The sequence below is a fragment of the Elaeis guineensis genome, chromosome 2, assembly GCF_000442705.2.
Source record: "Elaeis guineensis isolate ETL-2024a chromosome 2, EG11, whole genome shotgun sequence".
In the NCBI taxonomy this organism is placed as follows: Eukaryota; Viridiplantae; Streptophyta; class Magnoliopsida; order Arecales; family Arecaceae; genus Elaeis; species Elaeis guineensis.
Genome location: NC_025994.2, coordinates 91,685,650 through 91,807,545, shown reverse-complemented (window position 1 = coordinate 91,807,545; position 121,896 = coordinate 91,685,650). Strand labels below are relative to the sequence as shown.

The following is a 121,896-nucleotide window of genomic DNA, read 5'->3' as shown; positions in this document are numbered from 1 at the left end:
ATTGCCGATCTAAATCTTAATCAGCTTCTTCTCAAGATTTTGAATCTTTTATTCAAGATCTTCTTCCAAATTCATCTTTCTACTTGGAGCAGATGATTCTGCCCTCCAAGATCGACCAATGAGATTCAGAGCATGATTGCGAGAAGAATTATAAGGGACTAGTTGCTAGGAGTGGTAAGATTGAACCACTTGAGGGGTTGGTTCTCACTACTACTGTTCAGTAGTACGTTGAAGATATTATACCATAGTAGTGAGGGTTTGAACTTGCTGGACAAGGAGATTAAATTATTATAAATTAGCAACTGATGGTTGAGCAACCTTCTGAGTATCTCCAGGAGAAGATGAGACTAGCAAAGAAGAAATTGATACTTTTTTATTCACTATTTTTCATTAAAAATTATCAAATATCCTTTTTCTAGCGTCAATCTGTTACTGCAAGGCTCTGAAGGTGAGGTTGGTGCTGAATCAGGTTAGAGAGCTAAGAGTTGCTTCGATATGAACTGTTGGTAAAACTTGCAAAAGAAGTCCCAAAATTATCAGATATCTTCTGATTTAGGATCCTCCGATGCTTAAGTTAGTCAAGATTTTGAGAATAGGTAGTGAAAATAGAGAAGTAGAAGGCAAAAAATGAGAGCTTGTGAGTGAAGAGAAATAGAATGAACTTTAAGTGAATAGAATTTTGATTTCTCAGTAAAAATTTTAGTAGAATCTTGTCTCTATGAGTTCAGACTTAGTTTGGACTTACCTTCTGGAGAGTACATTGTCTTCTTTTTATAAAGAGAGCTTGCTTTTTGGCCTTAAGAAAAGACCGTTTAGGTCGTCGGAGATCTATTAGGCCGTTGAAGATCTGTTAGGTCGTTAGAGTTTTGTTAGGCCATTTAGTTATTGTAAAAGAATGGTCAGTTGTGAAGAGATCGTGGGGCGTCTGTCCATATGACAAATGAGCTGGAATACAGCTAGAAGATAGTTACGACTGAATTGGATGATAGCTGTCAGATCACAGTTCGTACTTCTAATGGCACATCGATAAGAGACTGATGTAGAATAACTAGGTGTCATGCCTTAAGTGTTAGTAATCAGGTCAGCCAGAAACTGAAATAAGTTTTGATTCTATTGGAGGAGATTAGCATATAATCGAGGTGAGTATCCTACTTACTAGCAGTTTTATATTAAGCCGATATAGAGGATAATAGTGAAGAGTCAGGTCAGCTATAGATCGATGTAACCTGAGGATATCATTAACTCAGATAATGATCTGCTACCACATGCCCAGATAATAATGAGGTCGGACTTATGATAAGTTCAGCTGTCAACCTGCTAATGATCTCAGCCTTCCAATGAGGTCGGCTTCCTAATGACCTCGACCTTTTGATGAGATTGGTCTTCTTATGAGATCGGCCTTATGATGAGCTCGGCCTCCTGATGAGGTCGGCAGTCAAGACTCACATCGGTATTCTTATCAATTGAAAAGTTCTTGAGTATGAGTCTCGAAGACATTGACTGGGATGGTAATATCCCACAACAGGTGCCTCCTCCCCTTGGTCTGTTGAAATTTAATTTTGATGGGTCTTGGAAGGATTGTCAGGGTGGTGCTGATTTCCTCACTCATGTCCACTCCTCAAGAGTTATGTTTGCTGGAGCAAGAAATTTTAGGGCTAATTTGGTGATTCTTGCTGAACTTCATGCAACTTGGGGAGGAATTTATGTTGCCATTAAGGAGCTTGATTGTACCTAAAAGGTGACTCACAAACTCTCATTGGTTGGATTTAGAAGGCTTCTTCAAACTGACAACAAAACTGCTTGCTGAATCATACTGCTCCATTTATTTCCAACTGTGAATACTTACATTGCTCAGCATGTCTTTCTTTCTTTTCTTTTCTTTTTTTCTTTGAGTAATATGGGTGGCTTGGAGGCCACCTAACCTTTATTCATGGAGACAAATTTATAGAGTATAATAGAGAGGTGAACTTAGAACAGGTCAGGAGCTAACAAACCCAGGTATTTAACACTTGATGGGAAGTAAGATTTGAAACAAGAACTAAAGACTGTCAGCAATTGATGATGTAGCCTGAATCGCAGCAGTTCATTAAAGAATCCAACACCAGCATAGGAATGTAACTGCAGAGTGAGAGGAGCAAGGCGATACACATGGTTTTGCACATAATAGTAACTTGAAAATGCCTGAAGCATTAACTTTGATGGCAGTATCAGGGATGGAGAGGTGGTTCGGGTTTTGTCATTCGAGACTCGAATTCGAGGATGCTGGCTGTAGGGGGTTCACCACTTTATGAGGCATTCGTGCCTGATGCCGAGCTTCATGCTGCATGGGCTAGTGTCATCTGTGCAATCCGGGAGCTGTGGATGCGGAGGATCATAATTGAGAGAGATTCTTTGATGGTTATCAGCTGGATCAAGGAGGGAGCCAAGCACCACGAGGCCCACTCGCTCCTCAGCGACATCTAGAGGGCCACTAGCGAGTGCATTACAGTGTCTAGCCAGCATGTATTTTGGGAGGCCAACAGTGCAGTGGATTGGGTGGCATCTTTTATTGTTGAGCACACTGGAGATTGGAGATGGCATCAGAGCAACGACTACCCGTGGGTCCTGAGGGATGTTTTTTTTTCTGATTTTTTGGGCTGCTCTCGGACTAGACTAGTCTGAATGCCTGCTTGTACCAAAATAAATATCTGAAGCATCTGAAATCCACTGTAACCGTTCAAAGGCTTTGAAGATGAATCAGGATAATTTTGATTTTTGTGCCATAATTTTTCATGCTCCACCAAAGAGCTACCAACATATAGATTGACTAGAGATTAAAGAGATGAAAGCATTCATAGGCCACCGAGCAAAGAGTTGCACAGTTATTTAGGAGTGTTCTAGCAATTCTTTCTGCTAGCAGCACCAAATAATTGCCCCAAAGAGCATGAGGATCACAGGCCTAGCAGATTTGGTGAAGAACCTCCTTGTTTGAGTCCAACAAAGCTATGAGAATCTATGCGAGCATATATTTAGTCCCACATCGGTTATTCACTAAAAATATTTTGGGCACTTATACATGGTCAATACAAATAATACCTTTCTAACTAGCTTTTTTGAATAGGATCTTGAGTTGTTATAAATAATATCAGAGCAATATTTAGTCCCATATTAATTACTGAAAAGATCTTGAATACTTATACAGAATTAAATAATCCAAATAATACCTTCGGTCTTAGATTATTACAAATGGTATTAGAGCGAAGCCCATAACTCATGTGGACTAGGAATATTACAGCATAGATATACTGCTGCATAGGTTTATTGGGCTAAATAGAAAAGTATATGAGGATTCGTGCGGGTATGTATATTTAGTCCGAAGGGAAGGAGCAGATTTGCACTTTAAACCTCCTGAATTGATGAACCTGTGTAGGGAAGGGTTGAAGAAGTTTCCCCTATAGTCAAAGCTCCACTCAATCTTATCTTCATCATTGTCTGACTTAATAGTCAAAGCTCTATGCAATTCTCTAACATATGGGATTCTTAAGCAGATTTTTTTTAAATATTATTTTTTTTAAAAAAATTTCTAAATCTACCCCCCATCTAAACTTATTTTCCAAAATATAATAGTTGGACTGAATGGGCAGCCACATGGTGAAATTGCATTTTGAACCCACGATTTCAAGATGAGTTGGCATGCCAATTAGAAATTTTGAAATCGTCCATTTGAAATTAAACAAAAATATTGTCTGTTTAAAATTTAAATAAAAAACATATGTGGAACATGTGATTTTGTATGGATGCTTGGATGCTTTTTTTTTTTCTCTTCCTTTATACCGAGAGGCAAGTGCGGGGGAGGACACGCGGGGTGGCCTTCGTATGGCATGCACCAGGTGCAATTGGACTGTGCAAATCCCACAATGGATAACATGCCATGCTACCCTTTATATTTCACTGATTCTCGATTGCACGCTCTCCACCATGCACATGCTCCATGATTTGCCCTAGTTCACTTGCATTTGGTGCATGCAATAATTTCTCCATAAGGTGGGGGGTGGGGAGGGATCGTGGGGGGTATGGGGTGTGAGCGCCGTGGTCGAAGAAGGGTGGAGGAGGGGTAGGTGGGGGTCGCACGAAGCCACAGGGTGCAGGCTTCATTGGGGTCAGAAAGTGGGAGGGGGGGATCAGGCCACAAGGGGAGGGGGGTGCGGCACGGGGGGGGGGGGGGGGTCGCACCTCATCGCAAGGTGTGGGCATCGGAGAGGGGGGCCAAGCCGTGGGGGCATGGGGGGCCTCGGAGGAGCGATAGGATGCGGGCTTCATCAGGGCTGGCAAGGGAGAGGGGTCGTGCAGCCATGGAGTGTGGACTTTGCTGGGGCTGGGGGGTGGGGGCGTCGGACTGTAGAGGAATGATGGGTTATTTTTTTGCCGAGGGGACATAGCGGGTTTTTTTTTCATCGAGGGTGGAAGCTTGGGGCTATGAAACTGCCGACCATGCCATTGCCATGGACCTCCCCTCCTCACCGCCTCCCTCCTCGCTTGTGATGTCCTCTCCCCTCGCAACGTATAGGCCACCGCCATCCATACTACTGCCATAGACCTTTCCTTCTTGCCGCCTCCCTCTCCTCTTGCGACGTTCAGGCTGTTGCCATCTGCGCCGCACATGAAATAACCACTGTAGCAAGCCACGTCACCTTGAACATGTGATTTCAAATCCAGTTCATCTTGAAATCGTATGTTCAACATGCACGTTTGCCATGTCGTAGTTCAATCAGCCCAACTATCATATTTTGAAAAATATGTTGGGATGAGAGGTAGATATGGAAAATAAAAATTTAAAAAATAATATTTAAAAAAAATCTTTCTTAAGCATCATTCTCTGACTTAGTATAAATTCTACGAAGTGATTCTCAGGACTTTCCAACCCCCAAGGGTGTTAACTTTTTTTGCTTTTTGGTGTTTTATATTTTGTTGGTATTGTATCTTTTCTGTTATTTTTTTTGATCTTTTTTATTTACAAAAAAAAAAATATTAGTGTAACCTAAGGAAAATAATGCAATACCAAGGGTGTAAATGTGTCGATCCAAGTTGAGCCAAGCAATATGTTGTGGATCAGATTGCTTGATCTATGCACACATGTAAAGTATTATCCACTTTGATCTAGGTCAGGATTAGGTGTCATGTTGGACCTCACGATTTTGTTTTTTAAAAAGACGTCTCATGGGAAGAAAGATGGTCTTAATACGTATAAGTCATACTCCCTTCTGACTATAATCAATACGAGACTAAAAATATTTTCTCTACATCATAACGATACTTTAATTAACTTGATCCTGAGTTACGCATGGCAGCTTGGATTATTTGTAGTCTTTTACAGGACACAGAAGATCAAATATTAAGTTGTCAAGCCGGCAAATATCCAGCAATGGATTTAGCAATTTGAATTTGGATAATTACAGTATATAGTAGATCTCCTCCCTCTTAATTTTTTATCTTATTTTTTAAAAGTATCTATAAATAATTTTTATTAAACAAGTTTTAGAAGTTTCAAGACCATAAACTGTTGTAGAAATAGAAGGTCAAACGCTTGCGAATAATTAAAGATTTGTTTTGCCATCTGAAAATAATCTCATTGGTCCAGATATGATTTGCCCGTCATTAAAATTGGACGCCGAATACATAATACGGGTTATCAAGAAAGCTGAACGCATATTAGTAATTAGAAGGTCCATTTAACGATCTGGAAAATATTTTCCCATTTTCTAACGTTTTTGTACGGTGTTCGAGGCTCCACGCGAGATTTCGTTGACCCGTCCTCTTCGCGATTTGCCCTTCTCTGCGGCACCTCCGCCGTCGATCCGCCCCACCCCGACGTGCTTCTCCGCCGCCGGTTTCCGCCGGCGTGGCCTCCGCTATCCTACTCTTTCTTCCCTATGCCAATCCTATCGAAAGGAGAGAGACCTTAGGAAGAAAGGGAGGACGGCGCTATCGGCTAGCAGAAATCCGTCTCGTTACCATAAAACCTCTCGGTACTTGAATATTTACATAAATTTTGTTATAGATTGTATAGTTCTTAAGATTTTGTAGCGAATCCTCCCTTTTCTTTTTTTTTGATTGCTTGGTTTCTTTTCATAGCAAATTTCCCATGGCAGATCGAGGGTAAATTCAAACTTTTGGATTCCTTTATATGCAATACAAGAAAAAATGTGAACTTTTAGGACCGATTGTTGACAATTCCTTGAATTTGATTCACGAATAAAGCAAGAAACTTTGTATATATGGTCACTGTAATCTCTCTCTTCTTGTATTATATCTGTGGCAGTTACCATAATCTCATCAGAAACTTTGTCATCTTCGATAAGACGTTCTCGACATTTTATTGTTAGAATTTCATCCAAGTTCTCCGCTTGTTAGAAGAGAGGCGGTGACCTGGAAATTGCATATCCTAAATGTCACAGAGCTCGGAGCTAGTATATTGCATATGTGAAAAGTTAGAGAGCTCATGGATTTGCAGTTTAGTTGATTCGACTCACTCCTTTATTCTTAGAGATTTTCACAGCCAAGATGTTTGATGGCACAATTACAAAATTTGTTCCTTTGCTCATCTTTGTCCTGGTGGCATCGGACGGTTTGGTAATTCTTGTAGAAGTGACTTTTTGGAAGTTCAATTACTGCTTGTAATAACTTGAAACTAAGAAAAAGAATCGCTTTGCTCAATGATCTGTCAGAAACCATATTTCAGCACAGCTAGTTGGAGTAGGTATGGAGAAATTTATGACCAAATGGATGTTACCCTTGTTGGCGAAAATATTCTTCACTCATTTTCTATTATCTAATTGCACATCCTAGCACTTCATGAGGCTGCTCAATATTTGTTAATAAGAAAAAAGAAATAAAAATAAAAGGAATCAATCCGAAAAAGAAGATGATAGTTTTTGTAATTGTCATCGATTATCTGGTGGTGGTGTATGGTCAGTCCATGCTTCAAACTTCTGGCTCCCTTATTAATTGGCTGAGAACCTAATACAAGATGTGAATATTATTCTGGCTGAGTTAAATACTTTTTTTGATCAACCATTAGATTTTTCTTCTGTAACTGTAAGCACTAATGTTCCCCCAAAGAACTTTTTACATGGCTATGAAGTGAGCTCTCATTTTTATGTTCCCATTTTTTTTTCCAAACATTTTTTACAAAGGCAATGGCTTGTACAGCATAAAGGATCCTAAACTGGACTTTGTTGTGGACATTAGGCATTAAACCATTTCATGAATCCACAACTTTGAGAGGGTCCTTGATGGAGGTGTATGGGAGATCATTTGTTGCTAAGGATATTGAATCCAGGAGCATTTTCTCTTTACGTAATCATAGGCCCCTTCTTAATTGAGGATCTCATGCTGCATGTGCTACAAGAAGGTCAAGGATCTTTTGTGGGCACAACTACCAAGCTAATATATCAATATGCATCATTCAGACATCTCTGGGCTGTTCTTCTGGATGACCACCTGATTGATGATCGTGATGTATTTGTATCTAAACTTGTTGATACTAGAAACTTTGTATTTCTTGTTTAAAACCTGTGGTTTAGTTCTTTGTTTTTTCATGTAGATTTTAAAATTATGATTCGCTTGAGAATTTTGGGTGTCATGTCTTCAAAGTTTAGGGTGAGCTTCACATAATAGAAGACGAGTAGCATGAAACTAGAAAAAAGAAGTATTATATGTGAGGTATGTTGGGCACATGACACTATCTCGGCATTGAGATTTAATACAGGGAAATCCTGATAGGATAAATGCTCATGAAATTCAAATTTTCTTCTGCATGAATGCTTCATTAATGTCCTTGGAAAAAAATTCACTAATGGAAGTAATATAAGAAACTTTGTGGGCTAGAGAAAGTAAGAAAGTTGTTGGAATTCAAAGATTCTATCATGCAAATGAAAACTGTTCTCTCGACAATAAATTGTGTTTCCAAATACCCCAGTCCTCATCCACCCACACAATATATGTTGGTATTAAAGTTCATATGCTCTGATAGCAGTCCTCCTTGCCCAAGAATTCTCTAGCAACAAGTACCCTTCCAGTCAGGACTTTAGTCCTATAGCCTGTTGCTTCACAAGGATATAAGAGCTTAAGGAACATGTGATAAAATCTAGCCTACCCATCAAAAAGATTTTTTACAGTGTAACAATTATAATAAATTGCAAAGAAACTTTTGTACACCTTGTAACAGTCTTGTAGAATTCAACTGGAATAGGGTCAGACTGATGCTTATCATGTACATGGAGCATAAAAATTGGTGTCGCCAGTGTAGATAGAGGTCTCATGCTTGATTTTACTTCTCACAGTGGTGATAGGGTTCCAATAAGTAAGTGCTGCACATTCTTAATTTTTTGTTTGCTAAATATGCATTAGTCATCCAATGTGCTTGCTTAAGCTGAATCTATCATTTTGCCTAAATGTGATGAAAAACAAGTGATAAAGATGAATAGGTATATGATTGAGTTCCTAGTAAAATCATCATGGAAACTATTGTTTCTTGGCCCAGATAAGTCAGGTTAGATGGAAACTTTTGATCGTGGAGTGAAATAGACGATAGAAATTCGGGGGTTTTCTTGACAAGTAATATAGTTTACAGATAAAATCCGTCAACATACCCAGGCTAAATTGTGTGTTCTGGATGTTGACATATGCATTGGACCTGCAGGGATTTTTCTATTTAACACAGCTACCGATGTAACCTATGGTTACATTTTTCCTCAAGGAATGTATTACCCCAAAGAGATGCACCATAATGGGTGGCAGGCTTGTGCAACCTCATTATGTCTGTTCTTTAGGTTCTGACTTAACATTCTCTCCCCTAAGTGCAATTGATTGCTACCGACAAGAAAGGGGACTCATGAACTGTTGTTGTCAGATCAATGCTCTTACTGACATTATAGGTCTGTTTGCCATTAAAAACCTTCTGTTGAAAACAACAGTTTTGTTTACCCTTTAGTTTGTTGTTTTTCCATATTTATTTGTCTCCTAAAGTACACATACACGCATGCACATTTAGGTTTCATTTCTTTATTAGGAATGATAATGTTTATCCATAAATTCATTGTTAGTGAAATTGCAAATAATTATAATTTTATATTTCAAGTTTTACCATAAGAGTTTCTGGAACATGCCAATGTTTAAAGCTTTCTTGAGTATGTTCTATTTCTTCTTGTCTGCTGGTGACATTTCTTCTCGTTTAGTATGTCCCAACATGATTTTTTTTTTTTCAGGAAAAAAAAAAAGCTTTTCAAGACTTTAGTTGCAGATTTACCCTAACTGAACTCAGGATATCTTCCCTTTAATCTGATGCAATCTTTTACTTTTGTTGGTATCTTCTTTCGTATTAAATTTAGTACATTTGCATGATAGTAAAAACAACTGACATATCTTGCAGTACCCATCCTATAGGGCTATGGAATCAGAAGCAATGTTTGCAGATGAACTGATGCTGAACAGCAATGTTCAGCTTGGGCCAGTAGATCCAAAAAGAGCTCGATTTCCGTATTGCATAGTTTGGACCCCTTTGCCTCTAATCTCTTGGCTGATACCTTTCATCGGCCACATTGGTATCTGCAGAGAGGATGGAGTGATCTTGGACTTTGCTGGGCCCAACTTTGTTTGTGTCGACCACTTTACCTTTGGAGCAGTAGCCTGTTACTTGCAAATAAACAGAGAACAGGTATTTTTGATTTTTCAATTTAGTTTGACTTCTATTATGATTCATCAGAACATTTTTAGATGAAATACTTCCATGTGCTTCCTAATATGTTCGTTCTTAATGTCTGAATGCCTAACTAGGTAAAAAAAATAAAAAATAAAAAGAATTAGGATGACTCACTAAAAGTGGTAACTTGTCTGGGTATTAGATCTGCTATTGATACCATCCTATTATTGTATCGATATATGGTATGGTATGAGACAACAATGCCGACCGGGTATCGGTATAGTAGGAGACTGTATACCAGTTTGGTATTGATATAAGACAGTATGCTCAGTACGGTATGATATTGATCGATATAACAAACTTTTGTGGTAACCATGAGGACATTTTTTCTTTTGTTCTTTGGTGATTAGTGGAGGCGAAGTATCTCATTCTGTTATTTTTAATCATCTGTAACAGTTAATTCACTTGTTTTATCTCCCACCTGGCAGTGTTATAAGCTGATTGAGCCTGATGGAAACATGACATGGGATTATGCACTCAAGGAAAGCACCCAAGAGTTTCAGCACAGGTCTTACAGCTTGTTTACCTGCAACTGCCACTCCTTTGTTGCAAACAGCCTGAACAGATTACTTTATGGTGGTCACGACAAATGGAATGTGGTGAACTTGGCGGCCTTGATTTTTCTGAGGGGTACTTGGGTTAACAAAAGATCAGTATTGAGATCTTATTTGCCATTTGTTGTTGTACTCTGCATTGGACTCATCTTGGGTGGCTCAAATTTTTTGATTGGCTTGTTCATCTTCGCACTTGCCTTAGTTGGTTGGTTCCTGATGGGTACCTATTGTTTCAAGAATCTTATCCACTTGTAGATTTTCATCAGTTAATGTAATCCTCAGGACAACAGTTATATTGGATGTTCAACTTTAGATGATAAATATCTCGGTTGTGTGAACGCCATTTTCAGTTTATATTGTTCTTGATTGTCTTGAATAAGACGGGTACTCTTATTTCATTTTTAGTTTTGCCGTGCCATTCTTGCTGTTTTGCCATCTCATTATCCAGGCCATTGCAAATATTGACCATCTCTATTATATTTATGTAAATAATCCTTGAACTATTGTACGAGGAGATACCAATTGTTAGATTTCTGTTTGGACAAGGTTGTTTGTTAGCTTTTACATGGATTATAACAGGGGCTTGTATCTTTTGCACGAAAAAATGATTGATTTTCGTTCGTGATGGAGCCGTTGGGTTGCATATTGTAGGCCTTTCAAAGTGCGGTTTCTGTCTCTTGATCTATATCAATTGATAGAAAAGAGAGGTCGAAGAATTTTAAATTATGCAAGATGTGATCCAACCGTTAATGTTCTAAAAGAACGTCAAATTATTTTTTCATGCAAAGAGTACAACCTGGATCCTTATAATATTAGGGATGGTTTTTTTTTTTTTTCCTTTTGTTTTGTTTTTTTGTTTTGAGTGTGTGTAGGAACACGCCAACTGCGTCCATTTCCCGATTTCTATAGCAAGAGGAGAAGGGCGTGGCCGCGTGAGAAACGCCGTTTTGATGCCACTGGGGTTTTTCCCCGTGGCATTAGTATCCCGCAACGCTCTCGTTCTGAGATCACCACCAAACCCACCATTGAGTTCACTTCTACACCGCTCCACCTCTCTGCTTTACAAGCGGGAAATGTTTCTAGAAGAAGACGGGCGTACGAGCCCATCTTCTATGTCCCGCATACAAATCACTATACGGGCTTCAAATCCGCCGTCCGCCTTACCTTCTAAACCCAACCGGTCGGCCCGTACATGCCGAAGATCCAAAGGACTGGCGGCACCCAGCGCCACGGCCAGCCGTGAACGGCAGATAAAAGCTTCCGCATAGAAACAGCCTACACTCGTAGGCAAGATAGATCTGTCCAAGATCACACCACCTCCTTAATTTTTTCAAAAAATAAATGAAAATCTCTGTCCTTCTCTCTCTCTGTCCTTCTCTCTCTTTGGTTCCTTCTCACCCTCTGTCATGGCGAAGCCTCGGCCGGCGAAGCGAACCCTAGACTCCTATACGATCAAGGGATCCAACAAAATTATCAAACGTAATCTCTCTCCTTCTCCGCTCCTTGTAGAAAAAACCTAGAGTTTGATGATTTGATCGTGTTTTCTAGTGCAAGTTTGGCTCGGAATTGTGATTTTTCGGCGGGGATTTTGCAGCGGGGGACTGCGTGCTGATGCGGCCGCCGGAGTCATCAAAGCTGCCGTACGTGGCGAGAGTGGAGAGCATCGAGGCGGGGGCGCGGGGGTCCAACGTGAAGGTGAGGGTGCGGTGGTACTACCGGCCGGAGGAGTCGATCGGGGGGCGGCGCCAGTTCCACGGGGCCAAGGAGGTGTTCCTCTCCGACCACTACGACATCCAGAGCGCCGACACAATCGAGGGCAAGTGCTTCGTTCACAGCTTCAAGAACTACACCAAGCTCGATGCTGTCGGCAGCGATGATTACTTCTGCCGGTTCGAGTATAAGTCCGCTACTGGTAGTTTTATTCCTGACAGAATCGCTGTGTATGAATCCTTCCATCCAATTCCCTCTTTCTTTTAATTTTAATTTGTTATCTTTTTGGTGTTTATATGACAGATTATAGTCCTTTCGAGATTGGATGGGTTTAAAGTTGGCGGCTTTAATAGATTCATGTTTGATTTTGGTTTGCATCAGCTAGTAGTCTTGTACGCATTTGGCATTATTATCTATCTGTGCCCTAAAGTCATCTTCTCAGTGTCTAGATTAGTTCTTTAAGTTTTGGAATAGTGAGTTGATGCTCCCTTGTGTCCAGTGATCGCTTGTTGGGTCGAAGGATTTGTTCTTGGTGTTAAATATTTCTTTTTCGTTGATAGAGTCGTGGTTTTGTGGACTTCGCATTTGTTTGAATGTTGCAAACAATTGGATGCTAAAAATTCTTGGTTGATATCTATGAACTCATAGAAATTGTTTCAATCTGATAGCTGATTGGTGGAGGATGATGGTCTGCTAGAAAGGTTGACCTGCTTGAAAAATGAAAATGTTAATTGATTAAAATGGCGGGATGTTTGCGTATTCATTAAGGCTTAGTTTCCCACTTCCATTTTCAACTGAATTGAGTTTCTGAGAAATCATTTGAGTTGTCAGGAGAAATCCTTCTGACTGACATGTAATGTTATTAGATCTTCTTCTGACATCAACATTTGTGTGTTGAAAGAAACTTAGTGAGAGAAACTGGAAAATTTGTTATGAGGGGATGAGTCAAGGTCCAACAAGTAGTTTGGGCTGTGAATTCGAGTCTTGTGCTCCTCCCCCCTCCCCCTCTGCACGTGCGTGTGTGCATGTTTTGTGTTTTTCTCTACCTCTCTCTCTCTCCCCCCCCACCTTCTCCTCCTCCTCTTCAGATAATGCCATAAGTAACTTTTTCCCCTTGTTGTTGTCTAAGTTGTTTAATAAGCTATTGTAGTTTTGTTTCTTTTGTAGTTGTTTTCTTATCAATTATTATGTGTGGCAGTTTTTGCAAGTGTGAGATGCCTTACAACCCTGATGACCTTATGATCCAGTGTGAGGGCTGCTCTGACTGGTAAGCCTCTGTAATGTTAATATTAACCATCTTTGTATTGTTTCTATTGATATTCTTATCACAGACTATGAGTTCTTGGGTTTGATAGAAATTTCACCTGTGTAAAGTATACACAACTTGTACTTTTTGTACTATTTCTAGATGAACCCTGAATGCATGAAATAATAATATTATCATCTATCTTATGTTGAATATTTCCAATATATGGAAGAAATGATAATTAAAGACCTTTTTATTATTTGAAATGCTGTTATAAGTGCACAGCTATCAGGTCTAAATAAATGTCTAAAAGGAGAATAGATTCATTTCACAACAAGATGGATGGGAAGCGAAATGAAGGACTCATCATATAGAGTGGGCGATATCAAACTCTTGTTCTGATATTGATGAATGCTGAGTTACAAAGATGTTAAAAGCTACATAAACATAGCTAATGTGCAGTCTAAAACTTCATTTAGCAATCTGCTTGCTCAAGCTGCCAAGCTGGATTAAAGGATGCTATTGTGTAGTGATGGGCTCTTTTGGCGTTTAGCCAGAGCCGAAACCCAACTCAAGTTTGATAGGTCTTCAAATGATTGAGCTCAATCCCACCCAATAAATCCAGATAATCCTGAGTCATCCTTCCTCCTCTTTTTTTCAAAAGAATTCAACCATAACTGATCCAAAGTTTGTAAATGCAACTCTGGCCAGCTCTGTTGATTGAACCATACTGACAAAGATGGATGCATATCAGGGTTACATTTTATCTAGAAATTTCCCATATGTACATTATTATTTTTAAACTGTCATATGATATGTATGATAAGAATTGGGAGTGTGATATTTTTGAACAGTGTTACCATGGACCACTCTTACCCCAAACTTCTTTGTCAACACCCTCTGTCAACTAAAAAAATTTAAATTTACCCTTCTGACTACATCATGAAGCTTGATAATGATACCACCCTTTAGACCTGTAGTTCCTTCTTGATATCGAGATACCCATTTTTCCTGCAGCGCTTTATTTGGTTTCTGTGCAATTGGAGCTGCTAACATTTCTGGCAAATACTTGTGTTATTCCCAGAAAAAGAGAATTAGAGTGATCAGCTTCAGTAATATGCAAGAAGTTGCATCCAAAATGACAGAATTCCAATATTTGTGCAAATTGTGCACTTGTGTTGCTTTTGGCTTAAATTGGTTAGAGTCTTTGTCCATTTCCCGCAAGGTCTGACGTCGTAACTGTTTGAGAGGCATTGATTGTTCATCCGACTGCTTTAAGGTGTGACTTTTGAAGCTAGAGAATTGATGCCATGTCTAGTCACTGTTTCGTAAAATAAGATAATTAGCAAAGTATATTTTACTATTTTTGATTGCATCATGATCTACTGGTCCTGAAACTAATTCCCATGAACTCTGCTGGATGGGTTGGTTATTACTTTTGCCAAATTCCTCAATGAGTAGGAAATGATCCGTGTGGTTGGCATTGTAATGTGATTTGTGAAAATTTAACTTTCTTAAGATAATCACTGTAGAATCAAATCTTTGCTTCATAAAAGCAGAGTGCCTGAATTAGAGTTATATCATTAAAAGGGGCTGAGTGAATGGTGGTTGTATTTCTTGGATGATACCCTGTATGCACAGTAAGGCACCACACTTATCTCGCAAGGTGAGTGTATGATTGCCTCTGCCTTTCCTGTTGGGGAAATTGATTGGGCCTTGCTAAAGCAACTTTATTAGGTGTGTGGGCAGTTTCATGGAAGTGTTGATAGGACTCTGATATCACTTTACGAACAAGCTTTGTGGTAGCATAATTGTGTAAGAGAACTCTATACTGATGGTCTAATTCCTTCACACGTGCTTCCATATGGGATCATGCATTGCTATTTTCTTTGGGAATTTGGTTTTAGACAGTGCCTACTTTTGGTCTGATCCTGCATCTAAGGTTCTTGGTTTGGTTTGAACCGACCTTTATGATTTCTCTTGGGTACAAGAACCATTCATGGCCTGATGGTGAATCGTAATTGACTGCTCTGTGATTGGATGAGCATGGCAAGGAGATCCAATCATGACAAGGACGCCTGAAATTTATCTTCCAGTTGCGAAGATGTGAGAATGAGCCAATCTTCATAATAGGTTCACGGACATTATGAAGTGCAAGTGCTTAAGAAAAATCTTTATGTTCTTGTACTGTAAAACTCAGTGAGCAAGTGTTAAAAAAGATGCGATAATTTAATGAGTTTATCATTCTTGATGATGTCCTTACACATGCATTCACATGCACATGTATGTTTTTATGTTTGTTTGAATTTCATATGTTCATGTAATATGCATGTCTAGGGTGATGGACATACTTTAATATTTTATGGAATGCATGAACAGTTGCTAATCAACTTGTTCAGTTATGCTGATGCCTTTACATTGCAAAAATTACCCTTATAAAGGTCTGCAGATAAATTTGTCATTCATCAAACGAAACATGTCCCCTGTACAGATGCCTCGATATATGTGGAGACACCCCCATTTATACGTATATACTCATTTTGTTAGACAAATATGTGCATATCTACATCAACTCATTTGAATCACATGCTAACATTCTTTTGTTTCATCCATGTTAAGAGCCTTATATTGAATGTTGGAAATGATCAGGACTTTGACAAAAAATCAGGCCACTGGTTTACTGCTGACAATTTGGGTGCTTGTTTATGTCATGATTAAAATATCCAGCTCGAAGGTTTGCAATCTTAGACAGCATCATGCAGTATGGGGCATACCATATTGTATCCGCAGGGTACCAAGACTCAATATGTCCTCCTTATCGAGTATTGTTGTTGAGCTATGTGCCATAGCATATCCGGCACTTGAGGAGGTCAGTCTTTCATGTTGGAAGCTATTGCTACCAACACTTGGTGCGGGGTGTATTGGAGGGGTACTAGTTGGGGTCTATTATCGAGATTGCAAACCTTGCATTGCTCTGGTAAAAATTTCTTTGCATGGATTTCTTTTGTTATCTAGGGATATCTAATATCTTTTTCTTTAATAGGATGTGCAGAAATTCTTTTGTGTGAGATCTGTGCATTCCTTATGGATAGTGTATTTTATATGCTTCATGTGATTTATCTACACAACAAGACTTTTTAGTACCATATCGAACTGGGCAATACGGAGCATATCATAGCCTATCAGTTTGGTACCGGTAATATGGTATGGAGGGCATGTCGACACTCGGTGTGCCGAATCGGCCCTGTACAGATGCAGTAGCAAGTTGGCATTGGTATGGGGCTGTTGGCATTGGTATGGGGCTCAGTACTGAGACAGCAAACCTTGCTTTTTTTCTTTTTCTTTTTCCTTTTTTCAGTTGTTACCATCACAAATATAACTGCTTTTGTTGATTGATAACATATTAAATGTTAGAACTTCAAAAACTTGCTGTATTTTGCTTCAGGTACCATCCTGCTTGTATAGATATGACTGTTGAGGAAGCTAAGAAGCTTGAACACTTTTTCTGTCAAGGTTGCTCCTCTCAAAATGAAAAGAAGACAGAAAATTCTAGTGCTTCAAGAGAATCAGAATCAAAGGTATTCCAGTACCAAGCTTGCTGATTTCCTAATAATTGTATGTCCTCTAGAAGGCAATATTTAAAAAGAAGTACCAAATGACATAACGGAAGGTAATAATAAAGCAGATGTATCAAATGGCATAACATTTGGTAGTTAATATTGGGGTGCTATTGCAGCCAAATTATGCATTTAACAATGCACATATCAGTGACTTCCAACCAAGATTATAGTATCATGTTATAATAATTTAAAACCCTCATGACTAAGATGTTCTTAGACTTGACTCGCAAAGAACCAATTAGAAAGTTCTGTAATGCAATTCTATATACTTGATAACTTTGTATTCAGTGCTGACATCAGTCCCAAGACTGGATGGATGAGGTGGAAGGCTGATACTAACCGGCTATAGGAAAGAAGTTCAAATAACAAGATGGATTCTTGTTTGGTTTGTATGCTAGGGTCTCCCTAAGGTTTTACATCCCAATGGGATGGAGGGCATCTTGACTATCCCATCCTGTTTCTATGAGAAAGTGGGACTGGGACGGGATCGGGACTCCGAAACCCATCCATGGCGGAACAGAAGAAGAAAGAGAAAAAAAAGAAAGGAAGATGAAGAGAGGGAAAAGTGAAAAGAAAGAAGAAGTAGAAAAATGAAAGAAAAAAAAGAAAGGAGAAGAAAAATAAAGGAAGGAAAGAATGAGGAAAGGAAAGAGAAGGAAGAAGAAAAAGGAAAAAAATAAAGAAAGGAAGGGATAGGAAAAAGAAAGAAAAAGAAAATGAAAGAAAGGAAGGTCCAAGAAAAAGAAACAAAGAAGGAAAGAAAGAAAAGAAAGAACGAAAGAAAAAAAAAGGAAAGAAGAAGGAGAGAGAGATGGAGGATATTTATCGGGATGCATAACTGGGATGGGATGGGACAACAGGACATCCCGTTCTATAGAAATATCGAGACATCTTCGTTCCATGGGATTTAACACCTTGGTTTTCCCTACAAGCAACCTGCTCTGATTTACTCTATTATTGGAGAGAAATGAGAAGGAATTGATATGCCCCTCGTGCTATCTTAAAGGACTCCAAGTGGTAGATGGATAGCCAAGGGGCCACCTAGCGCCTAGGCAACTGGGCAGACATCTAATCTGACACCTGGAGGTTAAGGTGGCCTAAAATGTTCAAAGAAATGAGGAGAAATTTTAAAAAGATATAATCAGGGGGAAACATCTCAAGATGTAATAAGTCGATGGAAAGTATGAACTTGGAAGCATCTCATACTAATTCATAAATGAATATGTCCTTCATGCTTATACTGTCATACATAAGGTATAAAACATTAAATTGGGTATGTAGGCAGCCCTGTCAACTCTCTTTTGGGGATGCTTAAGTTGTAATTTAAGCCATGGGACTTCTGTGCGAAAATTTCGGTGGAGCTTAACCCAACTTTGATGAAGAATGAGCAGCAGTTGCCAGTTGGCTATGGTCTCCGCTATGAATGTTGTCCCCCGATTTGACCTGATTCTGGTGAGAATTGTGCTTTTACAAGGTTTAGGTGCCTTTTAGCTGCATCTTATCCAGTCAGGATGACAATTAAACCCAACGATGGTCAGTATTGTTTCAGGGTCAACTGATGCAATAATTTTGGGGGTTGCTGAGGCTATTTACTTGTTTTGTTTCTTGTAATTTTGCAAAATAGACATCTTATATTTGTGTGAAAATGAGGCCCTTCTCAAATTAACATGATTAATGAACTTGTGACTATTGCACCTTTTTGTTGGACCAAGGGTTGTTCATGATGGTTGCATGTGGTTTACATATGGTATTGAGATATAAAATTGCCTTCATCTATTCAAGGTAAATTATTATTTCTTATCATGTGGTTCTCTCATGAAGCCCGTTTATTTAGATACTTTGTGTCTCTCCGAAGAGAATGGTTACATCATTTTGTGCAAAAAACGATCATCTTTTTTCAGGATGCAACCTTTCTAACTTTAACATAAACCTTTCATATAAGAAATTCTTATTGTTCATGTTTTGCCCCGTCTTGGAACAAGAGCAGCCTTGCTTTGCCATTGTTAATTACTCAAGAATCATGAAATTTTCATTGTGTTATTCTTTTCACTCTTGTCAACCAATGTGATTTTCTCACTTTAAGCAGTGCTGTCTTTCTCCCTTTCTTTGGGTGTTGTATCACTCAAGTTGCTTGAATAATTTAGGAAGTCCCGGAAAGTAAGGCTGCATACAGATCGTATGGAAATTTTTGAGGCAGCATGCTATTTTGACACTTTCAAAAGTAAAAGCTTTGATAATGATCTAGCAGATTGGTTGATTGCTTAGCTTTGTTAATCATACTACCACTAGCTGGCAAGCACTGTGCATCTTTATGTTTTGTAGATTTACCATAGCGAGGATATTTCTTCACTTGTATTTTTACATATACTCGGTTGTGATTTCCCTGATCGGTTACCGTTTTTTATTCAGGCTGAGCAAAGTGAACCTGTTATCGTTTGCAGGTTGAATCCAAAAGGCTCGAATCCAAAAGGCGGAGAAGGTGAATGCCACAGATGCACGTATGTCTTATCCAGGGGATTGTATAGAGCGGTCTTCCAGTTTCAGGTAGGTGTAAATGTTCAGATGACTGTCTGCATTCTAGAGGTCACATGGGGCTCTTGCCAGGCTTTGTACAGGGCATGTAGTATTTCGTATCCTTCAGCTGTGGAAGATCGAAGGGAGCTTCCAATTTGTGTATATATTTATTGGGGTTTGTGTGATGTCCTTGTACGGTTCTCCTTTTGGTATTTGAATCTGTAATTTTAAGTTTGAGGGGTGGTGTCTTGAGATGTAACGAGCCAATAAATATTTTAGTAAAAGCTAGCTTTATTGATAGTGTCATTTGAAATTTTGTAGCTGTAGCACTTTGCCGTGTATCGTTGCTCGGTACAAGTTTGTAGTTTCCAGCGAAATGCCAGCGTCACGCCCACCATCTGGGGCTTGGTTTGCATTTCTGCCCGCTTGGGAGTTGGGAGTGCTTTAGGGTTCAAATTCTGAGAGGCAGCCCCGACTTCACCTCTCAAAAGAAAGCGCCGGCGGTGCTGATGCCCTTGTTTGGTTGTTCTTATTCTTGCCCTTGGCTGGTCCGTATGGTTATGTTTTCGCCTATCAGCGGGAGGCAGCACTTGAATGGCGGTTGAATTCTGGGTGCCTTGGTTTTAACTCAAAAGAATTTCATAATTAATAGGTCATTGCAACGATACTGACCCACATTTGGGGGGCCAAGGTGAGCTATGACACTGTGGCTTGGATTTATGGAATTAGTTTCTCATGGAACCTACTGGAGTAAAATTGAGCGTGAAGGTTGTCTGAGTAATCAGATTTGTTTCTGGGTTAGATACTGTGAAAAAAAAAATTATGGTAGCCAAAAGTCTGCAGTACTTAATAGGAAGGAGACAGGGAGGGGGCGGTAAGGGAGGATGGAATGGTTTAGAGATCTCGATGACCAGGCCGTTCCCTGACATGGGCACGGTATCTCGCTGCGCCAAGGACATCCTGATTCACAATTGCCTTCATCTTGCTCTGGTCAAGGATCCATGGCTTAGTTAGTGCTGCTGCAGATCTTTGTTCTCTTTCTCCTCCCTGTGATCCATGGAGGTTTAATGTGTGAAGTAATCCAAGCTTTACAACCACTAGATCTATTATTATAATGTGATCTAGATATACCATTCTAATGTCAACGTCGAGGATTCAAACAATTGACTCCACTATCAATATAACTAACATGCAACCTGCAGCAGAATTTAATTAAATAATAAAAAAATATTAGAGAGATAGGGATAAGCAAAATTTGAAGCTGTATTGAATATTACATGATGTACGAATGATGATGAATTTATTTGAAATGATTCAAAATGAGAACTAGACTATTAAATAGTGGGAGTGACATTATAAATCTTAGAATAAAAATACAGGCAATAAATTCTCATTCTAAATTATCTCTCAATTTCTTTGTTATAGTGCATTATAGGAAAACCCTTTTATTTTTTGAAGATATAACTAGAAGATTATTGCCACCCCAAACGATTTAAATTTTTGTAAGATAAAAGAGATCGAAAAATAGAAAACACCATGCCAGATTTAATGCATGTTATGGAGTCCAAAAATAAATCTATTTTATTGGCTTAAATTTGATCATATCAATGTTAGAAGGAAAAAAAATTCATTGATTATCTTTTTTTTTCTCTAAATCAAAATTTTATTATTGATCAAGGAGAAAAACAAAAAAATTGTGGACTTATTTCTTATTTTTCTTTTAGTTTCTTATTCCGATACTCTGATCATCGTTTTGCATTTAGCTCTCTCCGATTCTATGCTGGTGCTCGATCAATCCTTCCTTCAATTCCAAAGAGGCCTTTGTCTGTTTCCTATACGGCTCCTTTTGTCTTCTCTTCAAACCTTCGATATAAGAAGAGAAGAGGAAGAGGCCTCAAGGTCATCGATTATATGATTAGGTCTCGATGCATGGTAGACCCCTCTTCTCTTTTTTGCCCCTCTCCCTCTCTCTCTTGCCACTGCCACGGTCGTTCTATCGATATTAGTTGCCGATGGATTGTCTTCTCCTCTATCTTCATTGCTGCTTAGATCAAACATGGTGGGGAGGATGCATAGGAGTACGGTGGAAATGAGAGAAGGGCATATAGCAATATAGGGATGTGTTGACTTCTGTCCACCATCTATCAATAAAGCCTGTGGAGGAAGTCTCTTCTTTGACATTGCCTTACAGAGAGAGAGGGGGAAAGAGAGAGAGAGGTCATGATGGAATTGGACTTCCAAAGTAAAAATAAAAACATTCTTATTGTTTGACATCTAGCATGCTCTAGTGACTCTTGATCATTCTATTGAGAAATTATTGGTTAGAACCATTTTATCATGTGAATCTTAGACCATCTAATAAAAATTCATCACATCAAAATTCATTGTTGGAAAAAGGTTCATTGCTATCCAAACTAGTTGAAAATTTTTATAGAAAAAGATTCCCTATTAACCATGGTTAGCCAGTTGAGAACTTTTGCTGTTTTGAATAAAAAAAATTATTTTTTTAGATGATATGATGATTTTTTATTGGATGGTTCAAGATATACGGGGTAAAATAATTCTAACCAATAATTTCTTCATTCTATTAATAAAGTCTATGGAGAAAATTTTTTTCTTTACCTAATCCTAAGAAAAAAGAAAGGTGGCGATGGACAGATCATGATAGGTCTCTACTTTTGAAGGAACAAAAAAAGATGCTAGCACTCTCATTGTATAGATTGCTTATAGGAGATTTTACCAAAATAAATTGCTTATAGAGGAGTTCTAAAGTTTTTAGTTGAGCTCCTATCCACTTTGAAATGGACCATGCACTAAATCTGCATTAAATCCTCCACGAATAGCAGCATTAGTTGCACATCTCTCAAATTCATGACTTCTACCCGCCTCCATACTTTTTTTAAAACATTTCCTTAATGAGACATCCAAAAATTAATGCACCTAAAAACTTCTGAAAGAAGGCAAAAGAAAAAAAAAACACTGGCACTCCATTGAATAGATTGTTTATGAGGTGATTTTACACCCCCTCACCCCTTGAAACTAAAAAAAAAAAAAAGTGCTTGAAAAAAAGAATTTGAAAAAAAAAAGAGTTTGAAAAAAAAAAAAAAAAGAAGAAGAAGCTTATAAGAGGATTCCAAACTCTCCTATAAAATGACATTGTAATGGGGGAGCTCTAAACTCCCCTTCCATGTATTGTATAGATTATGGCATTATCCTTCATATTTTACCATTTCCACATTCCTATTCTACCCATTGACTTCTACTTTCATGTGGAGAGCATACTTAAATTCTAGTAGTAGATAACAGATATAAAACCTTCACTACTCATTTATTCATAGATAATTTTATGTTTAATACATATACTTTATTCAGTGCTACAGATCTGGACCAAGTAAAAGTAAGATAAAAATCAGATTAAAATTCTTACTACATATGATGCAAATATTTGGATTGTATAGAGTCTAGATTCAAATAAGAGTTGTCAAGGAAGGGTGTCGATTTTAGCAAGAGGCTGAACTGGAAAGGTGAGAACATCTTGATTGAAAGCTTATCTCTTTCTTTTTTCCAAATACACTCTTTCTTCCATAAACATATGTCTAGAATCTCTAAGAATGCTTGGGTTTCAGTTTTAGCCAAGCATTTGACTCCATGGAGTCTCTACAATTTGATGCAAATGCTTGGGCTTCAGTTTTATCCAAGCATTTGACTCCACCTTTTTTTTTTTTTTTTAATTTAGTAACTTAAAACTCATCTTAAAAAAGAAAAGAAGAAATTACTAATAGTGCAGATACATAGCTTGCTCCAAAATACACAATCTCCCTAAACGTCGTGGGTTTGAACTAATTATGGGGTTTCAGTTGATGGTATTGCGTCAAAAAATGATACCAATTTTCCTGCATGCCCATGTGCAAAACTCTGGTGATTAATGAAGAAAAATAGTGTCGTACCAAAAAAGAAAAAGAAAAAGAAAAAGAATGAAACTGCGACGCGGAGATGTATAAGGCATCCGTGAACCATGGTATTCTACATTCATACATACATTCAGTTTATATGGCAAATTGATAACGGGGCCTATGTTAATATTCCACATGATCCATAATGTCCTAATATTCCTTTTTTACAATGGCCTACTTACTTGAATATGGATTTGGATCTTTCTAATACCACTTTGGATCATTTTATCTCACAAGACAAGTCATGAGATCACTTCAGACTTTGGGCTGTTTTCTCTCAAGTTTTGGTTGATAACATGATACATATTTTTATTTCGATATCCTCCTCTACTGATTGGCTTATATCTCGCCTCACTCATGTGCCCAGAATTCTAATATTGCTGATAGATAGGCTCTGCTCCGTCTCCTTCTCTGTAGTCTTTGTTTGGCTATAATATTCGGTTCTTTGGAGGTTGCTGGCTGTTTGTAGGTTTCTCATATATGTGTTCCTAGTCAAGGGTTTACTAAAGACTTCTGTTTCCATGGGTCTGCTTATCATCTCTTTGGAGCTGTTGCATCGCTCTATCATATGTTCAGCCTTTTCGCTTGTTTATAGTCTTTGTATTACTTCTGGTTCTTCGTTATGGTTGAGCTTCTGCTCGTACCTGTGACCGTTCCTTCCACGGCTGCCCCTCGGTGTCACCCAAAAAAAAAAAAAAAAGAAAAAAAAAAAAGAAGGAAAAAGAAAAAGAGAGAAGGCAAATCAACTCCATCTAACTATGATCAGACGGTACCACAACTATCGGTCAAAGGTACCTTATATTCACCGGTGCACCTAGTTCAACTAAGATTCCGTCATCCGTCGGAATATCGCTCTCGTTACATCCCTGCCGTCCATCCACGATATCGGCAAGCGATCATAATGGGTCCAATGAATCGCTACCCTGCGTCTCCCGCTCGTCCCTAACATTGTACATTCCAGGTAGGAGATAGCAGTGGAGTCATGGCGAGACGGAGGGCGTCGCAGTTTCTTGCCGGCTACTGCTGCTCCCAAAGCCACTCCCTCGTCCGGCGCCCGCCCCTCTGCTCCCAAGAACCCGCGTCAATCTCCGCTCCAGGTACCAATCCTTTTCTTTTTTTCACAAATCGTACGGGAATTGGAATAATTGTTATCGTTCAAGAAGATCTACAAAGTTATCGACAGCGTTTACGGCTGAATTGATGTCACGATCTTTAGGATATTGAAGAATTAGAACAGATTTTATCGTTCAAGAAGATCTGAAATGGCATCAACAACGTCTCATGCCGAACTTGGTGTGGTGATTCTTGAATTATTTGAAGAATTAGAGCCAATTTTGTCGTTCAAGAAAATCTAACGGTGTCAAGAACATCTCCTAATGGCTTTGATTTGTGATCTTTAAGATCTTTGAGAGTTAGAACGAGAACCAGTTTTATCATTCTAGAAGATCACGATCTTTTCAAGATCTTTGTTCGTTGGATTGCAATGCACTATGAGAGAGGGTTAGAATTTCTTGGTGGTGCTGTGATTCTTGAAACCAGCAACGTCAGATAATGGCTATGGAATTGGAACAAGATAACGGGGATTTGACTATGTATCGCCTAGATATATGTCTTATTTCTAGTCTATTTGTCATACTACTTGGGTCTCTTGGCGAGTTTTTACTGAGGATTTATTGTTTGCTGACTAGTTATCACCGGTTAATATTGGTGAAACTCTGCTCCAAGTAACTATTGCTTTTAATTCTGAAAATTAGAGACAATTTTATTGTTTATGATTATCTAGGCATCAAGAACATCATGTTTGTACTGAGGATTTCCAGTTTCATGACTCATAAACATTGGCTTATTGGTAGCTATGTGGGATGATCTCGTATTAAATTTGATGATTCCGATGTGATTTTCTTAGAAAATGGGTTCATATATTAGGGTCGTCAAAAGTTGGAATCTAGGGCCAATTTAGCATCTAGAGAAAATCAGAATAAGCTAATTATTGACTTTCTTCTTGGTAAATGGAGGAAAAGATGAGCATCTGTCAATGATTATTGGAACTGTCTAATAAGGAATTAGACAATGTGGTTCTGCAAAGATGTCAAACATAAGGATATTCTTTCATGGAGGGAACATGCTGTGCCTATGATTCCACCCACCAAACATGTTCATCGTAGCTACAATGGCAAATATTAAAGTTTTGGTACCTGGACGGGTCAGAATTGGCCGGGACAACTGCTCACAATAAGAAGGAAGAAGGGAAAAAAAGAAAAAATTGTCCCTGGATGTTAGGCCATCCGCAGTGTTAGGATGCAACCATCCTGATATTGGTACCAATCAAGATGGTTGGGATGTCCTATTCTGTGACCCAGGTGTCCAGGGTCATCCTAAGAACTGTTTTCTCATCATAGTGGTATAGTACTAGGCTTCATGGGTACCATTAGGACATGAATCCTTGCACAGCAATGATGGCTAACATGGGGAGGTCCAAGCTAGTGCCACAATGGCAAGTTTTGGAAGTATTATAAGGTGTGCTGCATGTGAAGTACTCTGGATAATAGAGGGGTGAAAACTCTGGTCGCTTACTCTATTAATGACTTCAATTCAAGTCTGAACATTGGTGGTAAAAGAAAAGATGCATCAAAATATGCTGGTAATCTATGTTGACCATGAAAAATTCAAAATATTTTATCCAACTGTCAAGGATGAGCTGATGCTGCATAGTAGGCCTCCAAAGCTTCCTTGAGGATCTTTGAGGTTGCTATATCATGAAACAAAGCATGCGGATTTAGGGTACACGTCCTATATGCAAGACACCACTCTAAAGATCTTATATCTACATTGCGAAAAAATTGTACAATTTCATGCAAGGCTCGTGCTATGATGAAATAATACATATGAATGTCACACCTATCATGTGTTCATATGGGCATATACATGTTACATCTATGCATATGTACATACAGACACATATATACATATTTACATGTACACATGGTTTTTTGAAAATAATAGCAATTTATTGGGCTTTGGCTTATATCTGTCTCATTGCATTGCATTAACAATAGTCTAGACTTGGTACCTTCTATTTGCATAAATACACTCACTATATAATCAGCAAAAATTGCTGTGGTGATACACATCTCTTTCTTGCTAAATAATGGAATTACCATTAGTGTAAACAGCTAATGGATAATGCAATCATGAATTTTTTGGTTTATTACAGCTTACTTTAGGCCTTATGTACAGGCTTACCTCATACACATGGTAAAGCTACAAGTATGTTCAAACCACCATCAAAACTCTATCGGAAGCTGAATTCCCAGACATCATGTGATATAATGCAAGTTCACTATAGTCGAACTTATGGAATCCATCAGAGATCATTTACATCTGCAGCCATAAATATCCAGAGGAGTCCATCATTTTCAAAATTAAATTCTGATGACATTGGCTACTTCAAGAGTATGTTAGGTGATAAAAATGTTGTTCAGGATGAAGATAGACTGTCAGCTGCAAATGTGGATTGGATGCGGAAATATAAAGGTTCAAGCCAGCTTTTGCTTTTACCTAGAAACACTGAAGAGGTAAGTGTTCTCAAGTATATTGAATTTAAATTTTTATCATTATTGCTTGTTGATTTTCATGTAGCTCCATATCCTGTAGAACAAAATTAATTTTGATGTTAACTGAAAGAGTGGTCAATTATAGATAAACAAAAGAGACAGAACAGGATAAAACACCTTCTCATAATTTTGTATTACCTATCAGAAATATGTCAAATTTAACCGGCCATAATTATATGTTGTTAAGTCCATATGATCCCTTGTTTATAGCTGTCTAAATAACTAGAAGATATATGTGGCAGAATTCTGAATGGTTCTTGTTAAACAGTCATTCATTCTGTCATAGCTCTGTGTGGCTCGTAAGTACAATTCCATGTAGATGGTGCAATTGTCTATCAATATTACAAGGCCTCTTCATATGTTTATCATTTGCTTTAATCCTAAGACCACATTTAATTGGTGCAAAAACTTACTAGTCATTTTAAACAGATTTCTCCCACAATTTTCATGCCAATTGGCTTATTTTTGAATGATGCTGTACCCTTATGTAATTCTCCAGTTTTGCTTCTTTAGATTCCAAACTAAATAGTCAAATACTTCCACCTACAATGCTACAAATCCAACCTGCTTCCTAAGTGTTTCTTACCTTAAAGTTCTTTGAGAGATTCACTTCCTACAGCTGCACCTGAATCTGCTCCTGCTCCTGCATCGTTCCCAATTCAGGTAGCTGAGTTCTAAAGTTAAAGATGATTTAGGCTCTAGATGTGTTGGGATTCTTGCTTGATTCTGCACATCTTAGATTCAGGCCTTGCATTGATCCTATTAAAGTGTTTTAAATATTTTGAATATTTTACTTTGAAATCTCCCTTGATGACCCCAGCAGTGGCATGTGTCTCCTCTGGATATGGGTTTCCCTGATCTAGTAATATATGTTAGTATTAGTATTAGTGCCTAGCAGCAATTCAATTTAATGGCATGCTTGCCTGATGATGGCTGTGTCTTCCAGAACAGGGTCTCAGAACTTTCAAGATGATCTCCATCCAATGGTCTTTGACTCTTGAAAATGTGTGTGCAAGTGCCCAATATAACATACAACATCCAATTATGTCACAAGTCATATTTATACAATTAGAAAGTGTTGCATCCAATGAGCAATATACTGCACCAAGGATGTGAGATTCATCAATTTGATACTTAATTATGTACATACAATGAAAAAAGATAAATGTCAGGATAACATGCTTATCATGTCCACAATGCAATTAAGTACATTTCAATAGGCTACCATCCTACTTTCACAATAATAATCAGAATATCATCTAAAATAATTGTTCTTTGTTTTGCATATACCTTTGATAGAATTTTAAAATCTCTTATAGTACATTCTTTATTCTTAGCTTTTGAAGTCCCAGTAGTAGTATTTTGAGGAAATAATTTATTCATGCATCTATGGTAATTCATATTTCTTTGATTACAAACTCTGAGAACCATATTAAATATCCTGTAAGATTTTTTCATGCAACAAGCTCTTAACTTTGCTTTCTGGCATTTTGGATTATTCATTTTCTTGTTCACATTTGTGACTACTAATGCAGTTCATATTGATTTGCGATTTTTGTTCTTCCACCATAGACAATCGATGATATTTAGGACCAAAGTGTAATAGTTCAGTTTCATCTTCTTATATATCCTTTATTTCACAGGTGTCTAAGATTCTTCACCATTGCAACTCCAGACATTTGGCCATTGTCCCCCAAGGTGGGAACACAGGTCTAGTAGGAGGAAGTGTTCCTGTTTATGATGAGGTAATATTGTTGTAGTTTATTTGTTTTTAGCTGGATATGTAATGCTTCTTAGTATCACCAAGAAGCAGGATAGATTTGGTTTGTTTTGAATGGATGAAAAAGAACTTTCTTCTTCTTTCTGAAATAAAGAAAAGATAGAGTTTTCTATCCTCCACAGTTCTTTTTTCTAGTGTCCATTTCAAGTAAATAAGTCCTGGTTGAGATTTGGGGTGTCATAACAAACTTTATCTTTACTTGTCTATAACAAGATAGAATCCTGATGATTGCTCTATATTCCCATATCACCATCCCCGAAGCAGTAAATAATGATGCATTTTTTGTCATTTTTCTATTCTTGCATATTATAAGGAATAGTGTGCGATCAAATTCCTTATTATCATCCATCGGCTTCAAGATGCCACATGCGGAACCTCTCTCTGGACTTGTCAGCGTCAAAATTTCTGTTTGTTGAGGCATCAGCCAGAACTACGAAAACTGATAGAACATGGAGAGCTTATTTTCTTTGTTATCAACTGAATTCTAATTATTCCCCATTGCAGCCTCTCATGGTGCTCCTTTCTCTGTGACAACTCGATGAATTTCATAAGTTCTTGAAGATTGGAAACTGTTTTATATCATCCTGTCAACGCTGGTGAATATTATAATTAAATGCCATACCATGTTCAAAATTATCCAACTCTTTAAATTTTATGTCATTTAAATTTTTCAACTTTTCTGCCATTCAAACTGCAGGTATATCATTCCATTCAATTAATTTGTTTTCTGAAAGCTTTGCAGCTTCTATTCTTTTGTTTGTATTCCCAGGTGGATTTTAACACTGCCATAACGTATGCCCTTTCAAACATCATCTGGTTGATTTGTTGATCAAAGCCTAAGTAATATTTAATCAATTTCGTGTCAAGTCAATTTGACATCTCTTTTGTAAAAATGAATATTGAAACTGAAATATGTGAGTTTGAATCATCTTGAACCAACCATGCAAAACAAGATAAGGTAGGTAGTTTGATTGAATAGATTGAGTTGAACTAGAATTCTGCTGGTCAGATTTGAGCCAGATCCTACTGGTGTAAATTGCATGATGAATCTATGACTGGGACCATCTTGTTATTCATGATCTATGATGTATCAGTTGTCTCATTCAAAAATCAAATGCTATGGTGGTTTCTTACGATACTGAGTGGTTACAAATGAACATTTCTCAGTGGCAGGACAAGATGATTTTATTTTGCTTGTGGTTTCAAAAGTAACTAGAGCTATTGATCAATAATCCAGGGTTATTTTAAGTCAGTATTCAGTTTTGGGGTACTTTGACTGTTGTAGATCATGATAACAAAATGGATTCTCAAAGCTCAACTTCGATGACTTATTGTGTACATGGTTTGCCATATAGATCAGTACCAGTACATACTGATACCAAAGTGGTACGTGCGGTATAGGAGACGTACCTAGTGTCAATATGCCGAACTGCCCCCAATACCGGGCATATTGACACATCAATAGGATGGTGCTGGTACATGGTCCAGTATCGAGGCGATGAATCTTGATCCCGTATTTTGTGTTGATAAGATTTGTCTAAAAAATGTGAATATTAGTGGTAAGAATAGAGCTCAGCTCTCTTTTGATGTATGTGCAGGGTTATAAACTTAAAATACACATCGGATATATGGGGCATCTTAGCACACAGCAGTGATGATCAACACACCTTTTATCACTGTTCACATGAAATGGAAAAAACCAATGGGTATATTGTTCATTTTATTGGTGCATTAACAAGTGGCATTATGTTTTTTGAGATGCCATCGGTACCAACTTGAATACACTTTTGTCTTTTCTTATTTCACTTCGATGAGTCCAAATGTTATATTGATCATTTATGCACTGTGGAAACACTCACAAATCCCAATAGTCCCTTGGAGTACTATATGCCAACCCTACATATATCTATTTTGTTATTTTTTTATAAGTTAGTTTTTCTGTACTTTATTGGCCTGAACGAGTTATGTAGTACACTTCAGCAATACTGGACATAGTGAACTGAATATATGGAGGTTTTTTGTACCATTAAGAATGCATTACCATATTTATTGGGAGAGTAGGTATAATATGAATCAACTTTGTAAGCACTGGTATATTAGAGTATTCAATTATGATAGTTGCACATACTACTTTTTTATGTGTTATAGAACTAACCATAATCATTATGGCATATTTTTTTTAAAAGAGAGACATTTTAACCTTTATAGATGAGTCTATTTATAACATGTTTATGGGTGTGTATGTTGGTAGAATTAGGCATGTATGTGGACATGTGGTGTGATGGTGCACATGTATATGTTTGCACAAAAATTAAAAGTGACTATTAACATCGGAAAAAGTAAATATTTAGCTACTTGCTACTGAATGTATCTTTTCATGATTTTTATCCTTACCAAAGTCTTGTGCCTGTATTTGGAAAGGAACACACAGAGGCATTAACTAAAGATGAAAGATATCAAACTCGAGTTTTTCTTTCTTTCTTTCTTTTTTTTTTTTTGAAGAACATTTCGAATTTTCTTATGAAAAATTTTTATTTCCTCTTAATCCAAGTAATTTACTTTGCAGGTTATCATAAGTCTTGCTTCAATGGACCAGATAATTTCCCTCGACAAGGTAGGTATATATATGTTTCTGAATAGATCCCTTAAAAACCTGTTTCATTGTGCATTCCCACATATATTCTCCATTGGCTTGCCATTTTGATATGGTTTTAAATTCTGGACTTCCTGTGTCTCTAAGAAGTTTGTAGATTGTCATCTAAATTGATATTAGTAAAAAGAAAATTTTAAGATTCTAAAGACAAATGCTTGTTTGTATCAAAAGATATTGTGCCAGTAATTTTATTTGGTTCTAAGTAGTTTAAATTGGGATCATGCGGTAGGAAGCTAAACTAGTCGAAACATCTAATTATCTGCATATTTTTTAAATTTAAAGCATCTTAACTGCTAAAATAGTGGTTTCTTCACCTTTTTTTTTTTTTGGTGAGTGCATTTGGTAACTGCATTATCAGAAGTGCATGGTCCGTGGATTTCCAGTATGGTAAAAATAAATACATCATCAATCTTTATATGAACTAAAGTTGGCCTTGATAAAAAATGGTGATGATATGTGATGCTTTGCTAAAGGTTTGATGATAAATGCTAGAGTGGGTGTAATGGCCCTAATGGATGATTTTTGTTTAATATATTCTCTCCATTTGGTTCTGGATGATATGTCACTGAAATAATCATGTACATTACATTTAATTCTGTAATAACACAAGAATCGCAATTTGGAAAATCTTTCGGGCAATATCTAAAATAAGACTAGCAACATATTGAAGACATTATTCAGAATATATAGGTGCTGGACGCTACTCGATGGAATTTTCATCAGAATCTTAGATCTGAGAGTCACAGAACAAAGCCCTATGTGCTGTTGAAAAGGCAGCTTGAAGGATGCAATTATAGATGCATCATTGCTTGGAGTGACATATAATTGGTGCGGGGGTAGGATTATATTACCATCAAAGAGGTATATGACATTTCTCATACATATGCTTTGTAGTTTCCTGAAGCCAACATCAGAAATTGCACTCTGAAAATAGGCATTGGATACCACTTTAGGCCATAGGGGAGCATGCAATAAGTGATATGCAAAGTGGAGAGGTTGCTGATGATCAGGAGGCTGCTTGTAGGCCACTTCTGAGGGTTCATGAATGATAACTTTATAGGTCAAGGAAAACAAGAATGATGAGTACTCTTTGGGGATGCATTCATGTATGATGTATCCCTTGGCTTCTTTGAAGGGGTCCTTTTTTATTGTTTCCCTCTGACTTTGTTGGCAAGTCTGTTAGTGCTTCCTTGCAATCAGGGAATCTCTCTCTTCACCGCTCAACATTCTTCCTTCAGTGTATGAACTGTTTGTTATCGTATAGTAGAAAACTACCTGATGGCCTGTCATAAAATTTCTCATGGTGGTAGTTTAGCCAGAGTCAACATCATGCTATCTTTCTGAAGAAACAACCTGGTCATGATATATGACATGTTGTTTTCAGGTGAATGGTATTCTAATATGTGAAGCTGGATGTATACTGGAGAACCTAAATTCATTCTTAGCAAATGAAGGGTAAGAACATATTTATCTGTAATTTGAAATTATGTGGCAGACATGCATAGAGCGCTGGTTGAAGAGTCATAGTTGCAAATGGGGCATAATTATTTGCAAAATTATGCAATAAGAATCACTCTTGTCCTCCATTATTTAGTTTCAAAGAATAAGGCCATGATTTTTATGTGTATTGTTGAAATATTTGTACACAGATTTACTATTGCCTCCTTAAAGAAAAAGAGAGAGTAATTCGCATTGGAATATAGTAGAAGATATAATATTTGGGCTCAAATTCTTCTTCTAGCATTTTATCCCCATTCTCGCCCCATGTGCATGTGACATGTCTAACATAAATTTGAAATTTTGGCATGGAAAATGTCTACAAAAATATATATTATCTATATTTTTTTTTCAGTCTTTTGTCTTTGCCATCTATTACTGCAATTTTGCTATCGACACTTCCATTGTCTCAACTAAATGAGATTGTCAACAGTGCCTGTGTTTAATGCAAGATAGAGTTGCTTTTTAGGTCTTTATTTGGAGCAGGACAAAAGATTTGAGGTAGCAACTATAAACCTATTAGTCTCTTAAAACCATGGAAGTTCTATAGATATTGTATAATGTTTTGACTGAAATACCAAAAATAGCCTTGAAGCATTTGCAGATTCACAATTCTATTTGCATTTGGATATTGATTCCCATTATTTTCTTTTCCTTAGATTTATCATGCCCCTTGACTTGGGGGCAAAAGGAAGTTGTCAAATTGGTGGAAATGTTTCAACCAATGCTGGTGGCTTACACTTTATACGTTATGGATCACTTCATGGAAACATTCTTGGTGAGGATAATATCAAAATTTTATGTCTGTTGGGGGGGGGACAAAAGTTTCATGCTAGTACATCTGCTAGTTCACGTAATGTCTTTAGTTGGTTCCTTCATAAGTGTCATATATCACTATATTAGAGCTGATATTTTTTTATTTTTTAATGCTGGGTTTGTGATTAAAGCACTGTCCTAGTCATTTCTCATGTCATTTTTTTCATCTCCTGTTATTTGATTGCCTTTAAATTTATTTTTTTAATTCTGTTCCCAGTTCCCACGTATTATTGCTTTGAAACTATTTAATTTGTACTTGTTCTCTTTTAATGCTTATAAGGGCTATTAGGTGAATCAAAATAAATAGCCAACATATCTTGGTTACTCAAAAATTAAATTCATTAAAAGCAACAGATCTTCACAGGGAAAAGAAAGAAATAAAGGAAACACAAGAAGAGGAACAAAAAAAAAAAAAATTCAAGTGGAGTGGAGAGAGCATGCATGAAGTGTGAGCAATCTGTGCTCCCTTTTCTATTTTAGCTGGACAGCAGTCACTGGGGATCGTGAAAGACAAAATACTGGTACTTTGTAGGTATTCGCTTATTTCATGCTTACTGATAAGTAGGCCTAAAGTATGAGACCAAACAGCAGTTGATCATACACTATCCTGTTCAATAGCTGCTCATATACTATGGATCCTAATGAGATTATTTATAATCTCCATAGTGGAAATATTGGCATGCCTCTGCAATGGCATGACTCATTTGAGCTGAAACAATCTGAATTGAAAGTGTTATCTTCACACCAATTTATTTCATTTTTAGGTGAATTATGCATGTGCTTGTGCTTACAGCATGGTTTATTCTCTTGTTATTGGCAGTTCTTGTTGCACTGGTTATGATTATTTCAAGTTGCCGAGTTGTACAGTTGTATTTCTTGTTGATCAAGAGATATGTATAGTGACAAAACTATTTTTTGTATTTTATTAGAAGTTGAGTGAGATTTGTAAGGAAAGATGAGATATTATCAGATGATTTCTTTGGCAGCAGCTTCCAATAAATATAAAAAAGAAATATTGCTTATTCATTAAGTTTCAAAGTATACTCTACTGGTTTTCTTGTTCAGTTAATTTCTTCTTTATTTTGTATTTGTTAATAAATGCTTGATTACTTACTGATTCCATTATGGTTTTGCACATTTCTTCATATATTTTGCCACTCATCATCTCTCCTGCTAGATGTTTAAGACCTTGTTTATATGTTTCAGGGCTTGAAGTTGTACTAGCTGATGGAACTGTTCTTGACATGCTTGGGACGTTACGTAAAGATAATACAGGATATGATTTGAAGCACTTATTTATTGGTACACATAAAATCATATCAAGATCAGATCTTGCTTTGTGTATAAATAATTTTGGTAGTAGAGGATAGTAGCATATGAATAATTTAACTGGTTTAGGCAGTGAAGGTTCTTTGGGGATTGTCACGAAGGTCTCAATACTTACGCCTCCTAAGCTATTATCGACAAATCTTGCACTGCTTGCCTGTAAAGATTTTTTAAGCTGTCAGGTATGAAATTCCTCCTTATCTTTATGTTTTGGTGTACTCTATAAAATTCAAATCTTAATGGTATACCTGAAAATTTAAGTGCATAATTATTTGGTTATTATAGTTATGTAACCAGGTGAAGAATTTAATAATAGTTATGTTCTTCATTGATATCAAATTATTTTTAGGTTTTCGCTGGAATGATAGTAAGGAAAAATGTTTTAATGGTAAAATTCCACAGACTCCAGATCCTGGTTTGAAATTAAGTGTATTAATTTAGAAGTATTGAAGAAGTGATAGCGGTGAGGACAGAGTCTTTTAAGGAGGCATTTTAGCCAAGGGGATAATGAGAAAGCAACTAAGATTTTTACCTCTCTGGTCATGTAAGGAAGGGTGATGTGCAAAATTTTGCCCTTCAGTGGTTAAACATTCAGCTACTAGAAGTCTAGAAACATGTCTAGAACTTTTCAAGTTCTGCATAAGCTTTGGACTTCTATTTGGATTGCACCATCTGGAGGATCGTGATGCTGGAGTGGCACTTCCTCATTTGGTCCATTAAGAATATGATATATTAAGCACTTTTCTAATGCTTCAACTTCATGCCTTCTTTATGGCGCCAAATCCAGACATATACTAGTTGCTGAAGGATATGAGTTTAGCTTCTTTTATATCATTATAAAAGTATACTTCTGAGGATCAATGATATATAAATTGTCAGAACCTTTATTAATTATTCTTAATCTTATATTCTTATGTTGAAGATTGAACTATGTGGCCACAGGCACCCTCTCCTTTCTCCTATACACCACAGTAAAGCTGATTCTTAAGGGTTCTTGCACCAATTTTTAATTCCCCAAACCTTTTTTTTGGTGCCACCAAATACTCCTTGCAGCTAACTACCTGCCATATTGATTAGCTCTGCATTCAGCTCTTGCTACCAAGGATGTGCCATTCAATCAAGCAGCCTTTTAGCTTTATCCCACCATTATTGCTACAAATACCTCTACTCTTATGACAGGTATTAGTGACACTTCTTTTAGTTATGGTTGTTCTATAACAGCACACTCTTAACTTTGTTTTGTTAAGTCACTCCCTTTACACTCTCGGATCTTTTTGTATGGTTATATCACCTCTTTTTGTATTTCTAGATTCAGTGTTGCCTTGATATATTAATATCATGTCACATCTGAACTTCTTGACTTGATATCTTAATATCGTGTCATGTTTCAACTATCTTTCTGATCTTTCTGATTGGGACCAACAGCAGGTCCGGTTGCTTAATAACATAACCATCTTGCCATATTTCTTCTTGTTCAGTATTGGCAGTGGTGTCTTTGGATTCTATAATCTATATATTTGCTTTATGATACTGCATATAGATCATTTATACAATTTATACACCATGATATAGATATTTGGTTTGTATTGGCTCCTGTGTTTCTTATACCTCTTCTACACATTGTAGGCCTGAACATGTTTACGGTCATCATCGATCCGTGGTTCTTTTCGATATTGAGCCTGTCATCTCCAATTCGCCTTATGACTTGCTGCATTCTAGTTTCCCCCTGATTTTAAGAGTGGCTAAGAATATATTTGTTAATTGATGGCGATACTTGTTTTACATGATTACTTCTCATGCATAATAATCTGTAGGTTTAATGTTTGATCAAGTCTTTCTACCATCAATTTTTCTCATTCTATAGAGGCCATTAAAAGTTTCGGTTTTTGACTTCTTTAAGTTGTCTAATGACTTGCAGCACTGTGCATCTTCTTTGTTTTTCACTTTTTCTTGTGTGCCTTCAGTGAATTCTTTTTCTATAAAAAACAAAGGCAGATTCTATCACATCTTGGAGTTAGTACCATCATCTCCTTTGTGTGATTCTTCCTACCAAACCTTCAGTCAAGAATTGGAGATTTCTTAGATTATACTTTATTAAATTATCTTCCCCTTGTCATAATGAGCATGTCTCCTTTTCAACATTCATGCTATTGATCTCCTTGCTATTCTTAATTTTGTGACATTGGTTGCTTTTGTTTTGATTTTCTTTATCTTATTGAAATAACCAAAGCTATATGTCACTTGGCTATGTCTGTCTTATTGTAGACTTGAAGGACATGCATACAATGATCATTTATTTTGATGGATGCAGGGGTCTAGTGACATCAACTTCTTTAAGCATCTTCTCTTTTATGCTCTTTACCAATCTTGTCCCCCTCTCATGCTCGGCAGTTTGCATAGTTTTTGACCCTCTTCTTTATCCTTTCCATTGGCTGGGTGGTTGTTTTCTCATTATTCCTTTTCTTGATTTTTAAACATATATTAGACTGTCATCATGCATTTACACCAGGAGATCTATAGTTAAAATACTATGGATGCATTATGCATTACTTGCGGCTTTTAATTTTGTCTTTCTTAATTTAGATGAGATCTTGTTTCTTCTTTTTCACTATCCACTTTACTAGTTTATTATCGAATTTTAACACTGCTAGTTCACTGTCCACTTTACCATTGCCACCCCATTGAGATACTTGTAATTTGATTTGTACTAACTTTGCAACAGACATCCCCATGTACCAATGTTACCTTAATCAGCTTATTCCCTCATAGTTGCATGCAGATTGTGATTCTACTGGTCTTCCACAATCATGACCAACTGAGCACATTCTTTCCCTTTGAGATATTTAGACATGAGATCTTTTCCACCTCTTGCCCATCAAGTTACATAACTATGAATAGAAATTTATATGAATCATCTTGTTAGTTTTGGCACTTTGGGAGTCCACTACTTCAACACATTTGTTTGCATCAATTTTATTATAATTAAGTTTTGTATATCCTTATATCTGCAATTTACATGAATGAAAAATAACTGCTTGCTCATCTAAACAAATCGATGTGTCTTTTGTTACATGTTGAATTTTCAACAGGGGGGGTTGGCTACTACCAGTAGATCTTGATTCGTAATATTTTGGGTTGGTTCACCTACCCTTACAAGAAATGATAAGATCAACTTAAGGCTTCTATGAAACTACATATGTGTATGGGCATAGATCAACTTGTGAAAGTAGATGTTTCCCAATATGTGATTCCATTAGTATCTTCTGGCCTGGACTTCAAAACTGGGATCCAAGGAACCTTCAAAGTGGATTAAATTGTAAGGCAGGTTTCTTAACAAGCTATGGATTTATTTTGAGAATGGTTGAAGCAATTTTTTTTTAGATTTTGAATGCCAGGAAATATATTTGAGATCATGCTAAGGTTTTGTCAACTTTAGCATCTAAGGTTGTTCAAGAGTTGGGGTTCAACGAAAAGCTTTAGTTCTCTAATTTTTAACCTAAGAGAACATTTTGTAAATGATACCATCCAATTGTTGCTTGATGGCCTCTTAACAATGCTTGAACTCTACAAATGGCTAGTTTATTTATGAATAAAACTTATAATTATGATTACATCTTTGTGTTTGTTTTGTATTTCATGGATGCGAAAGTGATTTATCTAATCACAATGGTGATTCTTTTAGATACAAGGTAAAAGAACTTTATTCTATAGCCAATTATACGAGTATGCAAATATTCTATATTGTTTTACCAGAAGATTTTAAGAATATTTAGTGTCTGGCACTGACAATCATGCCATTAGAAAACACCTGTGTAAGACACACACATGAGTGTATGTAGAAAAGTAGTCTATCAAGGTATGCATGTATACAGTGGAGGGACACATCAATAAACCAAGTCTTTGTGTTTGATTTTTCATTTTTATTTTTATTTTTCATTTTTTTATTTTTTATTTTTATTTTTGTCTTTTGCATGAATTCTGGTGATTTCAAAATCCATTGATCCGATACTCATCAGTTGACTTATTTTTTATGCTTTCAGAAGTTATTACTGGAAGCCAAGAGGGAACTAGGTGAGGCTATTTCTGCATTTGAATTTATGGATAGCGATGCTATGGATATGGTAAGTTTATGTGTACCGTGTTCTCTTTTTTCCCCCCTTGTTTTTTTTTTTTTTTTTTTTTTTTTTTGCATTAGACACATCTTCTACTTGTAATTTTCAATCTATCTGATGGTCATCACCTATACTGTATTTTATGCTAATTTCTGATAATTTGGTAAGACATTAATGCCTCCAATTGCGAAATGTATTGTTTTTAGTTAAATGAAATTCAGAGGCAAGTAGAAGTACTTCAGTTGATCATTGTGTTTAAATATTATATTAATATGTCAGTTGCACCTGAAAGTCAGCCTACGTTTCTTCGGGTATAAATGGCTTTAGGAGTGGTATTGGTGGCTTTTTAGCCATTGATGTTGAAATTTTAAAAGAAACTTGTGCATATTAATAAATGCATCATTATAAATCTACAGTAAGTATTGGTGAATAACTTATTAGCTTCACTATGGAAGTTGAGAGAGGGTGAGAGGGAAACATGATGTTAGGTTATGGCTGGATGCTGATGGTAGTTAATTAACAACTAAGGTGATTTTCTTGCCTTGCCAGTTGGTGGGAACACTTAGGGTGAAAAAGAGGAACCACACATCATTAAGCTGGAAAAAGAATGTAATATCATGCTGTTTAAGGTTTAGTGTTCTATAAAAATGTGATCTATTCCCCTATGTAACAATAGGATCATCAAAGAAATATATGAGAGTGTAACTACAACTGTGTGAATCATTTGTGCTCTGTAGGTAGAGCCTTGACAGACGCATGTTGTGGAGGCTTGGGGAAAATGCGGGAAGACAACAATCAGGCCTGCTATATTGTATGAATTGAAGCATTTGACAATGTGAGAAATGCATTCACAAAAGATAAATAAAGCAATAATGAAGATACGAGGGGTTCTCAAGGATAAGGTTAAAAATGAAAAATTACAAAGAGCCTGGAAGTTCTACTAATAGAGGATAAATTTTGGGAAATACTGATCCAGATGGTTGGTGATCTATAGTTTGAAGAGTAAGAGATCTTATTAAAAGGATAGGGCAGATGGAAAGGTGCAGGCAGACATAGATGAGGCAAGGTGGAGATTTAAGCTTTAGACTCGTTGGAATGTGCATTTTGGTACCAAAAAATTTGAAAGGTCATTATTTAAATTTTTTTTATTGGAATTAATTGACTGGTAGTCTGGTATAATAAGACCTTGCATTCAAGTAGTTGAGCTTCCGGCATACTGTGGAATTAGTTCTAGTTGTAATGTAGTGCTAGACTAGAAGGATACTAGTACTAGAAGCTTTGGCATCCGAATTAGAGTTTAGGAGGCACCTTTTCTGGCTGCCCTTCTCCACAGCTAACTGGCTTAGCTGCATAAGCCAAGCATGGTTGTACTTATATAAGGTCATCATGGGGTTATGTAGTAGTTACAAAATTTTGTTCAATCTTTAGTCACCACATGTCCTTGGTTAGTTTCATATTCTATGACCAATCCCATCTTTGATGGGACAAGGCTGCTTTTGTTGTAGTAATTTAAGTTGGTTGCAGTTGCATCTATTTTCTCTGTGTTTTCTTAATTCACCATAATTAGTTGTAATATGATGCATAAATCTAATGGTGCATTTTGTTATCTGAAAATTGTGGTTTAGATTCAAATTTTATTTTTATAATAAGTCTATGCTGTCATTTGAAATTGCCATTCTTTCTAAGGCTAACTGCAATCAAGTTTTCATTACCAAAGTGCCCCACAGAGTAGTGCCCACCAGCAGAAAAAGGAGAAAAAGGCCTGAAGATCCCCTGCAAGGTTCAAAGTTCAGAGTTCAAACACTTAACAAGGACCTAAAATCTTCAAGATTTTTTCTTTAGAATGTCTTTGTCTAGTCATACAACAAAATACAAATCTTCCGAAGGATTTCATTTTTTGGTGAAAATTTACCCAGCCTTCCCTGACTAGATGCACCAGCAAATTGCTGAGACGAGAATTGTACCCTTTAATCCAAGCACTTTACCTTAAAGATTCTCCAGGACTACTGAAGCAGAGTCAGATCGCTGGACAGTTGTTTGAAATGCTGATCTTACTATGTTTGAAATGCCGCTGAATGAATTTGATGGATCATCAATTTAGAAAGAGGTGACTATCCATTTCCAAATGACTAGCAGAAAAAAGACAACCTTGTGAAGCCATCCAGTTCCTCTTGCATAGGTAATACCAATTCAGCATCTTATTGTTAATAATTGTAAGCCACGAAAATTTTAACTGTCTGGGACCAGGCACTTTCACAGAGAGTTAGCACTGACTTTCTGAGATGAAACCTTCGCTGTTGATAAACTTATTGAAGAATCTAACTGAGAATAGAGTCATCTCATCTCCACCTGCAAGTGGCATTCCCTAAGGTAAGACAGACCTCTTCAAGTATGTTTCATAATTTGTGTAAAGTCATCCTCTACCAACATTTAGAAGATTATAAGGTTCAGGAGACCATAATTTTCTACAGTTGCTGATTCCAGCTTGTTTGTAGATCAGACTATTCTTATTATCACATATTTTGAAAAGCCTTGGGAATAAAGTACACAAAAGGTGTCTGCCAACCATCAATTCTCGAGCCAACAGGGAAGACTTCTACAACCTGAGGCGGATCTCCTTCAGTTGTAGCTTATCATGATCTGGTTCCTCCCAGATGGCTCTGTACCTTGTAAGAATTTCACCACCACTTACCCTGCAAGGCAATATCAAAGTGCACTGAGGTTTTTATCATCCATGCCTCCCTCACCCTTTACAGTGTTCTTGACTCTCAACAAAATGTCCCTTAGGGATGAACATAATCGACATAAAATGCGCTGACCATCTACTTTTTCTGGACTGAACCTTTATTCACCAAGATTGTTTTGCATGCCTCCACATTATGACAATTTTTATAGTGATTTAGGAAGCTATTCTTAATCCATAGATATTGTAAACTGTACTCATGCTTCTTGATGTAATTCTGACTGTTCATAACTGTTTCTCAAGGCAAAATGTTTAAAAACTCAACTTTCCAGGTGTTATTTATATATCAGACTTCTAATGTTTTTGTTTACTTGGATATGAAGGTCTTGGCTCACATGGATGGAGCTCGCAATCCATTTCCATCCTCATCATACAATTTCTATGTTCTTATTGAGACTACTGGTAGTGATGAATCATATGATAAGTAAGTTGGACATCTTGATATTTGACAATCATGATCTCTGTTTATTGTTTAACATGCTTTTCTAATATGTTCCTCATATCATGTTACCCAAGGCATTTATCCTTTCTAGTTTTTGTTTAATTTCCAAGTTCAGTTTTTTTTGGATTTCTGAGTAATGACAGCCTCATGTAATATAACTGGTGGTTCCTTGCAGATTATGTCTGTAAGATAAAAACTTGTATGATTTTTCTTCTTGCTAATGTAGGTAATTTCTTTTGGAAAAAAGTGGATCCGCATGTATGTTACTTTGAAAGAAAAGAAGACATTACAATAATCGGGCCCTTTGCACTTTGGTGACATTATGATTGTTGGAAGAAAAAGATGTTGAATAGGCAAAGCAAGAAAAGGAAGCAAATAGACTTAAGACACAGTAATAAGAATAAGTATTAAAAGCAAGGTTTTATGTCTTGGTGGGATGGGGGGTGTCCTGGCTATCCTGTCCCTTTTCTATGAGAAAACGGGATTGGGATGGGCTCATGACTCAAAATCCATCCACACAGGGAGAGAAGAAGAAAGAGGAAAGAAGAAAAGGAAAGAAAGATGAAGGAAAAGAAAAAAATGAAAGGAAAGAAGAAGAAAAATAAAAAAAAGAAGGGAAGGGAGAAGAAAAAGCAAGACAAAGGAGAGGAAAGAAAGGAAGGTAGAGGAAAAGAAAGAAAAGAAGGAAGAGAAAAAAAGAAAGAAAGAAAGAAAGAAAAGAAGAAGGGAAAAAAGATGGAGGATATCCACCAGGATACATGATCGGGATTACTGTTATGACAGGACGGGAGGGGACAACGGGGCATCCCATTCTATAGGACATCTTTGTTCCATGGGATTTAAAACCTTGATTAAAAAAATCGTGACCTGGAAAAAAAAAAAAGAACATTAGTCCATTGAATAGCATTAGCACAAATTGGAACACTACTGAATATCTAACTTGAATTGGAGAAATTTGGTGGCATTATTAACCACAAGCATCAATTTTCTCTTGTATTTTAGGATGATCAATGCTCTACTTTCTTTCTTTACTATTAATCCCCTACATACATGGCATGTAATTTTGTCCAACAGTAAATTTCGTAACTGATTAGCCTATTGTTTTTTTTTGTTGTAAACATAAGTTTATCCTGATTATTAATTGGGTTAGTCTAGTTCAAGCTCCTTGACATGGACCCAGACTATGCAGATTAATAAGTGGGCTAGTTGTGCCAATCTATTTATGATCCAGATCAATTACTTCCATCCTAGACCCATTAGCTTTGTCTTGGGTGGCAGGTTCTTCAAGGATTGTCACCCAAACAATAGTTTAAACGTAGTATACATCAAGATTTTGAATATTGGTATCGGTGGCCATTCCAACTGGCCGACGGCACGGTCCGGCATGGCACTGTATCGGATCGGATCGGTGCGAATCGATGAAGGGAGGAAGGGATGAACCGGGGAGGAAAAGAGGGGAAGAGAAAGAGAGAGGGGAGGGAAGGTGGTTGAGGCGGTGGAGACGCCGTTGGTGGCCACTTGAGGGCTGCATGGGCCCTTTTAGGGCCACGGTGGCCACCGTGGCTCCACGTTGTCCACGAGAGAAAAGAGAGGAGAGAGAGGGAGGAAGAACTAGACTGAGGGGGGTCCGACGAAGAGGCCGTCGGAGGGCATCCAGCTGGCTACGATGGTCATCACGCCATCAAGCGGTATAAACACCACCTCCGGCTCTGTAGTCATGAAACAGGGGCTTAAAGAATTTTTTTTCAAGGGCTTTTTTAAAAAAGCCCGACAATAGTGAAGTCGGCAATGGGTTTGCTGGCTTCACTGTTTCTGGACTTTTTTAAAAAAGTACTGACTTCATTATTTTTGGACTTTTTTATCCTATTGCCGGCTTCACTGTTTCTAGACTTTTTTAAAAAAATACTGACTTCACTGTTTCTGGATTTTTTTAAAAAAGTATTGAAATAGTGAAGCTAGCAAATCGATTGCCAACTTCAGTATTTTTAATTTTTTTAGAATTCTTAAAAAGTAAAGCCGGCAAACCAAGTGCCAGCTTCACTATTCATCTTCCTTTTTAAAAAATGACCAACACGTGAATAGGGGTGGTTGTCCTTGTTCCACGGCCGTGACTCTGCTTGCACCACTTCCGTCATCCGGTGGCCACGACGGCTATCCATAGACCTCTAGTGGGCCCTCCGCCGTCCCGTCCTCCCATCTCTGGCAGTCTCTCTTCTCTTTCTCACTCATTGCGGCAGTCCTATCGGACGAATCGAGCTACAGAGGCTTCCGCGGCCCTCCGACGGCCACAGAGGGCCACAACCGGTCCCTGGCAGCCTCTCCCTCTCCTTCTCTCTCTCTCTTTTCCTCTGTTTTCCTTTCTTTCTTCCTCGGCACCGGCATATGCCGTTTTTCCTCCTGGAACCATCCCGTTTTCTTGCCTGTCCAATTTGGCATGCCCCAACCTGTCCAATTTGGAATGGTTCTGAAAACCAAATACTATACATATTATCTGCTAAAAGTGCAACAATTTGCTTACATGACATAAGGTGATCATGGCACCAATATGTCAGTGTACACACATAAAGAGTACAAAGTACATATCCAATCTGTAATCATCATCTAATGTGATGGTGTACAGGCACACAAATTGTCATGATTCAATAAGTCATCAGTAATTTGTGTTAATAGTCAACACTCGGCAGAACATATTGAATCATGCCAAAGTTAAAATCAAGTGTTCATCTTGATCAACTCTAATCTTATCCCAAATTATCATTAGATATGAATTGTTTAAGGTGCAATGCATACAAGGAAACAAACCTTTTCAGTAAAATAAGCGTTAAGATTATAAAATTTAATTCCCATGTCACCATTTATGCAATTTTAAGATATGAACATCAGCATATTATAGTTGCAAGTTCATAAAATATCAATCTACGAGTTACATCCATGAGTATAAGCCTTTATACTAGGTATTCCTATCTTTTTACTCTCCCAGCATCATTATTTGTCCTTCACATTAGAGAAAAGCCAAACAACAACATGTGCCTGTCTTTGGAGTTAGCCTTGTACATTGAAGTTAGCTGCTGTTTTAAAATGAAGATCCGTTATGGGATATTATGGGTTGAGGTCATCGCTGCTTGTTGTGTCATTCAAAAGAAAAAAGATGCTTTTTGTAACTTTGTTCAGATCTATAATTTTGTATTTTCTTATAACCGCCTTGTTTTGAAGTTGTTGAGTTTATATGGTTTGCCTTCTGATATAAGCCAAAAAGCTGAATCACCTAATGAAAGAAAAATAAATTGTTAACGTTAACTTTCTGGACCAAAATCCTTTCAAAGTGCAATATGTTTTGGATATAGCTTAATTTTTGCTTTTGACTTAACAATGTCATTTGGGATTAACATTACATGATAGGTTTATGTTTTAATGTTCTTCATCTATTACAACTCAAATTGGTCTAATGTTGTGCATTATCTTCAATGTTCTCATTTGATATGAAATAATTATTAAGGTCTAACATCTTCTTTTGGTAACAATTTGTAGAGCAAAACTTGAAGCTTTTCTATTACGCTCAATGGAAGGTGGTCTTATATCAGATGGTGCAATTGCTCAAGATATTAACCAAGCATCCTCATTTTGGCAAATTCGTGAGGTTTGTCTTTTACAGTTTATATTTCTAGTTTTTTTCTTCCCCAAAATTTTTGCTACCATGTCTCTGTCATAATTTTATGTTCCTCATTTAATTCCTCCACCCCGTCTTTTCCTTGGAGTGGGATCCAAAATTAAGATCACGGGTACCATAAATCTTAAGCTAGACAATAGCTGGACTAGAAAAATAAACTAGCAAAACATTCAGCAAGCATTAAAGTATTGCATGTTTTGCTTATGTTGGTTAGGAGCCAATGGGGCACATTTATTGTTTAACCAGCTTACACTGGCTCGGGAGGATATGCTAAGACAGTGTTCTTTAATGTTGAAGAAAAAATTTATTTGCTTGATACTAATACATATCATTAATCAAGTTGGCGGTGTTCAATGTTTTGCAATGCTTAAATTATATGAATATTCAAAGGGAAACATGCGACCATGTTCCCACATTAATAATCCAGTTGGTGTCATTCACATGCTGCAAATATTATGAAAAGCTCATATACTATAAGTCCATAATACTCGGGTAACTGTATTAAATAGTTTAAAATCCATAATTTGGACTGAATTTTGGATGGTGTTTTATATGGTTTTCTGGTTTATTTTTGCCTTTGAGATGTTGCAACTCCATTTATCAAAAGTCATCATTTTAAGCTTTCATGTAGACTCCTAGTGATTAAGGGGAATTTTGGAGGGTTGCTTCTTGTTGCTGTGAACTTGAACTGCAGCCAATATTGTAGGTTTCCCTTGATTGGCCATATATTTTCATGACAAGCCCTTCTCTTGCCTAACTTTGCCTTTACATTTTCATTGAGCCTTCTATACTTAGAGCCAACCCCATAATTAGTGGGAAAAGTGTTGCTGCTGCTGCTGATGTTATTCTGGATTGAATCTGTGCTTTCCTAGACTGTGGAAAGCATTCTACAAAATAACTTCATGTACTGTGGATGGGAATATCTCCATTTATATTGCACCACACATAAGTCATTGGTCTAATCATTTTAATCTGGAGCATGGACGCTAAGCTTTTAATTTGTTTCTTCTTAGTTTTATGTCATCTGCATCTGATGCAACCTGGGAGTGATCTTAAATACTCCATCACCATCATTTGTAAAAATATTCCCCCTTTTTTTATTAATTTAAAATGTTATTGATGACTTGGCAATGAAGTGATTAAATTCTTAAATTGATCAGAAATTGATGTTCAGAAAAGCCATGTGTTGGCAGGGTATGTCAGAAGCAACGGTGAAAGCAGGAGCAGTCTATAAGTATGACTTATCACTACCTGTTGAAAAACTCTATGATATTGTTGAAGAAATGCGTCCACGGCTTGGTAGTTAACTTTACTATTGCTTCAATTTAATATTGTAAATGTAGCTTGCAAACTGTTACTGTCTTTTGTAATTTAGTCTCTCTTATTTTTCATAATTCAGCCAATGTTGGCGTACAAATTTGTGGTTCTTGGTAATTATTTGATCTAGTATGTCTTGATTTCACACCTCAGGTGAGAAAGCTAAGGTAGTGGGGTATGGCCATCTTGGAGATGGAAATCTGCACTTAAATATCATAACAAAGCAGTATGATAATAATGTAAATCTCCTCATTTGTGGTTAACAGCTCATAGCAGAATGATATTTATTTACCATATCAGTGGTCTCATATGTAGTAAATATTGCAGATTCTTGCACAAATTGAACCTTTCGTCTATGAGTGGACCTCAACACATAGAGGAAGTATCAGTGCAGAACATGGTTTAGGATTGATGAAAGCAGACAAGATTCATTACAGCAAGTCTCCAGAAACTGTAAATAACTTCCGCTTGCTTGTCAAATTTATCATTAATTGTTGAGTTGCTGCAGTTCTTACTCCCCTCTCAGAATTCAGTGTTGTCTTCAGTGGTATTAATTACTTTAAATATGTTAATATGTTAGTTGCTTCAACAAAATTTGTTTTTCTTGAACTGCATTAGGTTCCCAGAACCACAGTAGTGCAATTCATATGATCATATATGTAATTTGTACTATTTCTTTTGTGAATACAGAGCTTTTGTATGCTCCTAGGATCAAGTCTCCTAAAATTACTGACATTGTAAATACCATACCTTGAATATCAATATGTAAGATTTTAAATATGGTTGAATGCTGGAGAAACCAATTTGGTAACTGCTAAATGTGTAGTAACATAACTCTTTCATGGGTTTTCATCTCTAGAAATCTTGAAGATTTTGGTTTTTCTCATACTTTATATGAAAAAATTCTAACTGAGATTATACAGATACCAACTGCAATTGTGCATTTATCAAGTCAATGGACTAGATGAATATCTTGAAAATTTAAATGTTCATATTTTACATATTATCTGAATGGTATGGTAAGATAACGTTTATGATAAAGTTACACCTGGTGTAATTATTATAGAGATTTGCACCTTTTTTTGAATTGGACAATGGGGAGTGCCATATCTAAGCCATTGGATGTGATCTGTTATTATCTTTAAACTGTTTGCATACTAAAAATCATATGATTTGGAGTTCTTTAGTCTATGCATCAAGTAATAAAAAATTAGATAGTTCAAATAATATGAACAATATATTTTTTTTGACTATTTGATACATAGGCTAGGGGTCTCAAAAATCACATAGTTTTTATATGCAAATAGTTTAGAGATAATCGATCATATTCAACAGCTTGGATGATCAATGTAGGTCCCTCACATGTAATCTAAAAAGGGCGCAACTCTTATGTTACACCAAGTGTAATTTGATCACAAACCAAAAGAAATATTTGTTATCCTATAAAAGAAACAGCTATATGGCCAAAAATTGTTAGCTCAGTTGGTTGGAATGACTCTGATTTAGGCTTGCCCTTGGGGGAGATCTGGAGGGTTCAAACCTTTGTGGTTGTGTAAAAAGTAAGATGTGTACATTTTTCCCCTTCTTATCAAATTTGAAATGCCCTGAGATAACAGGGAGATCTTTGAAAAATCTAGGGAGTTTGATACTTTTTCTTTTTACACAAGTGTTGATAGTTCATCTAGAATTAGGATGATGTATGAAGCTGATCACACAGGGTGGCACCATTGTGTGCTCATCTAAAGATGAATTTATGAAGCTGTACAAGTGTGCCTCCTCTTACTTTTTTTTTTCAGTACATATGATGATGAATTTATGAGTTTGAATTTCAAAATCATCGCTGTTGTCTGATGCTATTTAGTGCATTGTGGGTTTTCATTAATAATTATATAATGTTGAAGTTCTTATTTCTCAATTGTGTATTCTGTGTGAGCAGGTGCAACTAATGGCATCTATCAAGAAATTATTGGACCCCAGTGGGATATTGAACCCTTACAAAGTCCTCCCTCAGTCCATGCTACAATAATGTTCTTCAGTAAAAATCCATCTGAAAGATTCTAGTTCATGCATGCTGATTTTTCGAGATGTATGTTTAATTAGGTGCCACCAGTGGCTATTGTCATCAAACAAATGGTTCATAATAAGATGGTGAAATTTTATGAAGTTTCACTACATTTTATGTGTAGAGTCTTGATCATTTCAGCGGCTCAGCCAGACATGTTTTGTTTTAGTTCAACTTATTGACAACAATCTGCAACCATGTTAGATATGTATTTCCTGGGATGTTATAATCTTACCACCTCACCCAACAGATAGAATAGAGGTTGCAAACTGAAGGTAAGAATAAATATACTAGAAAATGAAGTAATATTTTTTTTTGGATGATGTTCTCATTGTTTGATGCCTCTTTTTGGTTCTACATATGTGTATAAATATATATTAGGATGCTTTATTAGAATTTGCATTGTCATTCTAAATTATATTCTTTCAATCTTGAATCAAATCAATTGGACATTTAGACAGTTGGATAATTTTATTTACGGCCTACAATCCATGATTTAATCCTTTCCTCTGGAAGTAATGCATGGATAGGAATCACAAGAAAAATGCTTCGCCTGCGGGCTCTCTTACCTACTGCGGATTTAGCACTTGCAGACTGGCGGCTCCTACCTGAGGGACTAAATGGATGGCCCGCACAAATTTAGAAATGGTCAGGATTGGTGATTTGCGCTTGCAGATCGAGAAAATTAGATGCGACGGAGGGTCGGGTAGCACAAGCTTCCAATGTTTGGAAATGGGTTAAATGGCAGTACGAGACAAGTTCATGGTCGACCATGCAAGAAAGATACGATCTCTACTTTCTAATCCGAACAGCAAGGGTAGCTCTGAAGGTATAGGTGAATCACATACGATATGGTCGCAACAGGCGAGGCTAAAAGCCCTCTGAGGTATGTGCTTTGTGAAGGTGGGGAAGCTAACATCATCCATCCAATTGAATGGTATATGTTATATTTTTGAGAAAGTTTTTGTGCACCGCGTGTGGTGCAAAAAACTTAGTGTGGAGCGTATCATCTAATTATATTGAAGTATATAGTCATTATTTTTCAATACGTATTTTTTTATTTTTTCGTTTGAAATTTTGAATGACAAAAATATCTTTTTTATTTTGAAAAAATTATAACATCTTGAAATCATATTATAATATCTTATAGTCAAATTATAGCTTTTTATACATAAAATGTTATAATTTTTCTTTCAGAAGTCTTAAAGAGAGAAAGATATTTTCACCATTAAAAATTTATGAAATTTTTAAATAATAAAAATATCTTTTATAATATTTTGTTTTTCAAATTATGAGTAGAAAATCATAATTTGACCACAGGATGTCATAATATGGTCACAAGATATCATTATTTTTTTTAAAAAAAAAGGATATTTTTGTCATTCAAAATTTAAATAAAAAAGTATTATTGTAGACATTAAATATGCATTAAAAAGTGATGGCTATTAGGAGTGAATACGGTACGGTTTGGTTCGGTTTGAAGGTTAAATCAAATCAAACCATTTTAAAACAGTTTGGGATTTTTTTTAACCAAATCGAATCATTTTACCTATTGGAACTGAATCGAACCGAACCATTTTAGGCGGTTCGGTTTGGTTCCAAATCGTTTCACATATTATTTTTTTCCTTCCTGGTCGAGAATGTAATGAGCAAATTCAAAATAAAATTTTTATAAATCAATAAAAAAGTGCAAGATAAAACCATCAATATCTAATGGACTAGATAAATCTTAAATATAAGACATCTACTTCAAATTCCAAACTCAAATATAACACATTAGTCAAACAATCTAAAGATCCATGGAACACCCACTTCAAATTCCAAACTCAAATGCAATTATATAAGACATCAATCAAGTCATATTGTCGAAAAATAAAAATAGACACTAGTTAATAATTATATGCTTCTTTCTTTGAACATTAGGAAACCATTAGTCATTATCTTGCATAGCTTGAACTCGAAATGAATTCAAAGGGCAACAATGCAAAACTGGAATCATGATATTTGGAGACAAACCTATAAAAATTAATGATACCTCAACATCAATGTGTGAAAGAGATAAATAATAAACAACTACCAATAATGTAAACAAAACTTAAGACACCTGCATAAGTATTACCTATGAAGATTTAAGACCAAGCATTACATATTTAGCTTTAGGCACTCAATATACGTTACAAGCAATTACATTTACAACTCAAATTTGATAGTTCTTTGGTTGGGGAAAGAACTCATCGATCGTAAGTAGATCAAGCAATATCAATAACTTTTGAAGTCAAACTCAAATTTGAGAGTTCTAGAGAAAAGGAAAAAAAAAAGGAAATGAGTGATGTTGTACCTTGACAAATGCAAAATAATAAATGAAGTATGATAATTGAAAATTCTAATGAAAATATTACCTCCATCTAGCACTTTAATTTTCTCTATTTTTTCTGAGATATTGATTGGAGTTGGCGATGGTTGAAGCTAATCTTGAGTACAAAGAAATGATTCTACTATCTTAGGAGACAGAGCTTCTAAAGTAATCAAGCATTCGACCACTAGTACTAAAAGTTGATTCTGATGTAATTGTGAAGACTGGAACAGCTAAAATATCACGTGCCATCTGTAAAAGAATAAGACATCTAGGATTATTTATTTTCCACCATTCTAGGATATCAAATGACTCATCTTCATCATCCTCGTTATCTTCATCTAGATACCTATCCAGTTCAGACTTGGCATCTGCACCTTGAACTTTAGCCTTATGTTGCTTAAAATAAGCTTTCATGATATTCCTCATTTGTAGTTTCGGTTCAACATCAAAAGTGTCTGATCTTGAACCTCCACTTTGAACTTTAGGGGTAGAGCATCCACTCAAAATCTTGTACTCCTCAAACAAAGCATGCAAAATTATTTTCACCTTCTCACTCACTATCCCAACCTTCTCATTTTCATACATTGATGTAATAGCAAAATCCACAAACTCCATCTTGTATCTAGGATCAATGATCAAGCAATAAACAATAAAACATTCAACTTTTCTGGACCTCCCCAATACTTATCATACTTTTCTTTCATTTTTTTAGCCATATCCTTCAATTTAAAGTTATCGCTTGCGCAACATTCTTTTAACATTTCAAGAACATTGCTCACTTCATGCAAATACAAATTAGAGGTAACATACAATGCACCCGACACATGCAAAGGAAGAATATAAAACTCTCCAACAATTTCACTAACTCCCTCACTTTGTCCCAATCAACATCTATCGATCTTCCCAAACCTCCTCCTTCACTAAGTTCAGAATTAAAACTACCATCTTCATCTGCAAACCTCTTAAAAGCATCTCTAAACTTTTCAGCTATATCCAACATCATATAGGTAGAGTTCCATCTAGTTGGTATATCAAGACAAATCAAACCTTTTGAATTTCTGTAGCCACACAACAAGACTTGAATTTTTGTATTCTAGCTAGAGATTGCCTTACATACCTCACCGCATTACGAACACGAGTAACAAAGTCATTTGCATACTTCAATCCATCACTAACAATCAAGTTCATAATATAAGCAACACATCTCATATGTCAAAGCTATCCCTTCAAGACAACATCTCTAGTTGTTGATTCTTTTTTTTTTAGTATGAAACGGCAACATTGTTGGAATTTACATTATCAACAGTAATAGCTATAAGCTTTTCAACATCCCAGCTATTGCAACATTTTTCAATTGCCTTTTCAATAGTCTCATCTTTATGACTTGAAATTGGATAAAAATTTATTATTTTTTTACGCAAAGTTCAATCATTATCAATAAAGTGAGCTGTGACATACATATAATCAATTTTCTAAATAGAAGTCCATGTATTCATGGTTAGACAAATCCTTCTACAATTTATTTCCAAAAGACTAATTACTTTCAACCTCTCTTGTACAAATATCTCATAACAATCTCTAACAACTGTAAATTATGAAGGGATGTGAAACTTAAGCTGAAGAGCATTGCAAATATGATAAAATCCTTCATCTTCAACAAACTTAAATAGAAGCTCATCAACAACAATCATGTATGCCAATGCCTTCCTAATGGCCTCTTGATCGAACCTCCAACTAGTTAAGGTGCTTTTTCTATCACTCTCAACCTTATGATAATTCAACTCTATTTATTTTGCCTCGGAATGATTATTCTTGTTGTATGGGTACTTCTTACACCTACTAGTCAAGTAAGCCTAGTGCTAGTGCCATATCTCTTGAGATCACATTTACACACTATGCTATAATGATTGCACTTATATTAGTGTTCGTTGTCTTTTTCACTAATTTTGGTAAAATAATCCCATACATCCACCCTTTGCTTCACTATTTTCTTTCTTTTTCCTTTTGAAGAGCGAGAGGGTTCTTCCTTTGTACCTGTGAGAATAGAATTAGAACATTTAAGATTATGCAGAGTTTCATTCGTGTGTGACATCTGAAAAAAAAAAAAATAAATATTAACATAATTATATAAGCTCACATTTTAATCTCATTATACAAACTCACGTTGCACGATTCATTGACTGACGCCATGTGGATGTCTTAAAAGTGGAATTATTATTAAATACCTATAGGTTGCAACAAAAAAAAAAAAAAATAGGAACGTTACGGTTTAATGTGTAAGTTCAACTTTTGAGATGATTTTATTTTTGGCTAGATAATTTTTGAGATGATTAAGCATCAAACTATGACCCACATTTCCTGCTTTGATTTGCATCAACAAAATATGTAATTGATTGCTCTGGTCTTGCTTAACAAATGAAATATCATTGAAATCTCTTCTCAATTCGCAAAATATTTAACTTTTGACGATCAATAAAACCCAGTACAAATCACTCTCAAACAGATTTTGCAAAGAATCTTCTCATCTACACATTCTGTCAGACACCTAAATGGTACTGCAAATAAAATACGAGCTCGAAGACTTGTGCAATCATATGCACAATTCGATAGTAAACAAAAATTTTTCATGAAATTTTATCATTAAATATCTAAAATTTTTCATTTTACTACCACATATATACACGGCGAACAAAATAATTCTCACATAGGAGGAGATAATTAAAGAGTACATCCATAGAATATGAAGAAGAAATAGAGCATCACAACCGGAGGAGACGAGTTTATCTTCTGATAGGGATGACTTGGACTCGAGTCGAAACATTGAATTTTTTTTGACGATGATGGTGACTGTTGAGCTGGAGGTGGAGAGAACAAAATCGAAAGAGATGCAATAAAGAAAAGAAGAGAAGAAAGATCGAGAGAAAAGAAAAAATGAAGACCGCCAAACTGGCTACTGACTAGCGGATAGAATTTTTTCAGTAACATTTAAATTATTAAAAAATTTATAAAAGTTCACAGTTTGACGGTGTGGTTGGACTTCAGAATTTTTGAAACCAAACCAAACCCATAAATAGCGGTTCGATTGGCTTCGTGAACTATTTTTAAAAAATCACTCACTCAAACCAAACAACCTAAAATAGTTTGATTTAATTCGATTCAACAGGTTAAACTGTTTTATGCCCACCCCTGATGGGTAGGTGGTGCAATTAGATGGAACAGTATATTTTTTTCTACATCGGATGGATGCAGTGTACAAAAAACTACTCTTGTACCTTTTCATCAATGATCCGAAAGAAGCACCCCTCCCACTATTTCCTCTTTCTTGTGGAGAGACCACAACCCTGTAAACTAAAAGGAGCACAGAATAGCCCAAGCCATGGATAGAGAACCACCATCAGACGTAAAATAATCTTTATGTACATAAAGGTTAAAAAAAATGCTATATAAAGGAAAAGGAACATGATGCCTTCTCGCATAAAATAGAAAGCATATCAACCTATTCATTGGGTAATATAATTAAAAATTGGCAAACCAAGTGCCAAGTGACGGAATAATAAGGTTGGACACAAATTACAAATCCAGTGAGTCCAACATACCAGCGAAAAGGTGAAATTAGGCCGCTGAGGTATTTAGGGGCAGTTCTTCATTAGCACACAAATGAGAGAGAAACCCGATGATAAAGCAAAATTACAGATTCTAAAAACCCAACGATTCAACAAATGTTCGAGTGCTAGTCCAAACCAACAAAAAGTCAAAACAAGTCTAAGAACGGATCAATACCCCTGAATCCATAGCCCTGTAAATTGAACAATTATCCCAACCAAACGCCATGCCAAAGTCCTCGCAATCATCACCGTGCTAGTAAAAATTTTCTATGTACTCAAAATTCAAGCATTTTGCTGCTCGCCTCTTTCAGCTCCTAGAGGCTTGCTTTTCTTTGGCCTTTTGGATTTTCAAAACCTTCTTAACAATCTTCTGCTCTTCAACCAAAAAAGCCCGAATGATCCTACAAAACCAACTAGTGTATTAGATCATATACAAGACAGGAGCAATGAAAATAATCAAACTCAATACAAACCGGACAAAAAAGAAGTGGTTACTGACCTTTCCCTTACAGCACTTCCTGATAAAACCCCACCGTAAGCACGGTTCACAGTCCTCCGGTTTCTAGACAATCTAGACCTCTTGTACTCAGCAGGTCTTAGGCGAGGAATCTAAAAGTACAATATAGACATTATGCTTCCTCATATGCAGGCAATAATTGAGAGTTAAGAAGATAAATTAATGCTACAGAAGCAACATCTTAAGCTATCCACCCAAATATTACTACACCAAGAACTTCCAAAGTTTCCAAAATACATCATGTAACAATATGACACGTCAGAGCAACAACTAGTACACATACTAAATAGGCTAGAGGCAGGAGGTATATGGTACTAGTCGGTTGAGATCAAGACAAACCCTGGGCAGACAACAGTTATAAACAAGCTCCAGTCGATGTCCACTAACCTAAGCAAATGCACAATTGTTGGAAAACTGTAATGCAGAAATGCATTTCCATAGGCAACCGCATATTATTTTAAGGTGGTATTTAATGCATAAAAGAGGTCTAAAATATTCGATAAATTTTAAACAGTTGCACAGCCGACCACCATTCACATTCTCATGCATTCTTCTCTTCATCAGCAAGACTGCAATGTAATTAGCTTAATAAAGTTCAAAGAATTAAAAAAGCAACCCACAAATGGAATTTCAATCTATGATTCGAGTATAAGAAAGGATCCTGACAAAAGGGACTCATCGTTTGTCTAAGCCATATGATTTAAATGAATACGGAGTATGACTAAATTTCAGAACTAGATATAAGATATTCAAAAAGGAGCAGAGAACTGTCTAAGAAAAAGATAAACTATAAAGCAACTTTAGAAAATGATATTTCTGAACTTTAAAACTTTTCAAACACCAACCAGATTCTCTGTATGCTTTGATTCAGAAAGAATCTTAATCACCTAACTTGCAAGTCATAAGGTGCTTCACAATGTTCAAATAGGGAAACAATTTTTCCTCTATACCGTTTAAGAAAAATCAAAATGTCAACATCAACCAACTTCCGCTCTTCTCAATTTTCAATTAGGTTTCTTTGATCACCCAGTAAAAAGCAATTATTGAAAAATATAAACCAGTTAGAAATTTCTGGTGCATCATATTCAAAACATCAACAGCAGAAAATTTGTTGATCAAATTCAAAACAATTGTTAAGTTTATTTCAGTAACCAGTGATAGAACAACAAAGTTGAAATCTAATACTGCCAAGCAAGATTAAATAATGCAGTACACTAACTGCATTATAACCATGTAATACAGAAACCAAAATGTTTTCCTAAACAACAAACAAAATATGTGAAGTATATTCCAGGAAGGCATGCCAAAACGGGCATCTACAACCATGTTATGTGTGGCAACCTCAGTCAAAGTGCAGGGTTTCAATGAATATATGAAATATAACACTAAGACAATTAAAAGGGCATTGTCCATGTCATCAAAATCCAAATCAGGTCTTTGTAGTCTAGCTGAGGCCATTTCTTTCATGTCTAGTACACCTTGGACATGGACATCTTGGATAATTCGAATCAACATCCATTCTTTTTTTTTTTCTTGGAAAAAAAGGAAGGTATCATCCTTGGGCAAGTCCCACTATGATCATCTCATTTTCCTTCTTTCATGATTTTATTGAAAACAACAGCCATATGTATTAGATACAGGATCTTTGAATGTCTTCATAGTTGAGATTTTTTTAATAGACATTAGAGGGTATTATTAGGTCAGATATTTATCTGCAAAGATTTTGATTCTACTTGGATCCATGTTCAGAACTCATATTGTGTATAATATGCTCAATGATCAGAGTGGAAGGTAGAGAGTGTCCTGATCTGTTATTCTTTTCTTACCTAGCCAGCATCCGGGTTGTGTTTGCAGTGTAGACACAGCTCCCCTCCCCCCCCCCCCCCTCAACAAAATCCACACAGAGAGAGAGAGAGAGAGAGAGAGAGAGAGAGAGAGAGAGTGGACAGATGAGCACATGAGATTTTATATGTTGAGTAATGGGGAAAAGATAAGCAAAGAGATGGAAATAGAATCCATGTAACCTAATGTTTCTTTCCAAAACTACCCTGTCTAATAATCATTATAAACAAAGAGTATCATGAGAATTTTAATTACTTATTCACCTGATGGAAAATTAGAGAAACTCCATAACCCAACTTGCTGTTCATATACACACATATAGGGATGGCAATGGGCCAGATCGGGTTCGAGTCAGATCAAGTAAAGACAACAACATACAAAACCTTGATACAACCCAACAACAGGTCAAGACCTACTGACCCATACCCACCCATGGGTCATTTCGGGTTATCCATTTAATGTAACTTAATCTATTTTGTAATCGAGTCCCTAATAAGTCTATGCCAACCTATCAAAACCAACACTTACAATTCTTACCATTAAATTTCAAAATGATTTAACAACTAGTATCAAGAAAAAGACTGATCACTGAAAAAAAATCTATCCAAGATCATGACTAACCAAACCTAAACTATTTCGATCCAAATAGAGCCATACCCTAATGGCTCAAGTCAGGTCAAAGCTTTGGCCCAAATCCAACCCATTTAAATTTTGGTTAGAAAATCTGACCTGTATTTGATCCTGGTGAAAACTCTTGACCACATATGCAAATGCGGTCCATTGACAGCACTACATTGCTTAAATGTGGTTGTGATATATGGCATGCTGCATATATACCGAAAAGGAAGGCAATCCACTTGGCACTGTAAGGCCACATATGCAGCCTACTTGGCATTCTAGGACAGCATATGCAGCCCACTTTTTATGCAGACCCATGCAAATGAATTAGGTTAAGAATGATGGTCAGGTTTCATATGGTATGGGTTTACATGGGCCTCATATGGTGTTAACAAGACTATATGGTGATTATGTTATAACTATAACTATTAGGTATGAAGTATTAACAAGCACTAACTATTAGCTGTTATTGTTACTAATATGGCTATTACTTATCAAAAATAGATTACTACAACTGATGCTGTTTTTGTTATACTTCATATATTTAATTTATCTTTATAATAGTTTTTTTTTTAAAAAAAAAAAAGCAGTTGCACAAGCACCTGTTGTGCAACCTGCATATTGTATATGCACTACGTGGTCCCTTGAACCCCCACATCCCAATAGCTGCCTTTTAAAACACTGAGATGCATAGAAATGTAATATAACTTATTAATTGTCCTTTTCCTTTTCAAATACACCATAACAAAAAAAATCTGTAATACCATGTCCATATCTCTTATCCACATCCATAATGCATCATAACCGTTATCGTCACTCAAACAGTTAAGATCTCAAACGAATGACAAAATTAAACATGCTATATTCAAAACACCAACATAACTTTCTCTTTTGGCCCATAGAGAACAATTGCTTGATGTTTTATGATCCCAATATCCCAAACTATATTGACTGTACGTGTCGTATATACATCCAATTGGAAACGTTCATGCCCTCCTTTTTATATGAAAAAGCAACAGAAGTTTACATGCGATGATGAAGCACTGTCAATGGGATACTACGTACTAAACATCTAGAGATAAATATATTATCTTAGACGACAGAAATCCAGCTCATATGCTGAATAATTATAAAACAACCATCTAAACCTTGAAATTCTATCAACTAATAGTAAGAGGGAAAAGATTCGCACAAGGAAAAGCTCAAAATTTAGCATTCACACAGGTTTTTTAAAAGAGATGGTGAAACAAGAACCAGATACCCCTTGGATTCTCTTGCCAGTCACAGGGCATTTCGGGCCACTCGCCCTCTTCTTAGTGTACTGATACACAAGCTTGCCACCTGCGTTATCGAATCAACGTCCAATCAAGGTTAAAAGAAGAACGCATGACAAACCCCCACTCGGGGCAAACAAAAAAAAATCACAACACCATAACCCAGCATCTCAGATGATGAGATCTAAACGAAACGTTCGACCAAAAGTCACAAATTCCGATTCGCATGGAAACAAAACAAAAAGAAAAAAGATTCAATCAATCAACGGCGAAAAGCCTAAAAGATTTCATAAACCCTCGAACAATTAAAGAGCGGCATGATCGGATCTTCACCTGGGGTTTTGACTACCCTGGTCTGATTCGATTTGGTGGCATAGCTGTGCCTCTTTCGATACGTCAATCGCTGCACCATCTCGCACTCCCTTCTATCTCCCCTCCTCTCTTCTTCGAAGCTGGAGGCTAAAACCCCAGACGAGAAAGTGCTTCGCCGGAAGACTATAAAAAGAGGGGTCCGAAAATGACCTAGATCCAACGGCTATTATTTATTTGATCCAATGCTCGCGATTTTTTTGTGTGGAATTGGAAAATGGAGTTGAAATTGGACCGGTTTAATTCCGGTTCATGCTAGACCAGTGCCATCGATTCGAGCCGAAGTAAGATCAGGGTTATTTTGTCTGAGCGATCCTTGACTCCGTTCACCGGGATCCGGCTCGAGTTGTTGGCTCGAACTGGTCCAGCCTGAATATATTGTCTTATGTCTGTCAAAAGGCCCATCCATTGCATTTGTGTATCATTTTTCCGTGAAATTTGATTAATATATATTGTTAATATTTTCATTGTTTTTTAATCATTTGGATAAAATATGCATCACTCCTTCAAACTTTAGAGCCTGATCCAGAAGCAGATAAGCCATTCAGTGAACTTCTTGGTATATTCATGAATAAATATGATGACTATAGAGATAACATGAGATAAATAGAAAAAATTTGAAACTTTTGTTTAGGTTAGATATTTTTATGCCAATTAATTATTCATTATGCAATTGACATGAACTAATTATTTTTTTGGATAAAAAGATGAGAATGCCTTTAGTTTTCTAAATTATTTTTGTTAATGATGTTCAAATTCAATCCAAAAGTGTATACAAGACCTCTTAGAGTTCTTACCTTATCGGATTAATAGGAGTGATATGTGAATTAATAAGTAGGAGCATAAACAGTCCTTATACCATGGTCAAACTTAACCCAAAAGCTTATACCAATAGTCAGATGGGTCTATAAACATATAAGACCAATTAAATCCCGACCCTATCAGATATGAGAATCTTCCTCAACAAAAGAGTAACCATTTTGCTCTTTCTTTAGTTACTGGGGATAAAATATGGGAAAAGGTGGAATTTTGAGGATCCTAAGAACCATCAATCCACAGTTATTCTCTATTTGATCAAAGTGTTGGGGATTAGCAATTCCATCCCATAATTTTATCCACTGTGGACATGTTCAAGGATATGACATGACAAATATTCTATCCCACCTACTGTTCATGATCCAAAGTAGACTTGGGGATAAATGGTGTAACTAATGGTTTTTGTCTTTTTAAAAGATAATGTGAGTCTTTTATTTATATCCAGCTGGTGGATGCATGTATCTAACTCCTCTTTGTAAATTGGAAATGCATCACATTTAACCCAGATAGCATGATTAGAAGTCACCAACCTTACAAATCTTATCAACTAGACATGCTTTCATTTTGATTGATGACATGTTTCTGCTAAATCCTAGAACACTAACTAATAGATGAAAATCAAAAATATCTTTAAAGGGTGTAACATTATGATGGTGTTATTTGTTTAGTATCCAAACTCATCCATCACAAATCATCTCATTTTTCATATGCTGCACCTTTTTTATAATTTCTTAGGTATTTATATTATTTTAACAATGATTCTGGGGCATGCTTTATGTTTGACAAGAAAGCACGTGCACAATCCTCCATTAACACTCATCAGCAAGATCAATTGCAATGCCTGAAATTAATTTTAGTTTTTATCTTATCACCACTTCCACATTCATTTTATTAATGAAATACCATAATTTTCTTCTTTGTTACAACTCACATGTGATGTGCATTGTTGGGCTTAATAATATTAATGGGTTTTGTTTGTCTTTTTTTTTTTCGTTCATTATGTACCAATGTATGATTATACATAAATTCATTAATTCTATAGATACTAGATTTGGTATTGATTTAATTTTAGCCCCGAATAAAACAAAAACTTTATATATGTGTTTGCCTACTGTCTCTCCATGTATGCAAAAAAAAATTGTTTATTAGACAGCCTACTAGAGATGTTGCAGGACAAGTCTAGTGGCAAAAGGAAGATAAGTATACAAGTGTGCCATCGATAATAGAGCAGCCCAAGAAAAGATGATCAAATGGAGGATACAAGTAGCATGGATTTAGATGCCTTGACCATCAAGGACTTTCAATACTATCATACCATCGTTTAAAGAAGAAGGATTTAGATAGGAATAGGGTGTAGCCAAGAGAGATCTAAGTTAACACCTTTATAAGGTAATCATAATGGAATATAAAATGCATGATAAATTAAGGTTAAAGCAAAAATAATAAAGACAAATTAGAATTTCATTAATATATTTTGGATCCTCAACATGACAATCTTATATTTGCAAGTGACTTCTAATGATAGTAAGATAGATGCCACTATTCTTTTTGGATACTTGCCCTTGCTATTATTTGCCACATGGTTCATTGCTGTCATGCATGATAGTGATGCCTCTTTTGTACATCTTGGATAGTGGGAAGATATGCATAATTATCCCACTCATCCATTATTACAAAGAGTAGGAAGAAGGATGTAGAGCCTGTTGGGAATAGTGTCCCAAAGCCAATCGTCAGTCTGTTGATGGTTGTGCTCCTTTTGTATTAGTACATGAATTATAAATAAATAAAAGTTATTTTGATATTTTTTTCATCACAAATGTTTCATCTTCTAATGAACTCCTGTGTTGTGGTGAAGTCCTTAGGACTATTTAGACTCGACAAAGGAGGATTTGTCGCTTAGTCCTTAAACCTGTTCGCGATCAAATGATACGTTGTTACCAAGGACGACAACGTTTATCGAGCATAGGTCGTTGTGTGCCATATGGGTTGGTTGTCCTCATAACCAAGGAGTGTGGAGATACTGGTATGGCATACAGGTGAGATGTAATGGTACATCTGCACTGAACGTGACCGACTCCAGAGCTATTTCTGCTGTCAAGATTTGCTCCGATGGGATATAGGTATAAGTGTCCCTCCGACCTGAGACCGCCATGGTGACTTGCAAGCAACTCACTGCACTTAGGCACTGGACTACCTGAATTTCTAATTCAGTGACGGAAGGCTGCTGGGTGTAGTCAAGTACTTGACTTGTCGGTGCGTGTGTCAAGATGGGATTGACCACTCTAGTTTAGGAGCTATGTACAGTCGTGTTTCAATTTAGCAAAATCTTGGTCAGGGTAGTCCTAGTGAGGAGTCACAGGACTAATTGAGTTGAGCACGATTCGGATGATTTTATCAGGGTTGACAGTTTAACCCTGAGCCATCCTAAACACAGGGGTCAAAAGGGATGAATTATACGGTAACCATATTCACGTAGGTTCTGAATGTTGCGATTGCGATTATTCGACCTATCCGATCATCGGGTACCATTGCTAGATGGTTACTTCGATTAGTACAGGAATTGGTTCCTGTGCTACCGGCTTAGGTTCGAACCTGCGGGGTCACACACATTAGAGGTTCCTTTCTGATCTGATGGTTGATTATGAGTCTTATGTGTCTGGGACTCTATAATTGAGAATTAGGATTCTCTGATCATGAGTTCCACACATTTTGGGTACCGGGGTCAAAATTTTGAATTTTAAATTTTGAATTTGAAATTTGAACTCTTTGATCAGGGTTTCATATCGATGGTCTCTGATGCCTAATTGCCCATCGGATTTGGACTCAATATTTATGAGAGGTTTAATTAGTGATTTGATCGCTAATTAACTCAATTTGATAGAGTAATTATTTTTAGATCAAGTCCAATTGAATTGGATTCAGTTTGGATTGACCCGATTAGGTTAAGTGTTGATCTAATCGCTAAGGTGGCTTAGTCCCTGATTTGATCAGGGATTAGGTTTAGTTAATTCTTGATTTAATTAGGATTTTATTGAGCCTAATTAAGTCTAATTGTGTAGGATTTAATCTGGTCTAATTGTGCTTAACCTATTTTAATTAGGTTGGCTTAATTTAAATCAAACCACCTTGTTTTAAATTCCCTGCACCACCCAACTTCCTTGTGCCCATTTGAATTCACGAGAAGAAATTTTTTTGTGAATTTTCTCCCACGCAAAGCCCTCTCATGCCCATGTTTCTGTGCGCCAATTATTTGGATTAACTTGGTTTGTTACCCATCCAAATTTAAAGGGGTTTTGAATTTGAATGGATAACCAAATAACTATGCGCCAACTTATCCTCTTTTGTGTGCCCCATATTCCACACGAGAAATGGTTTCTCGTGAAAGTCTCCACGCACAAAAAAAAGGCCACGTCATCTCTTCTTTCTCACACAAATGGATGAGGATAAGATTGGTTGACACTTGAATTCAAATTTGATTTGAATTTAAGTGAGCAACCACCTCTTCTTATCCACTCACACGCTTTCAACATCTCTTGCGATGTTTTATAAAATGAGAAAGGGAGGGGGCGTGGGCAAAAAAAAATAAGAAAGAAGAGATAAGGGGCGTGGGGAGGTTCTGAAAAAATTTTGAAGTGTTCAAAATTTATCGAGAGGAGAGAAAAAGTTGAGAGAAGTGGGTGCAGATTTTTTGGTGTGTACCCTAGGGTTTCTACCTAGGGTTCGGGAAGTGAGATTGGTGTGCCACGAGTGTCGTGAGTCTACCAAATTTTAAGAAAAGATCCATCAGCCTCTCAACCAACCGTGCAGATGATCCAGAGCATCCGAGGAGTCGGCACATATCGATCGAAGGAGTTCGATCAACATCAGCCAGCAAAAGGATGAAATCACGAACTAGCATTCGTGAGGAGCCGATCAGACGGGAGCTTCGTGTGGATGATCCGCAGAGGTCAGACACTAGTGTGGCTGCAACGTGATGATCAGAGTTCTCCGATGGTGATCAGATTGCGGTGATCGACTACCCGCAAAAGGTGATGTGTTCTGAACACAGTACAGTAAAAAGTTTACTGTTTCAAATTTGAATTTCAAATTTAAATGCATGCTGTTGTATCATATTTAGATCCTAGTGTAGGGTTAATTAGTATTAATTAATGAGATTAATTAATAATTCTACTGTAAAATAATAATTTTGAAAAAAATTTAAAATTACCATTTTGCCCCTGCACTGAATTTTCGCTTCAAATGGTATCAGAGCATGGTTCTAGAATATGATATACATATGCATGCATAGATTAAGGTGTAATCTATAAGTTTAAATTTAAAATTCAAAATTTTAAATTTGAAATTCAAAATTCAAAATTTAAAATTCAAAGATTGAAAATTCGAAATTCGAAATTTGGTTGAAATCTCAAATTTGAAATTTGAATTTTGAAATTTATTTAAAATTTTAAATTTTAAATTTGAAATTTGAAATTCAAAATTCAAAAATTTGAAATTCAAAATTCAAAAATTTAAAATTCAAAGATTGGAAATTCGAAATTTGAAATTTGGTTGAAATCTCAAAATTAAAATTTAAAATTTGAAATTTGAAATTCAAAATTTAAATTTTGAAATTGGTATATTTAGATATACTTGATCCAAGTAGCAAGTAATCTAATTGGGTTGGTTGCCATGGTCGTCCGGTCATAGGAGAAAAGTAGGGTTTAAAGGCTCTCTCTTCCCATTCGATGGGGTCTCCTATGGCGGTAGGGGTATCGATGCAATTATATCCCATGCCGATGAAGCAGCGAAAGGACTTAATTATAAAATTTATCATGAATGTGTTAGATTAGATCTAAAAAAAAATTCATGATTTATTTTGAGTTATTTTCTGTTATGAAATGAGCAATAGGATTGCTGTTTATGAATTATGCTGACCCGTTTGTGAAATGAGTCAACACATTTGGTGAACAGAAAATAAAATCTTTCAAAATTTAAAAATTATTTTCGAAATACCAAACCCTGACCCATCAGCCCAAGTACTTAATTAAAAGAATTAAGTGTTGTCTAGTAGGTCTAGAATTGTGAATTAAGATCTAAGACAATTGCATAAACTTGTGGGTCAATGGGTTAGATGAATTAGGTCCATAATTGGGTTAGACCTAAGGTTAGCTTAAAAAATAGACTAAATGGAGTAATTGGTCAAATCTAATTAAAAGTTGAATTAGATTAGGTCAAGGATACTCTAGAATCAACTTCAATAGTTGTAGTTGAATGGGTCCATATCTTTAACTAGACCAAGATGGACTTAATTCATGGCTACGCGGTGGAGCCCTATTTACTAAGTTGATCAAAATTAAAACTAATGAACCGGTTGGTGTCTAAGGTAAGTTCGGCAGTTTTGACCAATGGTTCTTAAGCGGGAGCTACTCGCATTGATTCGATCATTGACGAGTTAATGACAAATCCCCACCACTGATCTCACTTACCTGGCCAATCTGGTAAGTTAGATTTTGATTAGATCACTTGGTGATTAGAGCTCACCCATGTCATTAAGTAAATCAGTATGACTGATTTAGGTGCTCCTAATGCCAGCTTTAATTAAATCTTTTTTAATCTGACTTGGTGAAGTCAGTGGGAGGATTGAAATTGGCTGGATGATTTCTTCTCTACTATCCTTTAATAAAATCCTCAAAAATTATTAGGTCCCTAAAATGATTAAGTTATAATGATAACTAAGTCAATGCCTCCCATTAAGTGAGTGATAATGAGTCCATTAGTTCAATGATCATTGGAGGCCCAAAGGCCTGGTGCTCATTGGCTAATGGAATTATCATTCATAATATGATAATTTGGTTGAGTCTTTCTGATGGTGGTTAGGTTGGCCGGCCAAAGTCGGGCCTGATCATTTATTGGTCTGATTCACCAAATTAAGTCATGTTAATGGTTGGACCTAACCAGATCTTTTCAATGGAGGTCAAAGCCTACTGATTAGGTTCTGGGGCAAAATCAATTACTAGAAGTTGTTTAGAGAAACAACTGGTTAAGAACCTACCCATAGATGTACATGGCTTGACCAACCAAAGTTGGACTCGTGTGTAGTCTGTGTGGATTCTAGTACCCATTAAGGAATTAAAGTAATTCCTCGAATGGAGGTTGAGGCTACCAGTTCGTAAAAATATTGAAAAAAACTTTAGACTAAAGTCCAAGTCTTTAGTATTAATTTATGTACTAATAGAGGTCTGATTTTTCTTTATACAGCTATGGCCACTACCCTGTCGCTCCGGTCATTATTAGATAATGATAAGCTTATGGGACCTAATTTTGATAGCTGGTATCGAAAATTGAAAATCGTCCTTGAACATGAGCGGATCCTTTATGTAGTAACGGATCCAGCACTTGAGGAGCCAGCTCCGAACGCTAGTAAGGCGATCCGAGATACTTACCAGAAGTGGCTCAATGACCTACTACTGTCCGATGTATTATGCTGGCAGCAATGAATGACGAGTTCAGCCGCAGGTTTGAGAACGCCCAGCCACAGGAGATGCTTCAAATGTTGAACAACTCTTTTGGCACGCCTGACGATGTTGAAAGGCACAAAACTAGTTGTGCCATTTTCAATGCTCGGATGAGGGATGGGGCATCAGTCACTGATCATGTACTGTACATGATCGAGATGATTGAGCGCCTAAGCAAATTGGGTTTTTCTTTGCACGAGCAGCTCGGTAAGGATGCGATCCTTAATTCCTTGCCCAAGTCCTTCCTCCCATTCCTTACTCATTTTCGAATGACAAAGCCTGCAGTAAACTACCACGGGTTGTTGGGGTTGCTGCAGAACTTTGAGAAGGATCACCAGCTCCATAAGGAGTCAGTGAATGTAGTGGGAGTGTCTTCTTCTCATCGTCGACCCTTTGGGAAGGGGAAGAAGAACAAGAAGAAGAAGAACAAGAAGGTGCAGCCTCATGCTGGGACGGTTGCACAGGATCAGACCAAGAAGCGCAAGCCCGACCAGAGCCAGGTGGAGTGCTTCTTTGCCAAGAAGCAGGGGCATTGGAAGAGGAACTGTCCTCAATACATTGCCTCCCTGGACCCGAACAGGCCGAAGAAGAAACAAGTTAATTATATGATAACTCCTTGCAACTTTTTCATTTGTGATACTACTGCCTGGGTATTGGATACCGGAAGCCCTTATCATATTTGTAATTCGATGCAGGGTCTGCAGGTCAGTAGGAGATTTGATGAAGGTGAGAGGTTCCTGAACGTTGGAGATGGAAGCAAAGTTCCAGTTCTAGCTTTAGGAATCATGAGTCTTGTAATCAATTCTCGTAATGTAATTCTGAGTGAATGTCACTATTGTCCAAGCTTTTTATTAAATATTATTTCTGTAGACTTTTTGACCATGTACGGTTATAATTTTTTAATAAAAAAAAATATTTACAATATCATTTTGAATGGTGTTACAATATTTATTGGATAATTAAATAATAAAATTTACTTACTATCACAGCCTGTTAATGTGGTTCAAAACTTCGGTAAACGTCCTAGAATAGATAATGTGTCAGAAGTCTACCTTTGGCACTGTAGGCTAATATAATCATGCATCGAACTTACTGCAATCATGGTGCTGAAGGTTGTCCTATAACAAAAATCTATCTCTATATCCATAAAAAAAGATAGCCAAAACGTACCTACCATGATACATCTACAACACGTGTCATATTGTCCCATGCCAATACCAACTGCAGTCCTATATGCACCAATTACTTTAAAGAAAAAAATCATGGAATATAATAAGTCGCTAAGATGACAAAGTACCATATATCCCGAAGAAAATAATATTTTGATGGGGTTGGTATGGGGACTTAAAAAGGAACAAATTGAAAGAATAATACTGGACACAATCTGTACTACTATGTTAAAGGACAATCTAGCAGTCTTTGGAATGTGAAGCATGTCCATCTATGTGGCTGCACCACATATCTCTGAGGACTATTTGGTTGGGCTAATGGTTGTTACCGGTGCTCTCCATTTATTGGTGCGGATTTCTATTTCCCCCCTTTTTTTTCTACCTTCCCATTTTTTTGGGTTCATACTCAAGGGGTTGTTGCCAGGAATGGCAGCCATCTTTAGCCGTGGTCCCTCCCATGGGAAATTGGGGTAGAAAATAAGGGTTCATATAAAATCCAATTAGCAAGTCATATTTCAAGAAGTCAATTATATTAGCTGATGTTAGAATAGCTGATGGTGTGCCACGAGTGTCGTGAGTCCACCAAATTTCAGAAAGAGATCCATCAGCCTCTCAACCAACTGTGCAGATGATCTGGAGTATCTGAGGAGTCGGCATACATCGATCGAAGGAGTTCGATCAACATCAGCCATCAAAATGGTGAAATCATGAACTAACATTCGTGAGGAGCCGATCAGATGGAAGCTTCGTGTGGATGATCTGCAGAGGCCAGACACTAGTGTGGCTGTGACGTGACGATTAGAGTCCCTCGACGGTGATCAGATTGCGGTGATCGACTACCCGCAAAAGGTGATGTGTTCTGAACATAGTACAGTAAAAAGTTTACTGTTTCAAATTTGAATTTCAAATTTAAATGCATGCTATTGTATCATATTTAGATCCTAGTGTAGGGTTAATTAGTATTAATTAATGAGATTAATTAATAATTTTACTATAAAATAGTAATTTTAAAAAAATTTTAAAATTATCATTTTGCCCCTGCACTGAATTTTCGCTTCAGAGCCATCCTTCCTAGATTTTGCTTCACTAAGATCTTGCTATAAATCGATAACTCTCACTTCCTAGAATCCGCACCATATTTATTTGGCTCACAACCTTAGTTTTTCAGTATATATCTCTCTTAATCTATCGACCTTTAGATCACAATCAGTTGGATGTATTGTAAACAAGATAAAAATAGTCAGATTTGACTAGTCCATCAAGTGAGAACTTGACTACAATGTTAATTGAGTTGGATTTGCTTGGTCTTTGTGTAGCTTGAATTAAGCTAAAGATGAGTTATTTAAATGAAAAAGAAGGAAGAACGTTATATGTTCCAGCTTATTTAGGCTGAGCAAGCTCTTATAAATTCTTTAAAGGTTAACCATTCATGCATATGCGTACATGTAATATTTGCTTGAAGATTGGCTAAATATATTTATAATTTATTGGGTTTTTTATGTGTCATCAATTTTCAGTTCAGTTTCTTAAGATTTTTTGATTTTACAATGTATTGATCCATGATAGATATTATCTAATTTGATTGGAGCCTGTTGTGGTGTAAAGAGGGCTTCTTTAGTCCCACATCGGTGATGAGTCAAAAGAGAATATGGCTTATATGGACTGGAATCTTTTCTCCCAACGTGAAGCATCTTTTAAAGGATAAAACCGTGAGACTGTAAATGATCAAGGCCCATTGAAGCCTAAAGGCCCACTGAAGCCTAAAGATGGTCATGAGTCAAAGCGGACAATACCTCATGCATGCGGCGATGAAGGTATAAGCCAACTATCTGAGCCATTCGACCCCTTGACCCATGACCACAACATTGGCGCCGTCTGTGGGAAGGCCTCCTATCCACACATACTTCCTCTTGACTCTCTTATAAATTCTTTAAAGGTTAACCATTAATGCATACGCGTACATGTAATATTTGCTTGAAGATTGGCTAAATATATTTATAATTTATTGGGTTTTTTATGTGTCATCAATTTTCAGTTCAGTTTCATAAGATTTTTTGATTTTACAATGTATTGATCCATGATAGATATTATCTAATTTGATTGGAGCCTGTTGTGGTGTAAAGAGGGCTTCTTTAGTCTCACATCAGTTATGAGTCAAGAAAGAATATGGCTTATATGGATTGGAACATTCTCTCTCAACGTGAGGCGTCTTTTAAAGAATAAAATCGTGAGGCTCTAAATGATCAAGGCCCATTGAAGCCTAAAGGCCCAGTGAAGCCTAAAGATGGTCATGAGTCAAAACGGATAATACCTCATATATGTGGAGGCGAAGGCATAAGTTAACCATCTGAGCTATTCGACCCCTTAACCCACCACAACAGAGCCATATAAATATGCAAGCCTTGCGAGCTCAAACATCCAACTTCTATACCACATTTTGTCTCTTTATACTCGATTTTTTTTCGCACGGTAATCAGAGGAGAGCGCAAATCCATTTGCTTACTGCAATGCTAAAGCCTTTTATAAAGATATTTGAACTCAACTCAAGAGAAATTCTTTCTGCACCACAGGCGGTGCGGCCAAATATATGAACTCAACTCAAGAGAAATTCTTTCCGCACCACGAGCGGTGTAGCTTGGTCGCACCGCCCACAATGATTAGTTGGTGCATGGATCTGGAGAAAAAAAATATTTTTTTCTTTGAGACTGATATTCAGGCCCGCACACCGATCAATCACTACAGACGGAATGCACTGAGCTGCACCATCCATGGTGCAGAAAGAATTTCTCCTCAATTCATATAGCACTCGATTTATTTAAGGCCCATTTCTTCGTCAATGGCATATGCTCTCGTGTTGTATTTTATACTGCTTTCATTTATTTAATAAAAGTGACTAGACTTTGTCTGATTATTTTTAAAAAATTATAATAGATAGAAGATTAGCAAGCTGCTGTATATCCAAAACCTTTATGGCATCACAAAATCTCTCTCCGGACTTCAATCATCAGTTGAAACTAAAAGCTAAATTTACAAATGAACAAAGCATTATTAGTTAGGACACCCCTTTGCTTAACAAGTGGAAATCAATTTATTTATCTAGATGCAACTAAGATTTTCTTCAATCGAGATCACCACTTTCTAGAGTAGTATACATTGTTGCAGCCTATTTTTGGTGGGATAGTCGGCTGGGAGCCAAGTCACTGCGTCTGAGTATCGGATGGTTGGAAATCGAAAGAGGATACCTAGTCATCGAAGAAGGTGCACAGTTGAAGAAGCTGAGAGCGAGAGTGAGAGTGAGGGTTGGCGGCGAGTGCTGGTACTGATCTCCGCCCGGCACTGAGGATGTGAGATCTACAAGGAAAGTCCTGTCAGAAATTGCTTCGGTGAGGACCCTCTAAAGCTCAAGTTAGAGATGTCGCTTAATAGAGGGAGGGGAGTAAAATTTTGGCATTTGCGTTAGCCTTCCGTATCTGGAGGGGTTCCCGCTTACCTCTATTTATAGAGAAACTAAGATCAATGATGGAAGGACTGACGGTCATTCCGAACGTGTCCCATCGTACAAAAGCACATGGGGCATCTTTAAATGGCTATGATGGCCGGCATACTTTTTGTTCGATGTGCAAGTGGCCATGGCGGCGGATGCTACCGCACGTATGGTGCAATTAATGATCTCGTGGTTTTCTATCATGGCGTGCAGCCTGTCGTCCAGGATATGGCTCTTGGATGACGTGAGTTGATGTGATCCGATAGGATAGTATGGTGGCCATATTTAGCGTTCGGCTACTCGGCTGATGCCCGTGCCCTGGGGTCTGGAAGTCGGATGAATGAGCCCGTAGAGTGGTGCCACTTGATCGGATAGTCGGTAGGACACCGAAGATGTGGTTGGCTATGTGTCGAATGCCGAATGTTGTCAGCCAATCGAAGGTAGCCCATCAAACCAGGACAGATAGATGCCGACCTGAATAGGCTCGTTGACTATAGTCGGTTATGCATCGATTGGGATAAAATTGGTTGATCCAAGTTGGATTGAGTCGCAGCAATTTGGTCGGTGTAGCATATTTGGTCGGTCGAGAGGCGAGGAAGAAGATTAGTTGGATAAGGGCCAAAGATCTATCCCAACATTATACATTAAGATTGAATTGAGATTCCACACATAATTAAAAATTGGCTAGCATTGTTACACACATATATTACTATAGCTTGATATTATGACAGTGATTTAATGTCAGATCGTCCTGAGTCTTTAACCAAACATATTTTGTTTGGAATGCAGCCTTAAGATTAAACCATCCATACTTGATTAACTTTGAGTCTTATGGATTTCTAAATATGTTCATCTTAATTATTGGTTTGTATTCTTGATTTATGTGCTTAATAATAACATTGACTTAAATCTTGTTTATAGGATTTAGCTTCTTTTTGTGCTTGTACAAACACAAAAATAGGCAGTTTAGAATTGATTTTTCTACCTCTTTACGAAGGGGAATTAGACGGTCATTGCTTGTACATGCATCCACCATGAAAAAGATATGTGTAAAATACTTATAATATGATATACATGGAGCACTTATGGTATGATGTTGAAAGATGAATATATTTTTATGATTATAGCAAGAGTTACAACGTTTAGTAGAAATAAAGTTAAAATTCATAATTATTGCTTTTTCGCTTAATCTCATGATATCAAATTCTTTTTTCTGTCTTTTAATAACAATAATACAAAAAGAATGGAAGATGCATTACTGATCATTGTCAAACATTTTTTCTCCAAATTTAATTTATAGATGCACTTAGGGCATGACTTTTTTCAGTAGGATTAGACTAAACAAAAATGAGATATTGGAGAATACCAATGAAGTAGCACTAGCAGACATGACATTATATGACTTTTCAAATAAAGCTAATATTTATATAGTAAGATTTTTGTAAATTTTATTTTTCTAGTAATGACCTAATTTTGCTTATGTTAACCCTCTTGTTTATAGTACCAAATCGATGAAGAACAGTGATGGAAAATGAAGATTGCTTTGTTTTTATGGAATTGATAATGTGTTTAATGATTTTCACTAATTGATCTCAATAATCTTTGTCACATCATCAACGATACTACATAACCAACAAAAAAGACAACACGAAGAAGTAAAACGAAGTCTAAAATTTATAATGCATGTAAATAAGATGAGGCCTTCATTTCTTCAGTCTAATATTCTGTTAATTCTGTTAGAAATACAAAAAAAAAAAAGATGAAGATGAAGGCTTGAGGCGTGCTGTTACACACTTTCTTTTAAGAGTTTATTGCATATACTCAGAGGGTTGCAGATAATATCTCTCCAAGATACAATAAATTTGTTATAGAATTTTCAAAAGATGGTTGTTAGGAAGTCGTGTTCTATTTTTATAAATAGTGAACCATTTTGAGTCAATAGTTGTGTCGGTTCATAAATTTAAAATTGTAATTTTAAATCAACATAATTGTTCTGTAAATATCTAATTTAATTAATTCTAGAATTAATTAAAATTAATTTCAAAAATAGTTCACAACCCAAGTTCCAAGTCCAAGTCAAAGTTCTTTAAATATAAATTATTATTATATATATATATATATATATATATATATATATATATATATATATATATATATATATATATATATATATATATATATATATATATATATATATATATCACATGTGCCACACATGTGACCACTAATGGACAAGTAACTTGTCATGATAAGGTTGGATCACCTTATAAGCCTTTGCCAAAATCTTCCAACTTCCAATGTGGGACTTTAAAGAATTTCAATATTACAAACTATCTACTAATCCCCTACTAGTTTGTAATATCAATAATACCATACATAATCGGAAGTATCTTGAAGATTTGAACTTTCTATGAGTGTTGACATTTAAAAGTTAAGATGAAGTTACTAGCATCACAAGGATTGAACCACAACTCCTTATGTCCTAGTCGAAAATGTCACACATATAGTATTATTCAACCATCTTAAGATTCTGCCAATTTGTTTTAGCACTTACTTTTATGGTCTTGTGCTAATCCTGGTTTCATGAATATTTACAAGAGTAAACCCTTTAACTCCTGTTTGAAGTGGCACCACTTTAATATTCACATAGATGGAATATGTCATTATATCCATGTTACTACAGATATTTAACATTTCCATTAAGAGCCTTTGCTCATCCTCTTCTAATAACAATAGCACTGAACATCTTAGAATGAGGTTAACTAATATTGAATTCGGTGCACAATAACAGCAATTAATAATTTGTTATTATCCATTGAACTTTTATTGTTAGTTTTGCTAACTCAAGTTGGGTTTCCATTACTAATGCTTCAAAGTCAAGGGTTTCATCCCCATTCCACTAGATATTAATTTCACAGCATCTCTGGGCAATGCCTTGGTAAGTGGGTCAGCCAAGTTCTTGCAAGATTTAACATAAATAATTGTTATGACACCACTTGAAATTAATTCTCTTATATAGGCATGTCGCAGACTTACGTGTCTAGACTTTTTATTGTATAATTTTTTGTAGGCTACATTTATTATTGCCTCGCTATCACAATATATAGAAATGGTTGGCATCGGTTGTGGTCATAATGCTATGTCTAATAACAAATTTCTCAATCATTCTGCTTCTTTTCCAGTAGCTGCCAATACTAAAAATTCAAATTTTATTGTAGAATGTGTAATACAAGTCTGTTTCTTAGATGCCCAACTAATAGCACCACCTCTCAGGATAAAAATCCAACATGATGTGGATTTCTTATCATCAACACTAGTTATTCAACTAGTATCAGAAAATCCTGCTAAAGTACTAGGAAAACCACTATAACAAATTTCGAAATTCTTGTTTTCTTTAAATATTCAAGTACTCTAGTAATAGCCTTCCAAGGATCATTGCTTGGTTTACTTGTAAACCTTGAAAGTTTACAAATAGCAAAGGTTACATCCGATCTAGTACAATGTGCTGAATATATTATACTACCTATGGCACTAGCATATTCTAAGTGTGCCACAACTCTACCATAACTTTGAGTAAACTTTGCACTAGAATTATAAGGAGTGTTAAACTCCTTAATTCCTAAATAGTTAAATTTGTGAAGAATTTTCTCTATATAATGTGATTGATTTAGTGATATTCTTTCTTTATCTCTTTTGACTTTAATTCTCAAGATTGTATCAACTTCATTAAGATCTTTCATTTTAAAAATTGAAGTTAGAAATTTCTTGGTTTCTACAATTCTAAGCATATTTGTGCCAAATATCATCATATTATCTACATAAAGGCATATGATTACACCATAGTCTTTTGTAAACTTAGAGTAAATGCACTTATACGCATTATTATATACAAATCCATCGGAAAGTATAGCATTATTAAACTTTTCATGCCATTGCTTTGGAGTTTGTTTTAATCCATAAGGAGACTTTATTAATTTACAAACTTTTCTTTCATTTCTAGGAAGCACAAAACCTTCAGGTTGCTTCATGTATGTTTCTTCACTTAAATCTCAATTTGAGAAGGCTGTTTTAACATCTATTTAGTGCACATATAAATTATAAATAGATGTCAAAGCTAGAAGCACTCTTATAGATATTATTCTTGCTTTCGGAGCATAAATATTAAAATAATCAATATCTTTTTTTTGTGTAAAATCTTTAGCAACTAATATTGCCTTAAAGGTTTGCACCAAACCATTTATATTATATTTCCTTCTAAATACCCATTTGCAACCTATAGGTTTTGATCCAGGAGGTAGATCCACCAAAATCCATATTTTAGTTGACAAGATAGAAACCATTTCATCATTTATTTCTTCTTTCCAAAAGATTGCATCCCTTGAAGACATAGCCTCTCTGAAAGTTTTTGGATCATCTTTAATATTTAATAAAATGGGTATTTTATTATACACAATGGTTCTACTTCCTTTCACAAGAAACACTATTGCTTGAGAGGAAATAAAATAAGAATCTAAGTATTTTTCTTTTCTGACTCTTTGACTTCTTCTAGAATCAAATTGAATATCATTCTCTTTTCTTTTATTTAATATAGCACTAGAAGTTAAGTCACCTTGTTCCCTATTTGGAGACAAAGCATTTTGATCACATTCAAATTTATCATGAGAATTATATAAAAATCTATTTTCAATAAACTCAACATGTATAGATTCAATAATAATATTTGATTGTAAATCTAAAAGTCTATATACTTTTGAATGTTGTGCATTACCAACAAAAATGCTTTTCATTCCTCTAGGTCTTAGCTTTGTTCTTTGTGGATCAGGAATTCTTTAGGAACCCCCACACTTTAAAATAGTCTAAGTTTGGTTTCTTTTTATTCCAAAGCTCATAAGGTGAATTCTTAATACTCTTAGAAGGAACTCTATTAAGTATATGACATGCAGTAAATAAGACTTCATCCCATAAATCATATGGTAAATGTGCATTCAACAACATAGCATTTGTTATATCAACCGAGGTCTTATTTTTTCTTTCAGCTAAATCATTCTATTGTGGTGTATAAGGAGCACTTTTTTGATGTATCAAACCATGCTCTTCACAAAAATTATCAAATTTAGTAGGAAAATACTCCCCTCCTCTATCGCTTCTTAGTACTTTAATTTTTCTATCTTTTTGATTCTCCACAACAGATTTGTATTCCTTAAATTTCTAAAATGCTTCATGTTTTGTTTTAATTAAATAAACATAGGTTAATCTAGAACAATCATCTATGAAAGTTATAAAATATCTCTTGCCTCCTCTAATTAAGTGTCCATTTAATTTATATATATCGGAATGCACAAGATCTAATAATTGTGTACTTTTTTGTACACTAAGAAAAGGTTCCTTTGTCATTTTTGCTTGTATGCATATTTCACACTTATCTTATATTGGCAAGTAATATAACTATTTTTGGACATAAATTTTATAGAATCAAAATTTACATGTCCTAATCTAGCATGCCACAACAAAGAATCGGACTCAACAATATAAGCAGAAATTAAATTCACTTTATTAATGCTAAATTTGAACAATCCATCACAAAAATATCCTTTTCTTGCAAACAAGCCACCCTTGGAAACTATTACATTTTCAGATTCTATTACAATTTTGAATCCTTTCTTAGAAAGCAAACGGGTAGAAACTAAATTCTTCCTATTTTCAGAAATATGAAATACATTGAGTAAAGTCAATTTCTGTTCAGAAGTGAAATTCAATTCTACGGTCTCTTTTCCTTCAACCTTTGCAGTAACATGATTGCCCATTAGAACTCCTTCCGGTTCCTTGAGTTCTACATAAGTCTTGAACAAGTTTCTGTCATTGCACACATGGATTGTAGCACCAGAATCCAGCCACCAATCTTCATTTTTGTTTGAAGCATCAGCCATATTCAATTCTATTATCATTCCAATATGCATTACAGAAACCATGGCAACCAATTCCTGGACAGATTTTTCTATCATCTTTGCTTTTCCAGAATTTTCAGAACCAATTCCTGCCTTTCTCAACCTGCACTCACGAATTACATGGCCTTTCTTTCTACAATGGAAATAATTTACAGGTTTCTTGTTCTTTTTCTTAAAGGTTTATTTAGAAACTTTCAGACCAGATGACTGAAATTTTCCAAACTTGTCAGAATTCTGACTCACATAATTAACTTTAGAATCGAAAGGTAGAAACAGTGCCTCAAGTGCCCGTGTCTCACACTCAATTTGAAGATGAATCATAAATTGTTCTAAAGACAAAGTATCAAAAGAGTGCAGAATTTTCTTTCTATAATTACTCCACGATTGAGGCAGTTTAGAAAGGATTGCACCTATTTGTAATGCATCAGAAATTTTAACCTTAAGATCTCTTAATTTTGAAACTAATACTTGCAGTTCATGCACTTGATCCATAATAGACAGATTATCATTCATCTTAAATTTGAAATACTGTAAAGATAGAAATTTATCAGTACTTCATTTTTTATTCTTGTAAGTAGTCTCCAAGACTATCCTGATTTCTTTTGGGGACTTCATATTAGAACAGAGATCACACAGACGATCCGTCAGAGTGTTCGAATATGTCCACAGCACATCAATTCATCTTCCTCATGTTTCTTTGCAATAAGGTTTAGATCCAGGACATAATAAATCTTCAGGGCAGTTAGAAGAAATACCATCTAATCCTTTCAGCGGGTGAAATTAGTTCCATCATATCGATCAAATTTGATGAAATCTTGTTTCATGATTGGAAAACTAGAATTTGCAGCAGTAGCCTCCATGGCAATAAACTCTTAAAAATTGTTAGAAATACAGGAAAAAAAAAGAAATACAAAAAAAAAAAAAATGAAGATAAAGGCTTGAGGCATTACACACTTTTTTTTCAAGAGTTTCTTGCCTGCACTCAGGAGGTTGCAGATAATATCTCTCCAGACTGTTATTGAATTTTCAGAAGATGATTGTCAGGAAGTCGTGTTCTATTTTTATAAAAAGTGAACTGTTCTGAATCAACAGTGATGTAAATATCCAATTTAATTAATTTCAAAATTAATTAAAATTAATTTCGAAAATAGAAAAAAGCTCTTTTGAATTTTCAAGTTCAAGTCTTAGTCCTTTAAATCTAAATTATTATTATTATATATTATATATATATCACATGACCACTAGTGGACAAGTAACTTGTCATGATAAGGTTGGATCACCTTATAAGCCTTTGCCAAAATCTTCCAACTTCCAATGTAGGACTTCAAAGAATCTCAATATTACAAACTATCTAATAAATTCTTTAAGTGCTCTCCAAACCAAACTATTCTCATTCTCAACGGTTTGTTTATTTGTATACAATGTTCTAAAAAATATTTAAAAACTTAATATTTTAAAAGGACTTCCAAGCATTCTTTCTACAAATGATTTCATTAGATATTTGATTAATTTCCTATTATCAATGGATCATTACCTCTATCATAAATTTCTTTCACTTAAGTAATGCATGCGGATTAGAAATAACTATTGCAATGGATTAGATTGGTTTAAGTTTGGATATAGTCTAGTCAAAGACATTGACATATATCAATGTATTTATTTTACATAAACCCATAATCACCCTACGGCCAATTTAAGTTCCCGGTCATTAGCCTTGCATATAACTGAAAACAAAAAAGGCATGATCACGACCAATAAAACTAAATTTAACTTCAACAATATTATCATAATCATCATAAATTTAGAAATTTAACATATATAACAGTAATAAATTAATAAAGGACAAAACTACTTAAAAAGGCAATCCTATATCCCAAAGCCTCATGAGTTCTGTCTGTCACTCTTTCTGGACGGTTACTGTTTTTTCTTTTTTTAAGTGAATCAAATCATATGGAACAAAAATTAGATATAAAATTCAACCGGTATGAAGCCGGATTGCTCCCAACCAGTCACCTTCAGCGAGCCATTGAGCGGGGATTATATGTTGAGCCAAACTCGAACTGGCTTCAAAAGATATCCGCCCAAATCTAGTTATTCTGGACAGGCCCGATCAAACGGGTTAGTCAGACTTAAAAGTGACAACATCACATTTAACCATCAATCATCTATTCAGATCGACTTTGTCACGTACATGTACGCCCCACTGTTAATATTTCCATTTTAAAAATCAAATGTTGGAGATATTATATCCTATACCGTATGCACCTTGCCATATACGATAAGCGGTTATCATTGGCGGCAGCCATGTGGTGCACGCCGTGTAGGACATAATTCTTCCAAATGTTAGGACATGCATGAGATGTTGGAGCATAGGCATCCTTATTTTGTTTATTAATTTCTTAGCTATTCTAAGGCCACGTACACATCTGCATCATGTATAGTGCAATGTCAGATTATACAATATTATAGAAAAATATATTGTTAATTTTATAGATTTTGTAACTGATAGGATGATAACCATCCATCAAACATACCTTCTTATTTTTATATCTAAAAGAAGTACTCAAAATATAACCGGTCTCGATATGTTTTCTTTTTTCAAGTTACATGCAAAGCCGATGCCAAGCCAAGAACAGAAAATGATATAAAACCATGTGCATCAAAAACATGCAACCACAACTATTCTCTTGAAGAATCTTGTTTCTTGATGAATGATTATAACCATAGTCACTTTATTTATTCATTTAAAATCTTTACAAAAATATTATTTTTATGCAATCAATTGTTTTGAGTGGTAACGGAGCAAGCAAGAAACTTCCCCTGATTTCATCAAAAGGTTATGAATGTGTTGCATTCATGAGGAGGAGAAAAAAAGTGGGAAGAGTTTTATGTAAGGAGTTGAGAAAGGTACAAATCTAATATATTAAAATGGAGACTTCTCCGTTGAGAAGCCTCCATCCGCCGCATGTCTTCAGAAAATAGAGAAGAGACCACCACATATCCTTAAAAAAATAAAGAGAAGAGGTCAGCGAGGGAGGAAAACCAGCGGACAATGCAAATGCCCTCCTCCCAAGACCTGCCTTGCCTTCCTCCCCTCCCAGTGGATGGGTGGCGGCGACAATTTTGATGGTGATGCCCTACTCTTCATCCATCCCTTCCTCGCCGTCCTTGGCTATACAAACTATGGTGACAATCTTGCAGTTTTTTCATGAAGGGTTGAGTTCGATTTCGACATCATTGCGAGACTTGGATTGCTGTGCTTTTCTATGAAAGGGTTGTTGAAGCTACACTATGCTCTAGAAGAAGATCATCTTTCTTGTAGTCCCGAGAATTTGTCAAGATAGAAAATGTAGCTATTTTGAAATTTGTTCTATAGGGAGGTCATATATGAATAAATACATTATGGTGGCCTTAGTTGCTTCTGAAAGCAAGCAAAGAGAGAGAGAGGAAGAGAGAGAGGAGAGAAGAAAAAAGAGGAAAAAGAAAGTTGAATTTTTGAAGCAACAAGACGTGAATGATTTAGTTTGAAAATATAGCTCTTTTATCTAGATGAATTTTTTATAATTAAGAAGGGTATTTATAGATTCTGGATTTTGATTTGGATTATTGCTTGAGAAAGGTACAGAAATATAGCTCTTTATCTAGGTGGGTTTATTGTAATTAAGAAAGGTATTTATAGATTTTAGGTTGTGATTTGAATCATTGCTGGAGAAAGATAAAAGGATTATTTATGATTTAGTTAAGTTTTTTGCGTAACTTTGCATGCATTAAAAAAAAAGAAAAAAAGAAACAATGTAAAATGTTTACTTCCTTTTCTTTTTGTATTCGCTTTCGTTTTCTTTTCATAGATGAGAGGATCTAGGACTCTGTAGGGTTATTACTTTGAAAAAAAATTATGAGATTGCTTCTATCATTTTCAGAAGAGATTTAAGCTGGATTTGTAATCTAGATTTCAGAGTAGAACCAATAACATACTATGCTACAATGTTGGTTGTTCGTCATTCGTGGGGTTTTTGGGGAGGTTGAGAAGTTGGTGATGGTCTACAGATCACATATGTAGATGCTCTTAAGATCTTTTTAAGGCATTGAACTAAGCATCTAATTTGATTTATCATAATTCAAGCCTCATATCTTCACAAGATTTGCCTGATAGCTTATAATGTATGCTATGTATGAAATATTAATTTTTTAAAAATTTTTAACTATTTTTAAATGCGTATAAAATAGATGTAATAAAATAAATAAATAAAATAAAATATTATTTAAAAAAATATATCTTTTGCAGTGCATGGGGTTATAAACTAATAATATATTATAATTGAATCACTAGGACTCTTATATAGCATAGATATAGACTTATGATTATCCATCATCTTTGTAGTGCAAAGATTTTCCTGTTGATGGAAGATTTTGAGTTCTTTGGAGCATGGCATTGGTTAAGGCTTTTTGCTTAAGAAAGATCCTCACATTCCTTCTTTCCATATCTGCCAGCTAAGTGCCATTATGAGCTGATCCCAAACTCTTCTCTAGGGCACTAGTATCTTTTTTTCTCCTCCATGAACTACAGGCATCATGGATGCTAGAAGGCCAACTTTTTCGCATTAAGAAGCAAAAAAGAGAAGTTCATTCTACCCTTGAACAAAAATATGGACAACCTATGCTTACCATCCAACCCTTCTTTGCCAGGACTTTCTGGTTATGTGCAACATATTTTTCATCATCGACCAAGCAAACATTTTAACTTTCTTAATTAGTCTTCCAAATTGCTTTATAGTAAGGATAGACAATACTAAAAGAACAGATCGTGGATAATCAAGCACACCTCGATCCACACAGCACACAAGTACAACGAAAACAAGATCGTTTTATAGAGGAAAGATAACTAGAACAAACGTAGAACACAAAATAGGAGAGATAATCAAGTAATAAAAATAAGAAAAAAAAATACATCAGATTTACGTGGTTCGGCCTAATTGTTGGCCTACGTCCATAGGCAAGACCTCCTCAACATTCTTCTATTAATAATCCACGGCACAATGAAGTACAAAATTGAAGAAGAAGAAGAAGAAGAAAAATAATGACTCACACAGACTCTTTTTTACAAAGAAAAACCCTCTTATTTTTCTCTCAAAAAAGAATCTCACGTCTCTTATTTTTCTCCTCTCTGAAACCCTCTCTTTGATTGCTGTTTTCATTGCTCTCAGCCTGCTGAACTTTCTCCCAAGTCTTCTCCTTAAATAGAGCTCGTCACTAAGTGAACATAGATCCAAACCGTGTCAAAATCGGACTCCTATTCGCTGTAGAATCGGAGGAATAAGCTGAGCCATCGGATCTGTATTGCATGGCCTGAAACCACCCAAAAATTGATCAAAATCAGGCCTAAATCAACCAGGAAAGGTTATCAGCCGTTCGATCATCATCGAAAGGAATAAGGGCCAATCAATTGCACCCCGGTCAACCAAAAAATTGCGTAGACTGCGAGAAACACCTGAAAAATGGGGGTTGGTCCATCGTGGACCGCAAGAAATGCCCTGGAAATGGGCGCTCCATCCATGTGCCTCACTGTGGACCACGAAACACGGTAGACCGCGTGCACCGCACTGGGCCGCGCTCGTGTGTGGTTCTGGGCCGGGCCTGGCCTGCCTGTAGTTCTGGGTTGGGTTTTTCTCACATGGGCTTCATCTTAATAATTCTCCCACTTGAAGACATGTGCTGAATTCACAAGAACGTCATCCCTGGAGGTCTTGCCAACCTCCCACTCTTCATGTAGCTCTAAGATCGAGAGAAGCCTTGCTCCAATTGTACTTCTCTCGAGTCATCGATTTTGTCAACACATCTACTGGATTTACATTTGTATAAATTTTCAGCAGTGAGACTAGACCATCATCAACCACATCTCTCACAAAGTGATAGCGAATATGAATATGCTTTGTCCGAGAATGAAACATCAGATTTTTTGCCAAGTGCAACGTGCTTTAACTATCACAATTCACCCTCATCATATCTTGCTTTATTTTGAAGTCTTCCAGAAGATTTTTGAGCCAGATAGCTTCTTTGCATATATGTGCCACTGCAATATACTCTACCTCTGTCATTGATAATGCCACCACTGACTGAAGTTTAGACTCCCAGCTAATAGCACCGTCACCCATGGAGAACACATAGTCTGTGGTAGATCTTTTCTTGTTTCGATCACCTGCAAAATCAGAATCAACATACTCGATGCATGATGTGCAAATCTTAAAATTTGTAAATAAAACCGCAAGCGCACGGTGTGCAGAGTAGCACGACCAGCGAGTACGAGTCTATCCCACAGAGACTTGGTTTAAAAACGATTTTCAAATCTATGCTCAAGCGAGCTTTAACGAAAATCAAAAGTCGAAAGTTGTTTGCTAAAGACAATAAGACTAAGGATCTAGAGTTTTTAAATCCACTAGATCTAGATTAGGAAATTCTACCTAGAATTTTTCTTATTGATCCTAACGACTACTCCTCTTGTCTTTCCCAAGCATAGATTATGAAGGGACTAAGGCCCAATGATAACCCATCAAGATTCTTTACAGGGGAGTAGTAACTAGGATCCCTTAGGGTTTTCTCCTCCTATGCACTGAATCAAGCATGAACTATGAAGGGACTCTGACCCAACTGTAGTTCATCAAAAATTCTTGACAAAAGAGGAAGAAAAAGAAACCTTAAGAAAAAGAAAGAACCCTATGTAAAATCTCTACTCATGATCTAGCTTCATCGCAAATCCTAGAAGGGATGCTTAGCTAGACATGATCTAAATCTACATGCAAAATTTAAATGCAGAAAAATAAACTACCCTAATTTCATAAATTAAACTATCCTAGTTGCATAAATTTAAACTGCATAATTTAAACTAACCTAATTGCATAAAATTTAAATTGCATAAATTAAACTACCCTAATTGCAAGAAAAAGAAATTGCATAATGTAAAGAGATGAAATTGCATAAAAATAAGATTTTATATAAAAAAAATTTATTACAAAAACTTCAAAGCTCGAGGCTTGAGAAGAGAGCTAAAAACCCCACTATCTAGGGTTACAAGCTTGATCGGAAGGAAGAATACATAAAACAAGGGCCTTTGGGGACTTTTTATAGGCATTTGGGGGTTATAAGGTTTTCAAAACTTTAGATGTGGGACTAAGAGGTTTTAGAGGGTTGTTAGGGGGGTTTATGGTGCGCCGATGGGTCCATGGTCCATGCGCCTGTTGCTGTGGACCAGGCGGCTAACCAGATCACCAAATTAGTTGATTTTTGACCAATTTTGATCTGATTTGACTCGGGTTTGACCCAATTGAGTCTTCTTTCTTCATTCTTCAATTTCTGGGTCAATTTAACTCCGTTTTGCATAAAATTTACGCCGTTGGAATCCTCTTTTCTTGTTCTTTCTATTGATGATCTCTTCTTCTACAAAATATAATAACAAGTATCAATTTCTTAATAAAGTTAGATAATTTAGATATTAATTGATACTTTTTATGTCAATTTGTGACATAAATCACATCCCCCAACTTAATCATTGCTAGTCCCTTAGCAATGTACCAAAATAAGATCATATTTCAAAAAGATCCTTCCTTTGCAAATTAATTTAAGATCGAAATTCAAAAAATTTTCTAGTATTACTAAGTAATGAGCTTCGAATTAGAATCGATAGTCAGTCTACTTAGAAGCTTTCTTAGAGTACACTTAAAGTTTTATAGCACTTGTGTGAGTGATAACTAACTTAGTATTTCAGTATTAACTTGTACAGGCCAATTGTATCATTTTTCATAATTTAGTTCGATTAATTTTCTATACACCCCAGATTAAACAAAGAACTAAGGTAGCTTTCACACTGTTTTTTTTTTTTTTTTTTTTTTTGAGCATGCTGGCCTTCCCACCATCGTTTGATGCGAATCTCAATACTTGACTTAGGTGAAGAGATCCGGTTACTAGGCTTAGGGCAATCCACATTTACTCTATGTTTTGTATTTTATTTCAGGCAGGTAGCTCTTTCCTTAAATTCAAATTTCTTCAATTGGGATGTAGAGAAAATTATCTAATTTAAATAATACTCAAATCCTTAATTGGCCTTACAATTAACACCTACTTTACCTTGTTAGTGTGCATGTGCAATTGGAAGTGCTAATAGTCTTTAAATGACCTAAGCCACCAAGAGTCTAACCAGCTAATCTTCTCCGTGACTCACTACATTAGCAAATACTTTCTAACTTACTCTTATTTCTTTTATAGATTAATTTATTTCATATATATATATATTTATTTTTTATTTTTTTTACATAATATATTAAATGCAAGAAATAACTCATAGTGGAAGGAAAAGAAAATGATAACACCTGATTTTGTTCAAGCTCTCCCCCCAACTTGACCGACATTGTCCCCAATGGAGTTTATCTAATTTATTTGTCCTAAGCAAACTGAAAACAAAGAAAGCATTAGAAATTAAATAAGCTGGGTTGCCTTCCAGAAGCGCTAAATTTTATGTCTTCAGCCAGACCAAACCTCGAAGCAACTTAATCAGAATAAGTTGGTTCATAAAGAACCATGGCATCTTCAACAGTCTTGACAGGTAATTCCAAGAATGGTTTTAATCGTTGACCATTAACTTTAAAGATAACACCATTACTTGGGTTTTCAATCTCAACAGCTCCATGTGAAAAGACTTCCTTTGCTAAAAATGGTCCTGTCCATCTAGACCTAAGCTTTCCTCGAAACAGATGTAATCTAGAGTTATATAAGAGCACCTTTTGTCCGATATTGAAAATTTTTCTTATAATTGATTGATCATGAAATGCTTTGGTTCGTTCCTTGTATATCCTTGCATTTTCATAGGCTTCATTTCTAAGTTCTTCTAATTCATTCAATTGAAGCTTCCTATGGTTTCCAACGTCGTTCAAATTTATATTTAGTTGTTTGATGGCCCACATAGCTTTGTGTTCTATCTCAATAGGCAAGTGATATAGTTTACCAAACACAACCCTATAAGGAGACATTCCTAGATTGGTCTTGAAAGCGGTTCGGTATGCCCAAAGTGCATCAATTAATTTCAAAGACCAATCCTTTCTATTGGCACTAACAGTTTTTTCCAGGATCTGTTTGATTTATCGGTTTGACACTTCAACTTGCCCACTAGTTTGAGGATGATATGGTGTGGCTAATTTGTGGGTGACATTATACTTTTTCATCAATGTTGCAAAGATCGGTTACAAAAATGGATTCCCCGATCACTAATGATTGCCCTAAGAATACCGAAACGGGAGAGAATATTTTCTTTAAGAAACTTAATGACCATTTTGCTATCGGGTGTTCTACATGCAATTGCTTCTACCCACTTTGAAACATAATCAACTGCTACTAGAATATATTCATTTCCAAAGGAATTTGGAAATGGTCCCATGAAATCGATCCCCCAAACATCAAAAACTTCAACTACCAAGATTGGGTTGAGTGGCATCATGTGTCGCTTGGTGATTCGACCCATTTTCTGACATTGAGCACAACTTTTACAATATTCATGAGCATCCTTAAACAAATTGGGCCAATAAAAACCATATTGGAGAACCTTAGCAGCAGTTTTCTTAGATGCGAAGTGACCCCCACATGCTTGATCATGATAAAAAGATAAAATATTCATGATTTTGTTATCTAGGATACACCTTCTAATAATTTGATCAGGATATTGTTTAAAAAGATAAGGATCATCCCAAATGAAATACTTCACTTGGGCAAAGAATTTATATTTATCCTGCTTAGTCCAATGAGAAGGTATCTTGCCTATGGCTAAATAATTTACAATATCAGCAAACCAAGGTTCAGTAGATACAGACATGAGTTGCTCATCTGGAAAAGATTCATTGATGGGTGGTTCACTAGATGGTGCAACTGAAATTCGGGACAAATGATCTGCTACAACGTTCTCAGTGCCTTTCTTGTCCCTAATTTTTAGGTCAAATTCTTGTAGGAGCAAAATCCATCTGATTAAGCGTGCCTTGGCATCCTTCTTTGCTAGGAGATGTCTAATGGCTGAGTGATCGGTGTAAACAATGGTGTGGATCCCAACCAAATAAGATCTAAATTTTTCTAAAGCAAAGACAACGGCAAGGAACTCCTTCTCAGTTGTGGTGTAGTTAAGCTGCGCATCATTTAAGGTTTTACTTGCATAATATATCACTCTAGGCAGCTTATTTATCCGTTGACCTAAGATTGCGCCCACAACATGATCGGACGCATCACACATTAATTCAAATGGTTCAGACCAGACAGGAGGATGAATGATTGGAGCTGATACAAGTGCATTTTTTAGAAATTCAAAAGATTCCAAGCACTCATGAGTAAATTCAAATTTGGTATCCTTTACCAAAAGATTAGTCAATGGATGTGCTACTTTGCTAAAGTTGGCAATAAACCTTCTATAGAATCCAGCATGACCTAAAAATGAACGTATTTCTTTCACAGATTTAGGTGGTGGAAGACTTACAATTAGATCTATTTTGGCCTTGTCCACTTCAATCCCCTTTTTAGAAATGACATGGCTAAGAACTATTCCCTGTTTGACCATAAACTGACATTTTTTCCAGTTGAGAACTAGGTGCTTCTCCTTACATCGTTCTAGAACTAATTGCAGGTGATTCAGACACTCGGAGAAGGTTAGGCCAAAAACAGAAAAGTCATCCATAAAAATTTCTAGAAATCATTCTATCATATCTGAAAACATGCTGATCATGCATCTCTGGAAGGTTGTCGGTGCATTACATAGTCCAAAGGGCATTCGTCTATAGGCAAAAGTACCAAATGGACAGGTGAATGTAGTCTTTTCTTGATCTTCAGCGGCTATGGGGATCTGGTTGTAACCGGAGTATCCATCAAGAAAACAGTAAAACTCTTGTCCGGCTAGTCTTTCCAACATTTGATCAATAAATGGCAAAGGAAAGTGATCTTTCCTTGTCGCAGCATTCAACTTTCTATAGTCTATACAGACCCTCCATCCCGTTTGGGTCCTAGTTGGGATAAGTTCGTTTGCATCATTTTGGACCACTGTTACCCCAGATTTCTTGGGTACTACTTGAACTGGGCTTACCCAAGAGCTATCAGAAATAGGATAAATTATTCCACTATCTAGGAGTTTCAGAATCTCCTTTTTAACTACATCCTTCATAACTGGATTAAGCCTTCTTTGGGCTTCTCTTGTTGGTTTAGCCTCTTCCTCTAAGTATATTCTATGTTGAACTATAGAAGGGCTTATTCCTTTGATATCTGCTATGGTCCAACCTATTGCCTCTTGATTTGCTTTTAGAACTGACAATAACTCCTCCTCTTGCTTGGGATCTAGGTCTGATGCAATAATTACAGGCAAAGTTTCTTTGGATCCTAGATATGCATACTTGAGATGTTTTGGGAGGGGCTTCAGTTCTAAAATGGGTGCTTCCTCTATCGATGGTTTAGGTGATGAGTTCACCATCTCAATGATTGGTTCAGTAGGAAGTGTCGATTCCTGATTAATCTGATTTTCTTTAAGTATTTCATTGACATCCTCAGACTCATGGATTAACCAGGGGTTAGACTCTAGGTCGACTTCATCATCACTAATGTCAATGGATTCATAAATACCATCTTGGACTACATTGACATCAGCATGAGAAGAGGATTCCTGTTCTAAGTTAAAAATATTAAGCTCAATGGTCATATTCCCAAAGGATAACTTCATTAGACCATTTCGACAATTGATTTCAGCATTGGCCGTAGCTAAGAATGGTCTTCCTAAAATGACAGGTATATGTCTTTTAGGATTCGCAACTGGCTCAGTCTCTAAAATAATAAAATCTACAGAGAAAATAAAATTTTCAACCTTTATCAGAACATCCTCGACCATTCCCTTAGGGATCCTGAGAGATCTATCGGCTAACTGTAATGTGATCCCAGTAGGTTGAAGTTTTTCTAATCCTAGTTGTTCATACACCGAATATGGAAGGATATTCACACTAGCTCCTAGATCTAGCAAGGCCTTTTTTATATTGGTTTCTCCAATAACACAAGAAATTGTTGGAGCTCCAGGGTCCTTATATTTAATTGGCACATGGCTAGATAGGTATGAACTGACACTTACAGTCAAAAATGCTTTCTTTGGTACATTAGTGATCCTTTTCCTAGTGCAGAGATCTTTTAAAAATTTGGCATAAGTTGGAACCTGATGGATTATATCTAAAAGAGGAATATTAACTTGGACTTGTTTAAATACCTCTAAAATTTTGTCTAAATGTTCAGATTTATTGGATTTCAGTCTATTTGGAAAAGGAGCTCTAGGACTTTTAAGTACTGGACTAGGTGAATTTTCAGTTTCTGGTGCTTGAGGTTGAAAGGTAGTAGTTTTAGAAGGTGACTCGGCAGATGAGTCATCTATATCATCAAGTGCAACTACCTTATTGTCTATTTGTTTTTCTGATCTTAAGGTATGAATGACATTTACACCATTAACTTGGTTTCCTTGTTGGGGTCGTGGACCATTTTGGTTCCTAGAATTTGGCTCATGTTGGCTAGGTAACCTACCATGTTCTCGTTCACTAATGGTCGAAGCCAGCTGACTTACTTGCATTTCCAGACAGGCTATAGCTTGGGTGTTATTATTTATGAGTTGACCCATGGTTTGCATAAAGCTGGTATATGTTTTCATCATGGCTTCTAGGCTTTTCTCTAAAGAGGTAATTTTCTTGTCATTATCATGGAAGCCTGGCGGGTTGTTCATCACTGGGTTGGACCTTAGATTTTGCTGATTGAAATTTGGATTACCTACATTAGGATTCTGGGATCATGAGAAATTCGGGTGATTCCTCCAACCTGGGTTATATGTGGGTGCATAAGGATTGTTCAATGGTCCTTGATAGGTGGCATTCACCTGTGCACACTCATTCGAGTAGGAACATTCTTCTAAGACATGGTCTGGTGCATTGCACCCTTTACACATGGGTGCAGATATTTGATTTACATTGACTGGTCTTTGTAATTCTAAGGCTTCCAATCTACGTGTTAAGGTTGCAATCTTGGCCTCTGATGCTAGGGTTGGTTGAATTTGATGCATTCCTCCTCTTGAAGGTGTAGTTTTATCAGGTTCCCTAGTTGTTTCCCACTGTGAATTTTTCTCGGCTAGGTCTTCTAAGAATTGCCAAGCTTCAGTAGTTTCTTTGTCCATAAATTGGCCTTGGCACATGGACTCTAGCATGGTTCTTGAGTTTGAATCTAACCCCTCATAGATGATCTGGCATAATCTCCAAGTTTCTATTCCATGGTGTGGGTATTGGGTCAAAAGATTCTTGAAACGATCAAAGTACTTCCAAAATGATTCACCAGCTAGTTGGTAAAATTGATTTATTTCATTCCTAATCCTAGCTGTTTTATGATGGGGAAAATACTTTTTTAAAAATGTTCTCACAAAGCCCTCCCAGGTAGTGACAGAATAGTTTGGCAGACTATAAAGCCACTTCTTAGCATTGTCCTTAAGGGCAAAGTTGATTAATCTAAGTTTGACCTTATCCTCTGTTAATTGCAGTTTCATGGTTGCACATACCTCCTCAAATTCTCTAATAAATATATAAGCATCCTCTAATCCTGTGAATTTTGGAAGCATATTTATGATTTGAGGTTTGATTTCAAAATTGTTAGCTGTGGGTTGTGGCAACCTGATACAAGATGGTTGGATGGAGCCAACTGGATAACACAAATCCTTAAGGGTCATGGTTTGGATTGGTTCAGCCATTGGAACAACAGAAATTGACTCAATTCTAACTAGACGACCCGACACTCTTCTCCACACACGAGGTGTACGGTTCTCGATGTTTATACAATTTTTTTTTTTTTATAAAATTTTTATGTATAAGGAAAAGAAAGAAAAGAGAAAAAGTTCTAAAGAGAAGATCCTAAGGAGTCCTAAATCTAAAGAAAAGTAATCAAATTAATTTAAATTTTAAATTTTTTTTTTCAAACAAGTGAATCAATAAATTAAACTCAATCTATCCTAGGGTTAACCTAAATCTAGACAGCTCCTAACTGTTTCAAGATGACCCTTCAAGCCTTCCAAGTGGAGATTGATCAACTAGTTAGCCAGGTAAGTATAAGAGGTGGGAGGTTCACTCATCGTTGCCTTTCTAAACACCAAACGAGTTGGCCAGGCCAGCAACTGAACCAATTTAACAAACCACCCTCAGGAACTTGCCTAGACACCAACTAATCAAACAACTCAAACTTGGTAGAACTCTTAGGGTTCCTTGTCCTATTGAGCTCGAATTCCTTAAGGTTGACGTCTAATTGATTTTAAGATTAAAAGTCTAGGTAATGCAATATGATGGAGATGGTTTTTGGGCTAAGAAAGGGTAATAAAATCCCCACCTTATCTTGTTAATGGGTTGATGCCCTTAGATTAATTATGAAAATGCAAATGCAAATAAACAAGATGACCAAGAATGTAAAAGATTTTAATTTAAAATTTTTTTTTAAATTTTGATATTTTACTTCACGATTATGAAATGTCTTTTGTTTTGTTTTATTTTATTATTTTTTTTTATGATTAAGTAAATTCAAATGATTAGGTCTAAAGGAAAAGTAATTAATTAAAAATAATAAAAGAGAAATTAGAAGCGTACCTGAGTTTTCCAGCAATCACCAACTAAATATAGAAACCTAAAGAAAAAAGAAAGAGAGTTATAAAGCACGAAGAATAAATATTTGAAAATAATTTAAAACGTCAAATCCCCGGCAACGGCGCCAAAAACTTGATGTGCAAATCTTAAAATTTGTAAATAAAACCGCAAGCGCACGGTGTGCAGAGTAGCACGACCAGCGAGTACGGGTCGATCCCACAGAGACTTGGTTTAAAAATGATTTTCAAATCTATGCTCAAGCGAGCTTTAACGAAAATCAAAAGTCGAAAGTTGTTTGCTAAAGACAATAAGACTAAGGATCTAGAGTTTTTAAATCCACTAGATCTAGATTAGGAAATTCTACCTAAAATTTTTCTTATTGATCCTAACGACTACTCCTCTTGTCTTTCCCAAGCATAGATTATGAAGGGACTAAGGCCCAATGATAACCCATCAAGATTCTTTACAGGGGAGTAGTAACTAGGATCCCTTAGGGTTTTCTCCTCCTATGCACTGAATCAAGCATGAACTATGAAGGGACTCTGACCCAACTGTAGTTCATCAAAAATTCTTGGCAAAAGAGGAAGAAAAAGAAACCTTAAGAAAAAGAAAGAACCCTATGTAAAATCCTTACTCATGATCTAGCTTCATCGCAAACCCTAGAAGAGATGCTTAGCTAGACATGATCTAAATCTACATGCAAAATTTAAATGCAGAAAAATAAACTATCCTAATTTCATAAATTAAACTATCCTAATTGCATAAATTTAAACTACATAATTTAAACTAACCTAATTGCATAAAATTTAAATTGCATAAATTAAACTATCCTAATTGCAAGAAAAAGAAATTGCATAATGTAAAGAGATGAAATTGCATAAAAATAAGATTTTATATAAAAAAAATTTATTACAAAAACCTCAAAGCTCGAGGCTTGAGAAGAGAGCTAAAAACCCCACTATCTAGGGTTACAAGCTTGATCGAAAGGAAGAATACATAAAACAAGGGCCTTTGGGGGCTTTTTATAGGCATTTGGGGGTTATAAGGTTTTCAAAACTTTAGATGTGGGACTAAGAAGTTTTAGAGGGTTGTTAGGGGGGTTTATGGTGCGCCGATGGGTCCATGGTCCATGCGCCTGTTGCTGTGGACCAGGCGGCTAACCAGATCACCAAATTAGTTGATTTTTGATCAATTTTGATCTGATTTGACTCGGATTTGACCCAATTGAGTCTTCTTTCTTCATTCTTCAATTCCTAGGTCAATTTAACTCCGTTTTGCATAAAATTTACACTGTTGGAATCCTCTTTCCTTGTTCTTTCTATTGATGATCTCTTCTTCTGCAAAATATAATAACAAGTATCAATTTCTTAATAAAGTTAGATAATTTAGATATTAATTGATACTTTTTATGTCAATTTGTGACATAAATCAATGCACTCTAATCCTTCTGAACCATAACAGAGTGAATGATCAGTAGTCCCCCTCAGACATCAGAGGATCCACTTTACTGCTGTCCAATGGTCGCTACTTGGATTTGCCATATACCAGCTCACAACTCCTACTACTTGTACAATGTTTGGTCTTGTGCATATCATGGCAAACATAAGACTCCCCACTACTGATAAATATGATATCTGGGCCATGTCAGCCTTTTCTGCTTCTGTACTGGGTGATTGTTCTGCTGACAATTTCAACTAAATAGAAAATGGGCTAGATACTGACTTTGCATTCTGTATATTGAAGCGCCACAGAATTTTTTCCACATATCTCTTTTGTGAAAGTCAGATCTTCCAATTCTTTCTCTCCTGTAGTACCTTCATCTCGAGTATTTGGTTTACGGCTCCTAAGTCCTTCATCTCGAACTCTTCAACCAATTAAGCTTTCAGATCTGATATTCAACTCCTACTATTCCCTGCGACCACCATATTATCGACATATAACAGCAAGATACAGAAACTCTTGTCATCATAACCGTAGAAATATGCACTATGATCTGTCTCCAGTCGATCAAATCCCAAACTCATAATGAAGGAATCAAATTACTTGTACTAACACCTCGATGCCTGTTTGAGACCATATAATGATTTGTTCAGCCGATAAACTAACTTCTCCTTACCTTTTCAACAAAATCTTCAGATTGTGCCATATAAATCTCCTCCTCCAAGTCACCATGCAAGAAAGTCGTCTTTACATCTATCTGCTCGAGCTCCAAATCTATAATTGTCACGATTGCCAAAACAATTCAAATAGTAATAAGATGAACCACTGGTGAGAAGATTTCATCAAAATCAATTCTTGCCTTCTAAGCATAACCCTTCATCACCAAATGTGCTTTGAACCTCTCTACATTTTCATCTGTATCCTTCTTTACTTTATAGACCCACCGACATCCAATCGAACTCCTTTCCTTCGGTAGAACTACAAGCTCCCATCTCTTATTCTTCCGAAGTGACTCCATCTCCTCCTCCATAGCATAATGCCACTTTTCAGCATTGGTGGACTCACATGCCTCCCTATATGAAGTTGGCTCGTCCTCCTTCGTCAAAGCAACATAAGCATAAATATGATTAGTAGAAGGAATAAAAGAAGTGACATAGTCATCATACCTAGCAGGAGGTCTAATGACCCTCTTAGGCCGTTCAGACTCCGTTGGTGGCTTTTCCAGTGAGATAGCATCCTCAGAGGATTGCGGAGGCTCCGCACCTGATTCATCATCAGCTGCTTCATCAATCTCCTGTGCTTGCTCTGCTTGCACTTCGTCATTTGCATAAAAAAACTCAATAAAAGTAATGGCTTCATCATCTTGTTTTTTCTTGGTGCCTTGAAAAGATTCTTCATTGAAAATAATATCTCAGCTAACAACGATCTTGTGGGTAGTAGGGTCCCACAATGGATATCCCTTGACTCTTTTAGCATAGCCAAGAAAGATGCACTTCCGAGAGTTTCTATCCAATTTTATTTTCTTTTCTTTTGGAATCCACATATATGCATTACATCCAAAGACATGGAGATGAAAATAATTTACGGACTTGCCACTCCAAAGTTCTTTTGAAATTTTCAACCCAAGAGATTTTATTGGAGCTCGATTGATCAAGTAACAAGCCATACATGCAGCCTCTGCCTAAAATCTCTTGTCAAGTTTTGCAGTGCTCATCATACTATGGACCCTTTCTATGAGTGTTCTATTAAACATCTCTGCCACACTATTTTGCTGTGGTGTCTTGGGAATCGTATGCTGTCGTCGAATTCCATGCTCACCATAAAACTCATCAAACTCCGTGGAGCAATATTCCCTCCCATTGTCAGAACGTAGGCATTTAATTTTCAAACCTTTTTTATTTTTCATCAGAGCTATGAATTTCTTAAAGATTTCAAAAATATCAGATTTTTGCTTCAAGATATATATCTAAGCCTTTCGAGAAAAGTCATCAATGAAGGAGACGAAGTAAAAACATCCACCCAATGATCTATCAGGCGACTCCAAGTATCTGAGTGGATTAACTCAAAAAATTTCTTGCTTCGTTGCTGTGATAAAGAGAAAGAGATCATTCTTTATTTACTATAAATACAATCTTCACAAAATTTCAGTAGTGCTGACTTGAATCCTGAAAGAATCTCCTTATTTGATAATAATTGTAGCCCATATTCGCTCATATGTCCCAGACGTTGATGCCAAACCATCGGAGACACTATCTTTGAGCTTGCTACTGCTGTCTCTTCCACTTGAGTCTTGCCCATTAATTTATAAAGACCACCTATTTGTATTTCCTTTATCACCATCAAACACCTTTTGGATACCTTCAATTGGTCTTTTTCTCCGATAAACTTTAAGCCTTGCTTATAAAACTTTTCAAGTGATAGTAGACTCTTGCACAGTGCAGGAACATGCCGTACATTGAAAACCGTCCAAACTATACCATCAAACATCTTGATCCGAACATCTCCCACTCCAATCACGGGATAAGTTGTATTGTTATCCAAATAGATAACTTTTCCATCCAATGATTTATATGTATGAAACCACTCCATAAAAGGAGTCATATGGAAAGATGCCCCCGAATCCAAAATCCAATAATGTGTAAGCTCAGATCTTTCCAATGCCATCAATGCATCCCCATCATCTGAAGTAGCTGAACCAGTTTCACTTTCTGCTACATTGCCTTGAAAGTTTTTCGATTCAGATTTTGTATCAACTCCTTTAGCCCAACAATCTTTCTTTACGTGTCATGTTTTTTCACAATTCCAGCATTTTACTTTCTTTTTGTCTTTAGATTTAGATCTTGTCTTCCCTCAATCACCACGTTCTCTTTCGAAAAGCCTATCCCGTGCTACCATAGCCTCCCCCGAAGAGCTTCCTTGGCTAGATTTCTGCCTCATCTCTTTTGTAAGTAATGATGCAACAACAGACTCCATCTTAAAGATTTCAACGTGACTCAAGTTCATGATAAAATTATCCCAAGACTTCGGCATAGAACCAAGTACAATGCTGGCCTTTTCTTCATCATCAATTCTGACATCTAGGGCCGCAAGCTTGTTCACAATGGAATTGAATATATCTAAGTGCTCTTGAACTGATGCTCCGTCTTTCATTTTTAGATTGTATAATTGCTATCTTAAATAGATTTTATTTACCAAAGACTTACCTTCATAGAGGTTCTTCAATTTTTTCCAAACCCCTTTTGCAGTAGTCTCGATCTTGATATTGAACAATACCGAATCATCCAATACCAAATAGAGGTTTGCCATCGCCAGCTTATCTTTCTCTTCATATTGTGCATCCGTCATCTCTTGTGGTTTGCATTCTTTTTCTTGCAAAGCGATTTCACAACCATCTTTGATCAATACCACCTGCATCTTCATCTTTCAAAGTGCAAAATTTGATCCATCAAACCTCGATATCTTGTATTTTATTATCGTTACCTTGCCCACCATTGTTTCAGATCAATCTAACTACAAAAGAATCTCCTGCGCTCTGATACCAAACTGAAAGAACAAATCGTGGATAATCGAGCAGACCTCGATCCATACAACACACAAGTACAGCAGAAACAAGATCATTTTGTAGAGGAAAGATAACTAGAATAAACATAGAATGTAAAATAGGAGAGATAATCAAGCAACAAAAACAAGAGAAAAGAAAGCACACTAGATTTACGTGGTTCGACCTAATTGTTGGCCTACGTCCACGGACAAGACCTCCTCAATGTTCTTCTATTAATAATCCACGGCACAATGAAGTATAAAATTGGAGAAGAAGAAGAAGAAGAAGAAGAAGAAAAATAATGACTCACACAGACTCTCTTTTACAAAGAAAAATACTTTTATTTTTCTCTCAAAAAGGAATCTCACATCTCTTATTTTTCTCCTCTCTGAAACCCTCTCTTTGATTGCTGTTTTCACTGCTCTCAGCCTGCTGAACCTTCTCCCAAGTCCTCCTCTTAAATAGAGCTCATCACCAGGTGAATACAGGTCCAAACCATGTCAAAATTGGACTCCTATTCGCCGTAGAATCGGAGAAATAAGCTAAGCCATCGGATCTGCATCGCATGGCCCGAAACCACCCAAAAATCGATCAAGATTAGGCCTAAATCAACCGAAAAAGGTTATCAGCCATCCGATCATCATTGGGAGGGATAAGGACCGTTCGATCGCACCTCGATCGATCAAAAAATTGCATAGACCGTGAGAAATACTCAGAAAATGAGCGTCGGTCCATCATGGACCGCGAGAAACATCCTGAAAATGGGCGCTCGATCCATGCACCTCATCGTGGACCGCAAAACGTGGTAGACCGCGTGCATCGCGCTCGCATGTGGTTCTAGGCCGGAACTGGCCTAGCTTGCCTGTGGTTCTGGTCGGGTTTTTCTCACATGGTCTTCATCTTAACAAATACCACCATGTGGATGCCATTTTTGTGAGTTCCAACACTGGTACATCCACAATGTTTGAAGGTCTGGCTGTGGAAATAAAATTCTGTAAAGATTCAAGTTGTCTGGATTCATGAAGGGAGAGTGGGCCAAGAAATTTAACATTCCAGCTCATCATTCTCCAATTCCATTATGAGATGGCAGAAGGTATTTGGTTGGGTAGCTTTGTGGAAACGCTCTTCAAAGAGTGTTATGACAGGAGAACTGAGGGAATCCACACTGTCACCATTACTCAATTTGAATAATGCAATTCCGAAAGGCATCGAGCTCTATGCGAATATCTCTCCGACTAAAAGAAAAGGTAGGTGAAGATCTTTTAAACCTCCTTTCTTCTAGAATAATAAACTTCCCTAATCTGATACATATAAGTAGCCCTGCTCCGCCTGCCTGCTGGTACCACTCTTTCTTCCCGTGTCCAAGTCCTCTAACCAACCAACCACTAAAACTCCAAAATCCTTGTTCTCCATTAAGGATGCAAAATGCATTGGGCTTGTGGAGAATTTAAAATTTTTTAGTAGGGCCAGCCTGGAAGTCCAAGGGAAAGAATAGCTTAATAAAATCACCAACCAGGACATCATCTAGCTAGCTGCACAGCATCAAACTTTCCTGATGTCAAGATTCTTGCTATTGAATTCACTAAAACGTATGGATATGTTAATTAAATCCCATGGGCTATATCAAAAAGCATGTCCTTTTATATATGAATGGACTATAGCAAATGTTTTGCCTGATAACTAAACTTTCTCCGCACATAACCAAATCCCCTAATGAATCACACCGAACTGCTAATCCGTTTTATTATAATAAGGATGATGGATTGCAGATATAGAATCCAACCAACTCGAGAAATCCCTTTTTTTGTGGAGATATAAATTTCTTTCTGCACAAATTACGGCCAAGTTTTGCAACAAATCTTTTGTCTTATGATAGAAATCTGGGGAGTACAAAGACAACCTATCACCATCCAAACCCAACTGAAACGTCATTTAAGCATGATAAGGATATTGCTGGTTTATGTTAGCAGCAGCCAAATATATACAAGTCATGCATGCCCTTCCATCAATCTCAGAATACCCGGCTGCTGTCAATTCTGAAATGGCAATTCTATTCCATCCAATGACTTGAGGGATGCTAGATGGACAGAAATACAGCTACCAATTTTCATGGGGCTTTGTTTTATTTATTATATTTACTTTGCTTATATCCTAAACATCATGTTCTGGCAATGCCATGTTGATGATGAGGAAGAAGACGAGGCTGTCCTAAATTTCTACAGAACTCTGGACATGTCAAATACTATGAGAAGTTTAAAATATTTTCCTGGATGGCCTTCGTTGATGAAGTTAAATCGATTCATCACTTGCTGCTAACTTGCAGATACACCCAAAATATGTGGATAAGCGTCCTAAATGCCCCTTCACATCAGAGGTCGAATGCCTTCTCTTCAATAACTCTGGACTACATGGAGGAAGAATATAACTACTAAGAGATGAAGATTGGCATCAGTTTCAGCTAGTCTGTGCTACATGGCGGCCTTTTCAGAAGGAAAAAACTCGAGAGTCTTCTTGAATAACAATGATGCATGGGAGGATGGACTAAGAAGAGCCTTGAAGGTATGATAGCTGCAGGCTATACCTCATCACTTCGAACTCACCTTTATTTCAACTCCTGTTACCTGTCCAGATGTTGCTGTTGTTTTATTTTCGACTCTCCTCCTTCGATCCTTATCTCAATTCTACTCTACAATCATCTCTAGTTTGTACTCTGTTTCTTTCAATAGAACTTGGGTGGTTCATTCTCTCCATCTAAAAAAACAAGAAACAGTTGTCCAGAATTTCCGTGTCACATTTTGGGTCCACTAGTAGGGGACATTTTAGGTCCACCTAGAAATATTCTTTTGGACTTACCTTCTCAACCATCTCAAGTGGGAAAATTGACCATTTTCCATTGGTCCATGGCATCAAGTAGGAAGCAAAAGCCAGCTCTGGGCCCAACTTTGGTCGGCACATACTATAACCCTCCTTCCAACATCCAGGCAAGAGCAATGCGGGCACAGCGTGGCATGAAAACAATGGTAGCGTCACCTCAAGTGATGTGGCTGTTTACAATGGAGAAAGCATTAGCTGTCAACATGATTGCTGTCATGATCACACTTAGAATCTGCCTCCATCGTAGTAACGTCTTTGTTTCAAGCTTTCTTCTCAAACTTTATTGATTTGTTTTGGAATTTGATTTTACGCCACCTTTCGGATGCTGGTCTTCTTTCTGTATATGTTGGGTGGGTCGTTTGGTTAAAATCGGATAAATTTTATCCGATTTCTATTTTGTGCTGCAGAGCTTTCCCAGCCTTCTTGCTCGGTCTTCTTTTGTTTCTTCTTTATATACCGTAAATACAAGCAGGGTGGACCTCTCTCTCTCTGAAAATAAGGTCTTGAATACTCCTAACTTATCCATTTCTAATTCTGTCACACATCATAGAAGCTAGTTAATCATTCTGAATAAAAGTCGGATGCAGTTCACTGCTGCCCTTTTTCATCAAAAATACAAGCTGGTTCATTAGAAAAAAGAATTAGCACCCACTATAGTGTTTATGTCCACTACAAATTTGTTGTTGCCATATATTTTATACCTATTTTTTTTTTAAAAATATTGTTATTATGTTAGATTAGGTATTAGTGTCCTGTCATTTATTTATTTATTTACTTATTTTGGTTATACTCTGTTATTCAGTAATTGATAATTATTTCAAAAGTGACGAATGGATGTTTTCCCAAAAAGAAGCTAAAGAATAAGAGAATTTATGGACCCATTTGGTTCATGAGAAGAACTTTTCTTCTCAGGAATCAACTTTTTAGGAAGTAATATTTTAAAAAGTTACTTGTTGAGAATATAATTTTGATATGTTTAGTTGATTATGAAAAAATTGTTTATATCAGAGTGGGCTATATTTGGTTAAACATCCACGTTCCAGAAAAAATTATGTAAAATAACTATTATATCCTTAATAAATATAAGATCATATCTTTTTACTTCCAAATTTTATATAAATAATAATATTATATTATATTAATATAAATATAATAATATAATATAATATCATAATAATTTATTTTATTAATATAATATTAATATATTAATATAAATAATATATTAATATTAATAAAAAAATATTATATTAGTATAAATATCAAAATAATATTAATATATTATAAATATTATAATATATTAAAATTAATATAATATTATATTAAATTTGTAAGGATGAGAAAATGAAGATTTTGGCATATATCACTGTTTAGTATTTTATTCATTGATATTTTATAGAATTTCTGTTATAAATTAAAAAAAAAAAATTTTAAAGAAAAAGAGTTATCAATTTTCATGAAAAGTCCAAAAATCCATTTTTTCTATGGATTTCTACTTTTTCATAAAATATATAAAATATCTTTACATGGAAAGAATTTTTTTCATTTTTTTTCTTTTTAAAACTCTAATCAAATAAGAGGATTCATCTTTACTTTTCAAGAATTGTCTTATTTCCTTTCTATTTCTCGTGAGCTAAATGAGTCCTATAAGAAATTATGTTCTCCTCCTGGAGAACCAGGGGGCCGGTACGGTTCTCCTTGACATAAATCTTATTTATCTTCTTCTTTAAATCTCTTTTCATTTTTCAATTAGACACGTAACAGCTGACATCTGCATGCGGTCTCAGTCTGACAGTCCACTTCATTTCACTCTCGACGGAGATAATATGAGGAAAATTATCAAGTGAACATTCTTCACACGCTAATTTATTGGCATTTGGCACCCACAACAAAACCATGAGCTCTATGTAAGGCAAAATAATGACCAATAAATATCCATTTTCTAATTATTTTTTCATGTACAAGAAACCTATATATGGACACCATGATAAAGCAATATATGGCATTATTTTCTATAGGAGACAAATGCTGGGACACTCCTAACTTGCGAACCCTCTCTTGATTGGACCCTGCTTTTCCATGGTGGGAGACCAGCACCCTATAGCTCACCAGCCCTTATAGGTCGGTGGTCCAATCCCCATGGGTTCCCCACCACTTACTTCTTTCTAGTATCCACCTTTGTTCCTTCCTCCTTTCCATTGTCCTGTGTATTGAATGCCCAAAAGGCAACCATCCAACCATGCATTTTCCCCTACCCAATACCCCTAGATGGCAAGTAGCAATAGCAAATCATCAAAAAAAGACAGTAGCATAGCAGTGACATTTACATTTCCATTTTCTTGATGCCTGCCTTAGCGAGTCATGAAGTGCTCATGAGGGGAACAAAGAGGAGAAAGGAGAGGAAGAAGGTGGGAAGATCCCTTGGCCTGAGCCAAGGATGCCCTTGGGGTCGAACTCGGCCTTGAGCCTAAGGAATCGGTCCCATTTGGTCCCAAAGTGCCGAGCCCACTCGGCCCGAGTCAAGTGGTGTGGTAGGTACTGCTTCACCTCGATGCCCGCCTCGTCGCAGAACGCTAGAATCCTCTCGTTTTGTTGGCTAAGGTATTCCAGACTCTGAGTCGACTCGCCCGAGTAGGGCAGAGCTGACCTCAGAAAGCCCACCAGGTAGAACACCTCCTCGTCCGGTGTAACCGCCGAGCTCCTCTCATCCCACCTACAATTTTTTTTTTTTTCCAAATAAAAAACGTTAATATATGTATATGTATACAAATATTAAATATATGTGCGTGTCCACCAATAATAAGGTTTGATCTAGTCGAAGAATGAAGAGGTTTCAGTTTTTAAGTATGGCTAATAATAAATTTACATATTCTATGCATCTTTTAATGCTGAAGGACAATGTCATGGAAGGCTTCAATGAGCATTGATTGAAGTGAGATACAGAGAAACTAAAGCAACCAAATTTAAAATAGAATCTATCTCTTTCCAGATTCCTTCTCCCTAACTCTTTTTAGGTTTTGATGAAAGCAACACCTTTGGTATTAATAAATCATGGTGCATGGATTAACATATATGGACAAACCCAAGTGAGTTAATTAGTGTTTTAAAGTGATCTGACACCACGTTTTTTTAAAGAAGGATAGGCACGAAACGCTACGTTTTGAATTCTTAAAGCAGGTTCAACACGACATGATAAACGACTCAGCAAATGAGTTGGTGGGTCGCAATGAAACGGCAACAGTATATTTTCTTGTTGGCTAAGATCGAGTGTCATAATGTCGGACCTACTTCACCTTCATAGTTAGAGTTGGTCATCATCTAGAGGAACGCTGTGATTAATAAATAGGTCGTCAAGGCACAGGTGGAGGTTACAATCATATATGGTGGCAGTTTAATGAAGCAACAATGTGGCATGGATCGGCTGCTATGATAGCCGAAGAAGGAGTCATTTTGTCTCAAGTGTGTTATTGGTAAATATGAGTGTGGTTGCATGCATGCAAGCTGAGGCATGCGGGCGTGATTACTTGTGCTTGTTCATAGGGTAGATGAGGATGGGCCCACTAGTCTTGTTCCCAAGGATGCCACGAAAGACCCCATGGTCAAAGTCGGCAATGCGAGATGCCGGAACGAAGAGGTTGAGCCAAGGGTGTGGCACATCCCACAACCCCTTGGCCCGGAGCTTGAGCTCAGCCTTGTGGACTCGATCGAGGAAGTCGACGTAGGGGAGGTCGGTCGTGAACACGGATGCCGGTATGAACTCCAGCCTCTTCAGCAAAGCCTCTACTTCCTGCAAGCCCATCACATAAATTTTTAGCAAGTCAGCGAAGCTCACCTTTTTCAATTGAGAGACTGATATGGTCATACATGTTAGGTTGTAAAGGTGAGCAGCCGTGCAATAAAATAGTGAAAGGTGATGGAATAAGATCTGGTGTGGAGATCTTTTCTCATGTTCTCCAAGGTGGTTGTTTAATTATTGTCGATGGTTTAAGGATAAGAAAAAAATATGACGAGCCAAAAGCCGTACCATTGGTGCTTTTAGGTATGGGAGTGAAAGAATGTTGGCCAAGGAAACATGGGGCTGCTTCCTTACTATCTATAAACATTATAGTAAACACAAGCTGACCTGGTCGACGAAGTCGGCAGTGGAGTCGTCGTAGTTCTTAGTCATCTCCAAGCAGTAGAGCACACCACCGTTGGTTCCAATGGAGCTGATATTGACCGAGTTTCGAGGGGAGAAGAAGGAGGACCTCCAGTTGTTGATGAGGCCCTCGTCGACGATGACGAAGCCTTCAACGTAGTCGAACCTCTCGCTCCGGTGGGTGCCATGAAGGGAGATGAGGAGCTCCTGGTCTCGAGTGAATGTTGTGAAATTGGAGTAGAGCACTCGAATCCATCTCACCTGCTCACGAGAAAGAGAAATCGGATAGAGATCACGTTTGGAAACCAAGAGCGAGAGAAGGGGAAAAGAAGAAGAAGAAGAAGAAGATTCCCATGAAACACTCTCTCTCTCTCTCTCTCTCTCTCTCTCTCTCTCTCTCTCCATTTATGACCCCATCCTCCATCAGGTCCGGGCTACCTCCAAGCTGTCTTGAATGACTTTTTCCACCAATTGGTTAGGCGTCGGTGTCACGTTGCACAGAAAAACAGCACAAAGTGCACAAAAGTTTCGATTTCTTGCACAGGTGTACAATTGGAGAGAATGGCATTCCAAGCTAGCGGGGTGGTAATTAGGCCCCGTCTCTTTCTTCTTTCTTCGGGGAAGGTGGGAGAAAACCAAATGGCCCCAAACAAGCCCATGTTGGACGAGAGGTGGTGGGGGGATGGGGAGATTCTTGGCTGGTTAGGTCAGTCGTCACAGGCCAAACTCATTATAGTCATCACAGCTAAGCGAGAGAACAGTCAACAGAAGAGCAAACAATCAAATATTGTGGATGGAAATTATGAAGCTAACCCTTTGGGGAGCAGGCTCCAATGCTAGTCTAGCTCTTGTTATAATCCCAAACTGTCCTAAACCACCAAGAACTCCATGAAATAGCTCCGAATTCTGCTCTTCTGAACATGTCACGATCTCCCCCTTGCCTAGAAAACGTTGGAAATAATATTGGACAAAGTATATCAGAAAACATATAAAATGAGGGAATCTTAACACCTAACCCAACACAAAACATTAGTATATGAATTCAACCCAACCTGTGATCACATCAACCTCATAGACATTGCTTATCTGGGGACCATGGTGGAAGGCTTGCCCACTTATCCCAGCATTCGAGAGGGTTCCCCCCACCGAAAGATAGAGGTAGTCGGTCCACGACTTGGGCGCAAGCCCGCCGTTCTCTAGTGTCCAGTTCAAGATATCGATCCACAGCTCCCCACCCCACACGTCCACATAGTACTCCCCAAGCGATGGGGAGTACACCGGGTGGGACCTCGCCCGGTGGCCTACGGCTCGGTCGTAGCTCATCTCGATCACGACGCCACCTTGTGCCCGGGCCTGGCCATTGATCGAGTGGCCATGGCCCCGGGCAGAGACCGGGAAACCGCGAGCGGAGCCGTAGGCCAGCCGGACCAGGCTGGCGACATCGCCAGCCGAGGCCGGGCGCATGACGGCCATCGGCTCGGCCCTGGTCATGCCCCCAAAGTCGACCGAGGCACGGTCGACGTCGGAGGGCTCCAGACTGAGTTGGCCCTCCATGCTGAATTGGAGTAGCTGGGCGGGCTCAAGCGTCAGGCCGACGGTCGATAGCAAGCGGCAGATCACAAACAGTAACAACACCAAATTGTTAGTCATCTCCTCCAACTCTGCTAACAAGCTCAAGGGGAGGTTGGATTGTTTGTGATACGAATGATGCTAACGTGCGCCTGCACTGAGAAAGGAAGGACAATAAAAAAGGAGAGGAGAGAGATGATAGCTTGAGAGCGCGAGGAGGAAGATATTGGGTTTATAGTATATATAGGGCAGAAGGAAAGGAAGAAAAGGTGAGGACGGAGGGGAACATAATCGTGGCAGTGCGTGGGAAGTCGCGGGGATTGCTACCGTAAGCCGAGATCGCGCTTTAAAGATCTTCCCATACGCAACATGCTAAGATTCGTCCTCAGCTGCGCTGCAACACCGGGTGGCGTTTGGAGAGCCCAAAAGGAAAAAGAAAACAATAAAGATTTGACTCGATCTCTTTCCTTCTTTCTTTCACTCTCCTCTCTGTTCTTCTCTCTCCACCATTAATATTGCTCTCTCTCTCGTTTAACACGCGGCAGAATCGCATAGGAAGAGAGTGGGACCCGTGGGCCACGTGTAAGGCCAATGGTGGGGCCCTTCGGATGCTCGGATCTCTGGGCTGGGTTCACGTGGAGTTTTGTGCTTGAGGTGGCATGCACAAGTGCGGGGACCCCGGAGAGAGAGAGAGAGAGAGGGTTTTAGGTGAAGCCAGATTCTGTGAGCGAGGGGACGGTGGGGGGGGGGGGGTAGGGCTAACCTGATCCGCTCTCCTGGTTCTCCACTGGCTTCTCCCTTGCAAAAATGTCATGGCACAGGATCCAACTAGAAAATTTGGTCACTAATACTCTTCCATTCAATAAAAATTTGGCTTGTAGGAGCTAACATGACTTTGATTAATTGGCTGGCACATGATTTTGATTAATTGGTCGGCACCTCTCTTTTATCTAAGTAAATCCAAAGTTTAATTAGGATCATTGCATATTTATCATTTTATCATGAAAAATAGATTTTACTTATTCTTAATTTCTTTTAATAGTAATTTTGAAGATTTCAATCCTCGACCTTCTCCAAGGGCAAAACTTCAATGGAGCAGTGCCTACTAGCTAGTCTAACAGTTGTTGGCTATTTGATGGCTTAGTTAGAGTCTTTTGTATTCATTTCAATTGTTCAAGTTTTGCTTTGTCATATAGGTAATTGTTTCTTAAGATGGCTTGCCTAGTCTTTTAAATCTGCCATTTAAATTGTTCGAGCTTTACTCTGTCGCATGTGTAATTTTTTATTTCTCCACGTGCCAATCCATAATCAAATTCCCCCATCCATGCTTCCCATGCACAACTTTATGTAGGCAGAGGCTATTCCTAGGTTTGAAATAAATATGCTGTCTTCTCCCTAATTGCATGTAGGTGTCTTCTCCTAGGGATTACTTGGTAAAAATTGTCCCCTCCTTAATGTCTGTATCTATTATAAATAAATATACAAGATTCGGCACGATTGTGAAAAATTATCCTTTATATAGATTGAATGCTCGATATGTTTCCTTTTGCAAAGCGGCAATACTAATGCTTGTTGATATTAAATTGAGCTTGATATAATAAAACGCCATATAAAAATTAGCAACACCACCCTGGTCAACCTTGTTCTACTCTACCAGTTCCCACCAATGAATTAAGACCATATATTTTCATATCTTTGATGACTATCTACTGTTGACGACGTGGACTCATTTCTCTCATGTACATGCTGCTTTGTCCAATAGAAAAACAAATGTCCAAAAGATGAAATCTTAATTGAAGGATCTCAAAATTAAATCATGCATTTATTCTAGTCTATATATATTTTATACATTAGGAATATATGCTAATTAAGAACGATTGCAAATCCTTTACAACTCAAGTGGTAGAAAAATCCAGTACGAGGTAAATTTTATTGGCCGCTGGACTCTTGCCCACTTGCATACAGGAAAACGTCACGCTTCTGGGGTCCATATGGTTGCTTTTCATTCTATGGCCTCTTTGCTAAATTTTCTTCATGGATGCTCTCCTTGTTGGCTCACATATATTTGATTTATAGCAGTTTTAGTTAACTGTTGCTGGCCTGAGGACTTCATATGCTTTGGGCTGATGATTAATTCAATCTAGTAGGTGTAACTGCCTTTTGGGTAAGAAGTATCAATTTCAATCCTCCAGTGGTTGTTGAGACATATAATAACCGAGAACATTGCACTCAGTCATTTTCTTTTCCTGGCAAGCAATTGGACGGGAAGATCTTATAACTTGGTGAGAGGAATTAGGGTTTGAGTAACAACATGAAAAAGCCATAGATTTCTCGGTACCATATCGATCATTTTAATTGCAAATGATTTTTACTGTACTTACTCTACTAAAAAATAATATATTTTTACTGGGTCAGTCCAGTGTACGTAAGTCCTTTAGCTTTCTTAGTGACGTACCTTGCTTCGTTTTGACGTCTGCTTAGCTGAGAACATGTACTCCAACCTGGAAAGTGACACCTTCGGTTGTGGCCTCCAGCGTTCGCTTGCTAGCTCCGTGCTTTCATTTTATATTTTTTCATTCTCTAGTGAAATAGATCTGTTAATCTTTGCTCAAAAAACTATATTATAAAAAAAAAAAAAAAAAAAAAATTGAAGAAAAACGAGCACCAACCTAGTTCTTTAATGGTCGAGGCTTTAATACCGCAAATCCCCTAGGAATAATATTCCGCCAATATTATTTGCAACAAAAAAGGCCTGTACAGAAGCTTATCTCTATCTTTTTCACTTATTCTGATATACGGATATTTTGGTATTTTCCTATTTCTATCCTTTTTAAACTGTTCAAGATCTTAATTTGTTAATGTTTCTCATGTTAATTTTTCTTATTTGTTATAATTTATCGGTCTCTGATTAATCTGTTTCAAATGCTTAGCTTACATTTCCGATGTATTTGCTGGTTTCGTTTACGTTAACTTTAGCATCTATAATTTTCCAAGACACTTTCATTTGGGTCACATTTTTTATTGCTTCGGCATCGATCCAACTCGCTAAAAGTCTTCAAACGGTAGTGTTGGTGGAATATGCGTACAAAATCGAAGTCACGTCCGCAAAATGCATGCAGTCCAAGTGTTATATCAAACCGAGCTGTCCAAATAGTGCACGTCCACATCAATCGGCACTGGCATCCATGGGCATGCGGGCCATGCAATCCAGAGTTCCATGGAATGATTTGGAGGGTACACAATGCCACCAATTCTAATCAATGGCGTTGCATGTGAGCGCATCTATGCCTCGTCTGGCTTAGAAGGCACATTTAAGAGATAAGTTGTTTGTTTACTTCTTCAAGGCAATCGATAGCTCTCGCGAGTAAGATATCGAACACATGCTCCTCTACCCCACCCTACTTCATTCTTGGGGACCATTTCTTCTGGCCACATTGCCCAGATGGAGAAGAGAGGATAGCAAGTTTTTGGCTTCTAGCACAGTGCAAAAAAAATGGTCCTGCTCCATTTGGTTTGGAATAAAACCCTCTACGGTACTAAAAAAATATCATAGAGTGCTGTACATAGTTAGATGCCATCTATCATAAAATGGACGGCCATCCAAATTATTCAAATATCTCAAAAATTTATGCATTCATTTCTTTATAATTTTTTTAATGTGTGCGTGTAAGCACATGCAACCGTCTATTTTAAGATGAACGATATTCAACCATGCACAGCATTCTGTAGTACTTTTTGAGTACCGCAGAGGATTCACGTCTCATTTGATTTTGACTCTTACATCGATCCAATTTAAACTTGATCAGTATGGTAGTAAATCCAATTCATCGACTCATATCCTATCCGGCCACTTCCAGAGAAGGGCTTTAAGTTTGCCAACCAAAACCAACTCTGATGTGAAGGTATGGGTTAAAATTAGATAACGCCAGTACTGATCATGTGCAATGCGGGTGATGTTCACCATGGGAGGTCCATGAGGGATGTCCAAAAGACTGACACTGACGTTTCCATTTCGTATGAGTATAGATTTGGTTCTAGCCAACACATTTGATCCTCTAGGTCATAATTTAGAGCTACCATGGGGCCAATGTACATGTCACCATATTAGTTTGATAGTATGCAAGTCATAATAATGATGCAAGTTTCATAATTCTAGATATAATAGATGGAATATGGTTTTGTCTTTGATTAAGATTGCAAACATGCATCACAAGTACAAGTTTCTCATTTGTGATTGAATAGGTATGAACACCATTTCAATTCGCTATGGCAAAAATTTCACTCGTGCTTCTATATGTATGCATCATTGCATTATCAGTCATATCTTTGGAAAAAATCACCCTTGCAAAGTAGAAATTATTGGTTGGATCAAGGCTACTATTGAGCTGGTGGACTAATCCATTAACCATGAAGCCACATGCACAAAGAAGGACAAAAATAAAAAATATGTGATACTTGTGTATTTGTGCATGTTGCTTCATGGTTGGATTGATCTACCAGCCCAGCAGTGGATTTGATCTAACTAAAAATTTCATCTTACAAAGGACATAGCTTCACCCCAACCCATTTTCCCTCCACTCATTGTCTCCCTTGGATGCTTGTAGTAGAATAGGTTGAGGGTGGCCATTAGGCAAGCCCTTCAAAAGGGGCCCCTCTCATTCAATTTAGTAAGCCTTGCACCACTTACTATTGTCTTCTAGATAGGTCCTCTTGATTCTTATTTTTATTATAGGAAGAAACCATCTTGATCTTTTAGCGGGAGTGGAGGCTTCTTCTAAATTAACTTGTCCGGCTTTTAACCTTACCTTATTTTCAGGGATTTGTTGTTTGGACTTTTTGAGGCCAGCAATTCCGGTAAAGATGTTGGCGTGATTGAAATGGGCCATTTTTCTCAGCAAGCTCGACAAGGGCTGCAAGGTACGATTGCTCAATTTCTTTGTCAAGGACAATGGCGTCACATACATTGAAAGGGGGAAAAAAGACGATGGGTTGGGTCAACATTTTCACACAAATTAAGGTCGACAAATGTGAGTCTCAAGCCAAAAACCAACGAGTTGCCCCAGTGTCCATTACGAATTAGTCCTTTTTCTAAAACCGACTTAATTACCATGTACTAGGTACGTTTCAAGTGAGATTACATTTTAATAAAGCAATTAATAATCATCAGGCTTTTCTTTGGGCGAACAACAATTTCTAAACTTCTAGAGGAACGCATACAGGATTTATCAAGGATGTGTTTTGCAAATTTGTTAAGCTCTTCGGGCTAAAATTAAATCATGAGTATTCAAAGCCAAAATTGCCTCGCAAGGAGGCAGGCATCATGCAGTCACACTCCTTATGTTAAGGTGTTGCTTTCCAATTGCAGGAATATTCATTTTAAATGGCTAATATATAGCACTGGTTAGTGCAGCAACCTTTTTTTTTTTTTTTTTTCTTTTCTTTTCTAAAACCATGTTAATATGGTAGGCTTGATTTAATTCATTCACTGTTGCTATATAGCGCAAATCAGTGTAACTCTCAGATGTTGTTTGGCATAAGCAACGTAGATTACAGCATGATATAATTTGATCATGATTTGGCACAGTCTGAACCACATGGCTACTATATGCTTGTACTTGGTTTACCATTTTATGATTTCGGCCGGACCGGTTGAAAAAGAGAGGACATTTTTATGAGAAGCAACCTGATTGAATGAAAAGATCCAAATTTCTACTTAGAAAAAAAAAATATAAAGATCCAATTTTTTTATTTTTGAATTTTAAAAAATAATCTTCAAAATTTATTATTTCAAACTAGCTTTCACAATTTTGTCTTTTTCTCACAACATAAAAGAATCTCTCTCCCATCCCACCCCCATCTTAAAATTTCAGACTGGGATTGCTCTAGCCTATTATAAGAAAAGTTAATTCTGATGGTTTTAATCGATCTGACGTGCTGCCTTTAAATACAAGATGCACTCAAAATAAATTTAAAAAAAAGCATTAGTGAAAGGTTTTAGCGCACCAACTTCTCACTTTGAGGTACACACGGTACTCTTATATGTCTATGTTGGCCCCTTCAAAAATATATAATTATTAGATCAACCAGATCCAGTGGATCAATTCAATAGCCACTCACCACATTAACTTCTTGTATTTAAATAATTCAAGATCAAAGGAGAGGCGAATCTACCATCCATTGTACGTATGCTCCGGGATTTGGATTAGTCCACTAGGTCTGACCTATAAAATAATTTCTCAAAACGTTTTTGAGAACAGAGGAGGCATCTCTGAATTTTAGGTCAGGCTCCCACAAATTGCCAACCCTATAAGACGTCAACTTGTTCTACCATAGAATAAAGGTGCTGGCTAACGGGTATCTCATCAACTCTTGAAGGCTTTTTATTCTCAAAATTTTCTTTTTGCAACCAAAGGAAGGAAATCATTTGAGATATTCAGCATGCAGTACGTGGTAGAATGTAGGAAATCAAAAAAATGATATTGTTCTTGGCCCCTGATGTGTCCATGTGTCAAGCAGATCGTCGGAGTCAATCATCGCTCCGCCCCACGAAGTATTGTCCACTCTGACTAGGTCCGGACAGGGAGCGTGCCCCGTGGTCCCCACCGGAGGTTGTCCCTGGGGCCCCTGATTGAGCCCCATCGGGGGTTATTCTGTCCCGACCCAACGTCACGCAGACGGCTTCACGGTTTTGTCCTTTCGTTCCGTGAGGGAAGGACGTACTCGTATCCCTCTTAAGCACATGACACTTCAGAGTTTGCCCTATGTGGGACTTTTAAAGAAGGTCCCCCTGTGGCCTGCCCACAACATAGCCCCCCACTCTGGAGGGGCATGTGCTGTGAACAGGGGACGGATGGCCCTTACCTGGCGCGCCACTGATGTGTCCATGTGTCAAGCAGGTCGTCGGAGTCAACCGTCGCTCCGTCCCACGAAGTATTGCCCGCTCTGGCTAGGTTCGGATGGAGAACGTGCCCCGTGGTTTCCATCGGGGGTTGTCCTTGGAGCTCCTGATCGGGCCCCATCAGGGATTATTCCGTTCCGACCCAGCGTCACGCAGACGGCCTCATGATTTTGTTCTTTCGCTCCTTTGCGGAAGAAAAGATACCTCGTGAGGGAAGAACGTGCTCGTATCCTTTTTAAGTACATGATATTTCAGAATTTGTCCGATGTAAAATTTTTAAAAGAGTTTTTTCTACGACCTGCCCACAACATCCCCCACAAAAAAAGAAAGATATTGTTGCAAAGAGGAAATAAAAGCTCATGAACAAGAGTGAGACCAAATATGGTTTCTAACTTTCCAGAGCTCCAATACAGATTCACGTGGAGATTGACCTGGAAAATAAAGCGGCATGACCAATGCTGATTCCCCATGGATAAGTGTGTAAGATATTCTATTAGGATAGCTTCGCTACATACCTATCAACTCGGGCACCCCAGGGTCCACATACTACAATGGACCCCATAGCCTATGCAAACTCATACATCACGTCCCTACGAAGAAAGACACTTGTGATGCAGCTGTACAGACTGGAGCAGGCCTGTTCAGTCGATATTAATCAATTCAATCCGATCTAAATTGATTCGAATTAAAAATTAAATAATAAAAAAATAAAAATAAAAAATTGGTCCGAATATAAATGGAACCGAAATCAAATCAAAAATTTCGATCCGATTCGATTATTCGATTTATTTATAATTTTTTTTATTTTTAATTATTTATTTTTGATATAATATATTTAAATAATTATTATGGATTTATTGTTAGTTTGTTACATTATATTTAAGTAAAGTCAAGATCTATTTTGTTGGTTGATAATTTTTTATATAAAAAATTAAAAATTGATAAGTAATGATACATTGGTAATTGATAAATGATCAATCGATAATAAACAAAATGTAACATATCAAAAATCACATCATCTATAATGCAAACAAGCAATCAAGCATCACAATAAATTATAATAATAGATCAAATCTATATATCCAATCATCCATTTATGTAACCAACAATTTCTCAACATAGTAAACAAAATAAATTTAAATTATGATTTTGCTTTTCAATTTGATTTTTGGATTTTTTGATTTTTAATTGAATCGAATCGAAAATCAAAATTCTTGAAAATAAAAATCAAAAATTGAATTATGGATAGCCCTAGTCTGGAGAGGCTCTTGGAGCTAACCTACATTGGATTTAGTGTTTGATACTTGAAAGGCTTTCTAACAATAGTAGGTTGATCATTTCTTCAGTTACTTAAGATTAAGCTACTCACATAAAAATAAAAATTTTAAGATTCCACGTGCAGTCTATGCATGCTGATCAGCACCAAAGATCAGCAGTGATGGCAATTTTCCTACGAGTCTAATTACTAAAGGTCAATCATTTCCGCATGCAATTGGACTCTCTACAAGTCTAGCTATTCCAAGTGACTCTTTTTGAGCTCTCGTGCTATTGTTATATGACAATTAGTATGCTATTGAAATTGCAAAAATTGGTATAACTTTTGCAAGCATGACAAATGGCCGAAGTAACCCTAATTAAGCAGTCATAAGGTGCTCAACGAGGGTAAATATAGGGCATTCGACAAGAGTAAATAGAAGTGTTGTCCACAATGCAACTAGAATTGCTATAGTTTGCGCTACATCATCTTGTTTCATCTATGCCTGCTCACAACTAAAACTAATTAGGCGTGGATCTAGTGGTTAGATTTGTGCGAAAGGAATAGATAGTTAGTACCATCATTTTCAGAAGCTTAAACGTTACCAATTTCATAATATAAAACACACAACATCTACATAAATATTATGTTTATTTTATTTTATGAGCAAATAGGAAATTAAGTTTTATCTTTAAAAAAAATTACAAAGAAAAGAGAAGCTAGAATCCAACAATAGACTGCATGATTTTGACACATAAAAACATATTTTAATCTAATGAATAAAATTAACAAATAAATGGTATGTACTTATGAAAACCCTTAAGAGACCCCGGCAAATGGAATTACAAGCATAAAGCAAAATGAAGGATAATGCACTGCAAAGTAGGTATGACGGATGTTTTTAAAATCCAACAGTGTTACGAAAATTTTTACTAAGATGTTGACTAATAGATTGTAGCCTTTTATATATCAGGTTATTGGTCCTGCATAAACAGCTTATATTAAAGGAACGTCTATTCTCGATAATATTTTCTGTGCAAATGAGATTATTTTTTTTTTCAAAAAAGTTAAAAGAGGAGGGTATGGTATGTAAACTAGATTTCTTTTAAGGCTTTTGATAGAATAGACATTTTCTACTTCATCAAAGTCCTCTTTAACATAAAGTTCCTTCCTTGGTGGATTGATTGGATTAAAAATATTCTGATGCCTAACAAAGTGATTGTGAATGTCAATAGAAAATTAGAGAATTGGATTTTGTGTAGACATGGGCTTAAATAGGGAGATCCACTCTCACCTTTTTTGTTCATTATGGTGGTGGATCCTCTTTACCGTCTTCTAAATCATGCAGCCTCATATGGAATCTTTGAGGGATTGGAATGTTTGTAGATTCATGGTGGTACCAAAATACTTCAATGTGCAAATGATACACTTATTTTTGCTAAAGCTAGAAAGAAATTTATGGCTGCAGTGTTAAAAATTATTCTCTACAATTTTGAACTAGCTTCGAATCTTTCAATTAATTACTACAAGAGTTCTATCTCCCCTATTGGCTATGTCGGTGATAATGTGGAGGCTTGTAGTAGGTGGCCCAATCGCTCTTTCTCTCCTCCGCCTCTAAAATATCTGGGGTTACCACTTTGTAGGAATAAACCTTCGAGGAATGATTGATTTTTGCTTCTCCAAAAAAATTGAATGAAAATTGGCAGCTTGGAAAAAGAAATACCTATCTTTTGGGGGAAGGCTAATTCTATTCTCACTGTCCTCTCTCTCTATTACAGGTCTTTATTTCCAATTACCAACGTAGGTTGTGAGAAAAATTGACAAATTTAGGAGATTCTTTTTATGGAATATAGACAAGAGAGTCACTAGAGTATCTTGCAAAGTTAATTGGAGCACTGTGTGTCTTCAAAAAGATGAGGGAGGATTAGGTGCATTGGATATCAATCAGTTCAATCAATCTCTTCTTGCTAAATGAGGGTGAAGATATCTAACTCAAGATCCAGGTCTATAGAGAAAGCAAGTACACTTTGCCTATCATAAAAAGATAAAACTATTAAGGTCTTGAAAGCCCAGAAGGAAATGTTCGAATATTTAGAAGGATATTATTGATGCTCTACCTGTGGTCTGGAACAAATCAAGGTTTCACTTTGGTAATGTAAAAGATATCCTTTTTTGGAATGATACTTGGACTTTTGATGCTCCTTTACATACTTTGTTCCCAAAGCTATTCAATATCAGTAGGAAAAAGAATGGAATGATTGCTGATTTTTATAATTTTAAATCTTCGAGTTGGAGACTTAAAAAGGCCCAGGCACTTTTCATTGCAGATTCAAATAGAATTTGACGGTCTCCTTTTCATCTTATTGTTGTCAGCCCAAATCAGGATTATGATCATGTCACTTGAAAACTTGATAAAAAAGGCTCATTCTCTACTACATCTTGTTACCGCTTCATCAATTCAAGAGGGGTGAAATGTGAGTTTGCTAAATCTCTCTGGGCTCTTCCTGTCCCACTTAAAGTTGATATTTTTTGTGGCTTTGTTGGAAGAAAAAACTAAATACTAAAGAGTTACTTTAAAGAAAAGCGGTAAGCAATTGGGAGGTTGTGTCCTTTGCAGTCGTGGGATAGAAAATATTGATCATATCTTTTGCTCTTGTTAGTTCTTCTCCTATATTTGGATAAATATTTATCTTTGTCTTGGCATTTTACACCCTCAAACTTCTTTCACTGATCTTTGTATGAGGTGGGAAAAAAATATATTTTCTATAGTTGCACGGTCGATTGTTCTTCTACTCTTCGCTGCAATCATTTGAAATTGCTGGAAAGAACGCAATGCATGCGAGGATCTTCTTAAGCAAGTTCTCTTCAGTTGATTCTATTGCTATATAGGGACTTAGAACATTTATTGAGTGGTCTTCCATGTGCCACAAGTAGATGCTTCCTGAATTTTGTAGAACTTGAAATAAAATCAAAACTCTTGCTTTTTTTCTTCGATGACCGGAACATCTGAGATGACGGTGTCATTCTTCCTTTGAATGAATCTCTCTTTCTTGATTACTTGTACATAATGTAGGTTACTATCTTAGTCTCAAATGGAGGTAAAGTATCTATTATATTTTGTTTTGAGTGTCATGATCTCAATTGTACTTGAAGTATCAGTTGCATTTGAATCTCTTCTAAAATAGTACAGTAGAAATTTTAGGAACCGAACTTGCTTATATTAGAACTCTTTGTAACCCTTTCCCAAATGTTTTAATCCCTGTATATATCTCCTTTTTCTTTTAATTTTGTTATGTAAATCTTTCTTATCAATAAATTTTGATAGCATTTGCCTTCTTTATCATCAGGAAAAAAAAAAAGAAATCCACATACCTAGCCAGGGATGCACGATGACCTAATTTGGCGAAACATACTTCCTTGTGAATAGGGTTTTATTCCAATAGTCACACTCTATGCAAATCCGAATAATTCTAGTACAAATAAATTTATCTTCTCTCTCTATTATTATTATTATTTGAAAAAAAATGAAAAAAAAAAAAAAAAAAGGAAACGCAAACAAACGAGCAAATAGGAAGCTAAGAAAGAGGTACTGGAAGCTAGCTATGAGGGGTGGTGCTTTAAGTAGGCACCCACTTTGATGCTACACTGATGTGATAGGGGACCAACATGCTAGCCTAATGTATATATGCGTCCAACAAAGGAGTGATAGGTCGCCCATATGTGAGATCCGCTTCCAGATGCTGAAAGTCCTCAAAGCTAGCCTTACTTGCCTCCTTGACGTCGCAAAGGGTAAGATGCCCCACCCAGCGTCCTCAATGGGCTCGTATCTTATGGCCAGAGGTAGGAAACTAGGATTTGACTTATAAAAAGCTTACACCTAGCCCAACTTTGGGGAGAAAGGTCGATCTCTGTGGGCGCAACCCCGGGGGGACCCAAGGCTTGGACTTGACCCCAGATCCTCTCATCTTTTGGAGATACCAAGGAAGATATGGGAATAAGACCTGTCTTCCATAGAGGAGATGCCAGAGTAGAGGTGGAAGTGGCTTTAAGGTGGCAAAATTGTTGGTACCACAGATTATATATATAATACGGGCACCGTCTTCTGTTGCTCTTTTTCTTTTGCTTTATCCAGGGAGGGCGTCATGCCTTGCCATCCAGTGCAAACGGTCCAGCTCCCCTGCATACTTGATTCAGTGTGAAGTCTGAAGAAGAGGTTCCAAAGCAATACTTGACAAGAAGATGACCCAGACCGACCCTAAGCGATACTTAACAAGGAAACGACCAACCCTAGCTCCTTCAAGAATCTTTAAAATGGCCTCTAGGTATGAGAATGGTAGTAGTTCTTTTGTAATATGTATTTTGTCTTCACTAACTTTTGGATGATACCCTGTACGAACGGTTCAATTTATCGAATCGTTCTACTTTGCCGCCATGTCCAATGCTTTCTAATTCACTTTATCACACCCTTCCCACAAACTGGTGATGTTTGTGTCATTTGTACAGGAATATCATTCATCGGTTCGTCTATTGGTTTGTTGTTCCAAAGAAGAAATTGGTAATAGCGTGGTCACAAGGAGTGCACATTAAGCGGGATAAGTTATGCAAATGGTAGCCTCATGCTGCTCAAGTTGCACTCAGCTTGCTCTTAACACCTACTCAAGCGACCGGTACGGCAAGACCTCGGATCACCAGGTCATTGATCTGACCGCTAGCCCAGACCGGATGATAACTAAAAATATTTAAAAAATTGAAACTATTTTTTTTAAAAAAATATATAATATAAAAATATGTACAGGTATTTACAAAATTTATGAAAATTATTTATAATTTTCACTTTGAATGCTAATTTTTAAGATACATTGATCTACATTCTACAGTATTCATTAATTGCGGTATGAATAAAAAATCACGATTTGGTTAGTTTTTAAAAGAACTAAGTGGTATATAGTATAGAAAAAATAGAAAATTTTGTATTTTTCTTTTTAAATAATAAGCTTTAATAGTATCCAAATAAATGAAGCAGGTATATATTTAATTTTGCAAAAAGAGGAAAGGAAATGGCTATTTTTTACCAAAAAGAATTGGTTGTTAACATTGAGAATAAATGGCATCTTTTGGAAAAGTTAATAAAGATGTTGCTGCTTGGTAAACTTTCATGAATTAGAGCTGTCTTGGTACTCAAACACAGCTTTGAGAACTTGTTAAAGCATTTTAAAGCAAGCCGATTCACGCGTTGTTCACCCAATAGGGTTAGCAAGTTTTTTCGAAAACCAGCCAGGCCTTCTGGTCTAATGTGGAAACTAGATCAGCCAGTGGTCAGGTTCTATCGGTTTCCTATCAGATTGGCCGGTCCGCTCCAATTTGATAACTGTCTATTCCATAATATAATGTTAGCTTAGGGATCATGAAGCTTTTTCATGCCTGCATTTTCTAAACAACTTGATGTAAATTCTAGCTTACCTCAACCTGGGTGCAGCTCTTGTTATCCTAATTTCAATCAATAAAATATATTCCAAATTTGGCTCAATTGGTCATCTGCAAGTGCCAATTGATTCAGTTGATGAAACCACTAACATTAGGCATTGTTGACATAGGTTCAAACTGTGTCTTTACCATGAGGCATACTCTCATCCCCCTCTCTTGAAAAGAAAAAGAAAAGACAATGACAAGTCAGTTGACTTACTTTACAAACAATACTTAAGTAGCCAAATTTATAGATTAACTTCACTATATAACAAATAAACATAAAAAAAGAAGGTCCAAAAATGTCTAGTATTATAAAATAGTGAACTCTTCTTTAAACATATATAAATTAAATTTAGTAGGTTTCGTACTTAGATCAAAAAAAAAAAAAAAAAAAAAAAAAATCCAATATGCCACTAAAAAGCTATCTATTTTTATATCATTTAATCCACACATTACAAAGTTATAGATTTTTTTTTCTAAAAAAATTGTCAATCTTTTATCAAGTAGACCATGACCAAAATGTATATCTTCAATTCAAACATCCAAGTATTGAAATTATAATCATCAAATGTTTCATCAAAGGTTCAACATTAAGCATGCTAATTTGTTCACGCAAGCCGTACTGGTGATTTTGCCAAGTGACATCTTTACCAGCATAGGCTCCTAGCTTCAAATGAATATAATAAGAAAAAGGTAAAGATTCTATTATAATAGGTTTTAGTTGAAAGAAAAATAGTGAACTTTTGAAAGTAGAATAAGAAAATATTGCAGCATCCAACAACTTCACATAGGATAAAAACCAACACTTCAAACATCAATGCAGAAACTCCTTTGCCTGCCAGTTTTATGCATGCTATAGCTTAGCATCCAAAACCTAATCTCATACATTAGGTACTGGTAATTGGCATTATAGGTTTAGTACATGTTCAATACTATAGGTGACATACAAGGGCTAAGCTTCATCTTTTTAAAAGAAGTACTTGGAAAGCAAGGACTTGGTAGCAGACGACTTCTCACCCAACCAATGTTGCATATGGACCCCAATAGCATCCAAATACAGCGCACTCCTACCATGGAATCCGACCACCTTCCCTTCCGTGGTAGCAGAAGTGAAATGGGTTCCTACCTCCTCTCCAAACGGTCCATACTTCCCCCTACTTGTGTAGAATGAAAGTGATTTAATGACTGTTGGCCTCTCATCTCGGTTAATGGTGGCGTAGTATCCACTTACGCAATTCAGAACCTCATGGGGGTAGTCAAATTTGATCTGCAATAGTAACCAAAATGAGTCCTTTTGTCTATAGTTGTGCAGGTTTGTGTGCAAAATATTAATAATCAAGCTTTTTTTTTTTTCTCTCATTTTTTCCCCATTTCTGACGGTTAAGGATTCTGCCATTACCCTGTGTGTGGTCACCCCGCTACCACCATGTCTTGCAGACCAGACAGACTGGCCGCTCCGATCATACTCTATCTGTATGGAGTTTATGACTTCTCCCCTTGTGATATAGACTTGTTTGATTCCGGAGTAAACTCCATCATCCCATGGTTTACCTCCATCTCCACCCCAGGGTCCTGGTCCAATTGGAACTGGCTCTTTTATAACACCATACGTAACCTGAAAGAAATCGTACTCAGGAAAAATTTCTTGATCTTCAGCAGTTCATATTGATTTTTTGAAACCAGGTTTCTTAACTCGTTAGATAGAAAAGGCGAATAGACTTGATTTGTTTGACTTATAAAGACCAAATTTGCTACTTTCCATCAAAGATGCAAGTCTGAGAAATTGATCTCCACCAATCATTCACATGATAATACAAGAGAACAGAAAGATGGATGAGGATAAAACTTTGTTTAATAATAATAAGTATGTTCCTTTGATAAGTAAAATAAAAAGTTATTCTTATTCATTCCCATTCTGTATGGAAGTATCAATATGCACAGCAGCTTTTTTTTTTTTCCCCTTTTTGCTTCCTGGTTTTTAAATAAGGGGAACAGTTTCAGCCCCTACCCAACTGATTAAGGTAATTAATTTGAAGTCATACACAGGACCTTGGCAAATAAAGGAAAAATTAAGAGGCTCCGTGGACCCTTTAACAGGAAGGTGAAAAGTATAGAGCAAACCTGATACACCGAACAGAAAATAAATAGAGAATTCCTGAGTCCCTATCCATCTTAAGCGGATTAATTGTTACTGAATGATTCCATTCTACACA

General features: G+C 36.7%; 6 protein-coding genes and 1 non-coding gene across 18 annotated transcripts in view; 4 read left to right on the top strand and 3 right to left on the bottom strand.

Annotated features, from left to right (window-relative positions):
* Positions 1-5,716: 5,716 nt before the first annotated feature.
* Positions 5,717-10,697, top strand: LOC105053344 (protein RTE1-HOMOLOG). 3 transcript variants are annotated; one of them, XM_073252178.1, is made up of 4 exons: positions 5,717-6,005; positions 9,246-9,339; positions 9,410-9,694; positions 10,168-10,697. In XM_073252178.1, the coding sequence occupies exons 2-4, from the start codon at positions 9,322-9,324 to the stop codon at positions 10,546-10,548; spliced, it is 684 nt and encodes a 227-aa protein (XP_073108279.1). In that variant the 5' UTR covers positions 5,717-6,005; positions 9,246-9,321; the 3' UTR covers positions 10,549-10,697. The 3 variants fall into 3 exon arrangements, with proteins under 3 accessions (XP_073108279.1, XP_010932746.1, XP_010932755.1); XM_010934444.3 differs by lacking the exon at positions 9,246-9,339 and having other exon boundaries at positions 5,718-6,005; XM_010934453.4 differs by lacking the exon at positions 9,246-9,339 and having other exon boundaries at positions 5,719-6,005; positions 9,424-9,694.
* Positions 10,698-11,374: 677 nt separating this feature from the next.
* On the top strand, positions 11,375-19,689 carry LOC105053357 (chromatin remodeling protein EBS). Of its 7 annotated transcripts, none has more exons than XR_012138697.1 (6): positions 11,375-11,772; positions 11,888-12,233; positions 13,202-13,270; positions 15,899-16,226; positions 16,695-16,827; positions 19,279-19,416. XR_012138697.1 is itself a non-coding variant. In XM_019854223.3 (5 exons), exons 2-5 carry the CDS (start codon positions 11,905-11,907, stop codon positions 19,606-19,608), a joined length of 861 nt encoding a protein of 286 aa, XP_019709782.1. In that variant the 5' UTR covers positions 11,426-11,772; positions 11,842-11,904; the 3' UTR covers positions 19,609-19,689. The 7 variants fall into 7 exon arrangements, 4 of the variants coding, with proteins under 4 accessions (XP_029123274.1, XP_019709782.1, XP_010932766.1 ...); XR_012138696.1 differs by having other exon boundaries at positions 11,376-11,772; positions 19,311-19,510; XR_833451.4 differs by having other exon boundaries at positions 11,383-11,772; positions 15,977-16,226; positions 19,311-19,510.
* A 4,556-nt stretch (positions 19,690-24,245) lies between these two features.
* LOC105053375 (probable D-2-hydroxyglutarate dehydrogenase, mitochondrial) lies at positions 24,246-49,688 on the top strand. 3 transcript variants are annotated; one of them, XM_010934500.3, is made up of 15 exons: positions 24,246-24,433; positions 26,574-26,911; positions 28,594-28,695; positions 31,297-31,344; positions 32,768-32,838; positions 33,540-33,658; positions 34,903-34,998; positions 35,095-35,204; positions 39,063-39,143; positions 42,201-42,301; positions 45,848-45,956; positions 47,147-47,285; positions 47,457-47,542; positions 47,631-47,756; positions 49,240-49,688. In XM_010934500.3, the coding sequence occupies exons 1-15, from the start codon at positions 24,319-24,321 to the stop codon at positions 49,327-49,329; spliced, it is 1,731 nt and encodes a 576-aa protein (XP_010932802.1). In that variant the 5' UTR covers positions 24,246-24,318; the 3' UTR covers positions 49,330-49,688. The 3 variants fall into 3 exon arrangements, with proteins under 3 accessions (XP_010932802.1, XP_010932808.1, XP_073108277.1); XM_010934506.3 differs by having other exon boundaries at positions 24,247-24,433; positions 47,180-47,285; XM_073252176.1 differs by having other exon boundaries at positions 24,291-24,433; positions 26,561-26,911.
* Positions 49,689-55,196: 5,508 nt separating this feature from the next.
* LOC105053395 (large ribosomal subunit protein eL34) lies at positions 55,197-60,072 on the bottom strand. The gene is made up of 4 exons (XM_010934523.4): positions 59,911-60,072; positions 59,565-59,644; positions 55,826-55,935; positions 55,197-55,727 (listed from the first exon to the last, which is right to left on the bottom strand). The coding sequence occupies exons 1-4, from the start codon at positions 59,987-59,989 to the stop codon at positions 55,634-55,636; spliced, it is 363 nt and encodes a 120-aa protein (XP_010932825.1). The 5' UTR covers positions 59,990-60,072; the 3' UTR covers positions 55,197-55,633.
* Positions 60,073-91,149: 31,077 nt separating this feature from the next.
* LOC140855960 (small nucleolar RNA R71) lies at positions 91,150-91,256 on the top strand. The gene has a single exon (XR_012139402.1). It is a non-coding gene; the product is annotated as a small nucleolar RNA R71 (small nucleolar RNA).
* Positions 91,257-102,278: 11,022 nt separating this feature from the next.
* On the bottom strand, positions 102,279-106,548 carry LOC105053404 (cytokinin dehydrogenase 5). The gene is made up of 6 exons (XM_010934542.3): positions 106,392-106,548; positions 105,548-106,221; positions 105,309-105,436; positions 104,481-104,756; positions 103,882-104,144; positions 102,279-103,070 (listed from the first exon to the last, which is right to left on the bottom strand). The coding sequence occupies exons 2-6, from the start codon at positions 106,143-106,145 to the stop codon at positions 102,728-102,730; spliced, it is 1,608 nt and encodes a 535-aa protein (XP_010932844.1). The 5' UTR covers positions 106,146-106,221; positions 106,392-106,548; the 3' UTR covers positions 102,279-102,727.
* Positions 106,549-120,429: 13,881 nt separating this feature from the next.
* The window catches only part of LOC105055232 (jacalin-related lectin 3), a 9,815-nt gene continuing 8,348 nt past the window's right edge, over positions 120,430-121,896 (bottom strand). For both annotated transcript variants that reach the window (XM_073252173.1, XM_029267457.2), the window contains 2 exons: positions 121,083-121,298; positions 120,430-120,950 (listed from right to left, as the gene is read on the bottom strand). In XM_073252173.1, coding sequence (XP_073108274.1) covers positions 120,651-120,950; positions 121,083-121,298 — 516 coding nt within the window. In that variant the 3' untranslated portion in view covers positions 120,430-120,650. The remainder of the gene's footprint in view (positions 120,951-121,082; positions 121,299-121,896) is intronic.

Bases quoted from the DNA above. Each gene is read 5' to 3' on its own strand.
- LOC105053344 (XM_073252178.1), top strand. The intron at 9,695-10,167 runs GTATTTTTGATT...CCCACCTGGCAG, and splicing joins TGCAAATAAACAGAGAACAG to TGTTATAAGCTGATTGAGCC.
- LOC105053395 (XM_010934523.4), bottom strand. From the start codon at position 59,989: ATGGTGCAGCGATTGACGTATCGAAAGAGGCACAGCTATGCCACCAAA. The intron at 55,936-59,564 runs GTATCTGGTTCT...TTGTACTTTTAG, and splicing joins CTGGCAAGAGAATCCAAGGG to ATTCCTCGCCTAAGACCTGC. The intron at 55,728-55,825 runs GTCAGTAACCAC...TTGGTTTTGTAG, and splicing joins GGAAGTGCTGTAAGGGAAAG to GATCATTCGGGCTTTTTTGG.
- LOC105053375 (XM_010934500.3), top strand. From the start codon at position 24,319: ATGGCGAGACGGAGGGCGTCGCAGTTTCTTGCCGGCTACTGCTGCTCC. The intron at 35,205-39,062 runs GTATGAAATTCC...TTATGCTTTCAG, and splicing joins AAGATTTTTTAAGCTGTCAG to AAGTTATTACTGGAAGCCAA. The intron at 39,144-42,200 runs GTAAGTTTATGT...TTGGATATGAAG, and splicing joins ATAGCGATGCTATGGATATG to GTCTTGGCTCACATGGATGG.
- LOC105053357 (XM_010934464.4), top strand. From the start codon at position 11,700: ATGGCGAAGCCTCGGCCGGCGAAGCGAACCCTAGACTCCTATACGATC. The intron at 11,773-11,887 runs GTAATCTCTCTC...GGGATTTTGCAG, and splicing joins ATCCAACAAAATTATCAAAC to CGGGGGACTGCGTGCTGATG. The intron at 12,234-13,201 runs GTATGAATCCTT...TATGTGTGGCAG, and splicing joins ATTCCTGACAGAATCGCTGT to TTTTTGCAAGTGTGAGATGC.
- LOC105053404 (XM_010934542.3), bottom strand. From the start codon at position 106,145: ATGACTAACAATTTGGTGTTGTTACTGTTTGTGATCTGCCGCTTGCTA. The intron at 104,145-104,480 runs GTCAGCTTGTGT...ATGGGCTTGCAG, and splicing joins CTGCCGACTTCGTCGACCAG to GAAGTAGAGGCTTTGCTGAA. The intron at 103,071-103,881 runs GTAATCACGCCC...AAAAAATTGTAG, and splicing joins TACCCTATGAACAAGCACAA to GTGGGATGAGAGGAGCTCGG.